Raw genomic sequence first — 139,403 nt, 5'->3', positions numbered from 1 at the left:
AGATGGAAATCCTAAGAATCAAAGAAATGCCAGAAATCAAAAAGACCGTAACGGAGATGAAGAGTGCCTTTGCCAGGCTCATTACAGACTGGACACGGCTGAGCAAAGAATCAGTGAAGTGGAAGATATGTCAGTGAAACGTCCCAAACTGAAAGAAAAGAGAAAAGAGACTGAAAAAATGGAAGAGAACACCAAGAAAGGTGGGATGATTACAAGAGAGGTAAACCAAAGATGACTAATTTACATATGTGTTTTAAAATGCTGAAGGGAATTTATCTAACTGATAAAAGTGATGGAATATTTACCTTGAGAGAGTTTAGGTGATTTCAACTTGACTTAATGAAACAACAACCATAGGTCCCTTTGACAATGATTGTTAAATTTATTATATCTACATTTTGAAAAATATAGATATCAATATCTATAAAATATATTTATTTTCTATATTTATAAGTTGTCCTTATAAGGTTTTAAAAAATAAGTTTTTTTGGGCTGGCCCCATGGCCAAGTGGTTAAGTTCATGAATTCCACTTCAGCAGCCCAGGGTTTCCCCGATTCAGATCCTGGGTGCGGACATGGCACCGCTCATCAGGCCGTGCTGAGGCAGTATCCCACACAGCAGAGCCAGAAGGACCTACAACTAGAATACACAATTATGTACTGGGGGCCTTCAGAGAGAAGAAGGAGGGAAAAAAAAAGGAAGATTGGCAGCAGAGTTAGCTCAGGTGTCAATCTCTAAAAACATAAATAACTAAAAAGTTTTAAAAATTGTAATGCTAAAAAATTCAGTATTAACTTCAAAGCTTCAAGCAATCGAAAACCTTTTGGGAACAAATATGGTCCTCACACGTTGGTTCCCTGATTCATGGAGTGAGGGCTATTGCGATGGGAAAGGCCAAGTGGAATTTACCAGAACTGCCTCTTCCTGTGACAACTGTAACCAAAGCAAGATGGCATTCCCGAGGGACTGCCTAAATGGAGGCCACCGTCCAGGACTCAAAAGACTCAGAGCAGTGAGGCCCCCACATCCTCATTCATTATTGTCCCGAATGATTCACTAGCAAACGTCTGTTTCCAATCCCAGCAACCGTACACCAGCTCTGCTGGTGTAGAGGTCTTCATTCCAGAGGGTAGAATGTCTCTACCAGAGACACAACAACCATTCTCTAAACCAGAGTTGAAAACTGCCACCTGGCCACTTGGGTTCCTCCTGCCTCGGAATCAACAGGCAAAGAAAGGGTTTTTGCCCGGACTGTGGTGATTGATCCTGATTACAAAGGAGACATTGGACAGCTGGTCATCAGGAAAGGTAAGGCGAGGGTGTCTGGAAAACAGCAGACCCCTTAAGGCTCTCCCAGTACTCGCGCCCTGTGATCAAAGCAATGGAAAAGCACAACAATTAAGGCAGAACTGCTAACAGCCCAGCCTCGGCCACCAGGTTTGCAACGCAGAATCGCAGATGCCACCAGCAGCGAGGCCACACAAGCACCTCCTGCCGTGAGATGACAGGAAAGACACTTCCACACCCACCACCCACGGTGGCTTTCCGCTGGGAGCGCTCTGTGTGCACTGAGTCAGCCTGTCACTTGGTCTCTGGGACACTGTCAGGACAGCTCAGGTCCAGGCAGGGTCGGGGGAGCGTCAGCATGATGACCAGTCATGCCCTGAGGGCGTGGTTGCCATAGCCCAATGGAAAATCAAACCTAAGCCACACTAGGTGAGGGAAGTTATGGGGCAGGGAAAAATGCACAACACAACAAAAGGGTTCCTTGTAAAAACTATAACATGTTTTTTCTTAAATTGCTAAAAATACCCAGAATTTTCCTGTTAGCAAGTGACACACACAGGAACCTGTAAGTGACCATGTGCCCAGCATCACACCCGACCCTGGACAGGGATATAAAGGCTCCTGAACCAGGGGAGTCCACACCTGACCCTCCTTTCTCTCCCTGCTCCTCTGACCTGCTCCACCCTCAACCCACCAGAACCATGGGCTGCTGTGGTTGTTCCGGAGGCTGCGGCTCCAGCTGTGGGGGCTGCGGCTCCAGCTGTGGGGGCTGTGGCTCCAGCTGTGGGGGCTGCGGCTCCAGCTGTGGGGTCTGTGGCTCCAGCTGCTGTGTGCCCGTGTGCTGCTGCAAGCCTGTGTGCTGCTGTGTGCCAGCCTGTTCCTGCTCGAGCTGTGGCAAAGGGGGCTGTGGCTCCTGTGGGGGCTGCAAGGGGGGCTGTGGATCCTGTGGGGGCTGTGGCTCCTGTGGCTGCTCCCAGTCCAGCTGCTGTGTCCCTGTTTGCTGCTCCCAGTGCAGCTGTTGCAAACCCTGCTGCTCCCAGTGCAGCTGTTGCAAACCCTGCTGCTCCCAGTCCAGCTGCTGCAAGCCCTGCTGCTCCCAGTCCAGCTGTTGCAAGCCCTGCTGCTCCCAGTCCAGCTGCTGTGGCCCCATCTGCTGCCAGTGCAAGATCTGATGTCACAGCCAGTCCAGGATGCAGCTGACTGCTTCCAACTGTGACAGGTGTGAGACCTCTGGTCTCAGCATTCCCCCAGATGCTTCTTGCTCCTGGAGACCTCCTTCCTGCACTTCCCTGTAGCCAGCATGAGAAACCCCCTTCACCCGAGTGGCCACGGCTCCCCCGCTGTCCCTCAGAGATATTCCTACCCAGAGGAGAGGGATCATCTAAACCTCACCAGGGTTCTCTAAGGCGCAAGTTTCCCTGCTGGTCGTTCCAGCTCTTCGAGGGGCCGTGATCAGCCTCTTCCCAGCACTGACCTCCACGTGTAGAGTCTCTCAGTGACTGGTCCAGAAGTCTAGTCCCTGACTCCTCAGTGAGAAAAAGCACTGCTCAGCATCACATCTAAGCCACCTCCTTCCACCAGCGAGGAGTCCAGAAGCACTCCTTTCTTCCCAGCAGGTTTCTGTATTTGTCTGTTAACACACAATAAAACTTCCTTCCAACAAAACCATCTCTGTCCCGGCAGAACAATTCCATTCCCAGTGTGCTTGTCTCGCGCCAGTTCTTTCCCACACACTGATGAGGGAGGGAACTCATGGGGTTGGGTGCCTGGGAAGCCCAGGCCAGGTTAGCAGGCATGGCCTCCACTTACACCCAGACGTCCCTGCTGCCTCCATCTGGGAATGTCCTCCACGGGTGTCCATCAAGGGGATGTTCTGAGGCATGGCCCACAGGGCACAGAGCCCGGGGCTCTGAGTCAGGACGTGCAGCTTGAGTCCTGTGTCTGTGACTGTCCAGCAGGACTCTCACTTCTGAGGAGGAAACTGGCACTGGGGCCATCACCTGCTCCATCCTTTTCCCTCTCATATCAGAGACTGGAAATCATCGTCCTGACTCCCTTGCAGCTATGGTTCCCAATGCAATAGGCTCACCATTCTGCATTGAAGTTCGTCATAAATATTTGTCCATGGAGTCCTTTTCCTGCACTGTCTTCCTCTGCCAACCTACAACTTGCATATCCAGTAAATATGTCCCTGAAAGCTCAGGGGGCAGTAGATATATTTTCAGACAATCAAAAACTGAAAAGAGGGGCCAGCCCACTGCTGTCATGATTGGCTTAGCACACTCCACTTCAGCGGCCCTGGGTTCATGGGTTCGGATCCCAGACGCAGACGCAGATGCACGCACCGCTTGTTCAGCCATGCCATGACAGCGTTCCCCGTACCACATAGAGGAAGACTGACACAGACGTTAGCTCCAGGACAATCTTCCTCTATTAAAACGAGGAAGATCGGCAACAGATGTTAGCTCAGGGCCAATCTTTTAGAGAGATGCAGACTTTCCTTTCAAAAAATAATAAATGTAAACTTTCCCAGACAAACAAAAGCTAAGGGAGTTCATCGCCACAAGACAGCCCTCCCCCCATTGCAAGAAATCCTCAAGAAGGCCCTAATACCAGAAAAAAAAAAGAAGAAAGGGCTTACAAAGCCCTGAGGAAGGAGATCAATAGGTAGACAAAATCAGAAAATTGTAGCTATCCATCAGAAGAGGTTCGCAAATACTCAGGTAAAACATTCAAGATAAAGTGAAGGAAAACACCAAAAACAAAGATAATCTTGTCATTTTAACCAAAAACTCACAACACAAGATGGAATGAGATGTGACAAAAACAACTCAGGAGGGGAAGAGGAAAGGCACTGAATCGGCTTGGTCTAAGGAAATAAGAGGCCATCAGAAAACGGACTATCTTATCCACAAGATTTTGCATGCAAACCTCATGGTAACCACTAAACAAGAAAGTAGAACAGAGACATAAATAATAAATAAGGAGAAAATAAGAAATACAGCATGAAAAACTACCCCCCTGAATTGTTAAGTCCAAATACACAGGACGAGAAACAAACGAAATGCAAGAGAACTTGAAAATCAGTGACAAAACGGCCGTATTAAGCCCTTATATATCAATAATCACTCTAAACATAAACGGATTCAATTCTCCAATCAAAAGACACAGAGTGGCAAGATTGACTAAAGACCAAGACCCAACAATACGCTGCCTCCAGGAAACATATCACAGCTCCAATGACAAACACAGGCTCAGAGTGAAGGGATGGAAGATGAGACGCCAAGCTAAGGGCAAACAAAAGAAAGCAGGTCTTGCCATACTTATATCAGACAAAGTAAACTTCCAGATAAGACAGGTAAAGAGAGAGAAAGAGGGGCAGTATATAACGATCAAAGGGACATTCCATCAAGAAGACATAACATACATAATTATCTATGTACCCAACACAGGAGCACCAAAGTATATAAAGCCACTATTAACAAACCTAAAAGGAGATATTAACAATAACACAATAATATTAGGGGACCTGAACACCCCACTTACACCAATGGATAGATCATCTACACAGAAAGCCAACAAGGAAACAGTGGAATTAAATGAAAAACCAGACCACATGGACTTAAAAGATATATATGGAACACTCCATCCAAAACCAGCAGAATATGCATTCTTCTCAAGTGCACATGGAACATTCTCAAGGATAGATCATAAACTGGGCAACAAGGCAAGGTTCAACAAATTTAAGAAGATTAGAATAATAACAAGCATCTTTTCTGACCACAAGGCTATGAAACTAGAAGTTAAGTACAAGAAAAAGCTGAGAAAGGGACAAAGATGTGGAGAATAAACAACATGCTACTAAACAACCAACTGATCATTGAAGAAATTAAAGGAGAAATAAAAAAATATCTGGAGACAAACGAAAATGAAAACATACCATACCAACTCATATGAGATACAGCAAAACTGGTCCTAAGTGGGAAATTCATCACAATACAGGCTCACCTTAACAAACAAGAAAAATCCCAAATAAGCAATCTCAAACCAAACCTAACTGAATTAGAGAAAGAAGAACAAACAAAGCCCAAAGTCAGCAGAAGGAGGGAAGTAATAAAAATTAGAGCAAAGATAAAGGCAATTGAAACAAAAAAGACAGTAGAAAGGGTCATTGAAACAAAAGGTGGTTCTTTGAGAAGATAAACAAAATTGAAAAACCCCTAGCCAGACTTACAAAGAAAAAAAGAGAGAAAGTTCAAATAAATAAGATAAGAAATGAAAGAGGAAAAATAACAACGGATATCACAGAAATACAAAGGATTATAAGATAATACTATGAAAAGCTATATGCCAACAGATTAGACAATCTAGAAGAAATGAATAAATTCTTAGACTCAGAATCTCCCAAAGCTGAATCAAGAAGAAATGGATAATCTCAATAAACCAATCACAAGTAAAGTACTGACACAGTAAGCAAAAACATCCCAAAAAATAGAAGTCCAGGACCAGATGGCTTCCCTGGTGAGTCCTATCAAACATTCAAAGAGGACTTAACACCTATCCTTCTCAAACTATCTCAAAAAATTAGGGAAGACAGAATACTTCCTAACACATTCTACGAGGCCAACATCACCTTGATACCAAAGCCTGACAAAGACAACACAAAAAAGGAAAACTACAGGCCAATATCACTGATGAACACAGATGCAAAAATCCTCAACAAAATATTAGCAACCTGAATTCAGCACTACATCAAAAAAGATCACACATCATGATCAAGTGGGAATTATTTCAGGGACACAGGGATGATTCAACATCTACAAATCAATCAATGTGATACACCACATTCACAAAATGCGGACTAAAACCACATGATCATCTCAACAGATGCAGAGAAAGAATTTGATAAGATCCAACAGCCATTTATGACAAAAACTCTTAACAAAATGAGGATAGAAGGAAATTACCTCAACATAATAAAGGCCACATATGACAAACCCATAGCCAACATCACACTCAATGGAGAAAAGCTGAAAGCCATCCCTCTGAGAACAGGAAAAAGACAAGGGTGTCCACTCTCACCACTCTTATTCAACATAGTACCGGAGGTTTTGGCCAGAGCAATTAGACAGGAGAAAGGAATAAAAGGAATCCAAATAGGGAGTGAAGAAGTGAAACTCACTGTTTGCAGATGACATGATCTTATATACGGCAAACCCTAAAGAATCCATCGGAAAACTATTAGAAATAATCAACAACTACAGTAAAGTTTCAGGGTACAAAGTCAACTTACAAAAATCAGTGGCATTTACATATTCTAATAATGAACTAATGGAAAGAGAACTCAAGAATAAAATCCCATTTACAATCTCAACAAAAAGAATAAAATATCTAGGAATAAATTTAACTAAGGAGGTGAAAGACCTATACAATGAAAACTCTAAGACATTACTGAAAGAAATCAATGATGACATAAAGAAATGGAAAGCTATTCCATCCATATAGATCAGAAGAATAAACATAGTTAAAATACCCACACTACCCAAAGCAATCTACAGATTCAGTGCAATCCCAGTTAGAATCCTAATAATATTCTCCACAGAAATAGAACAAAGAATCCTAAAATTCACATGGGACAACAAAGGACCCCAAATAGCTAAAGCAATCTTGAGAAAAAAGAGCAAAACCAGAGGCATCACAATCCTTGACTTTAAAATATACTACAAAGCTATAATAATCAAAACAGCATGGTACTGTACAAAAACAGACACACAGATCAATGGAACAGAAGTGAAAGCCTAGAAGTAAAACCACACATCTACGGTCAGCTTCTTTGACAAAGGTGCCAAGAACATAGAGTGGAGAAAGGAGAGTCTCTTCAATAAATGGTGTTTGGAAAACTGGACAACCACATGCAAAAGAATGAAGGTAGACCATTACTTTTCACCATATACAAAAATTAACTCAGAGTGGATCAAAGACTTGAAGGTAAGATGTGAAACCACAAAACTCCTAGAAGAAAATATAGGCAGTACACTCTTTGACGTTGGTCTTAGAAGGATCTTTTCGAATACCATGTCTTCTCAGACAAGGGAAACAAAAGAAAAAATAAAAAAGTTGGACTTCACCAGACTAAAGAGCTTCTGAAAGGCAAAGGAAACCAGGATCAAAATGAAAAAACAACCCACCAACTGAGAGAAAATATTTGCAAATCATATATCCAACAATAGGTTAATCTCCATAATACATAAAGCACTCACACAACTGAGCAACAAAAAAACAAACAACCCCATCAAAACATGGGCAGAGGATCTGAACAGACATTTTTCCAAAGAAGATATACAGATGGCCCACAGGCACATGAAAAGATGTTCAACATCACTAATCATCAGGGAAATGTGAATCAAAACTACACTGAGCTATCACCTTATATCCATTAGAATGGCTATAATCACCAAGACAAAAAATAACAAAGTTGGAGAGAATGTGGAGAAAAAGGAATCCTCATCCACTGCTGGTGGGAATGCAAACTCGTGCAGCCACTATGAAAAACAGTATGAAGATTTCTCAAAAAATTAAAAAGAAATACCATATGACCCAGCTATCCCACTAGTGGGTATTTATCCAAAGAACTTGAAATCAACTATTCAAAAAGACATATGCACCCCTATGTTCATTGCAGCATTAATCACAATAGCCGAGACATGGAAGCAACCCAAGTGCCCAGTGACCGATGATTGGATAAAGAAGATGTGGTATAAACATACAATGGAGTACTACTCAGTCATAAAAAAAGACAAAATCGTCCCATTCTCAATAACATGGATGGACCTTAAGGGTATTATGTTAAGTGAAATACGCCAGACAGAGAAAGACAAACACCATATGATTAAACTCACATGTGGAAGATAAAGTAACACATGGACAAAGAGAACAGCTTATTGGTTACCCAAGGGGAAGAGGGCATGTGAGTTACCCAAGGGGTGAAGGGGCACATTTATGTGGTGACTGACAAATAATAATACACAACTGAAATTTCGCATTATAAACTATTATTACCTCAATAAAATAAAATTTAAAAATATATATATAGTTTAAACTAACATATAAATGATAAAATGATCCATATCTTCTAAATAATCCCTAAAGGAAAAATCCTATGCATTGGGACTCCTGACTCTATAGGACAGAAACATTTCTGGGCTTCAGAAATGACTGCAACCCTTCATTGACTCCATGAGCACTTATTAAGCTCCTACTGGGTACCAGGCCTGCTCTGGCTCTGAGGAAAGAGCAGCAGACAGCATAAAGGACCTGCTCTTCAGGTCCTTACATTCCAGTAGAAAGAGGCAGGCAGGAAGCACGTGAACAATCTGCCAGGTGATGCAGAGCTCCGAGATGACGCTGGGGAAACGGGATAGGAAGCTGGTAGGATGGCTGTGCCGGAACCGCCCAGGGAGCTACATTATCATGATGCAGAACCCAGCCCTGAGAGTGTCTCCACCCCAGACGTCATGTAGAAAAGACATCTAGGCGTTTGGGGGTGCAAATGTGACAGTCTTCCTGCTGCACCTCAGTCTGGAATAGAGCTGCTTCCCGAGGCCACAGGCAGATGCTTCTGGTCTGTGACAAAATTCTCCCCACCCACAAAAAAGAAGACAAAAGAATGTTTTTCATGAACGTAAATATGTTCAATGTAAAGAGCTACCCTTTACTGAGATCCTATCTTTGCTAATTCTTGATGCTAAAATTTCCTTCAATGATACTGATTTCAATGATACACGCTTTTTCATGTTCTTACTGGTAAAATTAAAAGCTGTCAACAATAAGACAATCCCTAGCACCATTTTTAAAAATAGATCCATGAAATCCAGACCCCTGGGAACCACTCTCTTGGGCACAGTAAGACAGTAAGAACCCCCAAGGCAAGCGCCTCTCAGATAATGTGGTGGCTTTCTAATCTACTGGCGCATCCACTTTGAAATAGGAAAACACCCTGTTGATATTCAGAGAAAACCGTGCAACCACTCAACTCAACACTGCATTTCAACCACCCTCTGCGCACACCCATGTGCACACCAGTGACAATTACACCACCCATATTTCTTTGTAAGCAACTTGGGTTTTTCCGCTAAGACACGTACCCTGGTCATCCCTCCTAGGAAGCAGACGTAGGTGTAACTCCTTATCCGTCTCTTTACGCACACACATACATATCCATAGCTTTGCGTAAGCAGGATCATAGAGCACATCCTAGACTCATTTTTATATTGCCTTCTTCTTTTTCGCCTGCATCTTACTGCCCTCCCCCACTCCAACCAATTGTTATCCTGCTCCACCCTCAGGACACACCCAAATACATGTAAAAGGTATTTCGTATTGTTACCAAAATGAGATCCTATTATGTCATTTCTCTACATCTGCATTTCTCACTAACCAATACCCTGGGGAATTTCTTCAATTCAACTGGTATGGCTAATCTAATCTTTTCAATATGTATTATTATTGGTTTCCAATTTAGTGGTATTTTTTGCCAAAGCAAATAGATGTATGGATGCTGGATAGATGATAGATAGATAAATAGATACATACATACATACATACATACATACATAGATGATAGATATGTGTGTGCTTATATTTGCTTTTATTTTTCAAGGCTAATTGTATTGATATTATCTAATTTTATTAGATGTTGCTTTAAAAAAATACTATAACAACTTACATTCCCAAGAAGAATTTTTCCACAATTTCGCTAGCAATCGGTATTATCATTCTTGTTAATTTTTTCCAGACTGGTGGATATAAAATATCACCTTCTTACTTTAATTTGCTTTTATCTGACTACCAGTGAATTTGATCTACTTTTCATATTTTTATAGGACGTTTCTATTCGCTCTTTGGTGAATTGCCTATTTTTCTACCTAGTTGTTTGTTTTCTCCTTGTCAGTTTGTAAGAGCTATTAATGTTTTAGAGACGTTAAAACTGATAAATGAGTTCGGCGAGGCTTCAGGATATAAGATCAATATAGAAAAACAAATTGTACTTTTATTCACTTGCAATGAACAATCTGAAAATGAAATTAAGAAAGCAATTCCATGTTCAATAGTTCCAAAGAGAATAAAATACTTAGGCATAAATTTAACAAAGGAAGTGCAAAACTAATTCTCTGAAAATGACAAAACACTGTTGAAAGAAATTGGAGAAGATCTAAATAAAATGAAAGACATCAAGAGTTTGTTATGGACTGAAGGTTTGTGTCCCCTCGAAATTCATATGTTGGATTCCTAACCCCCAGTGTGACAGTATTTAGAGATGGGGCCTCTAAGGAAGTAATTCAGGTTAAATGAGGTCATAAGGATGGCGTGCTGATCCAATAGGATTAGTGTCCTTATAGGAAGAGACACCAGAGAGCGTGCTCTCTCTGTCCACATGCACATGCCCAGGAAAGGCCTTGTGGGCACAAAGCGAGAAGGCAGCTGCCTGCAACCCAAGGGGAGAGCTCGGACCAGAGACTGAATCTGCTAACACCATGATCTTGGATTTCTGGCTCCAGAGCTGTGAGAAAACAAATTTCTGTTCCTTCAGCCACTGAGTGTGTGGTATTCTGTTTGGCAGCCCAAGCTGACTGACACAAAGTTCATGGACCAGGAGACTTCATATTGTTGAGATGGCAATACTCCCCATGTTGATCTGCAGATTCATCACAACTGCTTCCCAGCTGGCTTCTTTGTAGAAGTCGACAAGATGATTCTAAAGTTCATATGGAAATTCAAAGGACCTCGAGTAGCCAAAACAATCTTAAAAAAGAACAAAGCTGGAGGACTAACTCTTCCTCATTTCAAAACCTACTATCAAGCTACAGTAACCGAGAAAGGATGGTGCTGGCAGAAGATCAGACATAGACCAATGGAATAGAACCGAGAGCCCAGAAATAAACCCTCATATATATGGCCAGTTGATTTTTGACAAGGGTGCAGGATCAATGGGGAAAGAATAGTCTCTTCAAAAAACGGTGCTGGGAAAACCAGATAGCCACATGCAATGGAATGAAGTGGATTCTTACCTTACACCATACACAATAATTAACTCAAAGGGGCCGGCCCCGTGGCCGAGTGGTTAAGTTTGCACATTCCACTTTGGTGGCCCAGGGTTCACTTGTTCTGATCCTAGATGCAGACCTACACACTGTTCATTAAGCCATGCTGTGGCAGCATCCCACATAGAAGAACTAGAATGACTCACAATTAAGATAGACAACTAGGTACTAGGGCTTTGGGGAGAAAACAAAAAACAAAAAAAGCCCTCAATATTCATCAAAGGCCTAAATTTAAGAGGTCAAAACTATAAAAGTCTCAGAAGAAGACAGGGGGTAAATCTTTGCAACTTTGCATTTGGCAATGGTTTCTTAGATACGACACCAAAACACAAGTAACAAAAGAGAAAACAGGTAAATTGGACTTCATCAAAATTTAAAAATTTTGTGCATCAAAGGACACTATCAAAAAAGCGAAAAAACCTATAGAATGGGAGAAAATATTTATAAATCACAAATCTGATAATGGTCTAGTATCCAGAATATATAGAGAACTCTTACAACTCAAAAATAAAAAGACAATTGATCCAATTAAAAAATGGGCAAAGGATTTGAATATTCATTTCTCTGAAGAAGATATACAAATGGCCATCAAGCACATGAAAACATTCTCAATATCATTAGTCATGATGGAAATGTAAATCAAAACCACAATAAGACACCACTTCATACCCACTACGATGGCTTAGTAAAAAAGATCAGATAATAGCAAGTGTTGGCAAAGATGTGAAAAACTAGAACCTCATACACTGCTGGTGGGAATGTGAATTGGTTCAGTCACTGTGGAAAATAGCCTGACAGGTCCTTAAAAAGTTGAATACAGAGCTCTCATATGACCCAGGAAGTCCACTCCGAGGTGTACACCCAAGAGAAATGAAAACATACATCCACACAAAAACACGTACGCAAATGTTCATGGCAGCATTATTCATAATAGCCAAAAGGTGGAAACAACCAAATGTCCATCCACTGGTGATGGATAAACGAAATATAGTATATCCATACAAGAGAATATTATTCATAAATAATATATCATAAAGGCAGTGAAGCATTGATACATACTATAGCATGGGTGAACCTCCAAACATTATGCTAAGTGAAAGAAGCCAGTCACAAAAGATCACATATTGCATGATTTCTTGTATGTGAAATTTCCAGAATAGGCAAATATATAGAGACAGAAATAAATTGGCGGTTTCCTATGGCTGAGGGGTTGGGTGGGGTGAATTGGGGGTGATAGCTAAAGGGAATGGGGTTTCTTTTTGAGGTGATGAAAATGTTCTATTATTGATTGTGGTTGAACAACTCTGTGAACGTAGTAAAAAATATCAAAGTGTATACCGTAAATGGGTGAATTTTATCTCAATAAAGTGGTTACAAAAGAATAAAAAGCCATCAGAGAGGCTGAGGGTCAGTGAAGAGAGTCTAGTATCAAGGGACTGAGAGTTCTGGGAGGATCACAGCACTAGAGAGAGTGAGCCAGAACGAGGAGGGTGGGTAGAGAGCGGGACGCGTAAAACTGAGAGTAAAGTGGGGTTGCACTTTCTAAGAACAAAGTTAAGGAGATCACCACAGAAGAGCGTAGCTGAAGAGGGTGGAGGGCAAGATCTCTGGAGGAGAGGAGGTCAAGGAACTGAGAAGGCAGGGGTTAGCAAGGATCATCCACCTAGCTCTAGAAATCACCAAGAATCAACCCAGAAATCATGTTGGAGGGAGTGGCCCAGAGCCAGAAGCCAAAATCACTGAGCAACGAGGGGGCCTGGCATCCAGTCAGCCTGCAGCGGTAACAAAGCTGGGGGTCTCTAGAGAAGGGAGAGGGAGAATGGACTGGAAGCAGCAAGGAGCACAGCCCCTTATATCCAGGACCAGTTTCCAAACTTAACTGGGCTTGCCGAGTGTACAATTCAGTCCCTCTCTAGCCTTACTTTTTTGTCTAAAGATATGCCCAATTCTGAAGGTGAGATATTGAAATATCCCTCCATAATTCCATTTTTATCAACTTTTCTTTACATTTCTAATCATTTTCATCAACTTAGCTGCCATGCTGGTTCGCACATACTGGTTCATGATTGTTTTGGCTTTTTCAAGCAACGTCCCTTCTTAGTGTTATGTAACATCCCTCTTTACCTTGTTTGGTGCTTTCAACCCTTAATCCCACCTTGTCTGCTTGCTGCCCTGGGCTTTTTCTTTTCTTTTCACTTGCCTGTTATCCTTTATCTCTCTTTATTTTCAACATTTCTCTATCGCTTTGTTTTAAGCGTGCTTCTTGGAAATGGGATATCATTGAGTTTGCATCCACGAGTGTCTGTCTTTAACGAGAGCGTTCAGTCCCCTCCTGTGGACTATATTCTGATTCACTGCTGTCTTGTTGGAGCATTTCCCCAAGCATTGCTGAGATGGTTACACTGGTGATATAATTGCTGTATCCTGGTGCTTTCTGTCTGGAGGTCTGTACAAGTTTACCAGGACATTCCTAAGTGTTCATTCTTTCCATCAACCCCAGCTGAATCTTGGTTGGCCCTTTCAACAGGCTGACACGGCTTTTGTCTAGCTCTCTTGTCTTTTATTCTATGGTTAATTATTGTCTCTTCTCCATCTGTCTCTTTTCCTCCCTGTGAAACTCCTATTTTATTTGCATGCTATATCGTAGGTCTATTCTCAAATTTTTTCTCATGGTTTCGATTTCCTTTTGTTCTTGTTTTATGGTTTGAGATTTTTCTTCCATTTAATCTTCCAGAGCAATAATTTGAGTGTAAACAATCACCATCCTCTCCTTCAATTCATCTACAAGAGTTTTTTCTAAATTGGACTTATTTATTTATTTTTTTTGAGGAAGACTGGCCCTGAGCTAACATCTGCGCCCATCGTCCTCTACTTTATATGTAGGACGCCTGCCACAGCATGGCTTGCCAAGTGGTACCACGTCCGCACCCGGGATCTGAACCCACAAACCCTGGGCCGTCGAAGTGGAATGTGCGCACTTACTGCTGCGCCACTGGGCCAGCCCCTGGGCTTTATTTTTTTAGAGCAGTTTTAGGTTCACAGCAAAATGGAGAAGAAGGTACAGAGATTTCCCATGCGCCCCCTGCCCCGATGCCCCCATGCATGCACAGCCTCCCCTACTATCAATATCCCACACCAGAGCAATACATTTGTTAAAACTGATGAATCTACATTGATGCATCATTACCACCCAAAGCCCTTAGTTTACATTACAGTTCATTCACGATGTTGTACATTCTATGGGTTTTGATAAATGTATGATAACACGTACCCCCCGTTATAGTACCATACAGAATAGTTTCACGGCCCTAAAATCCTCAGTACTCTGACTATTCATCCCTCCCTCCCCGTGAGCCCCTGGCAACCAGTGATCTTTTTACTGTCTCCACAGTCTTGCTTTGTCCAGAATACCACGCAGTTAGAATCATACAGTATGTGGCCCTTTCAAACTGGCTTCCTTCTATTGGAAACGTGTATTTAAGGTTCCTCCATGTCTTTCCCTGTCTTGGTAGCTAATTCCGTTTTAGCACTGAGTAATATTCCATTGTCTGGATGTACCACAGTTTATCCATCACCTACTAAAGGACGTCTTGGTTGCTTCCAAGTTTTGGCAATTATGAACAAAGCTGCTGTAAATGTCTGTGTGCAGGGTTTTGTTGGACGTAAGTTTTTAACTTCTCTGAGTAAACTGCTGGATCACATGGTAAGTGTATATTTAGTTTTGTAAGAAACTGACAAATTTTCTTCCAAAGTTGCTTACCATTTTGCAACCCCACCAGCAATGAGTAAGACTTCCTGTTGCTCTGCATCCTCGCCAACATTTGGCATTGTTTGTTTAATTTTTTAAATCATGTTTTGTTAGTTTTCAATGACATGACATTATTGCCTATGTAGAAAATCCCAAAGAGTCAACAAAAAAATCTCCTGAATTAATAAGTGACCATGGCAAGGTTGCAGGACACAAGGTTAATATACAAAAGCCCATTGCTTTCTTACATATCAACAATGAACAATGAATTTGAAACTAAAAACACAATATCATTTACATTAGCACCAAGAAATTAAAAACTTAGGTAAAAATCTAACTAAGATCTACAAGATCCACAGGAGGAAACTACAAAACTCCGAAGAAAGAAATCTTTCCAACTTGATCCATAGGTTCGACGCAATTGCAATCAAAATCCCAACAACTATTTTGTGGATGCTGACAAACTGATGCTAAAGTTTCCATGGAAAGGCAAAAACCCAGAACAGCCAACACAGCATCGAAGAAAAACGAAGTCAGGAGACTGACACGACCCCACTTCAAGACTTATTACAAAGCTCCAGTAATCAAGACAGCGTGGCATTGGTGAAAGGACAGACAAACATCTTAGTGGATCCAAATGGACAGCCCAGAAACAGACCCACACAAACACAGTCAAGCGACGTGACAAGGGAGCAAAGGCAATTCAATGGAGAAAGGATGGACTTTTCAACAAATGGTGCTAGACCAACTGGAGCTGGGACAACTCACATAAAAAAAAATGAATCTACACACAGACCTTACACCCTTCACAAAAAATAACTCAAGTGGATGACAGAAACTAAATGTGAAACACTAAACTAGAGAACTCTAACAGATACATAGGCCTAGGTGACCTTTGGTTTGGTGATGATTTCTTAGCTACAATCCCAAAGCCATGATCCATGAAAGACAAAATCGATGTCGCACTTCATTAAAATTAAAACCACCTGCTCTGCAGAAGACAGTTAAAAGAATGAAAAAGACAAAACACATCCTGGGGGGAAAAAAACCTTTCCAAAGCACACATCTAATAAAGGACTGATTTCCAAATAATATGAAGAACTCTTAAAACTCAACAATATGAAAACAACTCAATTGAAAAGTGAGCAAAATATCTGAACATACTCATCATTAAAAAAGACATACAGATGGCACATAAGCATATGACGAGATGCTCAACATCATACGTCATCAGGGAAATGTAAATTAAAGCAACAATGAGACGCCACTGCACACCTCCCGGTGGGAACGCAAACAGCACAGTCACCTTGGAAGACAGTTTGGCAGATTCTTATAAAACTAAACACACTCTTACCAAACGAGTATTAAATGAGTGGAAAACTTGTGTCTACACAAAAATCTGCACATGGATGTTTATAGTAGTTTTATTCACGATTTCCAAAACTAGGAAGCAACCAAGTCGTCCTTCAGTAGGTGGATGGATAAACTGTGGTCCATCCAGATGAGGGAATATTATTCAGTGATAAAAAGAAATGAGCTCTCAAGCTACAAAAAGACATGGGGGAAACTTAAATGCATATTAATAAGTGAAAGAGGCCAATCTGAAAAGTCTACACACTGTGTGATTCCAACTACATGACATTCTGGAAAAGGCAAAACCATAGAGACAGTAAAAAGATCAGCGGTTGCCAGGGGTTTGGAAGGTTGGGGAGACACGACTAGATGAGCACTGAGGATTTTTAGGGCAGTGAAACTATTACTCTGTGTGAGACCATACTGATGGACACGTCACACTTTTTTCAACACCCATAGAATGGACAACACAAAGAGTGAGCCTGATGTAAACTACTGACTTTTGCTAGTAACAATGTATCAATACTGGCTCATCAATTCTAACAAACATACCACATTAATGCAAGATGTTAGAAATATGGGAAATTGGGAGGGGCTTAAAGAGGGATATGGTAATCCTCTGTACTTTTCACTCAGTTTTTTTCTGTAAACCTAAAACTGCTCAAAAAAAGTTTCTTAATTTTTTTAAAAACCTGTGTGTGTGCACTTAACTTGCTTTAGCCACTCTTCCATCGTTGTTGTTGTTTGGTTGTCAATCTCCACCAGAAACGCCATTTTATCTAAAGTGGGTGCCCAGTCTCCTCATTCCTCCAACTCCATCACCGCTTAGGTGGGATGCACGATCTTCTGCTGCCCCGAAGTGCCTGCTCCACTTGCCAGAACATCTGTGATGGCTGCATTCCCACAAGGCTTGGGAGGCCTCTGGGCTCTGGCCTGTGGACCATCATGCAGCAAAAGGCAGGGGTCAGACTCTCATTAGGGTGTCAGGCGGGATCCATTCTGCTCCCCAGTGTTTCCATGTCCCTCCAGAAGCAGAGAGGACTCATTCCACTCTTCTCTCATCTCCTTGGGGACAAAGAGAGCAGGAAGCCTCAGGAGGAGAACAGACAGTGACTCCCACCCTGCTCTGGCTCTGTGTGGTCCATGTCTTTCTCCAGATCAGCCACATGCCAGTCCTCCCCCAGGCCAGGGCCTCTGGGACTCTTTCCCCATGTTCTCACCAAGCCCAGAGTTTCAAGGAAAGCCTCAAGCCTCATTCACATCACCAGCCATGACCTCTCTGCTTGCTGCCCTTGAAAGACACATAGGTTGGAGTCAAAGCTGACTGTAAATGAGAGGTGCTACATAGTCAGGCTGCCATCTCCCAAGAATCTCCTCCAAATTTTCCTTCTGAATATAGATGCAAAAATTTCTAAATATTAATCAACAGAATCCAACAGTGTATCAAGATAAAAATACGCTATGACCAAGCTGGGTTCATCGCACGCATGCAAGGATGGTTCGATATCAGAATCTAGCCAAACTGACAGATGTACAAATAAGCACCTTACCGTTTATTAGGAAGCCCTGAGATGCGAGTGCAAACTAGATGCTGATGCTGCAGACTGATCTGTTAAGTTGACTAGGGAATCAAGTAAAGGGCAACCTCCATGAGGAAGAAGGTGCGTCTCTGCAGAGATGATCATAAAATGAGCTAAGTGGGAGGATCCCTAGTCAGTGCCAGAATCAGAGGTAGAGGCTGAAAGAAAAGTGGAAGAAACGGAGGGAAGTTCTCATGCAAAGGCAGGAGGTCCAGCCAAGGGCAGTTGGGTTGGGGACCTGAGAAAGAAGGCAGCCAGCAGGAGGCTGATGCCCAAGAGCTCAACCAATAGAGTCTGGGAACAGCAGCATGTGGTACACAGACTTAAGTTTTCCTTTTCAGTAAAGTAATCCTCTTATGCTCTCCTCCAGGTTTATGACCATCCCTTCAACCAAGGAGGCTTGCGTTAGCAATGGCTTAGTGATGAGAGAGGAGCCTTCTTTCTCCCAAGGAGCAAAGCTGAGGAGAGAGGCGGACTCAGCAGATGGGAGAAGCAGCCTCAGGCTGAGTGAACAATCTGAGTGGAGAAGGGAGAAAATAGGAACCAGAGAAATTTGTGAGATTTTGAGAAATACTCAAGCAGGGGAAGGGATTCCCTTCTCAATACCGGGATGGGGTAGATTATTCTTATTTATATAGTAAAGGAAAGTGTATCCCCAGAAAGCTGACAAAAGCGTGGGTAAACTGAGGCAAAATTAATACATATACACTCACTCATGCCCACAACGATCAACTGAAATGTCATCTCCAGGTGACAGCATTATACATAATGTATTTTCTTTAGATTTTTATTGTTTCCAGTAAAGACCATAGATGATTTTTTTAATTAAGATTATGATAGTTAACAACCTTGTGAAATTACAGTTGTACATTATTTTTAGTCATGTTGTAGGTACACCACTTCACCCCTAGTGCCCTCCCCCCACCCCCCCTTTCCCCTGGTAACCACTGATCAGTTCTCTTTGTCTGTATGTGAACTACCACCTATGAGTGGAGTCATACAGAGTTCATCTTTTTCTGTCTGGCTTATTTCACTCAACATAATACCCTCAAGGTCTATCCATGTTGTTGTGAATGGGATGACTTTGTCCTTTTTTATGGCTGAGTAGTATTCCATTGTATATATATATACCATACCTTCTTTATCCAATCATCAGTTGCTGGGCACTTTGGTTGGTTCCATGACTTGGCTATTGTGAATAATGCTGCGACGAACATAGGGGTGCATGGGACTTTTGGAATTGCTGATTTCAGGTTCTTAGGATAGATACCCAGTAGTGGGATGGCTGGGTCATAAGGTATTTCTATTTTTAACTTTTTGAGAAATCTCCATACTGTTTTCCATAGTGGCTGCACCAATTTGCATTCCAACAGTGTATGAGGGTTCCTTTTTCTCCACAGCCTCTCCAACATTTGTCACTCTTGGCTTTGGATATTTTTGCCATTCTAACAGGTGTAAGGTGATATCTTAGTGTAGTTTTGATTTGCATTTCCCTGATGATTAGTGATGATGAGCATCTTTTCATGTGCCTATTGGCCATCTGTATATCTTCTTTGGAGAAATGTCTGTTCATGTCCCCTGCCCATTTTTTGATTGGGTTGTTTGATTCTTTGTTGTTGAGCTGTGTGAGTTCTTTATATATTATGGAGATTAACCCTTTGTCGGATAAATAACTTGTGAATATTTTTTCCCAATTAGTGGGCTGTTTTTTTGTTTCAATCCTGTTTTCCCTCGCCTTGAAGAAGCTCTTTAAGACCACGGATGATTTTTAAAATATAAACATGTTCGATGACTACTGTGAAGGAGAAGTCAACTCAGCACAGGTGGAGCACCTGCGGTCAGCAGAGAGGGCAGGTGACCAGCGTCCTGGGGCCCCTGGGGAAACACAGGCAGCCAGGAACTGAGGTTCTAATTATAGGGGCCAAAACAGAAGGGGAAGAGGATAAACAGGAAACAAGGAAAGTAGCTGCACCCTGAGCCAGGAGGACAGCACTGGCAAAGGAACAAAATGGTATAAACAGGAACCAGGAAGTGACCATGTGCCCAGCATCACACCTGACCCTGGACAGGTGTATAAAGGGCTCCAGGCCAAGGGGACTCCACATCTGACCCTCCCTTCTCTACCTGCTCCTCTGACCTGCTCCACCCTCAACTCACCAGAACCATGGGCTGCTGTGGTTGTTCTGGAGGCTGTGGCTCCAGCTGTGGGGGCTGTGGCTCCAGCTGTGGGGGCTGCGGCTCCAGCTGTGGGGGCTGTGGCTCCAGCTGCTGTGTGCCCGTGTGCTGCTGCAAGCCCGTGTGCTGCTGTGTGCCAGCCTGTTCCTGCTCGAGCTGTGGCAAAGGGGGCTGTGGCTCCTGTGGGGGCTGCAAGGGGGGCTGTGGCTCCTGTGGGGGCTGCAAGGGGGGCTGTGGCTCCTGTGGGGGCTGCAAGGGGGGCTGTGGCTCCTGTGGGGGCTGCAAGGGGGGCTGTGGCTCCTGTGGGGGCTCCAAAGGGGGCTGTGGCTCCTGTGGGGGTTCCAAGGGGGGCTGTGGATCCTGTGGGGGCTGTGGTTCCTGTGGGGGCTCCAAAGGCAGCTGTGGCTGCGGTGGGGGTTGTGGCTCCTGTGGAGGTTCCAAGGGGGCCTGTGGCTCCTGTGGCTGCTCCCAGTCCAGCTGCTGTGTCCCCGTTTGCTGCTCCCAGTCCAGCTGCTGCAAACCCTGCTGCTCCCAGTGCAGCTGCTGCAAGCCCTGCTGCTCCCAGTCCAGCTGCTGTGTCCCTGTGTGCTGCTCCCAGTCCAGCTGCTGCAAACCCTGCTGCTCCCAGTCCAGCTGCTGCAAGCCCTGCTGCTCCCAGTCCAGCTGCTGTGTCCCTGTGTGCTGCTCCCAGTCCAGCTGCTGCAAGCCCTGCTGCTCCCAGTCCAGCTGCTGTGTCCCCGTTTGCTGCCAGTGCAAGATCTGAGGCCCTGAACCCAGACCTTCGGTTTCTCAATGTTTGGTGAAACCCATAGTCTTCTCTTTTTCCTAAATCAGCTCTTTTCCCCATCCTCCCACAACCGTCTACTCTTCATTCACACACACATCTCCCTCCACGGCTCAGCTCTCCCTCTGGAACCTGTGTTTATCCTCCTCGCTCAGGAGAAGTAAATTTCCTAGATGCCGGAGATGCCTCCACCTAGAAGCAGGTGCCAGCTGGCTACTGCAATTGGCCTTCACAACTCACGTGTGCATCATTTTCTGCCTCTTCCCGGACTGGCTAAGACGCAAGTTCCGACCCTGCAAGGCAGTGTTTCTGTGTGACTGCTGAGGACTCTTGTAATCTGGCGTCTCGGCCATTGGATCTGGACCCTTCTGGGCCGTGTCCTCCTTCCCAGGACCCACCTCTCCCTGCAAGTTTCCTTCCTCCTGTTACCTCCAACTTCATCTGTTTAAAAAAAGAACAACTGAATTTCCCCTTAAAATAAAACTTCTCCTGCCTCTGTAAGCCAACTGTGTACTTGGTGCAATTCTTTCTTTTCAACCGCTTTCCTGTGTGGTGACAAATGAGCCACTTCCTCGTAAATGTGCTTTTGGAGCCGTCAGCAATGCTGGGAGATCCGTGGCAGAATGCCTGGTGCGTTCCCAGAGAACCATCCACGGGCTTCTATCTTCCCAGCGGACACCAAACACCTTCACCGTCTCTGCTTTCAGGATGCACGGGCTTGGCCCGGGGGGTGGGCACTGGGTGTCCGCCACAGGAGGCAGTGACGGGCAGACAGGTTCTGACTGACAACCAACCGAACAGGGACCTGGTGTGCACACCCAGCTGAGTTAGAGACACGTGGTCTCCCTCCCTTCTCTCCTCCCAGGTCCCAGTCCAGTAACGCTGATCCTTGGAAGGACCCAGAGCAGGCTGAGTCATCGAGGGAGAAGTGAAACACCAGGATGCCACCCATGGAGCCACAGTCCACCTGTGACTCAAATGCAAAATTAGAAGTTTAGAATTTGACCTGGAGAGTCATGAGAAAGCTACAGCACTGCCCATAGTGCCACAAGGGGCCAGTCTCCTGATAGGAAGGGCACGTTCAACGTGGAGAATTTGGGGGGAAATCTGCGGAAAGTAAAACTCCTTCTTGCTGGCATGCCACCGGATTAAGACCATTCTCAGAACAAGTCACATGTGCAAGGTTTGAGAAATGACACCACTTCTGGGAGGAGAGGACAAACGTTACTGGAGGAAGTCCTCCAGCCAAATGGACACTGAACGAAAGATAGAGGGAAATAAATATGCAGAAACATAGGCGAGCAACGAATTCCAATAAAACCTATGGCAAAACCTAAGTAACTCTTGATAACAGGGTGGGGAACTCTAACGTAATTATGAAGAAAGGATTCCTAAGGTGAGAGAGAGACAATGAAAGGAAAAAAAAGGAAACAATCTAGAAACAAAATCATACATGATATCAATTTCATTTCGGAGATGAGGAGAGGGAATGAAAGTGCCAGAGGTTTCATCTTAGTAGGGCATGTGGTCATTGCTTATTTGATGATGTGGAAAGAAAATATTGTTTAAGATGTTTTGGTCAAAAATTCAAATAGGGGAATTCTGGAAAGGTGGCAGAGTGGGGGAAGTGGAGTTTTTGCATACCCGTCTATCCCCACATAAAAGCAGACAAAGCAACTAAAGCAAAACCAAAAATTCATGGTTGAAATTTATAATAAACCAGGTTGACCCCAAACCACAAGTTTCCGAGAACCACAAGTCCTCATGTATTGGCCTCTATGAAGGAGAAAGCAAGGGGACAGGTGACAGACTGAAGACAGGGGAACCTCAAGAGCCAGCAGGTGCTGGCTGGAGAAGCACAGCACACAGCTGGAGCTCAGCACAGGAGACTGGGAGGGTCTTCCTCCCTCCGGTGGGCAGTGGGCGCACGGCCCTCAGTGAATCCTCAGGGACCATGAACGCACAGCAGAGAGGCGTGCAGTAAAACAGGCCAAAACGTAGCCGGTCACGTCAAAACAAGCCAGCAAACAATGAGAAGAAATTACAGGAGACATACACGAATAACATGGGTCCGAAATAGAATATTTGAGAAACAAGGTGACAGCACTCCAGGGAAAATTAGAGGAAAAAATCATTTTGGAAATAAAGACTGAAATGGAAGGAACGTGAGAGCTGATGAGCACAACAAATTTTGAAAGTAAAAAAGAAATGAAGAAAGAGAGAAGAGGATTCCAGAGAAAGTGACAAATACTGAAAACAGGCCAAGAAGACCCAACAGATGTGTAGTCGGAGTCCCCAGAGGAGAAGCCAGAGCTGTGGGTGACGGTCACACCTTCCAGGGAGAAATGGATTCAGGAAAAGCACAAATCGATCCAAAAGAATGCAGGGAAAGAGAGAAAAGAAACAGACCTGATGATGCAATGTTACATCCAAGATAAAGTGTAGACTGAAACCCCACATGTGCCAGAAATTACACTAAAAGGAAGAGGACACCACAGGCTAGTTTAAATAAAAAGATTGCTACACTCGATTTTTAAAAACCCAACTACACGTAAATTCAAAAGCCACATTTAAACATAAGGATATAGAAAAGTTAAAAATAAAAGGATGGAAAAGGACATAACATGCAGAGAAAGCTCTAGTAATCCTGGGCAAAAAAATATAAAACCCAAAGGAATTTCTAGAGATAAAGAGTCTCACTTCCACAAACTAAGAGTTCTAACCATCTGAATTTTGTGTGCACATGAAGAAATGGCCTCAAAGTGTGACCAACTACAGGGCGAAAACCGTATTCATAGTGGAAGCGAAGGATTTTAGCATTCTTAGCCCAGTAGTTTACACACCAGCAGACAAAAAAATATCAAGCAGATTTGGAGTATCTGAACCTCAAAATTAACGAACTCACCCAAAATGACTTAGAGAGCGGTGCACCACCAGCTACAGAGTACGTATGCTGTTTAAGCACATGTAGAACATTGACGAAAGTTAACAAAGCCTGGCCATAAAGTAAGTCTCAACAAATTCAAAGGGCAGAAGCCAGAAAGAGCATGCTTTGTGTCCACAGTGGAAACAAGCTGGAAACCAACCACAGAAAGGCCGCTAGAAAATTCCCCAGTGGTTAGAAATGAAGAAACAAAAGACGTTGACCAATACAGCACCTGTGTGACCGCTGCTTAAAAGAATGAGGTGGAAACAAGCACGTTGAACAGTGAGATGCCCCGCAGCTCCCACGGCAGCACAGGAGGCTAAAGCACACGCGTCTTCCAGCCGTGAACAGCGGTTACCTCTTCCAGATTGGACGAGGTGAGAAGGGAGAAGGCAAGATCTCACTTTGATCTCTATAGGGTTCTTACTCTTCACTGAGTACATATGGACTTAACCTCTGTGGTTGTAAAAGAATCACACATCTTTTTGTAAATTAGTACGTGCATCCACAGACATCCAAATAGAGACATATTTATGCATCACATACGTGCCGAGAATTGTGTGCATCGTAACCGTCAGTTAATGAATCCTCCCTGTCTTGTTATTTACATTTTCTCCTTTGTCATCGTCATCCCGACCCCATCATCCACCCCAGGAGAGGACCCCATCCTTGTGCATATCTTTCCAACCCATCTTCTGTTAGTTTATTTACATATGCGTGCATAGAATCATGACAAATATGTAGTATTTTTCCAGTGTCTACACTTATTTACATTCATGATGATTACAAAGTTAGTTCTGCTTCTTCACTTGTTTTTAGCAAATCTGGTGCTTCTGAGATTGACTTGCATGGCTACATGAAAATGCACTATTTCTGGCCCCAAAGAGTGCTCATTGTATTTGTACCACACTTTGCAGGCGTCCATTGCCCTTTTGGGAGCTCTTTGCTACCACGGAAAACACTGGGAGTAATATCCTTGCTCTGTGGCATCTGTAGAAGTGTTTCTCTGGGGTACCTACCCAGGGGTGGGATCCACATGTCATCGGATACACGGATACTCAACCCTGCTAAATACCACCGGGCTGTGGGAGTGTTTCTCTGGGGTGGTTAAGCCCAGTATTTTCCTATCTCTCACTTATGCTCTGGGATCACATTTAAGAATTGCCTTCCTGCCCTAAGATAACAAACATGACCTCCAACATTATCTTCTACAATCGTATATTTTTTCTTTCACTTGTGTACATACTTTCGGATCAGAAATCCATCTGAATTGTAGGGGGTGTGAGATAGACATCTAATTTTAATTTTCTGTATCAAGTGAGCCTATTCCCTGTTCAATTTATTAAAAATTAAAGTTCCCAGAGTGACATCAGCATCATGGCAGAGTGAGCTTCCCCAGTAACCTCTCCCCTCCACCACACAAGAAAAAGACATTCACACTCCAACAGAGGACATCCAAACACAGCACAAAAGACGTCTGAGACATCCACATAGCCATACGATGGAAGGCAGAAAGACTGGCACCCCCCCCTCAAGAGGAGGTGGAATGGGGTAAGAGAAAACTTTTCTCCCTCCCCGAAAGACTGGGACCTGGGACTGTGGGAGGTTCCGTGAAGGAGGGAAGGGGGAGGTGACATTCCTTTGCGGGAACATCAAAGGTCCCTGAGGGCCCTTGCAGCCTAGAGGGAAGCCCTCTACTGGGGCAAAAGCTCTCACAGGGGGCGACCTTATCAAGCCAGCACCCCAGGAGAGCAGACAGAGCAGAGAGAGAAAACCCCAAGAGCACGCAGGAGAAAGCACCCCTCCCCCCAACCCCCACCAATGCCAGCTCCAGCTCCTGGGATCTCAGCTGAAAGCGGAGGGCTCAGAATACACGGCTCTTGACCCCCACCCAGTGGCGATAGATTGTAACTGCAACCAAATAATGCCAGGATGTGAAAGAACAGAGCCACGCCCTCAAGTAATATAAAACATTATATTAGAGCTCCAGACCAGAGAGCAAATGTCAACCACCCAGAAATCAGTCCTGAGGACACAGAAATATGTAATCTAAGTGACAATGAATTCAAAATAGCTATCATCAAAAACCTCAATGGGGTAAAAGAGAACGTAGAGAAACAATTCAATGCATTTGGGAAGAACTACTTCACAAAAGAGATTAAAACTATGAAGAAGAATCAATCAGAAATAGTAGAGATGAAAGACACAATGGAAGAAATAAAACAAAATACGGATTCCCTGAACACTCCAGCAGACATCACAGAGGAGAGTATCAGCATAAACGAAGATAGACATGTTGAAATGCTCCAAATAGAGGAGGAGAGAGAATTAAGACTAAAAAGAAATGAAGAAAGTCTCTGAGATATATCTGACTCAATTAGGAAATGCAACCTAAGAATTATAGGTGTTCAAGAAGGAAAGAGAAGGAGAAAGGAGCAGAAAGCTTGTTCAAAGAAATAATAGCAGAGAACTTCCCAAACTTAGGGAAGGAGAAGGAAATCCACGTGGATGAGGCTACCAGAGCTCCTAAATATGTCAATGTAAAAAGACCTACTGCAAGGCATATAGTAGCGAAACTGGCAAAAGTGAATGACAAAGAAAAAATACTCAGGGCAGCAAGGCAGAAGAAAATAACCTGCAAAGGAACCCCCATCAGGCTTTCAGCAGATTTCTCTGCAGAAACTTTACAGGCTAGGAGAGACTGGAATGACATATTCAAATCTTTGAAGGACAAAAACTTTCAGCCAAGAATACTCTGTCCAGTGAAAATATCCTTCAGATATGATGGAGAAATAAAAACTTTCCCAGATAAACAAAACCTAAGGGAGTTCATAAGCCACAAGACCCACCCCCTACAAGAAATCCTCAAGAAGGCTCTCATACCTGAAAAAAAAAAAGGGAAAAAGAAGTTACAAAGCACAGAGTAAGGAGATACATAGGTAGACAAAATCAGAAAATTGCAGCTATACATGAGAACAGGTTAGCAAATACTCAAGAATAGCATTAAAGATAAAGGGAAGGAAAACACCAAAAACAAAGATAACCTTGCCATTTTAATCACAAACTCACAACGAAAGATGGAATAAGATGTGAGAAAAATAACTTAGGACAGGAAGAGGAAAGGGACTGAACTGGCTTGGTCTAAGGAAATTAGAGGTCATCAGAAAATGGACTATCTCATCTATGAGACTTTGAATACAAACCTCATGGTAACCACTAAACAGCAAAGCAGAACAGACACACAAATAATAAATAAGGAGAAAACAAAGAAACACAACATAAAAAACTACATAACTCAATTGGTAGACCAAAATACACAGGACGAGAAACAAAGGAAATGCAGCAGAACTGCAAAACGAGTGATAAAATGGCAGCATTAAGCCCTAATATATTGAAAATCACCCTAAACATAAATGGATTGAATTCTCCAATAAAAAGACACAGAGTGGCAGGATGGATTAAAGAATAAGACTCAACAATTTGTTGCCTCCAGGAAACACATCTCAGCTCCAATGACAAACACAGGCTCAGAGTGAAGGGATGGAAGACGATACTCCAAGCTAATGACAAACAAAAGAAATCAGGTGTCACAATACTTATATCAGACAAAACAGACTTCAAGATAAGACAGGTAAAGAGAGACAAAGAGGGGCAATATATAATGATTAAAGGGACACTCCACCAAGAAGGCATTACACTTATAAATATCTGTGCACCCAAGACAGGAGCACCAAAGCACAGAAAGCAACTATTAACAAACCCAAAAGACATTAACAATAACACAATAAAAGTAAGGGACCTCAGCACAGGAACTTCTCAAGGACGTCCTTCAGGAAGAAGGAAAGTGAGCCCAGGAGGGAGGAGGAAGGGGAGGAAGGAGAGAGTAGATTGTTGGTGGACATGTGGTGAGTATGGGTCAACACTCACTGTGTAAATGGACGATGATGAGCAACGAGGGAACAGAAAAACAAGGCGGAGCCAAGACCCCAAGAACACCACGCACAACCTGGAGCACGCAGGGCAGGCTGGTCCTGAGTCCCTCACACGCTTCTGTGGGGCAGGGGGAGATGTCAGTCACATCCAGACAGTGTTTCCTCTAAATTACGTGTGAAAAGTATACGGTTGTCACTGAAACAGGGAAGATAGTGTATTATTTCTAGATCAGTCAGGGCAAAAAAAAAGAAGAATCTTTAAAAACCCCAGGAAGGAGGGGGTGGGAAGAAGGCATTGAAATAGGACAGTTATGTGCGGAGGATGGTAGGAACAAGCCTAAGTCAGAAATCATAGTGGTCTAGTGCATTCAGCCGACAAAAGACAGAAACCCCCAAATGTGGGCGTTTTTAAGCGGCTCACCCAGACACGAGAGACAACCCTAAAACAGAAGGACACAGGAGGCTGTGAGAACCTGGGTGGGCAGGGACACCAGCCACAACCACTGGAAGGAACACGTCAGCCTCAGAAGGCACCTCGAGGTGTGACTAGGGGCAGGAGATAAACAACGTTGGATAGCAATTAGCCGGGAGGACAGGACGCTTCCAAATCGTGTGGGCCTCTTAAAAGAGCCTTGAATTCCACTGGGGAAAAGACCCTGGAAGAATTACAAGAAATTTAAAACTCCCGAATCACAGTCGGAGGTTTTTAGCACGCTTATGTTAGTAACTGATGGTAGAGCAAACAAAAGTTCCTAAGGTTGCAGTGTTTCCAGGACACCGTAGGTGATGGAGAGTGTGTACAGAGCCTGCAGAACACACAGGTCTTAACACAGATGGGCTGTTTACACTTCTTTCGCACGTGCCAGCTCCCGGGGGAGTCTCGACAGAGTTCAGACCTCGAGGCCTCTGCTCGGACGGCAGCACATCCTGCTAGGAGTCAGTCCACAGGATCAATGCAAACCCCCGACCGTTTGGAATGTTTCAAACACGGGTAGCAAACTCACGGCCAAATATAAAATCAGAAGACAAATTAGAAAATAGTTAGACTTGACCAAAAATGAGAATACTATGTATAAAAACAGGGGCTATCGAACAAAAACTCCACCTTAAAATAACGTGCAGCCCTAAACGCCTGTGCCAGAAAAAGGAAGATTGGAGATGAACGAGCAACGTGTCCATATTAAGAACGTGTAAGAGGAACAGAGAAAAATAATAGAGCAGGAGGAAAGAAGTAAAGGCAACAGCAAAAAACAAATAAAACAGGTTTGAAAACAGACAATAAAGAAGATGAACGAGACCCGAGGCTGTCCTCTGAGGAGGGCGGAAGTGGACAGCATCTAGTGACACTGATCAGAAAAGGACAAGGTGTACACGGAGAAGAGGACACTCCCCAGCCACACACATCGCAGCTCTGGAAATAGGGGCTGCTGCGAAAAGGGGTCTGTCAACAAATCCAAAAGCATGGGTGAAATGACATCTCATCTTGAGCAGAAACAGAAAAAGCACCAGGGCTGTATCCGCCACGTAAATTGGCGGAGTCAGACTTCGCCCTCCCACACTCACTGCCTCCACCTGGACCCCCTCACAGACAGGCTCCCCCAAATGGTCAAGGAATGAACAATTCCTGATGTGTACAAACGTTGTAGCGTGGAGAAAAGGGACAGGCCCACCTCGTCAAATATGAGGCTAGAAGGGGCTTGATGCCAAGGAGGGGGAGCCCAGGAGAAACGAAAACCACGGAGCGATCTTATTTAGGAACCTAGACACAAAAAATAAGAAAATGGGTAAACTAGCGCCATATGTATCACCTTGAGAAATCTCTTAATATAACACTGGTTTTTTTGAAAACAATTTTCAGAAGGAGAAATATACTGTATTACCAACTAAAGTTTAAAGCATGCAAATAGTATGTTTTAAAAACATACATATTTAGTAAGAATGTAAAGACTGTGTGGTAGTGATGAATTCCAAGTTCAGGAATCTATCCAGGGTGGGAGGGAAATATCACAGAGAAATGCATGAAGGGGGCTTCATCGATTGTTGGGATTTTTTTCATAGCTTGGGTGTTTTTTACAGGTTTATTTGATATATTATTACCCATATCCTTTGTACAGCTGAAATACATCATTTTCTAATCAATGAGACTCTGTAGTTAAGGTAAATGGGCTGGACCCTCAGGTACCTCCCTCAAGTTTGGATACGGATTCAGCAAGAAAGCGGGGTCCTGAGGAGTGACCCAGAGCAGCTAACGGCAAGAGGACCTTACACCAGGGGCTGATACGAGAGGAAAACAAGGAGGAAGAGGTCCTAAACATGGCACAAACAGGAACCAGGAAGTGACCATGTGCCCAGCATCACACCTGACCCTGGACAGGTGTATAAAGGGCTCCAGGCCAAGGGGACTCCACACCTGACCCTCCCTTCTCTACCTGCTCCTCTGACCTGCTCCACCCTCAACTCACCAGAACCATGGGCTGCTGTGGTTGTTCTGGAGGCTGTGGCTCCAGCTGTGGGGGCTGTGGCTCCAGCTGTGGGGGCTGCGGCTCCAGCTGTGGGGGCTGTGGCTCCAGCTGCTGTGTGCCCGTGTGCTGCTGCAAGCCCGTGTGCTGCTGTGTGCCAGCCTGTTCCTGCTCGAGCTGTGGCAAGGGGGGCTGTGGCTCCTGTGGGGGCTGCAAGGGGGGCTGTGGCTCCTGTGGGGGCTGCAAGGGGGGCTGTGGCTCCTGTGGGGGCTGCAAGGGGGGCTGTGGATCCTGTGGGGGCTCCAAGGGGGGCTGTGGTTCCTGTGGCTGCTCCCAGTCCAGCTGCTGTGTTCCTGTTTGCTGCTCCCAGTCCAGCTGCTGCAAACCCTGCTGCTCCCAGTGTAGCTGTTGCAAGCCCTGCTGCTCCCAGTCCAGCTGCTGCAAGCCCTGCTGCTCCCAGTCCAGCTGCTGTGTCCCTGTGTGCTGCTCCCAGTCCAGCTGCTGCAAACCCTGCTGCTCCCAATCCAGCTGCTGCAAACCCTGCTGCTCCCAGTCCAGCTGCTGTGTCCCCATCTGCTGCCAGCGCAAGATCTGATTTTCAGTTTTTGCAGGGACCCTTCCCAAAGCCGGTGCCATCCCTGGTCAGAAGTCCCGGGTTCCAGTACAGCCATCATCCGCCTTTTCCCTGCACCACCTGAGCCACCCTAGTGCTTTGTTTCCCACCCTCCTCCTTTGCCCAGTTCTCTTTGACCTCCTGCCAAGAAATGCTGTGGGCACTTGTGTCCAAGAACGCCTTCCAGAGCCCACCTCCAGCAGCTGGAGATCTTTTCCAGCCACCAGCAGCGGAGGCCGCCCCCAGCCCTGCTCGCCTGGCACTTCCCCATTGAGAACCTCTGAGCAGGGCAGCAGTGGCTCTCAGCCCTGCCTGCTCTGCGGTCACTGCTTGCTCAGACCCCTCTCTGTCCTTTAAGTATCTAATAAAGCCCCTGGCCTCGGACCCCATTGCCGTGTTGGTGTGTTTATCTGTTTCCATCTCTCTGGTGGGTGGGGGGAGTGTGCACTGGAATAACACCTGTGGCCGTGCTCAGTTCCTGCAAACAACCCACCTGTCCGACTTCCCACAGCATCCTCGACTGAGGCTGATCTGCCCCGTGTCTCCTAAATGCCCTGTGTGCGTTTGCTACGCGGACTAGCTGAGCAGCCCAGAGCAAATCACTTTTCCTCCCAGAACCTCAAAGTCCACACCTGGACAACAGGCTGCTGCTACCACCGTCCTCGTGGGAAATGTTCTGTGGACGGCAAGGCAGCCGTGAGAAGACACTCTGGTGATGGCCGAGGGGTACGTTCCGGCACCCACCTGCTCCCGCAGCGATGGCCCTCTGGTCTTTCCTGAAGCAGCCAGACGGAAATGAAGTTGTCTCTGAGGGTTTCCTACACGGATCTGGCAACAGCCCTGAGGGACTGACGTAAAATGAAGCCCAGAGAGGAAGGTGGAATCGAGCCCAACCCTGTTTCTGGCGTTGGACTGCTGACAGCTTTCCGGCCGGCCCCACCCTCCACCTTCTTTTTACCCCACAACTGTGTGAGCCAATGAGGAAGCCCACCACGGTAGGGTAAGCTCAAACCACTCAAACCCCAGTCTGGGTGAGAACCCTAAGCCCAGACCCCTCCCCTAACCAGGACAGAATCCAAAGCAGGTGTCCTCCCTTCATTCAGCCATTCCAGACCAGCCAGGCGCCTGCCCTGCTCACCAGAGCCTCACGGTGAGAGTGACGAACCCTGTCCCACCCTCTGGGTGTATGTGCGATGTCTCAGTCCTGACATCTGAGCCAGTTTGGGGCAGAGGGTTGATCTCGCCCCCCACAGGGCAACCACAAGACAGTGACACCTTGTCTATCGTCCTGCTGCAGAGAGGTAGGGAGCCAGCGTCGAAACCCACTCGGTCTGGGCGGAGCCACCCTCTTAACCTGGGAAACAGGAAGGCTGTGATACATAAAAACCAGGGGAGGAAAGCGTCTGCTTCCAGAGGAATGTAATATTTACGGAAGGTCCCACTGCAGCAACTGGACAAGGCCCCAGCGGCACCGGGGTTGTTGCTGGCTCTCCTATGGGACAGAGCACAAGGGGAGCCCCTGGTCCCCGCAGAAGAAACACAAGGGCACCCTGCCCTGATGGCCACAGCCGGGACCACCCGAGGGTGCCAACCCCCCACAAAGTGCTGGGCCCAGATCTGTGGAGAGGGAGGGAGGGGCTCAGCAGACCCGGCAGTGGCAGTGGTCAGAGAGCCGAGGGGCCCACAAAGGTCGTGCTCCCCACAAACCACTCTGCAGGCTTGCTATCTGGATTTCCATTTCAGTGGCCACGTACAGCCAACTCAAGGAGATGTCCCTGAGGCTGATAAAATCTGTGGGCATCACGGAGAGAGCTGTCCGAAGCCCAAGGGCTGTGGCTGCTCTGGACGGGCCAAGCGAGGGACAGACTGACAGCCCGAGGACGAGGCCCTCACCGGAGAACGACTGATGAGTTGTCGAGAGCTGCCCCTACAAGGAGCATTCTGCCACCTTCCTCGCCAGCACCAGGAGGTCCTGTGCTGCTGGGGGGCTGTGATGCTTTGGGGCCTAAAGTGCCCTGGATAAACACAGATGCCCCCCCAAACCAGACAGTCTCCATGATACCACACGAAACCAAGGACGAGAGTAACAAACGCTCCCCAAAGGGACCCGGCCACACTACATGGTGGAGCTGACTGTTAAAACGGGGGGGGGGGTCCCAAAGATGAGATGGATGGGGAGAGCACCCCAGAAATTCCAGCCAGTTGAGGAGCTGTGGGAGGCCCAGAGGGGCACTCAGGCGCCTTTGAAACCAAAAGGGCCACCACGAAGCAAGGTCCTCATGGAGGTCAGACGCCCTCTGCCAGACAGAGAGCCAGTGACCTGAGAACAGACCCCTCCGTGGGCACCCCCACTTCCCAGCCTACACCCCTCTCCTGATTTGACAGCCTTCAGGAGAGTTAGTATGGGGCTGGGGTCTCTCCATCCCTGAGGGACCCAGGTCCTACAGCTGGGCAAGTGCACATGGCACCAGGGGCTGAAAATCCTTATGGCTGTTTGGGACATGATGCCCCAATGAGTCGCCTAATGGTGTGCAGGAAGAGTCCAGAAGGACACTTTTGTGGCTAGGCATGGAGAGCAGCTAGTTCAGACTGGAAAACCATGGAATATTCCCTTTCTAGTCAGTTAACAGAGTGGACGTCCACTGTAGAGGAGCCAGCTTGTTGCCTTCCCACATCTACCACCCCGCCTCCCAGCCTCAGTCCCTTGCCTTGCTTCCCAGAGAGGGCCAGTCTTCAGTTCCACCTTCATCATGCCTGTAGCAACAGGAACCCCAGGAGCTGCTGGACCCTGGTCCAACTTTACGCCATGATACCTACATGTAAGTGAACACTCAGAAGCTCTGGCCCCTCCAGTGGCTGCCCAGGGGGCCGATTTAACACACAACCCAAAATAGCAGGGAAGTAAATTCCCCATGAGGCGCACTTTGATCTATGAGAGAGGAAGACAGGAAGGATAAAGCGTTCTCCCTTCTCCCTCCTTGCAGACCGTCCTGAGATGCAATGTCCCCATGAGATGTTGGAGGTGGCTTGCGTGGACAAGCAACCAGCCACCACTTCTTTCCCCTCATCTGGCCTCCGAGGACCGACTGTTCACTGACACATTTGCACTAAGCTTTGCCTCGAGACGTCTCTTAGAGAACTCAGGCTGAGACTCCCAGCTTCACAGTGTGTATTCAACATTACAATAGGGGATCCTCGCCAACGCAATATGACAAGGAAAAGAAACAAGCGATGCCAAGTTGGGAAAGAAACAAAAACTGTGGGGGTTCACAGATGACTTGACTGTCTACCTACAAAATCCTAGTGAATCGACAGGCAGTCTGTTAGAGCTGATGAGGAAATTCAGAGACGCCCATCGAGAGCATTGCCATAGACAAGTCACAACATCAGAAATTGTGACTTTTACAAAGAGCCTTTCACAATAGCAACAGAAATTATAAGGTAAGTAGGAATACATCTAACAGGATGGATAGACCTCTCTGGAGGAAATTATAAAGTCACATAGAAGGATGTTAAAAAGCTAAATACATCCACAGGGGCGAGAAGATCTATGGTGTCCTCCTCCAAATTAGTCTATCAATTCAACGCAGCTGCAGTCAAAATGTCTAAAATCACACGTGCTGACAAGGAAGTTGAAAAGTGGAGCTCTCGTCCTCTGCTGGTGCATGATTAATTACTCTGAGAGCAATTTAACAACACCCAGAAAGCTGAGGCAACCTGGCAACCCCACTTCTGGTACACGCCTCAGAGAATCTGCCCAAGGTCCCCGGGCAGTGTCTCTCAAAGCTTAATTACCTTTGAGCAAGTTATGCTGCGGCCACTCTGGAGGACGGCCCGGTAGTGGGGGTAGGTTTAACTACACCCACCCCGTGACCTCACAGGCACACTCTTGGTGTTTATCCTAGAGAAGGGATAAACTGGATTTACACAAAAATCTGCATGGGAATGTTTATAGTGGCTTTACTCATAATCTCCAAAACCGAAAACGACCCAATGTCCTTCCACAAGCGACAGTGCAAACTGTGGTTTAAACATGGCGTCAAATGCTGCTCGGCAGTAAAAAGGGATCAACTGTGGATACACACAGCAACCTGGCGACCTCAGAGGCGAGAGGAGTCTCGACAGCTTACATTCGGCAATGACTGCGTTCCTACGATGTTCTCAAAAGGAAAACCATAGTGACGGAGAGGAGACCAGTGCGTGCCAAGGGGTAGGAGCAGAAGGAGGGCGTCGCTCTAAAGGAACAGCATGAGGGAGAGTCCCGGGATGGCACAGCTGTTCTCTATCCTGATTATAATGATGGTACACGAATCTACACACGTGTTAAAATTCAGAGTCCATTTTGTTGAGGATTTCGAGAAATCAGAACCCTGATGCATTGTTTGTGGGACTACAAAATGGTGCAGCTGCTGTGGAAAACTGTCGGTTCATCAAAAGTTAAACACAGAATTACCATGTGATCCAGCAATCCCACTTCTGGGTCTATCCCCCAAAGAAGCAAACACAGGGTCTCAGATAGATACTCGTACACCAATGTTCAGAGCAACATTATTAAAAATAGCCAGGAGGTGGAAACAACCCAAATATCCATCAACAGATGAATGGATGAATGGGTACACAAAATGTGGTATGTACACACAATGGAATATTATTCAGTCATAAAGAAGAATGAAATTCTGGTACATGTTACAACATGGATGAACCTTGAAAACATTGTGCTAACTGAAATAAGCCAGGCACAAAAGGACAAATACTGTATGATTCCACTTATATGAGGTCCCTGGAATAATCAGATTCATAGAGACAGAAAGTAGAGTGGTGGTTGCCAGGGGTTGGGGGTGGGGGAGGATGGGGAGTTAGTGTTTAATGGGGACAGAGTGTCAGTTTGGGAAGATGGAAAGTTCTGGAGATGGATGGTGGTGATGGTTGCACAACAATGTGAATGTGCTTAATGCCACTGAGCTGTACATTTAAAAATGGTTAAAATTATAACCGTTATGTTATGTATATCTTACCATGATAAAAAATGTCAACTAAAAACTTGATTTTACTATATGATAATTGTAAAAATTAAAGTGATGCAAAAAAGGAAAACAAAAAATTGAACATGCATACAAATCTCCTGGGCTCCTTAAAACACACGTTCTGGCTCAGGAGGCTTGGGGTGGGGGCTGAGAGTCCGCACGTGCAACGTGGTCCCAGGCGATGCTGACGCAGCGGCGGAACCTGCGCTAGGAGATGTCTGCTAGGATGCTGCCCCACTGCATCAAGAGAAAAACTTGAAAACAAGCTAAATGTCTGTCAATAGAGGAACGGCCAAGTAATCAGTCTATTCATTCAATGGAAACCTATACAGCAGCAAAAATGGAGGAACTAGGCTTGCCACCATCAACAAGGAGGATAAACAGATGTGAGAAAAGGGAAATTGAAGGAGAACAGTTGCGGCATGATACCTACATGTAAGTATTTAAAAGCACACAAGACAATACCATCTGTTGTTCACAGGATTTATACATGCAGTAAAATGATAAAGACACAACTAGGGAGACCCCACCAGCTTGCATGGCCGCTGCCCCCGGACAGAGAGGCCACAGAGGTACAAGGAGAGCACCAGCATCTGCACGGCTGTTGCTCTAATCCGAGGCAAAAATGGCAAGATACTGACATAGTTGGGTCTATGAGCGAGGTGTTTGTTATATCATTGTCTGTGTTTATTCGTAAGCCTTTTTTAATATCATAATTTTAAAAAAAGGGAAAAAAATCATCTGAAATGTGTTATGAAAAGCACATAGAAAGAAGCCACTCACCGAACTGTTTTTAATAGCCAAACACGGAAATAATCAAAGATATAAAAACAGAGAATTGGTTCAAATCTCACCACACATCCATGTAACACAGCACCACACACATAGTTATAATCGGGTGGTGGGAAAGCAGGAACATGGATGAATCTCAACATTTTCTTGATGGAAAAAGGCCAGACACTTTTTGAACACACGGCTAAGTTTCCATTTTTATGAACTTCAAGAACAGGAAACATTAACCGGCGGTGACAGGTCAGAGGGGAGGAGAGAACCCGCTGGAAGGCGCGGCCGGGAACTTTTGGGGGCGATGGAAACGGTCGAGGTCTCGTTATGGACAGCGAAAGAGATAATACACACATGCCCACACAGTTGTCACAACCCATCTTCTTGAACACCTGATACGTGCCCTTTATTAACTAGCCTTGACTTTAAAAAGTCAGGCTGTGGAAAATGCAACGCCAAGGACACGTGTTCACTCCATGTCGTTAGTTGGAACATGAGCGGCCAACCAGAGAAAAAGTGAACGCACTTCTCTGCTTGCACGCGTTAGGAGGCGTCCGCCGCGGCGTCGGGCGGAGGCGGGCGGCAGAGGGCGCGCACGGACCGCCCGGACGGCTGCGCTCCGACTTGCCCGCCCGGATGCGCGGGTCCCGCCGACGGATGCCCGACCCGACCCCGACGCGGCCCTGGCGCCCCCGAGCCATACGAGGGTCCTGCTCCACCCCGAGGACCCCAAGGCGGCATCCGGGCAGGCGCGACCGCGATCACCTGCCAGGAGCCGGGGCCCAGGAGGCAGCCCGCCCTCGGACCTTGCCCCACCTGGCACGACGGCCACTGCCTGAAGCCCGGCCCCGCTGGGGAGCTGGAAATCCGCGAGGGGTTCCCTTCCACGCGCGGCCCGCCCCCAGGCCACCCCTGCCTTTCCACCCCTCCGCGCCCCGGAGATGCTGGCCGCCGGAGGAGCTGACCCGGCGAGGGCAGGGCGGGGCGGAGGGGGTGGGGGCGGCGAGCCTGAGGGCCCACTGCCCCAGGCAGGCGCTGAGACCGGCCTCTGCTGGGGCGCAAGGGAGATGGGCGAAGGAGGGAGGGCATAGAATCCAGCACTCCTCCCCACCCCACCCCAACTTCGGGCTGGAAAGAACCTAGGCAGCAGAGCTGGTGGCCTTGGAAAGTCACTGTTCCCTCCAGAAATGGTACCACCCAACCCCTCAGCCCCACTGTTGCAGAACCACAGGTTTTAAGTGCTCATTTGCACGAAAAAATGACCATCAGGGTTATAAAACAGTCATGCCCAAACATTGTCCCCTGGCCAGGCGCCCCACACACCCACTCACCTGCAGCTTCTAGAAGGGGGCGAGGACACTGACACCTGCCCCTCATTTACTGCCGCCTGCTCAGGCCTGCCTGGGAGCTGCCTAGGGCACAGCCAGAGTTCTTAGGGGCCAAGGGCATCCCCAGGCCACATGCAGACACTGACCACATCAGGGCTGGGCAGAGGAGGAGAAGGCCACACCCCCTCCTGCAGGACACCCTCCACCTTTCTCCTCTCCCCTGGGCTCATCCTGGGCCTGGCAGGGGGACAAGCCTCGTGGGGCATCCTTGCCCCCCCTTCCCAAGTGACAGCTCCTCTATCTAACGAGGGACAACCCGCCAGTCCTGCAGGTCACAGGCCCTTCAGGTCTGTCTGTGTTTGCCCAAGGGCGTCACGTACCTCCTCTGGCCACCTGGCAAGCTTCTGGGGGCTCAGTCGGAATCCTCCTGCCCCCCTTCAGGGCCTGGCCTCCCCCACTTTTCAGACACGGAGTGAGGTCAAACCCAGCAAGCCCCCACCACACCCCGCAATGCACCACTGACCTGGCCATGCATCCAGGCTCGGCACCCCCCAGAGCTCAGATCCACCATCCACCTCCGGCCAGCACCTGTCTTCTCAGCAGGACGCGCCTCCTTGGGGCCCAGCTTGTGAGGGGAGGGAGGAAGGACCAGCCCCAAATAGCCCCTGGGTTACCAGCGCTTCCTTCCGGGAGAGCCTCACTCCCCAAAAGATGTTTGTGCTGGCTCTGAGCCAGGGACACTCTCCCCCCACACAGACCCCATATGCTCACCACTGCCCAGACACTCCTCAGGCCAGCGAGGGAGGCGCCCCAAACACTTCCTATGCACCTACTATGTGCACAACTCTGAGCCTCAAGGCAGCACCGACTGGTCTGGAGAACTGAGTATGAGAAAGGGGAGGAGGGCCCCTGGGAGCCTTACCCAGCACCCACCTGCTGCCCGCTGTCCTCCCCCACTCCCACTCAGAGCTCTGGGGTCCTGAGTGCCCACCCTGGCCCAGGAGGCCAATCATGCCTGCTGCGTTTTTGGTGACTTTTCATTCAACCAGGGGAGGCTGACAGCCGCCTCCCACACCCCTCCCTTCACGGGAAGGGGCTGCACTTCCGGGGGGCCGAAGCCCCTCTCAGAGCCTCAGAGTGGCCCTGAGAGGCCTGGATGGCTGGGGGCTCCAAGATGGAGGAGGGGCCGCCCTCACTGTCCATGGGACAGCCCTGGGGGAGGGGTTTTAGAAATGTCTGGGCTATCCGGTCACACCTCTCCCAAAAATAACTACCTTCAAAGTCTCCCACAGCTCGTGGGCTCCGGGGCAGGGGTCCTTGTCCCATTTCGTGGAGCTAAGTCCCCAGTGCCAGGGACAGGCGCTCAATAAATACCGAGCAATCGATAGATGTCTGAGTGCGTGCCCTCCCACACCCTGCGCGCCCCGCCTCCTCCACTCCAGGACCGGCGGCCGCCTCCTGGTCCGGGACAGCCAAGGTTTTGCCTGCCTCGGGGGTCCCCTCCTGCACCACCGGCGCCTTCCCAGCCTCCAGTCACTGCTTGCATGTCGCCACCTCCGGGACGCCCACCCGCTCCAGGGCGTCTCTGGCTTCTGTTTGTTTCAGCCCAACACCTGCCCGAGGTGTAATTACCTATGAGCCCGCGCTGGACTCCAGCGTCCAAGCGGCGACCGGTTGTGTTCCCACCGCACTCAGCTGGGGGTGGACCCTCAGCAGGTCTTATGGGGGCGCACTTTGTCAGGGGGGACCCCAGTGAGAGCTGTTTTGGGGTACCTTTTCACTTGTCGGGTCAAGGGGTGGAGGTCATCGGTGGGGCTGGGGGGACAGCACTGCGCTGGGGGCTCCCCCCACCAGAGTTCAAGAGATGTATGACCTGAGGCAAGCCATCTCGCCTCTGAGCTTCCAATCTCGCCCCCAGTAGAGGGGAGACCCCGGCTCCCCACCAGGGGTCGTGGAGAGGGTAGAACGCTCGGCAGGGGGAGCGAGGGACCTCCCGGTGTGGGTCCCGCACCAACAAAGGCCGGGGCGGCGTGGAGAGGACCCTCGCGCAGGACCCTTCGCCGGTGTGCTTGCGGCGCGGCTAGGGGTCCCCGGGGAGGCCGCGCGGTGGGGCTGGGAAGGCTTCCTGGAGGTGGGGTCCCAGGCAAGGCCTCGGGACGCGCGGCCCCTTTAAGCGCCAGGGCCAGGGTGAGGGGTGAGGGCAGAGGGCGGAGGGCGGCGAGCCCGCCCCTCGCCCCCCGCGGCCGCCGCCTCTAATCTGCGCCGTGAGCCGGGCCGGCTGACGTCACCTGCCCCCGAGCCGCGCGCGCTGATTGGCTGCAGGTGACGTCAGGGGCTTTTTTCGCCCGGCATGACCTCATCCCCCGGCGGCCCCGCCCTCCGCCCGGGCCTGTCACTCGCGGCCGAGCGGCGGCCGAGCCGGCCCGCGCCCCCCGCCCCCGCCCCCGCCCAGAGCTGGAGCCCCCGCCCGGCCGCGCCCGCCGAGCCGCGGGTGGGATGCGGCCGCGAGCGCGCGTGTCCGCTCGCAGCGCGCGCGCCCCGGCCCGTGCGCGCGCGTCCCCCGGCCCCCGCCCGGCTGCGCGGGCCCCCGCCGGGCCCATGGGCGGCGCGGCCGAGCGGGCGCGCTGAGCGCGGCGCGGTCCCCGGTGCGCCCCCGCGGCGAGCGCGAGCGAGGGGAGCGAGGTGAGCGGGGCGCGGCGGGAGGGGTGCCCGGCGCGGAGCCCGTGCGCACGGCCGGCCCGGGGGGCGCCTCGTCGAGAGCGGTCGGGGGACTGCGCCCGGCGGGCGCCCGGGAGGAGGAGGCGGCCCGGGGGTGAGCGGCCCCAGCCCCCAGCCCCCAGCCCGGCTCGCAGGGTCGCCCCGCACCGAGCCGGGCAGCCTTCCCCCGCCTCCCGCAGCGCCCCGCGGACCCCAGCCCTGCCCACACCTGGCCGCCGCTTGGCCGCCTTTCTCCTGCAATTCCTTCTCATTTTGGTGGGGGAGGGGCATGAATTAAGGACCCAGGAGGGCCGTTTGAGATCCAGCGGGGACCTGTCCGAGCCTTCTGCGCGAGCCCCAGACGCCCCGGACGGTTCCCCGTTGGGGCCCAGAATTGGAGAAGGTCGTCCCAGCCCCGGGCCGGGCGGGGAGATGCGGAGGCCTTGGCCAAGGGAGCGGAGGGCCTTTGGCCTGTGGGAGGCTCAGGAAAGGGCTCATTCCGTGTCTGGTAGGGAGGGACTGCAGATCCATCTCCCCTGTCTGGCTGGGCCGCCGCGGGCACCCCCACCTCTGGGTGCTCAGCTGGCCTCTGCGGAATAAAGACCGTCCGCCAGCCAGCCTGCCGCAGAGGCAGCCGCGGGTGCTGGGGGAGGGGCTGGCACTGCCAGGCTGAGTGCAACCAGCCTCCCTCGGCCTCTCTGCCCACCTGGGGGTGGAGGGGTACCTAATGATCTGCCCTGGAGGGGAGGGGGCAACAATGGGCCCAGCGCCCACCAGGTCATCCCTTCTGGGAGAATTTGCCTTCTGACTTCCTGCTGCGCACATGTAGTGGCTTCTGCTGGGGGAGCTGGGGGTCTGGTGCTGCAGTGATGGGGTGGGGGGCACTCCGTGGGGTGGAGGAGAGGTGGCAGGATCTAGTGTGGTGTCTACAGCGTTCTTGTGCAGGTGTGTGTGTGGGGAGGGAGCAGCTGCAGGCCAGGAGAGCAATGTTCTCTTTCTGCTCTCTGCCCCCTGCCCCTGGGGATCTGGGAGGTCTGAGGGTCTGCACAGTCCCGGTGGCCTCCCCTCAGACCTTCTTGCTCCCAGGGCAGCCCAGGAAATGAATGTAGCATCCAGCCCCCCCATCCACCCCAGCTCAGGGAGGATAGATGTCCCGCGCGTTCGCGCCTCAGATGGTTAATAAGCACCCGCCAAGGATGGGCAGATCATGTGACTGGAGCTGGGAGTTCATCTTGAAGTCTGACTGAAATAACTCCTGCTGCAGTCAGCCTAGGGACCTGGGAGAGTTGCTGGGCAGGTTCTGGTCCCTACTGCCCTCAGCCCTCAGGAAGGCTCCTGGGCCCCAGAGGCTGCCTCTGGGAGCAGAGCTCCACGCACAGAGATGCAGAAGGATGCTTGAAGTCGTCCTTTGCTCCAGGACCCTTCCCCCGATCATCCTCTTGGGCTGAGCTTGACCTCGGGACCCAGAAGCCTCAACTGGACAGAGGGCCGAGGAGCCATGGGCTGGGGTCGGGGAAAGCCCGAGGGTGTCCTGGCTGCATCCCTGGAAGTGCAGCTCATAGAGAAAGGGGAGGAAGGGGCCAGACCACAGCAAGAGAGGTGTGGATCAGGCTGACCACCAGGACTGCATGGGCCGAGGCACCTTCTGCCTGGACTGCTTGGGGCAGTGACCAGTAGATGCCCTGGGCTGGTCCGAGTGTGTAGCTTCGGGGACAGTGACCCATAGAAGTCCTGCAGATCAGTGGGGCTGGGACACACCACGGCAGGAATGAAGGAAACCTAGATTTGTAGCATTCTGAGCTGCCCTTTCAAGGACCCCTAGGCCAATCCTTCCCACCCTAGGCTCAGCCCAGACCCCTGGGAACTGAGGGGTCAGGGCCCATGGCCTCCCCAGCCAGGTGGCTCTGCCTGGCTTTACCATTGGTCCAGCCAGGGGTCAGTGTAGGCCAGCTTGGGTTCTATCCCACTCACTCCAGGGAGCTGAGCAGGGAGCAGGGGCCAGAGCATTTGGGGGTCTCTGATGAGAGTAAAGTGGGCTGACCTGGGATGAGCACTCAGGCCCCTGGACTCCTGGAGGTCACCCCTACCCGTCTCTCTCCTGGCCTCATAGTGTGGCAGTGTCTGCCTCCAGCTGTGCCCTGGGTCACAGTGAGCTGGACGTTCCAGCCTTTTGGGTCCCTAACTGCCAGCTCTTCCTTAGAGTCTGCTAGGCACTGCTCCAGCTGGGGACACACTCAGTGAGAGCCACAGTCCCCCATCCTCCCGTGGCTGATGGTCCTGACCGCTGTCTCTGGAGGTAGTGAGTTCCCCATCCCCAGATGCTAAGCAGAAGGTACTGTGGTGAGGGTGCCGGCAATTGGGAGTTTTCTGGCCATGCATGTGCTCAGGGACACACACATGCCTCGTGGAGGCCCTGGGAGGCAACGGCGTGAGGAGGTCCTGGAGCTGGCACCTAGGGTTCGGGAATCCTGGGATTTGGGGGGATTTGGCATGCAGAGGGTGAGGATGGGTGCATCCAGTGACCACATCTATGTGCATACACGTTTGTGTGTGAATAACTGCACATGGGGAAGGGAGGAGTGGATGTGGGAAAGGAGTGAGCACCAGGCCTCTGTGTGGTCAGCATGCAAAGGGGCCTGTCCCAGCATGCACAGCAGCATGCACTCAGCACAGGGGCCATGCTGTGTTGTGGACCTGGCCTCCTGGGGAAGGGTGGCTGCCTGTGGCCACCTGGGCTGCACCTAACCAGGGTGAGGGGGAGCCTCCTTCTGCCTTCGGACCAGGAACTGCTGTCTCCTTGGCTCAAAGCCCTTTGATGGATAGAGGTGTATGGGGCTTGCCTCCTCCCACTTGCACCCAGGCTCCTGAATGTAGGTAGTAGGTGCTGTCCCTAGGAGTGGGATCTAGGCTGAGATGGGGTAGGTCCCTGAAAGCAGGGAAGCCCAAGACCCAACAATGTCTGTTTCCTTTGTGTCCACCCTGCCTGTTCTAGCCCGACTGATCTGTTCTGAGCTTCTCCACCACTACACAGCTCTGGGTCCCGATCCCTAGCATGTTCAGGAGGCAAGGGGTCTGCCCCCAGGAGCTTTTGGTCCAAGGAGGCCCTGTGGGTGAGGATGTGCTCTCAGGAGGTCAGCTCAGTGCAAGAGGTCTCCCACAGGAGGGGCTCTGGCCAGAACTTGACCATTTGGAGAAGGCCTCCAAGGGGTGGGAGCCTGTACACGTGGTGCCCGACATTGAGGAGGTTAGGACCAGGTGGAGCAGAGAGGGGAGGGGCCTGGAGGCATCCATCTACCCCGCTGGCTGGGGCCTTGTGGGGGCCTAGGTCATCCCAGGCCCCAGCTTCTGGGCACCTGCAGGGGTGGGAAGGGGGTGGGAGCAGTGAGGAGGAGCCTGTGGCTCTGCAGAGCCAGCCTGCACCGTGGCTGCTGCCACAGGAGCAGCGTTGCCTGGCACCTCTGCTGTTGCCATGGCGACAACGGAGGTGCTAACTTGCTAATGAGTCCCCCTCGGCTGCAAATAACAATACTGTAGCGCTTAATAGCGCTGAGCACAGGCTCCACTGGCAGGCGGGGACTGGGACCAGGTACCGGTCCTGGGTGCCCCACCCCGCACCCCTCCCCAGCTCCCACCCTCCCTCCCCTGCCTTCAGGTCTGCTGCCGGCTTGTTCTGCCCCCTCCCTCCCCTCTGGGTCTCCCCTCGCCTCCTCACTGGCCCTCTCAGCCCGAGCTGCCTCCCTGCCTCCCTGCCTCCCTGCTCTTCCTCCAGCCTCGACTCACGTCTGTGGAGTGGGCGTCCCTCCACGCCCGGGCTCCTCCCCGGGCAGTTTAAGGACCAAAGGGCAGTGTGTGCACTGGGCGGCTGCTGGCTGGGGGAAGACCTCTCTCCAGCCCCTGCCCTCATCCCTGCGCTCAAGTGCTGTTTGGCTTCTGTTGTTTTGGGTGGGAGATAATCTGCCCCACATAACTGATGAAGACACTGAAACGAGGGGCAGGACCCTCTGGGCCGCAGTGCCCCCACCCCACTGTGTCCCTCCCTCCCAGGGTCCTGGCCCTCTGAGCTGGGCTCTTGGTCCCATGTCTAAGGGCCAACTGCACCCCCAGGCCTTGCCTCCACATTGAAGGAGCCCCAAGCACCAGCCTGGGAGCAGGTGTCTGTGAATGGGATCCCCAGGCCCCACACCCTGACTTCCCTTGGTGCCAGCTTGGCCCAAGGCTGCCCGCCTCAGGTGGACACCATCCGCACCTTCCTCTCGCTTCTCTGTGAACTGCACCATCACCCCTAGCCCAGGAGCTCACTCAGGGGGTGGTCCAAAAAGGGTGGTAGCTGCTGCCATTGTCCCCAGTGTCCTCATGGCTGTTTAAAACGTGACGAGTGTTCCCAGGCTGCCTCACCCCCATGCCCTCTGCTGCTGCAGGTTGGGGGCTTGCTGAGGAGGTCCCCTCTCTGTGGACCCTGGGGGTACACTTGTCTCCCAGCCTCCCCACCCCAAGCTGGGTGGGGATGTGGTGGAGGGAAGACCCTGACTGAGTGGCAGCTGTTAGAGGCCTTGGGTTCTGTTCAGTCTCCTTGGTGTGACCTTGGGTTGGTCCCGCCCCTTCCTTGAGCCTCAGTTTCCCCATCTCTAAAGCAAACTCGTCACCCTGATGCGGCATGCCTCCTGGGGGGCTGTAAAGCTTGGGTTGGCCTCGAGAAAGCCCAGTCCTGGCAGGTGACAGGGGAGACGGCATCTGGCAGGTGGGGTGCGGGGTGGCAGAGGCTTGGCACTGAACCTGCAGGAGGGGGCTTCTACCCAGGGCTCTGGAGACCCCATGTCCCTACCCACATGCTACTCTCTCCATGCACTCCTCAGCCCGAGGACCCCTGGAGGCATGCCGAGGGTCCCAGCCCCCCTGAGGTCCTAGATACGGGTCACCCGCATTGACTTTCATCCTCAGGTGCCCCCCACCACGCCCCATCCTGGGCTCTGCCAGCCCCTAGAAGCTACCCTCAGGCCCTAAGCCTCTGCGGTGCCTGTACGGCCACCCCATTCTGTGGGTGTGTGACACACCACACAGGAAACAGACATCAGCGCTGATCCTTTGTGCAGCAGGCCTGCGCACCCGATGGTGGCAGAGGAGCCCCCTCCACTCCTGAGCCCCCTCCAGTGCCTGGCCACCCTGCTCCGGGAGCCCGTCAACTTGTGCAGGCAGCCCGACCCCCTCCCCATCTGCCCGGTCCAGATTATCGGCTTATGGAGTGATTGAGCTGTGTGGGGTCAGAGAGGAAGGATGTGCCAGGGCGAGGAGGGCAAAGGGCATGTTCTGGATCCCTGCCTTGCCAGGGGTCCTGGGGATCCAGAAGATGTGGAAGCCAGAGAATGGAGAGGTCTGCACCCAAGAGATGGGATGACAGAAGCCATGGGGCGGAATGGTGTGTTCTGGAATGAGTGAGGGTCCCTGGACCGGGCCCAGAGGAGGGACCTTCAGACCTTGTCCTGCCTCTCCAGCCCGGTGCAAGCCCTGAGACCCTTCCCTTTGCCTTGCCGCATCCTTGCTGGCACCGTGATTTGGACAGTGCAGGGCAGGACGGGACCTTCCAGCTGCATGTGTCAGATTCCAGCTGGCTCACCTCAGATGTTAGGGGCCTCATTTCATAGAAGAGCCAGAGGGGATGTCCATCCACCCGCGGGAGGCAGGGCCCCATAGGCGCATGTCAGGCTCAAACGTTCTGGTGCCCTCGGTTCCCACCTCCTGTTCCTCTGAGGTCGGCCCACCTGGGGAGCTGGCCAGGTGCCCACCCTGGGGGCCTGCGGCGCTGCTGACCGTCTGCCTCTCCCTGCAGGTCTGGCACTATGCCCAGTCACTCTGAACGCTAGTCCACAGCCCGGGCCATCGGAGCAGCCGCTGCTCGCTTTGGGGATCGCCCCCTCCCCACCGCCCACTGCCCCACCATGGCCGGGGACCGGCTCCCTCGGAAGGTGATGGATGCCAAGAAGCTGGCCAGCCTGCTGCGGGGTGGGCCCGGGGGGCCGCTGGTCATCGACAGCCGCTCCTTCGTGGAGTACAACAGCTGGCACGTGCTCAGCTCTGTCAACATCTGCTGCTCCAAGCTGGTGAAGCGGCGGCTGCAGCAGGGCAAAGTGACCATTGCTGAGCTCATCCAGCCGGCTGTGCGCAGCCAGGTACCCGGCCGCTGCCCCTGCACCCGTCCCTGTCCAGTCCCTGGGGCTCCCGTCACCTCCAGAGTCAGGAGCTGAGCCCCTCAGCCAGGTGACCCAGGGCCCTGGCTGTGGTCAGCCTCCCCTCTCTCTGCCCTCAAACCCAAACCCAAACTGGGCTCCTGGATCAGAAAGTTCTGTGCCAGTCTACACCTCGGCCCCTCCCCAGCCCTCTCTCCTGAGCTTCCCTCTCAGGGCTGCGTGGATGCTCCCCAGGGAGGCCCTGCACTGACACCCGTCTCCCCAGACACGGGTCACCTCCCAGAGCCTGCTGACCCTGTCAGGTCCTCACTCAGCCCCCACAGGGAGGTCTCCCCACACAGGAGACGGGGCTAAGAGAGGGGTGCTGAAGGGATGAGCAAGGTATGACCATGCACTGGGGCCCGGGGTGGGGATGCAGACAGCAGAGGGCAGTGGCGGGGAGGCAGCCAGGCCCAGCGCACACTCTGATCGCCAAGGACTCAGAAGAGGACAGGAGGGGTGACCACAGGGCTCACGTGGAGAAGCCACAGTTCTTTCCCCCCTGGAGTCTCAAGTGACCCAGGATTCTCGCTGTGGCCCCCCAAGAACGTCTTGGGTCACCACAGTGGACAATCCTGTCTCTATTTCCAGGAGCATCAAGTCCAGCACTGGGGAGGGGCCGCGGAGCCAATGACCTGGGAAGGCGGTGGCACCTCCAATGTGGAGTGTGGGGGGACATGAGGGGCAGCCCCAAGGCTGTGAGAGGGGCTTGGTCACAGGCCCTTCCCCGTGTACAGTTAGGATGTGAGAGGACCCAGGTGGGACGGCTGCTTGTCAGGAGTCCCCCACCCCAAGGGCAGAACTGGCTCCCCGCAGCCTCCAAAGAGGGGAATCCGGTGATTAATCGCCCCCATCGAGGACTCCTGGTCAAAGCGCGATCCCATTGGCTGCTGATGACATCATCGGCCGGGGCTGGCGGCTCAGCTGGCTTAAAGGCTGAGTGCGCTAGGGGCGGGGGCATCAGCTGCTCAGGAGCTAAAGCTGCTCCACATCTGGCCCCAAGGCGGCACTGGGGGGTAGGGCAGGTGGAACCCCAGTTCTGCCGGAACTAGGGGGGCTCTTGCTGCAGCCCTCAGCCACCCCATCGCTGGCTGGGAAGGGAAGGAGAGCTAGCACCCTGCCTTCAAAATCCTCCAAATGTGCCTCCCAGGGACCCTGAGGACGGGTGTGTTTCCCTTTGTCTCGGCCACCGTGGGAGCCAGCACAGGCCGTGTCGGTGCACGCCTGTCACTGTGGGCACCTGCGCATGCGTCCTGAGGAATGCCTTTATGTTCACCCGCATCTCCTCTGCATGGGCCCATGGTGGATGCCCATGAGTGTCCGTCTCCTTCCCTCGTGTGAATGTGTGGCTGCATAGGGGACAAGTGTCCACTGTCCCTGCCTGCTCCAACGGCCTGCCTCACTGGCTGTGGGCGATTGCACCTGTCCAGGTGTGAGCAGTGAGGCATGTGGCTGGTCCCTGCCCTCCCCTGGAGGCAGCTAAGTGGCAGTAGCCTCTCCCTCCCCTCACCTGACCAGCAGCGGTAGGCGACAGCAGGGGATGGGGGCATCCAGCAGGTGCCCAGCAGTGCCCTAACCTCTGCCCTCACGGCCCCCAGGTGGAGGCCGCGGAACCACAGGACGTGGTGGTCTATGACCAGAGCACACGGGACGCCAGTGTGCTGGCTGCAGACAGCTTCCTCTCCATCCTGCTCAGCAAGCTGGACGGCTGCTTCGACAGCGTGGCCATCCTCACAGGTGAGCTCCGAGGCCGGGGGCTGCAGGGCACTCTCTCCCCCCGCTGTCAGCTTCGGGGGGTGCCTGAGGAGTCAAGGTTCTGGATCCACCCCTGCTCTCCTCCCTGAGCCTGGAGACCAGTGTCTGCTGGGGCACTGGGGGTCTCAGAGCTCTGGAGTTCTCAGGGCTCCACCATCCCCTCCCCTGGGCCTCCACACTTGAGGACCCCCTCCAACACGGGCCTGCCCCCACCACTAGCAGGTGAAGAGGTGGACAGAGGGACCCCCAGCATTCGCCTGTTGCAGGGGGATCTAGGCAAAGATGCGGCTCTGCCTTGGAAGCTGCCCCCACCCCGCTGCCCCAGCTCGCTATCCATCCCACCATCACGAAACCCCAGTCTAAACCAGAACTGGCCCAACAAGGGGAGGTCCCTGAATGCTGCACCTGAGCACAGCTGGCCTAGTGACAGCCTTCTTAATGGTGACTGCTGCCTGGGGGCCAGCAGAGGTCCCCGCAGGGCTTCCTGTTCCCCAAAAGCAGCCTGGCCGGCACCCCATACCTGCGCTCGCGCACGCACACACACGCACACAGGCTGCACTGTGGTTCCCGCTGACTCCTTCCTCCCGGAGGCAGTGGCTGACGCACTTCTGTAGAGTCCAACTCGCAGAGGTGGCCCAGGTTCCAGGGCCGTGTGGCGCTGGCCTATCCCAGGGATGTGCACGCTCCTCGCCCAGGTCTGGGGCCTGTGTGGGCCCTCCTGCCTCTGTGTGCCAGGGGCTGTGGCTGGTGAGTGGAGGGTGTGGAGGGCTGGAGATGGTACCACCTCCACCATCACACAGCCGATGGGACACTCCTGTTCATTCTGTGTAGCTGCCCTGAGCAGCTCCTGTGCACATGCATGGTGGGTGGTCGATGGCCCCAGGCTGGGCCCTGCACTGGCACAGCAGGACCACGGACAGTCAGCACAGCCTGTGGGAGAGGCTGCTGGCAGGGCCTGATGCAGCTTTAGTGGGGAAGCTTAGCCCACCTCTGGGAGGAGGTGCCAAGGGGCACAGCCCTGGAGCGCCTGGTGGTGGGTCAGCGTCGTGTGCAGTGTGCCTGCTGCCTCGACTCATGTGTCTGGGTGCTGGTAAAGCGCTCTGCCCATCTGGATCTGTGCGTGTCTCTAGGAGTCTAGTGGTCAGCATCTGCCCGTGTGTGTGTGCGTGTGTGAGTCTCCTGCTTATGGTGGTCCCACACTTGTCTAGGTCGGATGTGGGATTTGTGTGCATATGTGTGAACTCTGGGAACCAGAAGCTGCAGAATTGCAGACTTTGATTTAACCACCGCCCCCTGGGTTCAGTTTAGGGGCTGAGAGGGTGGGGAGAAGACAGAAGCTCTGGGCTTCTAACAGGACAGAACAGAAATCCTCCAGGGCCCATCTGGGAACCCCAGCGTGTGTGCATGTGCCCTGGCCAAGAGTGGGAACCACCAGGCCATCCTCGGAGTCTGAGGGTCCCAGAGCAGCACCGTCCCTGCCCCCAGGCTGCCTTGGAAAGGCCTGTCTCTGGGAGGCTGAGGCCTGTACCCAGCACTCAGAGGGCAGGCCTGTCTCAGATGCCCCCAGAGGACGCACCTGGGACCTGGCTGTGCCCCACCCGGCTGGCTGAGCCCTCTGAGCTGCCCCACTCTGCAAGGTTAGAGTATTTGCCCCGCTTCTCCAAGGACCAAACCAGGAAGAAGTCCTGACCCCTTGTATTGTGAGGAGGGCTCATAGTGACATCAAATCAGGACCCAGACTTGGGGACAGCCTCCTGGCGTTGCCCACAGCCCCACTCCTGGGGCAGGCAAAGCCCCTGAGCTGGTGAGGGGGGAAGGCAAGGCTGGGGATGGGGCTACCCACCCAGAAAGGGGAAGTGACTTTTGGGGATCACCAGCACAGAGGAGGGGGCTCAGCAGCAGCCAGAAGGCACTGGGCGACACCTCTGTGGATGGGGCTGAGGAGCCAGCACGAGGTGGGGTGGGATATGAGGACGGCAGGGCGGAGAGAAGGGAGATCCCTCTCCATGAGGGGGGGTTTGCGGGAAGCAGGAGAGGGTGGTGGGCACAGGGCTCTGGGGTCCTAAAACTGGCTGCTGTGCCCACTCCACCCCACCCTCCACCTACTGGCTGGTGATGTTCAGTGGGGGCGGGGATGGGAAAGGGAGCCTGGCCCTTTAAGCGGCGGGCCGACCTCACTGGGGAGCCACTGCCTCCCTGTGCATCTGCGGAATGCAGGCTGGTGGTGTCTCCGCAGCATCGGGAAGGGTGGGCCCCCAGGGACCCTGGGGACCCTGCAGCCCCGCCCCTTGCATGCGCTGCCCTCGGACCCTGGCCCGAGACTGTGGTGGCAGGAGCGGCTCCAGCTTGCAGGGTGGGTGGGGGCCCCGCCGGGACACAGGGAGCCGGACGGGCAGTAGGGGCTGTGGGGCTACGTGACTGTGGCTGCCAGGGGGTGGGGGCAGTAGCTGGGCTGGGAGTGCCCATGGTCAGCATGCGTCAGGGGCATGTGCTTTTGTGCGAGTCGTGGATTCCATTGTGAAGGGCAGGGAGCTGCTTGTGCCCTCCCTGGCCCTCCATGACTCGTGAAACGGAGGAGCGGGGTTAGTGGGGGGCAGGCTGTCCCTCCTGATGGAAGGTGCCCTCGGGGATGCCTAGAGGGTCCAGGCCTACTGCCACTGATTTGGTCCCTGGTGTCCCTCCCTTGTCACTGCTCCCCAGAGCCTGGGGCAGCCCTGTGGAATCCCCCCCACTCCCCACCCCATGGCCAGGCCCCAAGAGAGCGGGCGGAGAGTAAGGGAAACCTGCACACAGGAGGGTCTGTGGAGGGACGGCGTGGCTCTGCCCCTCCCGGGGGGGTCTCTCCTCCAGCAGGGACATCTGGAGTCCCCTGGTCCTGGACTGAGCGGGGCCGACCCCCAGTGCCCAGCTCCGCCTCCTCTCACAGGAACCTGCAAGCTGTGGCATCATTGCTGCCGATGTCACTTGCTTCTCCCTGTCCAACAAGCAGGTTCCTGAGAAAGGCACCCCTTCTCCTCCGCTACCCCAGCCAGGAGGTCCCCACTGCCACGGCCCCCCAACATCAAGCCTTCACTGGGGGGTACAGGGAGCTCACACACAGGCATCTTGGTTGGGGGTTCGTACAAACCAGCCACTGAGCTGGGCCAGGGGTGAGGCTGAGGCCACCAGGCATCCCTGCCCTTAGGAATCAGCTAGGTCTCTGGCACCATCTGCTTCTGCAGACCAGTGGGCCGAGGGACCACTGGGGGTTCCAGGGCCTGAGACCCCGCCTCCTCCAGTGGGCTAGGGCAGGCCTTGGCCTAGCTGTGTCAAGTGATGAATGGGTCCACTGAGCTGGAAACGGCAGCCTGCTGGGCTCGGGACCGGGAATGTGCCCTGGGGCTGTGTCCCCAGAAGTGGTCAGTCCCAGGGCGCCGCCGGGCAGCCTCACCTCACCCCACCGAGAGCAGGTGGCTACCAGGCACTGCCCAGTGCAGGTCCGAGTCAGCGGTCCCCAGCGGTCCCCTAGCCAGGCCGCATGTGGGCAGGGCCACCCTCAGTGCATCCTCTCGGTCATTTTTTGCAAGCCTCACAGCAATGCCATGTGGCAGGCGGGACAAGGAAACTGAGGCCAGAGGCATGATGCTCCCTCACTGAATCACTGGTACTGGGGGTCCCACTCTGGTCCTTCCAGCCAGTGGAGGGGCTCCTCCCACCAACTGAGGCCCAGGGCTCACATGTGCGGGAAGGAGGCGGAACACATGCCAGCCACGTGCCTGCTGCATGCCCTGTGTGCTCCTGTCCCCAGGGTTCCCAGTTCCCAGCCCAGCCTTTGCTCTGTCGGTCTACTGGGTGGAGTGGAGCTGTAACAGGAGTGCAGAGGCCTCAGCAGGCTGTGCCAATTCCAGTGGTGATGTCATGCCCGGCGGCGGGGGGGGGGAGGGTGCCTCTGAAGCCCTTGCCTCCTGGGCCTGGCACCCAAGCCTGGCCTGGGGCTCCTAGCCAACTGCAGGCAGGGAGAGATTGCATCAGCCCAGCGGGAGAGGCAGGAAGGCCCGGCCGGGCCCCAGGCCACTCCAAGGGTATGGAGGGGCTGGCAATCCAGACCCTAAACAGGAAGACCCCTGTGGCCTCTGAGCCCACCCCTGCCCAGGCCCTGTGTGTGCCGCGTTGTCCAGCCACCCTGACCCCATATTTACGGGCATCACAGCGGCGTCCTCAGTGGGCCAGCCCCTAATTAGCCTGAGGAGGAATGTGGGCGTAGGGGCCGGCTGTAAATGTGCACAGCACGCGCCCCACCGTGGTGACAGCAGCACTCCAGCACGCAGCGCTGAGAGAAGGGGCTCAGGGCAGAGGCTGGCGTGGGATCGAGCAGGGTCGGGCAGCCGAGACGTGGTGGTGGTTGTCAGGCGCCCTGGGCTTGCTCTCCTGCCCCAGCCGGCCCGGCCCCCTGACGTGCGTCTCCCCAACTCCTCCTTTTGCAGGGGGCTTCGCCACTTTCTCGTCCTGCTTCCCCGGCCTCTGTGAGGGCAAGCCTGCCGCCCTGCTGCCCATGAGCCTCTCCCAGCCCTGCTTGCCTGTGCCCAGTGTGGGCCTGACCCGCATCCTGCCTCACCTCTACCTGGGTTCTCAGAAGGATGTCCTGAACAAGGTGTGTGCGCAGCTGGGCTCTGCTGGAGGGGGAGGAGGCAGGAGCTCAGAGCAGCTCCTGGTCTGCTCTCAGGGGAGGCGGCAGCTGAAGGCCCACCGGCCGGAGGAGCACACGTGTGGGAGAAGCTTGGGTTGGGGGCACAGGAGGACCCAAGGGGGCCCTGCCAGGACAGAGCAGGGCTTGGGAAGGGCCTGGCAGGGCTGGGTGGAGAAGCAGCTCCCTGCCTCTCCGGTGGTGGAGCCCACATGCCAGACTGCTGATGTCACTGGGCCCCTGGCCAGCGCTAAAAGAATCCCGTGTTTTAAAAATGGTGATGAGGGAAGAGGGTATAGGCCCCGCCCAGGCAGCCTTCGGTGGAATTCCTGGGAGCCTCCCGCACGCTGTGGGCGGGCCTCGCCGAGGTGCCAGCATCCCGCATCCCCAGTACTGGAGGCCCTCCGGCTCGCACAAATGCTGAGGCTGCAGGACGCAGGCCCCCACCTGGAGAGCATCCCTGGATTTAAAATCCTCCGCAGCTGCACCCCCTTCCAGCCCGTCCTCCCATCCCTCCAGGACCTGATGACCCAAAACGGGATAAGCTATGTCCTCAACGCCAGCAACTCCTGCCCCAAGCCGGACTTCATCTGCGAGAGCCGCTTCCTGCGCATCCCCGTCAGCGACAGCTACTGTGAGAGGCTGCTGCCCTGGCTGGACAAGTCCATCGAGTTCATCGGTGAGGCGCCCTCTTGCCCTGTTCCGGGAGGGGCAGGGTCCTCACGAGAGGATGGCTTGGAGGAGGCAGGGGGAAGCTGTCCTTGCAGGTGCTCAGCCCTGACAAGTAGCTGGGATTGTTGGCAGTGGGGAAGGCAGGGTCCCGACCTGGTGTGGGAACGGCTGTGCTGTCCCAGCCCTCACCTGGTCCCCACTGGCCCCCTGCCCCCAGATAAAGCCAAGCTGTCCAGCTGCCAAGTCATTGTCCACTGTCTGGCCGGCATCTCCCGCTCTGCCACCATCGCCATCGCTTACATCATGAAGACCATGGGCATGTCCTCGGACGACGCCTACAGGTAGCCCCCCCTTCCCTCCCCAGCCCAGCAGCCAGTGGCTGGAAACAGCGCCCCCTCCCCTCCCCACCTACTAGCAACAGAGTGGCCAGCAATTTGGTCAGGGCCCCTTGACTTGGGCTGCCCTGCAGGGGAGGGGGAAGCCTGAGCCCAGTCCCAGCCCACTCTGGTCTTCCTGTCAGCAAGCGTCCCCGAGAATGGGCAGAGGGGGCAGGGGGGAGTCTCCAGCCGCCTGGCCAGAGGAAGCCCCGTCAGATGGAGCTGCCCCTCCCCCAGGTTCGTGAAGGACCGGCGCCCGTCCATTTCGCCAAACTTCAACTTCCTGGGCCAGCTGCTGGAGTACGAGCGCAGCCTGAAGCTGCTGGCGGCCCTGCAGGGCGACGGGGCGCCACACCCCGGGATTCCCGCGCCCCTGCCCGGCCCCGCGGCCCTTCTGCCGCCGCCGCCACCACCTACCTCAGAGAGCGCTGCCACCGGGAGCGCAGCGGCCAGCGCAGCCAAGGAGGGCGCGCCCAGCGCCGGGGAGCCCCCCGCGCCCCCCGCGGCCCCCGCCACCAGCGCGCTACAGCAGGGCCTGCGCGGCCTGCACCTCTCCTCCGACCGCCTCCAGGACACCAACCGCCTCAAGCGCTCCTTCTCGCTGGACATCAAGTCGGCTTACGCCCCGAGCCGGCGGCCCGACGACCCCGGGCCCCCCGACCCCGGCGAGGCCCCCAAGCTCTGTAAGCTGGACAGCCCGTCGGGGGGCACGCTGGGCCTGCCCTCGCCGGGCCCCGACAGCCCGGACATGGCGCCCGAGGCGCGCCCGCGGCTCCGCCGGCGGCCCCGGCCTCCAGCCGGCTCCCCAGCGCGCTCCCCTGCGCACGGCCTCGGCCTGAACTTCGGCGACGCCGCCCGGCAGACTCCGCGGCACGGCCTGTCGGCCCTGTCGGCGCCCGGGCTGCCCGGCCCCGGCCAGCCGGCCAGCCCCGGGGGCTGGGCGCCGCCGCTCGACTCCCCGGGCACGCCGTCGCCCGACGGGCCCTGGTGCTTCAGCCCCGAGGGCGCGCAGGGCGCGGGCGGCGCGCGGTTTGCGCCCTTCGGCCGGGCGGGCGCGCAGGCCGTGGGCGGCGGCGACCTGCGGCGGCGAGAGGCGGCGAGGGCCGAGTCCCGGGACGCGCGGACCGGCTGGCCCGACGAGCCGGCCCCGGAGACGCAGTTCAAGCGCCGAAGCTGCCAGATGGAGTTCGAGGAGGGCATGGTGGAGGGGCGCGCGCGCGGCGAGGAGCTGGCCGCCCTGGGCAAGCAGGCCAGCTTCTCGGGCAGCGTGGAGGTCATCGAGGTGTCCTGACGGCGGCCGGGACGCAGCGCCCCGCGTCGCTCGGTCCCCGCTCGGCTACCAGCAGCCGGGCCCACTATAAATATATATTATATATAATGCAGAGAAAGGTAAATGGTTTTACTGCGATTTTTATCGAGAAGTAAATATTTCGATTTTTTATTTATTTAAGCTGTTCATTCTGGCAATGATTTGGCAACAGTGCGGGCGGCCCTCGGAGCTCTATTTTTACTGTCTGGTATTTAAACTGAAACACACGTTTCTAAGCAATATGAGGCCACCTTCAGCCCCAAGCTGAGGTGCCAGGCCTGGGGTCCCCTCCCCGCCCCCCCTCCCCCCAGGAAACACTGCTGACCCTTGCAAAGAGGTTGCCGAGCTTTCGAGCACTTTTTACATAAGAAAAAGGGGAAAAAAGGAAAAAAAAAACTTTGCCACAAACTGAGCCGCCGAACCTCCCTCTCCCCACCCTCAGCTCCTCTCCTCACTCTCCCTTCTGCTCAGCTCCTTTCTGGGCTCTGCACCAAAGCCATAGGTGGGGGGAGGTGTCCCCAGGAGCTGGGGTGGGGCCTGGGAGGCACTGTCAGCCCCCTGCCAGCTGGAGGTTCCAAGTCTTGGTGCCGAGGAGGGCACCCCCACTGCCCGTCCCCAAAGGCTGTTGCCTGGCAGGTGTTGACGAGCATTGGGCTGACACAGGCTGTTCAGAGGGGCTCGGTGAGGGGGAGTTTTGGAGTGTCAGATGATAATGCGTCCCCACCACAGGGAAGGAGGTGGGATGTCCCCCACTCCTGCCTGAGCCAGGGGCTGGTTTCATGGGCTCAGTAAGGCTGCTCAGAGGGCCTGCTGCCCTCTCCTCCACATTGCCGGTGCCCCCTAGTGCCACCTGCCAGGCGGGGGAAGCAATAGGAGGAGAGAGCTTGGTCCCTGGGCGGTGACCTGTGGGAGAAGCAGGGCCTGCCAGTGGGTCGGTGGGCAGACGCATTTCTGGTCTTTGTTCTGGGCTCTTCCCCCAACCCAGCCCCAGGCCCCAGGCCCCAGGCCAGATCTGGAGTTCTGGTTTGTTCCTGCAGGTTGAGAGGCCTCTATGAAGGGTGGCTGCCTTGCAGAGGGAGGGGGCAGTTAAGCCCTGGTCAGATCCTTATGCTTCGAGAGAGTGAGGGTCTTTAGCTTTGGGAGGGGGATCTCTAGGCAGATAAGACCCCTGACACGAGCAGATGCAGGAGGTGTCCCCCACGTCTGCCCCACACTGCCACTGGGGCCTCGGAGGAGAGGAACCCCCTGTGCTCCCCTTCCCTGGGAGCTCTCCCCTCTGAAGTCTCCCCAATGTCTTCAAGGTGACATGCCAGGCCCCACCCCCAGGTGGCTTTTTAGCCCAGGTGGGCCAGCCTGGGAGTGAGGGCAGCAGAAAAGCCCCAGCCGCCCCCACCTCACACCCTATTGGGTCATTGGGACCCAAGGCTCGTGGGGGCAGGAGTAGATGTCCCCGACCTTCCAGATGTCCTAGAGTCTGGGAGTGGGGGCCGGTCACCTGGGGAAGAGGCCAGGGGCTTGGCAGGAGGGGTGCCCGGACAGGACTGAGTCCTGAGGCAGGGGTGGGGGAGGTGCCTGGCCCCCCAGCTGCCCCTCCCCACCCCCGGCTGGCCCTCTGGCTGTTTTTCTATTTGTTCTTCTTTTGACCCCCAGCGCTCTGTCCCTGTCATCCCTCCTTTAAGCAAAAGTCCTGTTCCTGTGCCCTCTGTCCCCACCCCGTTCCCCGAGAAAATAAGCTATCATTGTTGTATTTGCAATCTATGGATTAGAGGTTTAAGTATTTATTATTATTGGTTAATTATTATTATTATTATTGATTATGTAAATTTGCCTCCTGTCTGTCTATCGCGTTGGGTTTCTGAGGTGACCCTGGGTGTGGAGGATGCACTGGTCCCCGCCTCCGCACCCCAACCCCGTGCTGTCCAGGAGACAGTGGTCTGGGGCCACTGGTTGGGCCCCAAAACTCTGGAGGCAGGTCCTATGGCCCCCTGTCCTTCCCTCCCTTCCCCCTTTCTCCAGGGCTGCAGCGTCTCTTGTGGCTTCTGTCCTGGGGCGTGTGGGGGCTCTTGCTCTTGAGGCACTGGTCACCCCAAAGTGAGCAGCTGTGACGGGAAGAGGGTCCTGTCTCGGCTGCGCCCCCTCCTGTGCTGGGGACCAGGCATGGGGCACAAGCCCCTCCCTGGTCACTTCCACCCACTGTCCGAGGCAGGGAGGGGCTGGGCCCCAGCCCTCTCCAGTCTCTCCCGTTCCTCCCACCCCTCCCGCCCGGCCCAGTGCCCTGGCATGGGGGTCACCCCAGAATGGACCCAGCCTCCTCCTATTATTTGCTGGAAAGTCCAGCGGAGGAGAGATGGCAGGTCCCCTATGGGACTCCCAGTCTCTCTGGACTGGGCCGCCCACCACCGGGCCTCAGAACCTCCCCCAGCGCCGCCACACCTTCTGCTCCCTGTCCTGACCCCTCTTTTGTATTTGGAAACAATGTGTTGTAATAAATCCTAAGATGGATGTTTTCTCTGAGCCTCTGGCTGCCTCTTTCTTTGGGCTGGTGGTGGTTGGGGTGGAGGGTGGGGGGCGGTTCTGGAGGCTCCCTGAGGCCAGGAGGCTGGGGTATTGGGCCTGGGTATTAAGTCATACTGCCCCAAGCCCAGAGGGCAGGTGCCGCAGGGTCAGGAGCAGCGCTGGAGGAGGGCCCAGGAAGGACAGAGGCAGAGCACAGGCCCTCAGCTGCACCCAGAACGTAGAGCACACTTCTTGTTACGTGCTGGTGAAAACTTAACTTAGAGCTATGTAAAATAAAAACTCTGTTTTGCCCCTCAACTCCCCTGCACCCCACTGCCCAGGAGTGACCGCTGGGAATGGTTCACTGCCCGCCGCAGACCTCCATGTGTGCGCGTGTGCACATGTGGACAAGCGTTGCACATACCACACAGTAGCTTTTCCTTTTTAACAGAAAGGGGGATCCAGCTATGTAGAGGGTCTGCAACTAGCTCGTTAAATATTAAGTTATTTCCTGAAGTGATGTGTGCACGTGGTGCGAGGACCGAAGGCACACAGGGCGTCTGGTGGGAAGTATTGTATCCGCCACCCTGTCCCCAGACACTGGGCTCCGCTCCCTGGAGGCAGCCTCCCTCCCCACTGAGGGGACTCCACAGTGTGGTGCAGCCTTTGTGCCCACCCCCACCGCCCCCCTGTGGAGCCGAGCTTCATTCCCCCCCCACCACCGTGTGCAATCAGAGTCACAGCTCTGAGCACCGTGTGATGCTCTCGTGGGACACATTCTTAGACGTGCCTCCTCTGGGTCACTCCAGGGTTTACCTGGCTGTTAGTGTAACCACGGCTCCTACATGCTGAGTGCTCACCATGCGCCAGGCCCCACAGTAGGTGTTTTCCGGGCATTTCTCATCTCCCAGTGTCCAGGCGGCCCCCCATTGGAGCTGTGCCCTCGGCCTGGTGGTCCTCTGCACGAAGCAGTGCGAGGCTTTGCGGAGTCTGAACTTCCTGGAGGATTGGCGGCTTTATCCTATGGACCCTTCTCACTTTCCAAACAGGCAGGTGGCCCAAACCAGGGACATGGGACAGGTCTCTGTGTGTGTGTTATGTGAGTGCACATGCATGTGTGAGCATATGTGGATGGGTGTGAGCGCATGTGCGTGTGTGAGCACATGTGCATGTATGTGAATACATGTATGAGTGCACATGTGTGTATGTAAGCATATGTGGGCATGTGTGAGTACACATGCATGTGTATGTGATCACATGTGTGTGAGCATGCATGGGTGTGTGAGTGCTTGCAGGTGAGTGTGAGCACACAAGGGTGTGTGAGTGCATGTGCGTGTGTGAGCACATGGTGTGTGAGCACATGTGCATGTATATGAGCACACCTGCATGTGTGAGCAAATATGTGTGAACATATGTGGGTATGCGAGCACACTGCATGTGTGAGCATATGTGGATGTGTGTGAGCACACGTGCATGTGTGAGAGCACATGTGGGTGTGTGTGTGTGAATGTGGGTGTGTGTGAGTGCTTGTATGAACACACAAGTGCGTGCAGTGTGTGTGTGTTCCAGGAGGCTCGGCAGGAGGAGGAAGGAAGCGGGGGAAAGGGTAGGAGGCAGGTCAGCCCTTCTGCCGGCTGCGGGAGGAGGGCGGTCCTTGAGTCCTGCATCCTTGAGTCCTCAAAGAGGCTGAGAGCTAGAAGCAAGGGCTGTCGCTCCAGCAAGGCTATTTTTAGCTCAAGAACATCTATTTATAACTCTGGCAGCCCCTTGGAGTCAATAAAACCAAGGACTGGAAAAAAGCTGATGGCTGTCTCAGGCAGCACGTGGTGCTCCCCCCGCCCTTAATGCCCGGGAGCACCTGCGGCTGCAAGAGGGGGTGGCCACCTCAGGACCCTGGGGGCCAGTGTAAGCCTCAGAATGGGGGTGGCAATGCCATTTACCAAGTCGACCAGGCCCCTGGGGTCAACTCGCCCACAGGCTGTGCAAGACAGGCAGTGAGGCAGGACTCGACCCTGGTGGGCTGGCCTCCGCTCGCTCTCTGCCAGCACACTGTGCCCGTCACACCTCGTCTCCTGAACACTGGGTGCCCCTGCATCCACCTCTGTGTCTCCCCAGCCCCTAGCCAAGAGCATTGGCATGGATGGGCCTCAGAAGGGTGGATAGTTGGGTGGGCAAGGGTGGTTTGGGGTGGGTCTCTCAGCCTATCGATAACGATGCCGTTGTTAGGGATTTCTGGAGCCTTACCTGGGCCTGCACTCCTGTGGCTTCCCTGTGGCTGGACCCGACCTTGTGGTTCTTATGATTGCAGGACACACCTCAGCAATAACCATCAGGGAACTTTGAAAAGATGAGGTTTATGACTCACAGGTCCTGGAGGATTCGCGGCCCTGGTGGGGCCACGCAGCAAAGTTGCTGGTAGAGAGACAGAGTGTAGACCTGGACTCTGCCTTTATTGGGGTCTGGTGGGGGCAGCTAGGGTTTTGTAGGTTCACTCTTTATTGGTGAATTTAAAACATAAGAACACGAATTGAGGAGCAGGAATGAAAACATGGGGTCACAGAGGGGTCAGTTATCTAGGTCACCCAGGGCTTCCTGAAAGGGGAACTTGAGGGGTGTAGCTGGAAATATGTTTATTTGAGATGATATCTTTTTTTTAATAGGTTAATATCTTAAATAGGTTATCTTGTCATATAGATTGGTCTTTATTTATTTATTTTTTTTGCTGAGGAAGATGTGCTATGAGCTAACATCTATGCTCATCTTCCTCTATTTTGTATGTGGGTTGCCACCATAGCATAGCTGACGAGTAGCGTAGTTCCACACCTGGGATCCGAACCTGCAAACCTGGGCCACAGAAGCTAAGCATGCAGAACTTAACCACTACACCACCAGGCAGGCCCAAGATGATGTCTTTGAAATTGCCTCAGCAATCAAAGCTTAATGTCAGGCACTTACATTATAATCAAAAAAGCTAATCATTAGGCACTTACACAACGGGGGTGGATGGATGGATGGATGTGAGGGTGGGTGGGTAGATGGATGGACAGATGAGTAAATGAGAGGATGGGTGGGTGGGTGGATGAATAGATAGGGGGTGGATAGTTGGGTGGGCAGATGGATGGGTGGATGAGTGGGTAGACGGACAGACTGGTAGGTGGTTGGGTGGATAGGAGGTGGATGGATGTATAGATGGGAGGAAGGAAAGAAGGCAGATGAGTAGTAACACTGTATTACACAGTGCACTTCTGTCTGCCCTATGATGTGTGCTCACCTCCATCCTCCCACGGGACTGTAGGCAGGCACCCGGTTCTTGCTTACAGAAGGCGCCCAGTGAATGTTCAATGAGTAAACTACAGACTAACAGTCTCAGAGCTGGACACCCCCTGAGACTGAGTTCAACCCTCTCCACAGCCCAAGGAGGGGAATCCACCAGAGAGTCAGGGCAGAGCTGGAGTTAGATTCAGTTCCCTGATCTCAGGCTGAGCCATCCCTGGAAGTATCCCGGGCGGGGCCGGCCTCAGTGGGGCTTCAGGCCCCTTCCAGCTCAGACCCTGCTTCTGTGGAAGGATTCATCGAAGTGCTTCTGAGGCGCAGACCCGAAGGAGCTCAGAGCAGGGCAAGAGGGAAGAGGGCTCGTCCTCAGGAAGACTTGGGGAGGGGGAGGTTGGCCCCTGCAGCAGGCTGTCTTTGGAGAAGGTGGGGCACGTGTACAGAGAGGGGGCATTGCAGCCAGGGCCACAGAGAGAGAAAGGGCCCTGCAGGAGGTGACCACCTCTGGCCAAGGGGAGGCCCAAGGGGCTGCGGCTCTGTGCAGCTGTGAATGGCAGGCCGGTGGAGGAGTTTAATCTGTTCTACAGAAAAGCATGGGGTCCTGAGCAGGGAGGGGCCCTCTGCCATGGAGGAGACATCCTGGAGCCTCTGAGAGTCTGCGGAATGGAAATTCTCCCAGGAAGCGGCACAGAGGGCTAGGCACCCATCAGACAGGCGGGTGAGGGGCTGACTCCTCGGGGTGCCTGTGGAGCTAGGACGGACACCTGGGGAGGTGCAGTCATCCCTCCCAGGTGGCACGGCTGGAGGAGCCAACCCCCCAGAGGAATCGCATCCTTTTTGACAGGGACAGGGTCCAGACTGGAAAGGAAGGCTCAGCACCTGCTTCTGCCCTGGGGATGGGGGTCTCCAGATGTGGGGTCATTCATGAAGGAGTGGCCAGGCACTGATGATGTGATGATGGCTTTATGAAGGAGGAGGGGTCAGGGAAAGAAGGGAGCTGTTCCTGCTGAGGACAGGACCAGAGCTGGCCTTGGTCAGGCAGGAGGCAGCGAGGCTGAGATGGGGGGCCAGTTCCCAGAGCGAGTCCTGGTGGGCGTGGGGAAAGATAGACCTGCTCCCTCCCCTGCCTCCCCCAAACACGCGGGCCCAGGGCAGGGTGACACGGGGTGGGGGAGGGCGGGGGGGGGGCAGGCCTTTGTGCCTGGGGGGCTCCCCCGCCTCCAGCCTTTCAGAACAGAGCAAGCCTTCAGATGTCCCCGTCCTGGGAACTCCGAAGGAGGAGCTGGAAGGTGGATGGTCTCAGGGAGTGAAGGGTGGGACTCCCTGAAGTGGGATGGGGCCAGAGAAGGTTCACAATTGGGGGCTGGGGGCCTTCATTCCGGAATGTGGAGGAGGTCTGGGGTGCAGCAGTTGAGCAGCCCCCAAGGCTCTCCATCTCTTTGCAAAGACCAAATGTGAGACCAGAGCAGCGAAGGCCTTTCCTTAGGGCAGCCCAGCAGGGGAATTCTGGGAACAGAATTACCCCCTCCCTGGCTTGAATGAAGCCTCATTCGAGGTCCTGGGTCCCCCGGTCCCCCCAGCACAGATGCTCCTTCGGCTTCTCTAGGGGAACCCAGCCCCAGCCTCTGCTCGCTCCCTCATGCACACACACCTGGGGCAGCTGCCCGGGACCCTGCAGGGCTGGCGAATGGGCAGGATGGGGGTGGCACCATTGGCATCGGGGCCACGAAAGTCAGACTGTCCTGATGCAACTGCCGGACATGGCTATAAATAGCCAAGGAGAGCTTGAAATAGAAGTGGGGGAAAGGGAGAGGGTAGGAGGGGGCTAGAAGGGGAAAAGGGCCTGAGCATCAAGCATCGGACACCAGAGGAGGGAAACAATGCTCCATTCCAGAGGCCTCGCCCCACCCACCTGTCCAGTGAGGTGTTTGCACCTGGAAACGCTTGGGGAAGCGAGGTGAAGTTAGGAACTCTGCCGGCCTGCTGCCAGAGGGGTGACTGGGGTGGGGGGCTGTGAGGGACAGGATGAGGACCTGTGCCCACCACAGCTGCCCACCTCAGCTCCCACGCCCTCCTGATGCCTCCCAGGACCAGCTGAAAGGAGACTCTGTGCCTCTGTTTCCTCTCCCGCTCCCTGGTGGAACCCCTGGCTCTGGAGACCCCTCCCACACCCTCACACTCTCCTCAGGGAGGGGTGTCAGTGGAAACTAGGCCTGACCCACCCTGGCAGGAAGGAGCTCCGCTCTGTGGCTTCACCTGCATCATCTTCTGGAACCTCCCAGCTTGGAGGCACTGCCCTCCTGCCCAAGGACAGCCTATGGGAGGTCCTGGGGGCCGGGAGCCTGAGAACCTGCGGACTTTCTGCTCAAGTTCTTCTCTCTCCTCCTGCTCACTTACCTGGGGCTCTGGGAACCTAGGCCAACACTGGGCAGCCACAGGTCTGCAGGACTGAGCCCCCACCGTGGGGCTGGGCCATCCCACTGGCTGTGGGCTTAGAGATCAAAAAGAGAACCCCAGGGCCTCCTCCCTGAGCCCCCCCCCACCCCCAGTGATTTCAGACAGGGTTCCCACCCGAGGACCTCACTCTCTCTGAGGTTCCCCCTCCCAGGTGCCCGCCGCTGGGGGTCAGCCGTGGGGAGGGGAGCCTGAGGGCTGGCGGCTGAGCGGCAGGTGTGAGGGCTGATAAAGAACTAGGGGATGGCGGGCTCGGCTGATAAGGCCCTTCCCGGTGAGTCAGCCCTAACAGGAAACTCCAGGAGGGGCAGGATTCAGGGCAGTAGGGCGGGCGGGGGAGGGGACGCTCGGGGCCCTCATCTCTCCCCCCAGGTGGTTGGCAGCCGCGCCCCGCCCCGCCCCACCCGCAGGCCGAGGACCAGCGGGGGAAGGCGGCGCGGTCGCACCGGCTGGGCAGGGCTACCCGGCTGGGCGGTGATGTCAGTCCAGGTGTAGGGGCGCCCCCAGTATCGCGGCTGGGCGGGAGCAGCTGGCCTCTGGACCCATCACACTCTGCCCACCGCCCCCCAAGAGCCCACAAGCCGCGCCCCCCGCGCGCGCAGCCGGGTTCCCCCACACTCCGAGGGAGGCTGGGCGCGGTGGGCGCGCCGCGCGGCCGCGATGAGCTCACGCCGGGAAGGGAAGGCCGCGCCCTGCCGGACGCCCTTCGTCCTCAAAGCGCCGCTGGTCTGGGCGCCCGTCCCTCCGCGCGCCCTCGCAGGCCCGGCCCGGAGCCGGGGGCATCGCGCGCCCCCCACCCCCGGCCTGGCCCCAGGTGGGCAAACACCTGCCGCGCCGGGCCGGGCGGGCGCCCCTCCAGAGTCGGCCTGCCGGGCCCGGGGCCGCCGTCTGCCTTCCTCGCCGGCCTCGGGCTCCGACCTGGGCTCGCGGGCTACCGACCGCGCGGTCCCGGAGCCCGGAGGCCGGGAGCAGCCCGGGAGCGCCATCTGCTGTCCGCGCCTGGAGCGGGCAGCCAGTTGCGGGCCGGAGCCGCCAGGCGCGCACGTTCCGTCTATCTGGGCCCTGAAGGCTGGGAGGCGGCGTGCCCGGGGGTTCGGGTCTTCAGTGGTCTCCAGCCCCGCGGCCCCCACCCGCCCTCCCTCAGCCCGTCTGTAGCTTCAACTGCCTGCAGCCTCCACCTGCTCTGGGCCTCCTGGCCTCACAGGAAGGTCAGCCACATCCACGGCTTTAGGGACACTCAAAGGGAGTCAACTGCCCCAGGTGTGTCTCCAGCCAGCTTCATCCTTGATCTTCAGACTCAGAAATGCCAAGGTGCTGGTGCCACCTGTGTCTAGCCCAGCTGGCATCTCATCTCAACACCTCCAAATCCTCCCCCTTCCCCCACACACCCGTACCCCCACCTCACCTGCCCGGCTGCCCCTCCAGTAAGGGCTGCCTGTTCTTGACTCTCCCACCCACCTCTGCACCTCCTACTTGGACGGTTACCCCAACCTCCAGGCCTCCAGCCTCCAGCCTCTCTCCATTCACCTGTCCTCCACTGCCCTCCTCCTGCGGGGTCCCTTTCTCCTCCTGGAAGCTGCCCTCCCCTGGTCTGCCCATGTACACCATGCTCCTCACTGGGCTCCCCCAGTCCTAGGGACAGGGCCTCAATCAAACCCCTCACTGCTGAGTGGACATATGCACTTGTCCCCCTTGTCAGGGGTCTGCCTCTGCCCCCCACTGCCCAGCAGGGCCTGGCACTGGGAGGCCCCATCTCTGCCTGCATGTCACATGGCATTCTCCCTGTGTGCGTGTCTGTGTCAAGATCTCCTCTTTTTATAAGGACACCAGTGATACTGGATTAGGGCCCACCCTAGTGACCTCATCTTAACTGATTACATCTGCACAGGCCCTATTTCCAAGTAAGGTCACCTTCTGAGGTCCTGGTGGTCAGGACACAATCCAGGCCATAACTGGTATCAGCAGAGGGAGAGGGCACCCACGCACACTTCAGGATGACCGGGGGAAGCCCCTCCAGACCTCTCGCAGCTCTTGATGCTCAGCAGCTCTCCCTGGGAACTGGGCTTTATGGCTGGGGCTCTGCAGGGCAGAGCCGGCCTCCTGGGCTGACTGGGGTCTTAGCAGACCAGAGCAGGTGTGGAGTTGCTCAGGAAGAGCCATTAGGGCCATCTGGTCCAGGGCTTCTCACCCGACTGCCCTTTAGGGTCAACTGGGAGCATCTTCAAATGCAGATCCCTGGGCCCCACTCAGACCTATGGAGTCAGACTCTCAGAGGAACTGGGCCCTGTAAGAGGGACAGACACTAAGAGGGACAGGGCCCAGGAATCTGTATTCCCAAAGTTCCACCTGGGACTCTGCTGTGCCTATTGATGAGGAGATCTGTCATTTGGGGACCCTTGATTGAGTGGCCCCTGCCTGTTGGATGGAGGGGACGAGGGGTGAGCCCAAGCTGGCTGGTGGCAGTGTCAGGAGGAAGGCCGGCTCCTGGCTCCCTCCCAGGCCTGCTCCTCCCATTGTCACCTGCCAGGGGCCATGGACTAGGGACCCTCAGCCTGCCCTGCCTCAGCCAACCCAGGGACTCGAGCTGGTGGGTGGGTGAGGGGGGAGATGTATGGAATAGTGGTGGCAGAGAGGGAGCCTTGGGATTACAATGGCCCCTGACCCCTGACCTCAGGCACCTCCATGCTCTGTTGGCTGGCTGGAGCTCAAAGCCACGACATTCGGTTGGCAGGCCACCTGGTACAGGAGGGGTTGGGGAGGGGGGTACCGTAAGAGCCCCTGGAAGGGGTAGGTGAAAGGGAGTGAGGCTTCTGTGGTCCCCATTGCCTCTTCCTACCCCTCAGACATTTATGGGGACCCCACCCAACTGGAGAGGGGCTGAGGGTGCCCTGTAAGGCCCAGGTGAGGTCTCTGAGAGGGAGGCCCAGCCTTCCTAGCGAGGCCAGGCTGCAGCTGGAACTTGGGGGGCAGCCAGCGCCCTGCTGCTCCAACTCTCCCCCCAACACATGCCCCACCACCACCCAGGCACCCTGTGCTCATTTCCACAGCACCCCTCCCAGGGCACAAGGCTCCCCTAGGACAGCATCTTCCACGTGCCATCCAGATCCCAGCTCCTGGCTGGTGGGGTGGAGCTGACGGCAGCTCTGTCTCTCCAGGAGAGCAGAGCCGGCCTGGCAGCGCCCAGCCTGTCCGTGGGCCTCAGGGTCCCCATCAGGGACAGGCAGTGGGAACAGACCCAGTGGCCTCCCCTGACCAGGAGTCGGGAGCCTGTGTCCATCCTGGCTCTGCCAGACCCTCACTGCCCCACCCAGGGCAAGAACCTCCCTCCCAGGGCCTCACCTTCTCGGCCTTAAGATGGGAGTCGGGGGCAGGGAGGGAACATGACTGACTGACTGTCCTGCTCCCACCTGTTGTGGGTTTTTTCACTTAATATATATTGGAGCCCCCTAGTGCTGGGGATCTGAATAAGAGAGACCGCCCCCCCCTCCCCCGACCTCCCTAGGAGCCCCAGTGCAGTGGCAGATGCGTAGCAGGGGCCATGCAGCATGCCACCACAGTGACTTTAGTGGTGTCTGTGACAAGGCATGTGCAAGAGATGCCACTCCTCAGAGGAAGGGGGCCTGGAGGAAGGGGTGTTTGAGAGAGGCCTTGAGGGATGAGCAGGAGTTCTCTAGGACAAAGGGCATTCCTGACAGAAGGAGCAGTGCATGCGAAGTCCTGTCATGTGAGCGAGCCTGCTGGTTCAGGCCGCCAGTCATTCACTGACTGGGCGTCTACTCTGGGCCCACTCGGCGGGGTGTACAGAGTGAGGCAGTGCACAGAACTGGGGATGGGGCCGGGTCTGAGTCAGCTCCTAAGGAGCCTGGACTCTGTCCCAAGGGTGAAGGGAGCAGACTGGTCAGGTGGGCACTTCAGCAAGGGTCGCCAGAGGACTGGCACCTGAAACCCACCGGTCAACCCGCAATTCCTAACCTGGCTGGTCAGTGACCTCCTTGCTCTGAGGCGTGGCCTGCAGGTGACCCTGTGGGGTGGGGTCCTCAAGGGTCAACCTGAGGGGTCTCCACCACTGTCTGCCAGGTGCTCTCCCCAACCAAGGTGGGGGGGGGGTGGGGACTCGGCCCTTACTGCACTCAGCCACTGGCCGGGGGGTGGGGGGGTGGGGGGGGCGACCCCTGAGCCCTGGGCTTCACGGATGACCTGCCCCTTGTAAGGCTGTCTGAGGACTGTTGGGGAGATGAGAGGGAATAGGCACGGGAGGGTAGGGGCGCTCGCACTTCCTACGGAGAGGTGGGGCCTAGGGTCTTGGGTTTTGGGGTGGGGAAGCCCATCTCTCTCGCCTCTGCATTCTGCAGGGGCTCCCCTGGGCCCTGACCCCACACCCACCCTGTCCCAAGCCTGACCCTGCTGGGGTCGGGGCACCGCCTCCTGCTGGATACTCCCTCCCCTCTCCCGGGAATGGAGGAAGATGGGACCCTTTCCCGGAACTCTCCCACCTCTCCTCCTTTCTGCAGGGAGCAGGACCCCCAGGAGGCGGGAGGTGGGGGGACTGCCTAAAAAGGTAGGGGGTGGCAGCACAGGCAGGGAACAGGTCAGCAGGGCTAAGGCAGTACGGGCTGTGCTGGGGCGCCCTCTGAGGCCAGCAGCTGCCACCTTCCTGCACTCTCCCTTTCTGGACTTGGGTCTAGAATGAGGGTCCCGGGGCCAAGGCAGGGGCTAGGGAGAGGCAAGAGGCACTAGGCTGCCAGTGCACCCCTGCGACTGTGCGCCTCCCTGTGGCCCCGCTCAGGTTCCAGCCCTGTGCTGGGCTCCAGGGTGTCCTTTTTACTGACACGCTCTGGGCAGCTCCTGCTGAGGCTGGCTCGTGCCGGGGACGTCGAGCACAGTGTGGGAGCAAGTCGAGAGTGTTGGGCAAATGCACGTGCATCGTCTGGAAGACAGGCAGACCTGGCAGGCTGGGCCTGGGGTCAAGGCAGCGATCACCGGTGGGGGATCAGGTGGATCTTGGCCGCCCTTTTCTGATGGGACATGTGGGCCAGGACACACGCACCTTGGTGAAGTCATTCCTCACCGTCCTGGCTGGACAGCAGAAGGAACAGTAAGCTGGAAACCATCCCCTTCTGCACAGAGAAAGCTGAGCATACTTTTATGCAGAGAGGGCGGGTCCAGGCCACCTGCTCTTCCTCTTCTGCAGCAGGAGGGTCCAGGAAGATGGCTCACCTCCTAGAGTCAAGGCCGAGGGAGCACCCAGATGAGGTGAGCCGTGCTTTTGAGAACCCCAGCGTGAGATTCCAGGGAGTGGAAACCAAAACTTCCAGGGCTGGTGAGGACAGCACCGAGCTGTGCCTTAGGGGTTAATTCTTAAAACAGAAGCTTGAACTGTCATCTTGGAAACCAGCTTGCAGTTAATGACGAGTTGCACTTGGATCAATGACACTTGGCAAATCTGTAGCTGAGACTCACAGGGGACTTATGGAGTCCCACCGAAATCTCAGAGAAGCACATCACATGTGCTTTGGGTCAGGTGACTGAGGAACCGCCCCTGTTAGGGGTGGAATTGGGTGCCCCAAAAAGGTATGTGGAAGCCCTAACCCCTGGTGCCTGTGAGTGTGGCCTTATTTGGAAATAAAGTATTCGCAGATGTAATCAAGGTAAGATGAGGTCATTAGGGTGGACCCTAATCCGATGACTAGTGTCCTTATAGAAAGAGGGACGTTTGGACACAGAGACAGAACACACGCAGGGAGAATGCCACGTGAAGACGGAGGCAGAGGTTGGAGGGATGCGTCTACAAGCCAAGGAGCGCCATCGCCACCAGGAGCTGGAAGACGCAAGGATCCACCCCTAAGACCCGCTGAAACCTTGATTTCAGACTCCTCGCTCCAGAACTGCAAGAGAACACATTTCTGTTGATTTCAGCCTCCCCCAGTTTGTGGTCATTTGTTACAGCAGCCCTAAGAAACTAATACAACCTCCCACCAAAATCTCAATTCGTTTTTTTCTAATGGTTAAGTTTATACACATAAGTCTTAAAGTGACAGCCAATGTGTTGGGGGTGGGGGGAAGGGAGGATGGGGGGAGGCGGTGCTGGCACAGCATCTGAACTTAGCACAGTGATGACCCTCTGGACAGCAAGGAAAATACAAGAAGTTGTTAACTTAAAAGGTTCCAGTCTCCTCCAGGTGCCAGCAGCCCTCAGTTAAATACACAAGCTGGCATTCTGGGAGCAGAGGCACTGGTTGTCCCTGGTTCTCAGTGGACCTTGGCTGGTCAAAGTGTTCATCGGGGGTTGTTGCAATCACCTGCATGTTCCAGGGAGGGGGCTTCGAGGAGGAGGAGGAGGGGTGCCAGGTGTGAAGTGGGAGGGTGACAGTGCGCAGTGATGAGGAAACTGGAAGCACGAGCACTTGGCCCCAAGGCCTCCCAGGGTGTTACCTGGGCCAGGTTTCTTCGCCACACCTGCAAGACGGGCCCCTGAGGGCGCTCACCGGAGGGTGCAGTGAGGGGCCATGGGTGGTGCACAGGAAGCTTTAGCCTGGCTCCTGGCTGGTGGGAAGCACCCAGAGGTGACTCAGTGGTATTGATTACTAGCGCCCCTACTGATAGGTGGCCCTGAGCCCTGATTGATCCCTGGCAGAAGTCCACCCCTCAGAGCAAAATGCACCACACGGGGCTCTCCTGCCTCTGCGGGTGGTGGTGAGGGGTGGCTGAAGCCCGGAGGTCTCTGGGGGCAGCTCGGCCTTTCTGCCACTGCTGGACAGGAGTGACCACTCTGCAGGCTGCTCTGGCCAGTGACCACCTCCAGTGTCTCCTCAAGACCCAGGGAGGAGAGCTCCTCTGGGAGGCAGGGAAGACAGCAGGCTTGGAACAGAGGGTTCCTCGGCTCCCCACCTGCTCGCTGAGGGACCTTGGACAAGCCCCCGTCCCTCTGGGGGCCTTGGTCTCCCACCTGATAATCGCTGCCTGGAACCATGTGGGGACTGAGTTAAGGAGCATGTGTCGGGCAGCTGGTCCAGCACAGGGCTGCAGAAAGGCATCTGTGGTATCTGCTGAAGGCTTGGAAGGGCCGATGCCCTGGGAGGGAGGAAGGCGGGGGGCAGGGGGGCAGGGGGCCACTGATCACGGCAACTCCCAGGGGTTTGGCTTCCCGCAGCACCTTCCCCAAAGCAAACCCCTAGGCTTCTCTGAGACGAGGCAAACACTGACCCCCTGGGGCGAGGGGATGGTGGGGCTGCTGCGACTGGGCTGGCCCTCTGTTGGCCAGCACTGCTGTCCCTCACCCTCAGCCTTACTTGGGACTGTCCCAAGCACAGGAACCAGCTCAGGAGGTGAGAGGGACCCACGGTTCTCTGCCCTCCGGAGTGCAGGAGAATGTGTGTCATGAGGCCCGCCCCACGCCAAGGCTTCCTGGGGGGCAGCTGGACATGGTGAGGGAATGCTCTGGACCCACTGACTGACCACATCTCCACTGGCTGTCAGGGGAAGGGAGAGCGGCCGGAACATCTGCCCCCATACTGTGGGCAGGGGCCCGCCTGGCGGCAGTGAGCAGGCCCGTGGGACAGACAGGGTCAGGCCAGAGGCGGCAAAAAAGAAGGGGCTTGTGTCCTGGGTCAGCCATTGATCAGTCAGTTTTGCCTCCTAGGATTTGGCCATGCAGCCACCCTTGTCCTGGGAACCTTGTCCTCCGCCCCAAACTCTTTGCTGTTGGCAGGGCTGGTTCCTTGTGAGGGATCTGACCCGGGCGGCTCCATGGCTGTAGATGGCTGTCTTCTCCCTGTGTGTTGTCACACCGTCTTCCCTCTGTGCTCACATTTCTGCCGTTTTATAGGGACACCCGTCATATCAGATTAGGTGCTCACCCTCCTGCATTATGTCCTCATCTTAACTAACTGCGTCAGCAATGACCCTATTTCCAAATAAAGTCACATTCTGAGTTCCTGGGGGTTACGACGTCAACATACCTCTTTTGGGGGGACGGGCACATCTGGCACTCCTCGTCCCTATCGTTGGTGTTTTCTGCAGAGTGCTTAGCACTTTCTAATGTGTTAGTGTCTCTCTTTCTTTTTCATTGTCTGCACGCACTGGTCTGTAAGCTCCACGGAGGCAGGTTTTCGTCTGTTTATCTACCACTGTATTCTGAGTGCCTAGCACATAGCTGGTGCTCAGCACTGACTTGCCAAATGAATGGATGGACGGAAAGAAGGAAGGGCTAAGTGAAACCCTACAGCTCGACCGCCCTGCCAAAATAGTAGACACAAGCAGAACTTCATCTCCAGAGAAGTCACAGAAGTTAGTGCCTCCATCAAAGACCTGAAAGATGCAAGGACAGGGGTCCTGTCACATTCCGATTTCACTCACATACCTTGTCTGTACAGGAGACGGAGGCATGTCGGTGATTGACAGTGGGTCCCTGCAAGTTTAAAGACACGATGATTCCAACTGCAGCTGTCCTTCCAAATGTGGTGTCCTTCCTAGAGCAAGTCAGCACTTATTCAGTGATGGATCCGGCAGATACTCCCCTCCCCATCCCATAAACCGAGCACGCCAGGAGCAGTGTGCCGGGACCAGTGTTCATTGAATGTGCTGTTCTTATCTAATTAACAAGAGACCTAGGAATCTACCAGCTCTGCATGTGCCCCAGATGGAGAAACGGGTTCAGCTGAGGCTGCAGTACAAGCACTTCTACCCCTTAGCACTTCTGACTCAACAGATCCAGTGGTGCTCGATGAGGTGCTCATGGAGATTGTGGCAGACTCTAACAGAAGGGCGAGATAGGAGGCCCCCAGGGTTTTGGAGCAAAGCCACATCCTCTCAGGAAATAAATCATGATTCTTTGAGACACAAGCTTTGGCTTGCCACTGGGCTCCACTTCAGACTATACATAAGACCATGGGACATCACATGACCATGTGATCCGAACTGCCCATTACAGACTGGGCGATGTGAAGCCATAAAGTGGAGCTTTCCCAGTAGTACTCCATCATCAAGGGGGAAGGGGTTCACCTTGAGCACAGGTAAGTTGCACGAGCAGGTGGGTCACACTCCCGATAGGCGTAGTCGTACCTCCCTGCTCCCCCACCTTCAGCCTACACCTGTGACCTCATGAAACTCCTTATGACATGTTTGGCAACATTGTTATTCCCATTACACTAATAAAGAAACTGAGTCACAGGGACATCAAACAACCTGTCCAAGTCACCCAGCAAGTGGAAGAGCAGGGACCTGAACCCCAGATTATGAAGGGGACATAGGATTGCTGGTACAGGAAGGAAGATGGTTGGAATCTGGGGGATTGCCCGAAACACCTCCTAGGACTACCACGCCCAAGGGTAACAGCTCATAGAAGATTATAGCAGCCAGATGCAGGCAGGATCACCCAGCGCTCATATTCCTCAGGAATGATGGTTTGGGTCACTGTTCTAGGTGCAGATGCAACCTACGGAGGGGCTGGCTACAGGCAAAGTCATAAATACCAACCCCTGCCGCTTGTCCAGCTGTAGAGATGAAGACCCTAGCATGGATCTGCATGTTCTTCCTTTCTGAGATATCATATGTTAAATGAATTCTCCTCTTCTTTGTCTTTCCCATTTTATCTCACGTGGTTCTTGGTGGTAAAGTTTGCAAGTTTCCCCCATGAGCTTCACAGTCACAAAGGCAATAGAGGGAGAAGGGATAAAGTGTGCATCCTGGCACTCCCGACAAGACCCGGGTGGGCCTGTCAGGGAGGGGTGAGCAGACTTTCTCAAGTATAGAAGGGCAGTTGCATCACGATGGGCAGCACCTTTTTTTTTTTTTTGTTTCATCTTTTCATTAGTATCGGTGTTGACCTTAAAAATAAAAGTCAGTTATTTTACCAGCTGAATGGGTTTATTGGGGAACAGCAAAGAATTGCAATTCAGGACGTACAATCTATGAACCACAGGCAGGTCCAGGGAAACAAAGCAGAGGATCTTCTCCTACAGAGAAGGGGAGTGGGAGGCGCTGTCGTACAGGAAGAGTCGCTGGAGGAAGATGGGCGTCGGAAGTGTAGTGGCCTTTCATTGGCTGAGTTGTGACAGTCTCTCATTGGCTGAGCTGCGGGGCTTCTCATTGGCTGAGCTGTAGCACTTCTCATTGGCTGAGCTGCAGTGTTTCTCATTGGCTGAGCTGCAGCATTTCTCATTGGCTGAGCTATATTATTTCTCATTGGCTGAGCTGCGGGGCTTCTCATTGGCTGAGCTGTTGCCGGGTGAGAAGGTAATCTTCCCTCCTCCTCCTGGAGTTAGCAAAGTAGTGTCACTTGCTCTAGAAATGCGAGTACTCTCCTCCTGTTGCGATTGACGGACTGGTGCCTACCCTGGGTCTCCCCTGCCGGCCTCACCGCTCCACTCTGAGCGGGTTTCTGTTTGCTGATTTCCGCATGGGCGTGGGAAGGATGATGGCTGTTTGTGTAAAGCAGCGAAACGGGGCGCCCGTGTCGGGTGGCTTTCATCTTCGCCTTCGAGACGACCTGGGAGGACAGGCGCCGGCTGTGGCCTCGGCAGGGCCCCGCGGGAGGAGGCCTTGTGGAGGAGGCCCCGTGGAGGAGGCCACGGCTGCAGCCCGGGCGTGAGGGGACGGTCCGGGGGTGAGGGGACGGCTCAGGGGTGAGGGGAGGGTCTGGGCGTGAGGGGACGGCTCGGGGGTGAGGGGACGGTCCGGGGGTGAGGCGACGGTCCGGGGGTGAGGGGACTGCTCGGGGGTGAGGGGACGGTCTGGGGGTGAGGGGACGGTCCGGGCGTGAGGGGACGGTCCGGGGGTGAGCGGACTGCTCAGGGGTGAGGGGACGGCTCGGGGGTGAGGGTGAGGGTCCGGGCGTGAGGGGACGGCTCGAGGGTGAGGGGACGGCTCGGGGGTGAGGGGACGGTCCGGGGGTGAGGGGACTGCTCAGGGGTGAGGTGACGGTCCGGGCGTGAGGGGACGGTCTGGGCGTGAGGGGACGGCTCGGGGGTGAGGGGACTGCTCGGGGGTGAGGGGACCGTCCGGGGGTGAGGGGACCGTCCGGGGGTGAGGGGACGGTCCGGGCGTGAGGGGACGGTCCGGGGGTGAGGGGACTGCTCGGGCGTGAGGGGACGGCCGGGGGTGAGGGGACGGTCCGGGCGTGAGGGGACGGTCCGGGGGTGAGGGGACGGCTCGGGGGTGAGGGGACGGTCCGGGGGTGAGGGGACGGTCCGGGCGTGAGGGGACAGAGAAGGTCAGGTTCCAGGCGGGGCAGGCGGGGCCTACGCGCGGTGGGCGGGGCCGCCGAGCATCGGGGACTACGTTACCCAGCAGGCGGCGCGCGGATGCGTCACTTCCTGCGGCGCTCGCGGCGCGCGTGTGGGAGTGCGCGAGCGAGTGTTTACTTCCGGCGCCGCCGCCGCGGGCTGAGGGCCGAGCGTGTCGGGCGGCGGGCGCGGCGGGACCCGCGCAGCCATGGACTGGCTCATGGGGTGAGTCGGGCGGCCGGCGGGCGGGCCGCAGACGCGGGGGGTCCCCGGGGCGCGCCGCGGGCAGCACCGGTCAAGGGCACGGGGCCGGGCGGAGCGGGCTGGGCCGGCGAGGGGCGTCTTCACGGGGACGGAGACGGGAGCGGGGCGCCGGTCGGAGCTCTTCGGAGCGGGGCCGGGGTCGGGGAGCGGGGCGCCGGTCGGAGCGCGGGGACGGAGCTCCTCGGAGCGGGGCCGGGGCCGAGGGACCGGGCAGGAGCAGCCTGGAGCGGGGCGAGGGCGTGGGAGCCGCATGGGAGTGGGGACCCGGGCCGGGGCGGGGAGCGGGGCGCCGGTCGGAGCTCCTCGGCGCGGGGCCGGGGCCGGGGAGCCGGGCGGGAGCGGCTCGGAAAGGGGCGAGGGCGCGGGAGCCGCATGGGCACGGGGCACCGGGCGCCGGGCGCGGGGCGGCGCCCGCCTGGGCAGGACCGGCGCTCGCGCTGAGCTCCGCGCCCCGGTTCCGGCGGCCGCACCTCGCGGCTGGGTGTCGGGTGGCTGGGCGGTCTGACGGGGTGCGGCTCGCGCCGGCCGCTGCCGGGAGCTTGCTCCTGGAGGAAATAACTTTAACGCCGGCGCCGGACAGCTCCCCCCAAACGAGGGAGGAGAAGCCAAGCAAGTCGACTTTCCTAAAGCGCCCGCCGGGCTGGGGCGAGGAGGCGAGCGGGCAGGTTGGCGGGGTGGGGCGGCGGCCGTGGGCGAGGCCAGACGTCGCCGCGACCGCGCTGCCGCGGGCCGGCAGGCCGGAGGGTGGAGTCGGAAGGAAGCTCGGAACGGGGGCAGCGGGCTGGGCTTGCTCTCCCGTTTGCTTTTGTGTTTAGCTTGCTGGAAGTTAGAGGAACGAGCAGAAAGTCACGCTGTCTTCAAAAAGTTTTTCAAGCTAAAGTGATCTTTTCTTTAACGTTTTTCTTTTTGAGAAACAAGAAGGGCAGGACCTTTTCACGGGGTAGCGTGGTCCTTCTACATTCGTGCCTGGCCCAGATCTTAGCAGTACCCCTCCCGGGTCAGGGTGGCTCTTCCAGGGCTCGGGTGGGAGAGGGGAGCGGGTGCTCTTGGCTTCTGGCTGGCAGGAGGGCTTATGTAGACGCTGCAGTCCTGGAGGGAGGTGAGAGGTCTGAGCGGTGGCTTCTTTCATTGTCTGTCCGGCTGTCTTGGGTGTAGGGCAGAGTGGAGGGTGCTGTCCGGGTACCCAAGGAGGTGAGTTAGAGCCGTCCTTGACTGCAGGTTGGGTGGAGTCTGGTGAAGGGGAGGACCAGGGAGACAGCAGCGCGAGGGATGAACCAAGAGCCCAAGAGAGGTGCCAGGTGTGGCTGGGGAAGGCCCAGAGCCAGAGTGCGGGGGTCGGGGCGTCTGTGGGTCATGCAGGGGATCAGCCGCGGAGCGGGACAGCTGGTCTGGCTCCTTGGAGAGACGGCACTGCCCTCCCAGCCTTGCTGCTTGTTGGCTGTGTGACTTCAGGTGGTCTGCTCTTTCAGAGCCGTCTGTGGAAGGGGAATTGGAGTGCCTGCAGCGCGGAGAGATGCAGGAGGATAAGCTGGGGGGTAGAGGTGGCACTGGGAATGCTGGCTACTCTTGGCCTGGAGAGATGTTTGTGGGAGGCCTTTGTAACCCACGGGCCGGGAGTTTAGGGCCAACAGCTGTGTTTGCTTTGTGTCGAGTTGTAGACACTTGCTTTCTGCCTTTATGGGGAGGGACCACGTTGGAGGCAACCTAGCCCCCAGTGAGTCTGTTTCAGAGCAGTAGACTGTTGACTGGGTGAGTTGAGTTCGCAGGCTTTGTGTCAGGAGGACCAGCCTGTCGGCTGAGCTGCTGAGGAAGCAGCTGATTGTGTTGTGTCTGTGTGTGATTATTACATGGGGGCCCATGAGAAGCAGGCACTGCCTGGAAACTGACCAGCAGTCTGACTTTTAAACTGATGGAGGTCTGTGTTTTCTGGACTTCCCTGTCATCATTGGAATACCCAGAAATTAACCATAGTTAGGGTTAAGGGGGCTGGTTCTCAAGGCCCTTGTCAGGACTTTGGTAACCAGGCAGTCATCTGGGTAAGGTCAGTGAAGCACTGTCTCGTGGGCCCCTGCTGGGGAAGCTGGTCCAGGTGCTGCAGGAGGACAGCTCTGCAAGGGACAAGGCTCGGAGCTGCTGCTTCCCTGGGCCCTAGCAGGAAGGGGCATTCGCTGCTGCCTGGCTGTCAAGTAGGCAATTGCAAAAGGGCACTGAGATCTCAGAAGAGGGATTGGGATGGAGTTTGGCCATCTTTGTACCTGTGTTTTTAGATTTAGTGGATTGCGTATTAGACGTTGTCAATCATGAATTCCTTAACAATTCTTTAGCTGTGAACCACCTCCCCTGTTAAAAAAAAAAGTGATATAATTTCAGTAGTCAAGTACTGGTTTTCTTCAAGAGATTGTTTTCAAGGTGGTGTCTTAGGATGCCAGCGCCGGGAGGGCCCAGGTGCCCTCTGTCCCTCACATGTTTACTGAGCATCTGCTGTAAGATTTCAAGACGCTGAGGCCTAGACTTACGACTGCTGAGTGAGCGAGCAGCAGAGACCTGGGACGCGTCCTGGCCCCTGATGTGGAGAGCCAGCCATCGGGGTGTGAAGGAGCTCGCTCCTGCGGACATCTTTTGCGTGCTCAGTGCTGGGGTTTTAGTTGGCCGGTAATCTTTTAACCGTTTCAGGCTGGAAGAATTGAGGAAATGTGTTATTTTTACTATTTCTTGATATTTTTGTTAGTTCATACAGTTCAGTGTCAACCAGGTAGTTTGGAATACGGTTCTCTTCTAATGTTTTAAGTGTTTTTTGTTCTTTTTTAAAGAAAGAGTTTCCTTGCATTAATTCACCTCAGGTGACAGGGCGTGGACTCAGCTGTAGGAGCAAAGAGTGCTCCCTCCTTCCTTTGGAGCCTGCCACAACGAGAAGAATGGTGTACCGTGTGCGGACAGAGCCCCGTCTTCCCTGTCTCTGAAAGGCCTTGCTGAGCAAGCGGCAGCCTTACCTTCAGCTCCCCCAGCCGCGTCTGAGGAAAGGGAGGTCCGGCAGGAAGCCTGCTTGGGGAAGCCAGAAGGAACGCAGCGTGTCCCGACTTGCTGCTGGGGTTTGCTGGGACTTACTTGGAGGAGAATTTTGAGAGGTGTCACTGGCACCCATCTGTCTTACTGTGCACTTCCTCTGCTTGGCCTTGAGCTGCCGTTAAAGTAGGTGTGTAGTAATTTTTTCTTTCTTTTTGCAAAGAGTCATTTCTAATGTGAAAAGGGCCCCCACTTCTTGTGTAGTCCACTCCTGTTGTCCTTGGCGCTTTCCATTGTGGCCAGTGGATGACAGGGTCCCACCCTTGCCACTGTGAAGGAAGTGAGCCCAGAAGAGCGGCCGCGTGAGCGACATCAGATTCCACGTGGTCTGGGACCGTGAGGAGCCACACTGCACAGGGCTCGGTTGTTTAGGGAGGACTTTTGTCCTGTCCGTAACTGGCAGTGTTAGGTGTTTGTGAGAGAACGATAAAAGTGCAGCTTAAATTTTCCCCGCGGCAAGGCACAATCCAGGAGCTTTGGAGAATCTGGGAATGCACTTCTGCCTGGTGGGAGCAAACTGGCCCTCCTGCTGGGCCTGGGTGGGGCCCCCCCAGGTGGAATTTGCAGGGACATGCCCACCCTCCAGCCTGGGCCCGCAGCCGGGATGGGGGCAGACACACACCAGCAGGCCCCCTTTCTGGGGCTGCGTGCTGCCTGGATGTGGGCGTCCTCCTGTTCCCCACGCAGCAAATGAGGTCGGTGAGGGGTAGTTTAGAGCTTTCTGGCTCTGGCGCAGGGCAATAAACGTCCAGTGTTGGCGACTTACTGCGGAGTGCGTGGCCATTGGTGCTCGTGGTCGGCTGACAGGTGTCTGCTCAGCGGCTGCAGCGCCTTCTGGCCTGTCTGGCTCTGCCTGCAGGAGTCTTGTGCTCAGGCGAAGGAGATAAAATCCTGTGGCCATGTGTCTGCAGGGGTCTGAATGGGTGTGATGACTGTTTTTCTTCCTCTTTGTGCTCGCGGGAGGATGTTGCTGGTGGCCGACAATCGAATCTGGTTGTGGGGGACCCAGACTGAACTTGCTTGAGTCTCTAGAGTTTTTTTAAACAGCCTTACTGAGGTATAATTTACATACCATAAAGTTTACTTGTTTTAAGTGTACAGTTAAGTAGTTTTAGTAAATTGCAGAGTTGTATGATCATCACTACAGTTTAACTTGAGAAGGTCGCCATCACCCGCAAAAGAAACGTTGTGTCCATCAGCAGTCACTCCCTGTTTCCACCCCCGCCCCGGGCAACCGCTGGTTTACCTTGTCTCTAGATTTGCCTATTCTGGGCCTTTCGTAGAAATGGGATCACGACATGGGGTCTGTTGTGACTAGTTAGCTTGGTGTTGTAAAAGTTCATCCTGGTGTTGCGTGTGTCAGCCCTCCGTCCTTTTCATCGCCAAGTGATCCTCCCTTGTGTGGAGATGTGTGTGGTCTGCTTCTCTGTTGATGTCTGCGTAGTTCCTGCTTTTTGCCAACTGTGAGTGGTGCTGCCGTGACCCAGCCTATTCTGACAGCGAGCTGGACCACTTCTTTAGCCGAGGACGCCTACAGGTCCTGACTGCGTTTGCCGTCGGTCATGGGCCAGGCCCTGAGCTGGGGATCAGAGCTTCCAAGATGGAGAAGACACAGCTTCTGCTCGCTCACGCTGGTGAAGGAGGGCGGTGGACACGGCGGTGGGAGCATGGAGGAGTCACCGAGGTAGAGCTGGGTCGGGGAGGCCAGGCCGGAAGGGTGTCTTGGAGCAGGGGGGTGCTCAGTTGGGTCGTATAGGAGGGTGTGTAGGAATTCTCCAAGTGTAAAGGAGGAAAGATTGTGGTCCAGGAAGAAGGAATGGCATGTGCAAAGGCACAGAGGCCTGAGTGGAAAAACTGTCCTCCACCAGGGACCCCTGGCAGCTGTGGTTGCAAGAACACAGGAGGACCCTCCCGTGGCAATCGTTTGGGCCTGGTGTGCTGCCATGTTTGACCTGGCTGGTGTTGCATTCCCAGCCACCTCACGGAGCCCTCACATGGAGCCCTTTGTGGAACGAACACCTCCGCTGGGCCACTCCTGGCAACACATCGTTTCTCACTTGTCCTCCCGCACTCAGTGTCTCCTGGGAACCCTTGGCAAAGTGTCCTCGAAGCTGTGCTGCTGACGGGAGACTGGTAGGACGGGGACTCCCTTGCGGTGCCACATAACAGCTCTGCTAGGGAGTGGGCAGGGGGCTGGCGGTAGGCAGGGCTGCCTTTCCTGCTGCAGGTGCTCTGAGACGAGCTGCAGCCTGGAGTGCTCGCCCTCTGCTGCGGGCCTCAGTGCTGGTGTTCTCACCACTGAGCGTCGCTGCCTGATGCTTGCCCACCGAGGCCTCTTCCCCAGGATGCTGGGGGGCTTGCTGCCAGGTCTTGTTGGCACAAGCTAGTCTTGGCTTGGGAGGGGTTCCCTTGGTACAACAAGGCTGTTGTCAGCTCCAGAACCTCCTCTGGGAGGGAGCCATGGTCTTTCCCATGGCCTCTGCCGTGGTTTGGGAAGGTGGATATAGGAGGCCACCTTGGTGGGGACTCCATGTCGATGTCCTGTTTCTCCAGCATTTCCTATGTTGTCCTTGCAGTGGTCCTGGAAACTTAGGCAGGCCAAACCCCATGTCCCTGGTTTTGTCGTGAATGTGCTTGTGTGGCACGTGAGGGAGGCTGAGCCCAGGTGTGGATATGCTGGACCAGGCACCCTCTGGACTTTTGTTGGGTCGTGCATCAGCCCTGGGAGCTAGTCTGGGAGGTGGCCTCGGTCCCCGATGGGGACTTCTGTGTGCCGTTCCTCCTGCCCACGTCAGCCCTGTCCGGAAGAGGAGGTGGCGTGTGCTGTTCCTGCCTGACTTGGCAGGAGTGCCTCCCATTCTTTGTCTTCGCAGTGTTTGTTTTTCTTTCTGCACAGGATTTCTCCTGGATGGAGCACACCCATTGGAGTTCAGTGCTGCTCCCTAGGACAGTGCCTGGGAACGTGGAAGCAGGAACAGTTGAAACTGGAGGATAAAATGTGGAAGCTTAGAGAGAAAAGGAGGAGTTGGTGGCCGGGAAGTCTAGGCCACGTGTGATCCGTGCTACTGTTTTCACTGGAACCGTGTGGCTTTGGGCTGTGGCCATGTGCATGTTGTCACCTCCTGGTTTCCTTCTCTTTGAGGAAGGTTTCCTTTGCTCGCACGAGGGAGCCGATAGGCACAGTTGTCTGGGGTGGAGTGTTTGTTCTGTCCTTGCCTGCAGTCGTGTGTACATCCCAGGAATAACATAGGATGTAGTTACTGCCTGTTACACCTTTTCATTTGCTTGTTTGGACCGTTGCTGCTGTCTTGGGTAGTGGTGGCGATTTGTGGTCAGTGTTGGTTAAGTGTTTTCGTGTGGATGAAGGCAGGGAGCTCCCACAGAGGTATGCAGTTTCTGCCCCGAAAAGGCAGGCTGAAGTTGGAAAGCAGAGAGGCGCACCATCTTCCCCTCAGGGTCGATAGAATCCCCTCCCACTGTCGTGCCAGGCTGGCCCTGGGCCAGCAGCCTGTGCTCCCCGAGGAGCAGCACCTCTGGAGCCTCTTTGTTTCGGTGTTTGGCCTTCATCGCCCGTACCCACTGAGCCCCTACTCTGCTGGGACTGGGCTCCAGAGTGTGGAAAATGCCGGGTGGCCCTGTGGGAGCCAGATGGGCGTGCCTGGGAGTGACCTCTGGGGTGTAAGATGAACTTGGGTGCAGCTTGTCTGTGTCAGCCCTGGGCCTGGGTCCTCTGCTGTGGGGGAGCTGCTCTGGGGTCTCCCTCCCAGCATGCCTTGAATTCCCATGCTGTCACGTGTTCTTCTGGTGTCACGTGCAATAAGGCACTTTGTCATAAATGGTGCTGTGAAGTGTAGAGTGTGAGCCAGAGGCTCTCTGACCTCTGATGTGTGCTGCATACTGTCTGCAGACACTATTCTGAGCACTCAGGAGGCAGCTGTGAACAAAGATGGGGGCCCTTTGCCTGGGGCAGCTGCCGTGCTAAAGGTGGACGGGAAGTAAGGAGTAGGGGTGTGGCAGGTGGAAGCGATGCCGGTGGAAGCGATGCAGGTGGGAGCGGGAGAGCCATTTTAGTAGGGGTCTCTGGAAGGCTCTTTGAGAAGATGCCATTGAGCTAAAACCTAGAGAAGTGAGAGAACTTGCCACGTGGATGTAAGGGGGGTTGACTAGTTGCATCCTAGAAGGAAGTGTGTCCTCTGCCCCCCATATCACCAATGACTTGTGAATTTTTTATTCTTCCAATATTTTACAATCTGTTATGGTCTTGATTATTTTGGGTGTGTGGGTTGTGGGAGCTCGTTTAAGTTGGCTCTTGTGTCAACTGAGTAGAGAAAGAGAGGGAGCAAAACCTAAAAGAGAGCAGGAACAAACGAACCTCACAAGTGTACTGATAACCACAGAGAGAAAAGCACTGTTCTGACCAGCACCTCAAACAGCTGTGACTGCGTGCTGTGTGTGCAAGCGCACATGCGTGTGCAGGCATAGGGAGACTCTAAGGACAGGTTGACTTCTCGGGAGGGTTGTGGTGAAAGTAGTATTGGTGTCGTGACTTGAGAACTAATTTATGAGTATTGTACATTAAAACAAACAAGTATGTCAGTGTCAGCAACAGCCAAGGTTTCGATGTTAAAGAGATACAATGTAAAATAAAACCCTGAGGTTAAATTGGAAATACTACTGTGAACTAATAGTTTTATGTGTATAACTCCTAGCTCTGTCTCTGGACACTTGTATATGCACAGCCCTGCTGGGAGGGGACTCTGTGGCTTCTGCTGCGTGTGGTATGCTTGAATGGTCTGCGCAGCTTGCCCAACCTCCCCGAGACGCGCCCTTTTGAGTGCAAGCCCCAGTGGTGGCCTGATGGGGCCGCGCCATCGCCCGAATGGTCGCCCTGTCAGTCCTGGCAGTAGCGCGGTTGGCTGGGCCAGTTTGCAGGTGTGTGTTCCGCATTGTCCTGGGGGCTTGCGGGCTTGGCCCCACTGGGTCAGATAGACACAGCTCTCTTCGCGGGCTGTCTTAGCAGTTCCTGACCTGGGCTTGGGGAGGCGTCTGTGGCTGTGAAATCATCCACAGATCTCAGTGGCTCCATTGGAGGACCAGGTTGATGGGTGGGGCCTCACGCGGATGGCTGAATTGGCCCCTCGTTTTCCCCATGTGGTCTCTCTCCACATGACTCTTCACAGTCTAGAGCAGGGTTCTCAAGGTTTTTGGTCTCAAGACTCTTTTACATTCTTAAAAATTAATGAGTTTGTATATGGCGTACCCATCAATATTTACCATTTTAGAAATTAAAATCGAGCTCCTGGACTACACTGGGGGGACCGTGGCTCTGGGGCTCTCCCTGTGGCCTCCCTAGCAGGAGAACCTTCACACCAGGCAGGCCACAGTGGAAGTTGCCAGAAGACGAGAGTGTCATTTCTGCCACTGTTGGTCAGACAGGTCACAGAGCCGCCCAGATTCGGGGGTGGGACTGGGGTGATAGGGGACAGACTCTGCCTCTCTCTGGAGGGTCTCATGTGTGGGGAAAGGGAGGGTTGCTGGTAGCCCCATTTGCAGATAGACAGACAAGTGTGGGAACACTGGGTCAGTTGTTACCGAGAGTCCAAGTGTCCATGACAACTCGGGGCCTTTTGTCTGAGTGGCAGGTCAGGTAGTCAAGGTCAAGAGCACAGGTAAACCTATTGTTCTGCACAGACGGTGTTTAAGAGGGTGGGGCATATGGGCCAGATGGTTTGGGGTTGCATCCTGACTCTACAGCTTCGTGAGGCAACCTGCTTCACTTCCCTGAGCCTCAGCATCCTTGTCTGAGAAGCGCACTGAGTTCTTGTGGGATTTTGTGAGATGTCTGCAGGCGGGAGGCTGTTGTGGAGAGGGCCCTCCGTCCCCTCAGGCTGGTCGAGAACTCCTTTCTCTGCCTATAATTCCCTCTTGAAAATGCCTGGGGGAAGTCGTCCTTCTCCTGCCTTCTCCCCCACGCCCCACGTCATGTGTTGGCTGAGCGGCTGCGTGCATGCAGAGTGCCTGCAATAGCAGGAGGGGCAGGTGGTCAGGCAAGGCCTGGAGTACAAGGTGCTCTGCACAGCCCTGGCCCCCTTCCCTCTCACTGAGAACCTCAGCTGTGCTGCAGCCCTGAGCTCATCCAGGCTGTCGTCCTGCCTGTCACCTCACTTTGTCACTGTCACCTCTGCCAGGCTCTTGGAGTGCTGCTGTCGAGAGGGGTTAGCCATTGTGACCTGATCCCTCATGAGAGCCTGGTCTGACGACTCGTCACCACGTAGGAGTGGCTGCTCTCGGCCCTGTGGCGTTGGTGCTTCTCCACAACGTGGTTGGAGGGTGTTTGGTGCTTGGACCACAGCCTGGGGGTTCTATGGCTGGTCTGGCTTTTCAGGGTGACTGCTGGGCAGAGGGCAAGAGGTCAGGGGCTTGGCACTCTCTGGAGGCTGCCTGATCCCATTCCCATGTACACAGTGTCTTCCATCTGTGACCTGCCCGTTCCTGGTCTCGTGGGGCCTAAGCTGGTAGGACATCATGGGGCATGGTTGCCCTCCCCTGCCAGAAGCCCCCCCAAAGCTGAGACTGACCCCAGGGTAGTACTGGCACACCCCATTTGCTCTCCTGCGTGCACCTTTGTGCCGTGGGAGCTGCCAGGCCACCCCTCGTGTCGTCTCCCACATCTGTCCACCCATAGCACCAGGTATCGAAGGCATGACTGCCTTTGTAATCGAAGATGTGGAGTGCTGTGGCCCTACTCTCTGTGGTCTGTTGCCTTCTTTCTTGAGAGTCCGTTCCTGGTACCCGCAGGGGAGTCCCAGAGCAGCTGTGTGGAGGCCGGGCCGGTGCTGGCCTGGCCTCTACCTGAGAGTGGCTTTTTGTTAGCATTGTCATTTTCTCCTAGTGTTTTAAAGGAATGTCCTCCTCCCTCTGGGCGCCTGCCTTGTTCATCTCTCCCTCTCATGAGTTAGGGCAGCCCTCTTTTCCTGGCCCTCCTTCCTCTAACCTTTTTGGTGGAGTATTTTTCCCACAGCAGGGCTCTGATGTGCCTTCTCCTGCTTGAAACGGTGATTGGCTGTTACCTCCCTGCGATGTGGCAGCCCGGAGGTCCAGGCCCTCTGCACACAGATGCACCTTCTCTCTCGGTTCTCATCATGCTTCTCCTTGGGGGACTCCGAGGTGGCTGTCCCATGCCAGGCTCCTGCTCCCAAGTCCCCCTCCCCCAGGAGGCCCTCCTTGGTCACCCCAGGGCCAAGGTCCTGCCTGGCTTCGCCTCCCTTCCCTCAGGGTTTGCCCCTGCATGCTGCTTGTTTCTCCCTGCTGCCTTTCTGTTCCCCTCTGTCTGTTCTTCCCCTCCCTGTCCTGGCTTGCTGCGGGAATCCGGCATGTGATGAGCAGTGCCAGGGTGAGGTGGAAAGGTCTCTGAGCAGAGGCCATGCCTAGTGCCCTTGCCTGCCTGCGGGCGGCCTCTGAAAGGGGACACTTGGCTTTAGAATGAGGCCATGAGCCTGCATGGAGGTGTCTGATCCCAAGTAAGGGGTGCCTGAGGGCACGGTCTCCACAGCTTGGCCCTCCTGCTGGCCGAGCAGTCCACCCAAGCCTGGCTTCGGGATGCACACATGTGCTCTTCACCCTGGGCTTACTCATTTTGGCAGCTTCTCAAGGGAGCAGCGAGGGGTGTTACCATCTGATGTTGGGCTTGTCTTTGATCCTGGCTGACCACTTCTACTGGCCACTTTGCTGTCAGTGCCATAAGCATGGGGCCTGAAGGCTGAGTGGTTTGGGGGCACCTCCTTGCTCGTTCTCCAGCCCCACCCCCCACCAACCATGAGGGCAGTGTGGAAGGACCCAGCGTACTGTAGGCGATTGGTGAAAAGGCAGCAATTTCACAGTGGTGGTTCCAGAAAGGGCTGCCACCTTCTCCCCAGGCAGGCCTTTGCGGAGGCCGTGGAGACGCTGGCCTGTGGCTGCAGTGGGTTGGCCGGTGCCTCAGCCTGATGCTTTGGTTGTTACCAAGCAGGTGGTTTGGCGAGAACCAGGGACACTCTGTGGTGGAGGCTTAGCTCCCTCATGGCTCGTCCACAGGACTTAGAACCAGTGGCCAGCTCAGTCCTCTTGCGGGTCCCCCTCTGATCCACACTTGGGGCCCATCTGTGCGGTCCAGCTCACCAAGTGGGCTCTGGCTTCTGGATGTGACTGTGGCCCCTCCGGCTTGTCCCCTGGGTTCCTCGGGAGCTGGAGGTAGTGGAGAGGAGTGCAGAGGATGACCCCTCCAGAAGGCTGAGGAAGGTGGGGATTTTCACCAGTTCCAGCTACTCATTAACTTGGAGCTTGTAAAACAAACACGCCTCCAGGGGCGGCTGTATTTATTCCAAGGCTGCTCTCTACTGGGGGGCTGTCTGCTCCTTAACTGTCAGCCTGAGGTCCTGGGACAGCTTGGGGCGGGGGGGCCTCTTCCTGCAGGGACGGCCAGGGGCCTGATTTACTCCTCAGCAAATGTGATGCGAGTGCCAGGTCTCCCCGAGGGCATGCAGCCTAGTGCCCATCCGCCTTGGGGGCGAAAACAAGAGCAAGCCTGCCATGGTGGGGAGAGCACCTTCCCTGCCACTCTGGCTCTGGCTCTGCTGTGGGGCTGGAGGCAGAGCTCCATGTTGGGTGTAAGCATGCTCGGTTCTTGATTCTCAAACATGTGTGGCATGTGCCTAGCTGAGTGTGGCCCGTCATGTTCCCAGTTCTTCTTTGTGGGACACCGCCTCACCATGGCTTCACAGCAGTGCTGGTCCTGAAGCCAGGATCTGAACTGGCGATCCGTGGGCTGCTGAAGCAGAGCGCGCAAACCTAACCGCTCTGCCCCCCAGCCGGCCCCTGTGTTACTCTTTTATGAGAACATCTCTGCCTTGTTGACAGTGGTGAATCATCTGCCTGGTCTTTTCTACTGAGTGATTCAGCTTTCTTATGACTGGCTCGAGTCTGTATATTTTGAGGGTATTAATCCAAATATTAAGGTTTCAGAGCTTATTCTTAAATAGACAGGTAAGAACAAAGACAGAAACTGTGGGAGATGCTAGAACCCAAGGAGGTGGCTATCTCCACGGCCTCCCTCCTGGGCTTACTGTGTTTCCTGTGGGCACTCATTCCACAGCGAAGCAGAGAGCAGGTATGGCTGGACCAGGCAACCCAGAGGAGTCAAGGGCCATCTGTATTCCAGGAGACCAGAGTGGTAGCAGTGGGCAGCAAGTGCAGTGGGGTGTGCCCATGTGTGTGGACGTGTGCCTGTGTCCAGGCCGAGAGAGCTCCGGGACCTATTGGGCGGCTCAGGCGCAGTGTGGGGAGGGCCAGAAGAACCGCCCAGAGCTTGATGCTTTTCCTTCCTGGGTGCTATGTGAGGGCTGATCCTCTCTTTGTTCCTTGTTTTCTTCACAGTCTTCACCATCACCACCTAACCTCCACATACACACGTGTGCACATACACACACGAATTGTTGGAACTGTGAGTGCCATTGAGTTCGTTCTCTTGTGAGAAATTTAGCTCCCCTTGGCATTGTGAACTGTTTGGGAGCCCCCACGTGCCTGGTGCCCTGTTGGGTCTGTGTCTGGTCACTGGGGCTGTGGAGACTGTTGAGATGGCAGTGGACACGGGGCCACGTGAAGAGCCTGGAGCAGTTTCTCAAAGTGTCAAGGAACACTTACTTGTCTTCTGAGATGCCCGGATGAATTTAGGCAGCCAGATGAGGGTCCTCATGGGAGCTCAGGGCCCTGAGCAGTCCCGAATCAGAGAACTGTGGTTAACTGCTGCCCAGCGGCTCACACTCTCTGTCCTCTGCCCCCCTGGCGTCCCCGTGGAGCATTGACCCTCACCACCCTCTTCCCAGTCTAGCTGCCCCTGTGTTCTCTCTCGCTGTTGGAGGTGACAAATGAACAAAAAAGGCCCAAAAGCTGTCCAAGGCCGTGGGTCGTCCATAGGCTGTTCTGCCGTGTGATCACTCCTTCCCCATTGCTGAGGGGTGCAGAGGTGACCCCTTCCCAAAGCCTGGCATCCTCTCGGTGGTCCTCTGGAAGTGCCCTTACTTCCTGCGATGGACTGTGGGGTGTTGCCACGCTCACTGTCTTTCCTTCCTTGTCCTGGACAGACAATGTGCTGGCCAAGGGCTAGAGGGACTTGAGAGGGTGCACAGGGCCCAAGGCTGCTGAGTTTTCCTGAGGATCACTCATGGGGGGGTGTGTGTGTGTGCGCGCGCACACACACAGTTGAGGACCTCCGCTTCAACAGGAGAGCAGGGCAAGTGCCTCTGTCTCCTGGGGCAGCTCTCTCTCCCTCTGTGAGAGGAGCGTGTTCTGCTGGACTGACTTTCCTGTGCCCTGCTCCCCATGATAAATTGTGTTACGCATGCTTCCCTTTTGCAGTGGGCTTCATCTTCTCTCCCCAGATGCGCAGGTAGCTGCTGCTGTACGTGGTGTGGTCAGGGGCAGGGAGCGGGCCCTTAGACTGGAAGAAGGTGGGTGCCAGGGCCCCCTGAGCCTGCTATGCGCAGCTGGCCCCAGTGAAGGCTGGGAGGCATCTGCCCAGCAGGCACTGGTCCTGAGAGGGGGCGCTGGCAAAGAGGCCTGGGCGCCCAGTCAGCATGCATTCTGCAGGTCAGGCAATTTGGAGTCTTGACTGCTCCCTGAGTCTCAGCACAGATTGGGGGAGGGCACTCACAACCCCTGCCCTGCAGAGTGGTTCTGGCTGGGACGTGGTTTCTAGAAGGTGCCTGGTGTTACTGCAGTCAGGTTTGCGGGTTCCAGGGGGACTGATGTGCGTTAGCCCCAGAGAGTATGAGAGGTGCCAAGTGCATGGGGAGTGTGTCCTGTGGTTCGTGCTTGGAGTCATGCAGGCTGTCCTTGCTGCCTCCCTGCCTGGCCTGCTGCCTGCCTCCTGGAAGCAGGGCATCTGGATGAGCTCCATGGCGCCACTTACAGAGGGAACTTGTTTCCAACTTGTGCTTTGGTTCTTGGGATGCTGTTTGCAAAGTGCTTCTCAACCTGACGTCTGCTCCTGCACTGTTGGAGTGGAGACCTGGAGGCTTCTATGGAGATGATTGCTGTCGGTAGGGGCTTAGAAACTCTTCATAAGGAAAATCTTTGTTCTCAAGTACATTCTATTGTTCCTGCTGAGAAGGCCTCCCACCTTTTTGGCTGAATAAGTGCTGGGCTCAGCGGAGCTCTGGTGAGAGTTCTGGCATTTATAATTCATGTAAAAGTAAATATGTCGTCTTGTTGTGACCTTGTTGGCTTTAGTGTCCTTCCTCCAAGGCCAAGTGGAGCAGCTGTTTCTTTATGAGAGTGGTCATCAGTGCCACAGTGCTTCACTCTGGCTTTCTTCACAGGAATGATCCGTAGGAGAGGCAGCCACGGTGTTTGGGGGAAGCTGTGCTTCCTCTTGGGGTGCTTTGCACTCTGTACTGTTTTTCCCATTTATTGTCTCCTTCTCAAGGGACTCTTGGTTTTAAGGAGGAGCATTTGTGGTTTGCTGTCCCCTGAGGTCTGAACTGTCACCAGGAACGCGGCAGGGCCCTTGGTCTACCGACGGATGTTCACTCTCCTGAGATGGCTCTGTGCAAGGGTGCAGACTGCTGCCGTGATGGTGGAGCTGGTGCCCTTGAGGGCCTTGGTGGAGCTCCTGCCCCGCTCACGCAAGGGGCCAGGGCCCTGAGCTGGATTCCCGCCCTGGGCCACGTCATGACCAAGGAGCCAACGGTATACCATGGGAAAGGAAAGGACAGTCTCTTCAGTGAATGGTGTTGGGAAAACTGGACCACTATCTTACACCATACACAAAAATCAACTCAAAGTGGATTAAAGACTTGAATATAAGACCTGAAATCCTATTACTCCTAGAAGAAAATATAGGCAGTAAGTGCCTTGACATCGGTCTTGCAGTTTTTTGGATATAACACCAAAAATACAGGCAACAAGAGCAAAAATAAGTGAGACTGCCTCAAACAAAAAAGCTTCTCTACAGTTAGGGAAACCATCAGCAAAATGAAAAGGCAATCTATGGAATGGGACAAAATATTTGCACCCCATATATTTGATAAAGGATTAATATCCAAAATACAGGAGGAACTAAAATGAGCAAAGACCTGAATAGACATTTTTCCAAAGAAGACATACAGATGGCCAACAGGTATGTGAAAATCTGCTAAACATCACTAATCATCAGGGAAATGCAAATGAAAACCACAATGAGATATCACCTCACACCTATCAGAATGACTGTCATCAAAAAGACAAGAGATAACAAGTGTTGGCGAGGACGTGGAGAAAAGGAAACCCTGTGCACTGTTGGTAGGAGTGTAAACTGGTGCGGCCACTGTGGAAAACAATGTGGAAGCTCTTCAAGAAATTAAAAATAGAACTACCATATGATGCAGCAAACCCACTTCTGCATATGTATACAAATGAAATCATTATCTTGAAGAGATATCTGTACCCTGTGTTCCTTACAACATCATTCACAGCAGCCAGCATATGGAAACAACCTGAGTGTCCATCAACAGATGAGTGGATAAAGAAGATGTGGTCTATATATGCAATGAAATATTATTCAGCCTTTAAAAAGAAAGAAATCCTGTCATTAGTGACGACGTGGATGGACCTTGAGAGCATTATGCCAGGTGAAATAAGCCAGACACAGAAAGACAACTACTGCATGGTATCACTTATATGTGGAATCTAAAAAAAGAATTGACCCCATAGGAACAGAGTAGAAAAGTGGTTGCCAGGGGCTCTGGGGTAGGAGAAATAGGAAGAGGCTGGTAAAAGGGTACAAACTTTCAGGCAAAAAAAAAAAAAAAGTTCATCCTGACTTTGCCTCTCCTCCTGTGCCTGCTTTCTTGAGGTCCCTGGATAGCCCCTGGGGAGGATATGGAGCTGCCCTGCTGGCCTGGGACCCCAGGAAAGTGTTGGGAGGCTGAGCCCATCCACTTGCCCTGCACATCCTTGTGACAGCTCCTCGGCTTAGCTGTACCCTAACCATAAAGATTTGAAAACCACTGTTCACATGTTTGACCCAATTTAGAGAATAGTCAACCAAGCAATGGCAGTCTGCACACCCTTTTTAAGCATTCATGGAACATTTACAAAAACTGATGGAAACGTCAGCAATTTCAGCGAACTGAAACCATCCAGAGTATGTTCTTGGCCAAAGTGGAATCAAACCAGAAGTCAACAACAAAGAGATAGGCTAACTCCCTATATTTAGAAATTAGGAGAGACACTTCTAAGTAACAGTGGGACCAAGAAGGATTTGTAATGGAAATTAGAAAATATTTTTAGCTGAAAGATAACAAAAACACCTCCTATCAGGACTTTCGCGATGCAAATAGACCAGAGTAATTTAGAGCCTTCGATGCACGTATCAGAAAAGAAGCAAGCCTCTGAGTCACTAATGGGACAGCAACATAAACCCAGAGAAAGGAGGAGGGAAATAAAGATGTGGGTAGAAGCTACCGAAACAGAAAGTGAGTCTTCAGTAGAGAGACTCAGTAAGGCCAGAGTTTGATTCTTTGAAAATAGGAATAAAGTGAGAGGGGAAAAGAGAAGGTACACATAGCCAGTCTTTGTAATAAATTGTGCCGGGTCAACTGGATATCCATATATTTAAAAAAAATCTTAGCCCATACCTCACACCATGCAAAGAATAGTAGAGCCAGGAAGAATGCAGTTGTCAGTGTGAAAGCTTCTAAAGTGGTGCTGTCCAACACCATGTGTGGTCATGAGCTTGGGGGATGTGCTAAAGTATACAATACACTGGATTTTGAAAAGATGATATGAAATGTTATTAATGTTTTTATATTCAGTACATGTTGACATGACAATATTCTGGGTTAAACAAAATATATTATTAAAATTAATTTCACCTGTTTCCTTTTCTTCTTTTTGTTCTGGTGAAGGAGATTCGCCCTGAGTTAACATCTGTTGCCAATCTTTCCCTCTCTTTTTTTTGTTATGTGCGCCACTTTCACAGCATGGCCACTGACAGAGGAGTGGTATAGGTACACTCCTGGGAACCGAACCCAGGCTGCTGAGTGGAGCACATCAAACCTTACCATTAGGCTACTGGGCTGGCCTTCTTTTACTTTTTTAATGTGGCTACTAGAAAAATCTAAAATTGCGTACGTGGCTTGCATATATGGCTTGTGCTATTTTCTTCTGGGCAACACTGTTCTATAAGATAACATAGAAGATGCTGTTCTTGACCCTTGAGTTAAGAAAAAATTTCTTAAATAGGACCAGGAAGTACTAATTTTAGAAGAAAAGACAGATGTTTTGGTGTACATGAAAATTAAGAAGCTCTGTTCATCAGGAGAGACCCCTCAGAGAGTGACAGGGCCAGCTGCCCACCGGGCAGTGCACTGCCCATGGCTGATGAAGGTCGCAGCAGGAGGGAGTCCCACAGAGGACCACACAGGAGAGTTGTACAGATGCCTCACAAAAGGGGCCACAGACGGCTCCTAACCAGAGGAGGGGCGCCCTCTGGCACTGCTTATCGCAGTTGGGCCGGGCCGCCCCAGCCTCAGGACCGCACACTGTGTGTCTGTCATGTTTCGGGCTCCAGGCACTGGATTGCACGTCAGCAGCCTTTCTGTTAACCCCCTGCATTTCCTGTGTGGTGCACTTCTTGAGGTGTCAGCCTGGTCCTTGCGTCCGGCTTGTGCCTCTCGGGCCCTGTGGCAGTTTTGCCTTCTCTGTCTTCCTTCCCTTTGAATTTGTGTATTGTCGTTCCTGTCTTCAGTCACCTTCCTCCGTACTCCCTGCCTTCTATTAGAGGGTATTTACGGCATGCGCCCCAAACTGAGGCAGTCTCATGCTCCTTAGTGGCTCTGTCCTCCTCCCTCCTGTCCCCGAGATACTAGGGTACGCAGATGTGTTTACCCTTCCCCTTGAGTTACAGGCAGTGTTGATGTGCTTCTTAATTCTCTGCATTTTGATCCCCCCCCGCCATGTTACCATTGTTTTGTAGACTTGGTATTGATTTAAATTTGCACATTTTCTTCATATAAAATTTCTGTGAATTTACCATTTCTTTGCTTCATAGTTCTCCTGGAATTTTGACTCCCCTCTGTGGCCAGTTTTTCTCTGCCTGAAGGATGTCCTTTCATTTTCTTTCTTTTTTTTTAAAGATTGGCTTTGAGCTAACATGTTGCCAATCTTCCTTTTTTTTCCTTCTTTTACCCAAAGCCCCACAGTACCTGGTTGTATATTCTAGTTGTAGGTCATTCTAGTTCTTCTATGTGGGATGCCACCTCAGCATAGCCTGACGAGTGGTGTTAGGTCCTGACGAGGGTCCAGGATCCAAACCGGTGAAACCCTAGGCTGCCAAAGTGGAGTATGTGAACTTAACCGCTTGGCCACGGGGTGGCCCTGGGAAATGGTTTTTAGAGACCACATTCCAGGTGCCAGGACTGCCCATTGCTTTGAATGGGCTGTTGTTTCTCGACCACATGGAAAGACTAAAGGCGCCATGGAATCACACAAAGTCTGATTAAGCCAGTGGAGCTTAGGTGCTGTGGGGGGAGGGAGCAGAGCTGGAGATAGATCTCCTGAAGGACAGATGGAGGCCATAGGGCAGGTGAGCAAGAAGCGGGTGACATGAGTGGATGCCCCCCTGCAAGGCTGGAGGGGCGGGTTTCACGTGGCCTCATAGAGTTGAGGTGTTCTCCAAGCATATCGGAAAGCTGTCAGAGGCTCAGCGTGACCAGGCTATTTTCCCAAGGTTACTGCAGGTACTGCATGGAGAGGACCTGATGAAGGAGGCCAGTTAGGACACCTTCTGGGGTCCCAGCATGTGGCAGTGCCAGCTTGCGGTGACTGAGGTGGAGATGGAGAGGACCAGGTATTGGGCATCCTGAGCTCTGACTGTGACCTGCACTCCTGCTCCCTCCTCACCCCACACCTTGAGGGGTGTTCATTGTGACCCTATTTTATAGCGACAGAAACAGGCACAGAGCAGGTAGGAGGCTGCCTCATGACTGAGAGGCATGGGCTCTGGAGTTGAGCTGGCCCAGTGTGCTCAAGTCTGCTCCGGGGTGCTCTGGTCAGATTTGAGAAATAACCCAGGGGACTGATGGTGGGTTTCACTTTGGGGCGGGAAGTGGTGCAGATGGTGGCCAGGCACAGCATGGACACGAGTGAGCTGGGGGTAATTTTGCTCCTGAGATGCAGGCATGGACGTCCTGATTGCACTTCCAGCACAGGAGCTTGAGGGGCCACGATAGCCCTGGTGGAATGGAGCTGCGAGGTGGGCTGTGGGCATGCTGCCCCAGGAGTTCAGAGAGGCCTGGCGAAGCCAAGGGATGGGGATGGAGGGCAGAGCTGAAGAGCAGGTGCAAGACTGAGCCCCTTGGAGCTCCAAGAAGAGGAGCTGGACCTGGAGCCCAGAGTGGGTGTGGTCCCTCTGGAGGCCCACGGTCAGCCGCATCACAGGTTGGCTTTAAGAACATGGGGCTGAGGGTGACCTTAGCTGGAGCTGTTTTCTTGTGTGGAGGGGCAGGCCTGTGTTTGAACCTCAGGGAAGGTAGAGGTGGAGCCAGAGATTGAAGCCGGAGCTTTCCAGAAGCTTGGCTCTGAGGGAGAGAGGAGAGTGTGGCCTGTTGGATTTGCGCCCCTGCCTGGCCCCCTCAGGCTTCTCCCTTGTTCTTCGGGTGTCGTTTGCGTTTTCTCACATTGGGCTCAGGGACCATGCCGGAGAAGCCACCAGAGGGGGATTTCTTCCTGCTCGATCCTTCACCTGTGCTCACTGTGCAGAACTGCTCCCCTGGGGTGACAGAAGGGTAGTCAGTCGGATGTAGCAGCACCTTGGAGGCAGCCAGTGCTTGGCACCTTCTGTTTACACAGCTCTTGACACTGCATGGCAGAAGGAGTCGACTTTTCTACTCACAGCCACGCTTGCCAGAAGGCTCTCGTTTTCCTCATCACTTCAGTTCTGTTAATTTTGAAAATGAGCCCTCACATCGTTCAGAGGCTCACGGGGCACGTGGCTGCTCACATGGCTGCTCCTGGTGGCCCAGGCTCTCTCCTCTTGGGCAGTACGCCCTCCTGTGCCCATGGGCATCCAGGAGGTGGGCTGGGGTCCTGCGAGAGTGCCAGGGTCTTCTGCTCACTCAGGACACAGCAGACTGGAGGTCAGTGTTCCCATTTTACAGATGGGAAAACAAGGCAAAGGGAGGTCATCGGGTGGCTTCCTGGGGTCCTGAGGCTGGGATGGTGGTGCCAGGATTGCTGTGCCCACTCTCTGCTCTGGAGACCACGGAGCCCGCTCATGAAGGCCTCTCGGGTGTGTATCGGTGCCCCCAAGAAGTGGGCTGACCCCGCCTCCCTGCCCCCTTTAGGACCTCCCACCTCAGGCTCTCGAGCTGGCATGCCGGCCCTGGTACCTAGAGGGCCGAGGGGAAGTGTGTTGTGGGGACAGCAGGTCCAGAGCCATGGCAGGCTTCCCAGAACTCGAGGAGGAGAGAGGGAGGGAGCCTGTCAGGGCTTCAGGATGTGAAGAGCCACCTCCTCTTTCCCCTGTCGCGCTGCAAGTAGGACATGCTGTGTCCACCAGACGGCGCTGCGGACCACACAGGAAGGGCCAAGGGACAGCTCAGTGATCACATTTCAGAAGAACTTTAAGCAGTGCAGGAGAGGCTACTGCATCACAGCGGTGACAAGCCGTTCTGGAGCCTAACCTCGTGGGTGTGGAAGTACAGTCCCTGTGGCTGTGCTGCCCTCACACCACCATGGGCTGCGAGCACTGTGGGTCCGCTGGGTGGATGTGGGCGCCGCACCCGCTGAGTGAGCTCTGGCAGAGGATAGGCCTGACTGGGAGGAACCGATTGCCTGGCGAAGACCAGAGTGGCCGTTCCATCCTAGATGTGCGTGCGCACGTGAGACCTCAGAGCAAGGCCTCTGAGAGCGCGTGACCCCCTAAGGCCATGTATGGTTTATGCGTCCACACCCACTTGCAGGTGCCCCACAAGGTGACCTGCTGCTCTGTGGGCTCCCCGCCGCGGCCACAGGAGCGTGTACTCTCGTCTCTGCAGCGCCAGCGGCATCGGCGTGTCAGCCTCACTGTCTGGTGGGTGAGAAAGGTCTTTTATTGTCTCGAGTGGTCCACTCCTGGCCTCACTTATTTTACCTTCTACCTCATGCTGGAATTTCGTTTGAGGGAACCTAGGCAGTCTGTGACCACACTGCCTTGTGGTACTTGTCAGGGGATGGCCCTTGGGAATGTGTCCATTTTGTGCCCATGTTTGGTTCCTGCCAAGCTCTGAGCTCTGGAGAACAGGCGCGGGTCCCCTGGCCCCAGGCCCAGGACAGGCTGTGTGCGGCTCACATTAGGTATTGGTGTTTGAGCACCTTCCCAAAGGGGCACCAGAGGAAGGCTCTGCATTTTGCTGCACAGTTGACCTTAACTATTTACTTCTCAGAGTTTGTTTGGCGTGTGAGGGTGGGGATAGGGAATGAAGGGAGGGGTTCTTCTGAGCTGCTCCTGAGAATTGGGGCAGGGGCTAAGCTGCTCAGGACAGGCTGTCAGGATGCACTTCCTGTGAGGCCAGCGGATCCCACAGTGGAGCGCAGTTCTGTCCAGGCAGGGCAAGGCTCACTTCCATGTGTCTGCCTGAGCTGGGTGGGAATTCCTGCCAACAGATGAGCAGAGCCCCTGATGATGCCAGTGGGCCCTCATGTCCCGGAGACCTCGGGTCCTGCACAAACCAATTGAAAGGCATGGGGCCAGCAGCCGGGCTGCCTTGTGGTACAGCTCAGATGTCCCGCAGTCACCTCTCAGGCAGATAGAGAGGGGATGTGGGCGTCGGTAGGTAGCTGCATGTGAGGGCCTTTAGGAGGGAGAAAGCACAGTGGGCCCTCAATAGAGGGGGAGCCGGGGCCACCTGGCCACACCTGTGGCACACTCAGCCCTGATGCCTGAATAGAGTGGACTGGACTTCTGCATGCAACCTACTCCCTGCCCAGCCCCATGGAATGGCAGCTAAGGGAATTCTGGAGAGGCAAAGACCCACTGGAACAAAGAATGGGAGAGGAGACCGCAGACAGATCTTGGAAGTTGGAAAGCTGATGATCCAGTGGAACACAGACTCAGGGAAGCTGAAACCAGAGCCAGATTTACCTGAGGGACGTCAGAATGGCTCCCAAATTGGTGGCACCTAGGAGCCTCGAAGGGGCCAGCGAGGTCTGGAGGTGTGTTTAAGAGGCCTCTGTATACCCCACCTCCTCCTCAGCCCTGACTCTGAGGATTATTGTTTGAGAGTATGAGTCCCAGGGCTGTGCACTGGGGACACCATCGTGCAGACAGAGAACAGAGGACATCCCGCCTCCATGATGTCGAGCTTCCCTACCCTCCCTTGGTCCCCAGCTCAGCTGCAGCCACTGTCTTGCCTAAGAGAAAAGACCGCTAGACACTGACAGTGCAGGGGGGACAGTGCAGATGGAGCTGTCAGTGAGCTCTTTAGTGACCACTGTAAATACGAGGGGACGGCTGGGGATCACCAGGTGTTCTGAGGGACGCCTGAACACGAGAGACAGACCAAAACCAGTAGAAAAAGAGGAGCCACCTCCAATCAGCTTAATAAGACAGCTGTCACTAGTCTCAGAGATCTGCAGACTCTGGTGCCCCCGAACTCTAAGAGCAGACCGCTGCAAAGAAGGAACATCCAAAGACTGAGCAAGGAAGCTCGGAAATTAGACATGTGATAGCAGATTAAAAACCCAATGAAAAGGATAGGAGATAAAATTGGGTCCATTTCCCAGCAAGTAGAACAAGAAGTCAGAGACAGACACCGGGAGTGCGAGGGTGAGGACGTCAGACCGTCAGCAGAGGGGCCTCTGCAGCGCAGAGGAGTTCCAGAAAGAGTAGGAAAAAGGAGGCAGTTATTAAAGGAGCTCAACTTTTTTCCGGAATCACAGGAAGTGAGTTCAGATTGAACAGGGTCACCCAGCACCATACAATGAATGTTCCCTGTTCCCTCAACAGGGAACACAGAGTGACATTTCAGAACACCAGTGATAGAGAAAGGATTCTAAAGACTTCCAGAGAAAGGAATGAAACAAACCAGAAATCTGAACACAAATCCCAACCCTGGAAACTAGATAGCCGCCTGCAGGGTACTGTCGGAAAGGGGTTTCCAGCAGGGCCTTCCTGTCAGCCAAACCGTCCATCCCTTGAGGGTAGAACAGAAATATTTTCTCGAAGTTCTGAAATCACATTACCTCCCCTGAGCCTGCTTTCAGGAAGCTTCCAAGGAGACCCAGTGCCGAAGGGAGAGGAAGGAGGTCTGAGGATGGGAGGAGAGCAGCCCCGCAGACAGCTGGGTGCAGGTCTGGTCAGAGCTGGTTGCCCTGTGTGTGGGACACCCTCTGCAGCTGCAGAGCCGGGCCTGAGACTTGATTCTGGGGTTAGCGTCAGGGTTAGTTCAGGTTGTTTCAGAGGAGTTTGACCCAGTCATATGTCTTGTTTGTGGCCTGTCCTTACGTTCCTAGTTTCCGAGTTAATAATTCCTGGCTTCAGTTTTTAGGAAGGCCACAGTAAACCTAGTTGCAGGTGATTAGCACGGACGTGCCTGTTGTTGATCGTCAGTGCGGGAGACACGCGTGCCCATATTGCTCCTGCAGCAGCCTTTTTATTCTTCCGCATTGTATACCTAGTGCTTACTTTCTTTTTTTTTTTTCTCAAAGATTGGCACCTGAGCTAACAACTGTTGCCAATCTTTTTTTTTTTTTTTCCTGCTTTTATCTTCCCAAATCCCGCGTACATATATCTTAGTTGCAGGTCCTTTAGTTGTGGGATGTGGGACGCCGCCTCAATGTGGCCTGAGGAGCTGTGCCGTGTCCGCTCCCAGGATCTGAACCCTGGGCCGCCTCAGTGGAGCGTGCGAACTTAACCGCTTGGCCACGGAGCCAGCCCCAGTGCTTACTTTCTAAAATAACTTTTTGGGAAGAGACGTGAACAGTGGAGGGAGGCTCACCTGTGACCCTGTATCTCATTGTGCAGGAAGTTCTGACAACGTAAGTCATCTCAGCCGGGGCACTCGAACCACCTGTGGTTCACCTGGCGGGAGCAGGATCTGTGCTTGGCACCCCCTCGGCCTCATCTCATCAGCCATCAACCCCTCTCTTGTCTGTGTATGTGTGATCAGTAGTATTGGGGTCTAATTTATATAAACTCCTCCAGTGTGAAGTGTACGGTTCGATGAGTTTTGGCAAAGGTGTAGGTTCGTGTAAACAGCACCTGTAGTATCTTCATCCCTTGGAAGAGCTCCCTCCTCATGCCCTCCCGCAGCTGCCTCTCTGCTCTGACTGTGGTTTTCCTGTCCTAGAATGTTGAGCAAATGGGGCCTGTGGTTCTGCGCGTTGTCTGTCGGGTCGTTCTCTCGGCCTTGCAGTCACTCCCTGCGCTTAGCAGCAGTTCTTTCCTCCTGATTGTGGAGTGTGGTCTGTGGTGTGGCTACTACGATGGTGGACGTGTGGGTGGTCACTCGTCCCTATTATGGCCACAGCTCCTTCGAGCACTAGCAGGTCCTTGTGCGGCCATCTGCTTCTGCACACCTCAGGGAGGTAGTTGGAGGGTGTTGTTAGGAGGGGTGGTGCAAGTGTGTAACTGCCAAATGTTTTGCTGCATCTGATTTTTAGAAGTCTTTATTAGAATATGGGTAGTAACTTCTTTTTTTAATTATAAAAGCAAAATAACTGAAAATTTGGAAACTTGGCGACAAATCACCTATTTTTAGCATTTTCTATCTAGGCCTTTTTATGTGTATCTTTCTCCAAAATTATAATAGCTTTTTTTTCTTCTAATTACAGTACTGATGTATTTTCATATGTAAAATTCCAATAATTAGTAAAATTATAAAGAAAGTAAAATCCACATCAGATCATGGCCCCCACGGAGCTGTTCAAGGTGTACACCTTCCAGGTGTCCTGTGCTGTGGCCTGCCTGTGTCACCGTGTGCCCAACATGGACAGACTTCATCTCTGATGAGCATGTGCGTAACTTATGCACTAGCCCCTGTTGGTGCACCTTGAGGCAGTTTCCAACATTTTATTTTTAAGCAATGCTTCTCTCAGCTTTCTTATTCATAAGTCATTCCGAGTTTGCGTATTCGTGATAAATTCCTAAAAGCAGACTTTCTGGTCAAAGGGCCTTCACATTGTGTGTTCTGGAAGGTTTCGTGAGGCAGCCTTTGGGCAGGGAGTGTGCGCGAGCCTCTCCAGCACTGGCGTCCTCTGCTTTTCTGCCTTCCTTGATCAGAAGAAGAAAAACATCTTGGCTTCAGTGGGGTTGCTTGTAAGTCAGCGAAATCGATCTGCTCTTTTTAGGTTTATTGACCTTTTGTCATTTTTTTCCTTGTGGATGGTTCATTCCTTGCCCTTTATTGCTTATTTTTTGGGGGAGAGTGGTAACTTTTCTTATTGATTTGCAAATATTCTAATTTGCGTATTAGGAATTCATTCAGAAACATGCCTTATACCACTGCTGATGCTGGACCCTGTTCTCAACCCTGAGGCGGTAATGGAAGCTGATGCGCATGTTTCCTCTCCCAGAGCTAAAGTAGCCGCAGCAGAGCAGGGAGAGGGGATGGTGGCCGGGGTGCTCTGTGAGGTGGAGGGTAGGGGTCTCAGGTGACATTTGGGCTGAGACGTGGAGGAACAAGGGAGGGGTTGGCCTTGAGGCTTTTTGGGGCTGAGGACATAGCAAGGCAGGGGTTCTGAGGTGGCCGTATGCTTGTGTTCCCGAGGCCAGGCTGGTATGGTGGGAGATGGGCAGGGGAGATCACGTGGGGGCCGTGGAGACCTTGAGAGCCCCCGAGGCTTCAGAGCAGGATGGGAGTCCTGGGCGACTTTAAGCCAAGAAATGACAGCAACATGCCTGGGTTTTAGGAAGAGCCCTCTGAGGACTGGGGCCTGGGCCCAGCAGGGTGGCCAGCGGTGGGCCTGGAGGAACTTTCATGTCCAGGAGGCCCCAGGGTGGGAGGCCAGGCTCCTGTCTGGACCCTCCGGCCCAGGCAAGCGCTCTGCTGAGTGTCTCCCCACCGCAGCGGCTCCTCTGGGCCTAAGCTTTGTCCACTCACCAGCTGGGCCTCCCTTGAGGAATCTGACGTATGGGCCAGGGCATTCACTCTGGCTTTCCTAAACTCCCACATCTGATGCCTTCCCTCTGATGTCAAAGGAGATAGCAGAATTTCCAGTGGGTGGGGACTGTGCCATGGGGGCTGCTTGCCTGCTTCTGCCCTTGGCGAGCAGGGTGTCCAGGAGAGGAGGACCGGGGTCCCTTCTCCCAGCACGGCTGGCGGCCTCAGTCTTCCTGTCTGTGACCTACTGTGTTCCCGTTACCCCTTGCGAAACAACCAGGGACAGGCCCACCCAGGCCCGATGGCCACGACAGGAAGTGGATGACGCCAGGCCCTGGCCCATCAGGGGGGCTGCTGCCAAAGCTCTTATGTGGACAGAGCTCTTTGGTGATTTTGACTCTCACACCCATGTGAATGCTGTGGCCCAGGTGTGGCTGGATTTTGGTGTGTGTTCGTGCCTGCACAACAGGGAGTGTCGGCCAGCTTGGCACTCGGACGTGCACACGGACACCTTCAAGTCTGTAGTTCTGACAGAGTCACCCCGAACTCTCCCAGACCTGTGAAGGGACGTCCTGGAGCCCTGGGCGCAGCTGACTCCCTGGGGGTGACCCAGGGGCACTCCCAGGGGCCTGTGGGTAGGGGCTGTGGGGCAGGAAGTCCGCTCCTTGGCTTGGGCCTCTCTCAGGCTCCCTCCCTCTCTGGAAGCTTCCCTACCACTGCTCTCCGCAGCGCAGTGACCCTCCTCTATCCCTCTCTGGCATTTTCTAATAAAAGGTTGTTTCTTGCTTGGATTGCAGTGTTTTTTTCTGCCAGAGTACCTGGAGGTGGCCAGACCCATACGAGGGGGAGGGGCAGCCCTGGGAGAAGTCTTAGGGCTCCGCTGGACAGGAGCGGCGTGGACTCCGAACCTCCTCCTGTGGACCGAGCCTGGACACTGGTTACCTGGGCCTGGTACCTGCTGCCTTGAGGGTCACCTGTCCCCTACCATGAGCCCACATGACCTCACAGGAGTGAGTGCACACCGCTGCCCCCACGCCCTTGTTTGTGAGCAGCATGTGTGTCGCTCACCCGGGCCTCGCGTTCAGCAGGCGAGAGCTGGGGCTCTGCCTCTGCAGCACACAGACTTTTTGCCACGTTAAACAAAGGAGTTCTGTTAAGTCAGTGGGTCTCAGCCAGCTTTCCGCCACTGGGCCACCTTGCCTGTGCCCAAGGCCAGCGGGCACTTGTCTGGCAGACGCCAGTGTGGGGGTCAGGAGGGAAGACTTGCCAGAGGTGGCTGCCACGCAGCCTGTACACTCTTGCCCCCCAAGGTCAGTGGTGGCCGGGGGCCAGGCGGGGTGACTAGGGAGGCTCCGACAGCCACTTTAGTTGTTTGAAGTTTGGCTTGACTTAAACTTGAAACAGAACGATTTTGGTGATGTGGTGGTACCTTTCCCTGCCTTCTACATTGGTGCTAAGATGTGGCCCCAGCCCTGTGTAGGGTGCAGCCTGCCTCCCTCCTTCTGTTCCAGGGGGCTCCAGTTCTGCTTGACCTCAGTGCTGCGCCCTGGCGTCCTGGTTATTCCATGGTCACCCTGGTGGCGAGGCTCCAGGAGGGCACTTGACCTCCAGCCTGACCCCTGTGTGTCTTCTCCACCTGCCTCCCAGAGGGTCTTCCCCAACTTCCTCAGCCTGGTTGTTCAGCGGTGTTGGGCCAGCATGCGAGGAATGCAGGGTGAGCCCTGCTGGGCAGTGGGCCCAAGCCCAGCCATGGTTCTCCTCCAGCCTCTGTGTCTGCATTCCTGCCTTGCCACAGCGGACCCTGCTCCCTGGATGGGTGTGCCCAGTGAGCCCTGGGAGGGGTGAGGCTGCCACCACTCCCGTTTCCGTGGGGCCAGCGTGTGAAGAGGATGGTGTTGCACGTTGGGTGTTTCTCCTGGTGTGAGGCTTGTCGGCAGCTTGCTGGGAGCAGTGTGAATTCAGGGCCTGCTCCTTCCACAGGTCTTCCCTCTGCTGACCACGGTGTGGGAGGGAGCAGAGTGATGCTGGCCTTTGGAAGTGGGAGCTGTCTTACCTCCCGAGCCAGCTGCAGGGCTGCTGGTGACAAGGCCACCAAGGGCCTGCTCTGCTCAGGACAGCTGAACTATGGCCGAGCTAGAAATAAACTTCCTTCCCCTCCTTCCAGATGTGCCCGTCCCCTTGTCCCCTCCTGGGGTGGTGGGGGTGGTTAAGGGCAAAGGCTGCCTGTGTTGGATCTTTTGCTCCATCTATGCCTCAGTTTCTTCTTCTGTAAAATGGGAATGTCAAGGTTTAAGTGAGCAAACACAGGAAAGTAGTTGGAGTGTGTTGTGGGGGGACTACCCAGTGCTGTGGACTTGCACGCAGGTGTTACCTCCAGACTCCTGGATGTGGCGTCACCCCCGGACTCCCGTTACTCCCAGACCTGCGCATGTGGTGTCATCCCTGGCATGGTGTTAGTCCCAGACCCCCGGACATGGTATCACCCTCTGATCCCCGGACCCTCAGACATGGTGTCACTCCCAGAACCCTGGACATGGCATTACTCCTGGAATTCTGGACGTGGTGTTACCCCGGGCTGGGCATTACCCATGACATGGCATCACCTGTGGGCTTGGCATCACCTCTGGGCAGCAGAGGTGACAGGAACATGTGGGAGCGCTGAGGCCCAGGAGTTGGGGGTTCTAGGCAGTCAGTCTTCTCTCTCATTCCCGTTTGCATGTGCTCAGGGCTCCTGGCCCAGCGAACTCTCAGGGAGGGATGTGAAGGCTCTTTCCACCCTGCTCAGGATGCTTCAGGTTTGGCGTGATGGCCCGGCCCTTGCTGAGCCTGGGTCCTACCCCTTGCCTGCAGGGGCACCTGCCTAAGTGCACCCAGCCCAAGGGGGTGGTGCAGAAATGGCCTTGGGCTGCCACAGGAGGGATTGCTCCTTTCTCCTCTGACTTGTTGGATGGCACGGAATGAGGGCTTCCGACCTCGGGAGGCTGTTTGGGTCGCTGCACCAGCGGCTCTCACTGCAGAAAAGGGCCGAGTCAGCCATCAGCTCACAGGGCAGGCCCCGCCTTTCTCTGCAGTCTGTCTCCTTGACTCACGTCCTGATGGGCATTTCCTAAGTGCTGTCTCCTTGGGACCAACCTGGTTTATTTGCATGGCAACTCCAGTTTTGCCCTCTCTCTGAGCCAGTGCAGTGACCCCACATGGGCAGTGACCACTAGGACATTGGGGAGGCATCACAGTAACAGAAGTGGCATTCTGCAGGTCGCTCCCAGGACATTTCCAGTAATGGGAATAGTGACTTTACTGCAGTGGGAGATTTTTTTTCCACATTTTAGGGGACAACCGTGTGTTCTCAAGGCCTGAGTTTGGGTTGTGGGGTGTCTGGATGTGCCCCCTGTGGGGGTGGTTTAATTGGGGGATGAGGCTGAGGAGCCCAGCTCTTGGGAGGGGAGCCCAGGGCAGAGGCATGTGGCTGAAGTGGGGGCATGGAGCAGATGTGATCTGCCAGCAGGTTCTCTCTGGGCCCTGAGGATGGTTTGTCAGTACCAGTCGCACTGGGACCCCAGATGAGAGCTTCCAGCCCCTAAAACCTTCCCTTCCCTCCTTTCATCTTTGAAAACACAAAGCTCTCTGTTACTGTGAAGTAGTTCAGTCATACAAAACGGAATTGACAGATCTGTAACAAATACTCTAACCACCATCCAGTGTAAAAATAAGAGAGGTGAGACACCACGAGCACAGTCTTCATCTTTCTTGTAGGCGTTTTTTGAGTGAATAGCTCGTTACAACACAGCATGTGTAGAGAAAGCACAATTCCAAGTGCTGTTGTGTGGGCTTCAGATTAACACACCACGCCACCACCCCACATCACGGGCTGGGAAGGTGGCGGCACGCAGAAGCCCTGTGATGTCCCCTCCCTCCCTCTTCTGGCCCTGTGTGTTGCTTGCCTGCTAGGCTTTATGCAGCTGGAGTCATGTGGTTCCAGCCTTTAGGAATATGGCTCCCCACTCTGTCATGTCTGCCAGGTTCACAAGGGTGTGCCAGACAGGACCCCTGCTCTCTTGTTGGAATGTGGTGTTCTGTGTGTGTGTGTGTGTGTACACGCATGCCTCTGGTCAGCTTGAGGGAGGTATAATTGACATTCAACAAAGTCCACTAACCTCAAGTGTACACTGATGGCATTTGACAGAGTAGGTAGCTGATGGCCACCCTGCAGTGATGATACAGAACATTTGACGGCCCCTCACCACACCCTTGGCCCCTGGCACCCACGGAGCTGCTTTCTCTCATAACCATTTTGTTCTTGCTGGAGTTCGTGTAGATGGGATTATGGAGTGTCAAGCATTTGGGGTCTGTTCTCTCACTGGGCTGGGTGCTTTGAGATTCACCCAGGTGGTTGTGTGTGTCTGCACCTTGTTCCTTTTCTGGATAAGAAGTCATCTCTTATGATAAGACACAGCTTGCTTAGCCATCCACCATGGGTTTAGGTTGTCTCCAGCGTCTGAGGCCCTCAAGTGTCGCTGCTGTTACGCTCACAGTCGGTCTTCATGTGCCCTCTGTCTTCCTCTCTCTAAGACATGGTGGGATTGCTGGATCGAATGGGAAGCAGATGTATGGCTCTGGGAGGCGTTTGCCAGTTCCTCGTGAAGAGCTGTGTCCTCTTCCCTTCCCACCAGCTGCTCTTGCTTCTCCACGTCCTCATCAGCTTGTCGTCACGGCGTCTGATTGTGGCCGTCCTGCTGGGTATGGGGTGCTGTCTCGCTGTGGTTTCAGCATGCGTTTCCCTGCTGACTGATGTGTAGGTCTGTCTCTGTACTTCCCAGCATTCCTTTGTCTTCCTTAGGGAGATGTCTATTAAAGTCTCTTGCCTGTTTTTATTTTGTTTTTTGGGTTTTTTTGCTGAGGAAGATTAGCCCTGAGCTGATATCTGTACCAGTCTTCCTCCACTTTATGTGTGGGATGCCTGCCACAGCATGGCTGATGAGTGGTGTAGGTCCGTGCCCAGGATCCAAACCCGTGAACCCTGGCCACCAAAGCAGAGCATGCCAAACTTAACCACTAGGCCATGGGGCCAGCCCTCTTGCCCATTTTTTAATTGGATTGTTTGTCTTTTTGTTGTTGGGTTTAGGGAGGCCTTCTCTGTTGTGGACATGAGTTCTGTGTCTCTGTGATTTGCAGGTGCTCGTCTCCAGTAAGTGGCTTACTTATCTCTTCATTTTCTCACTAGTGTCTTTTGAGGCACAATTGTCCTGCCTTTGGATGGCATCCAGCATATCAGTCTTTCTCTTCTGTGGACTGTGCTCGTGGTGGCTCGCCATTTCGTGTGCAAGGACTGAGGTTTTGGTCCTGCGGTTTCCCAGCAGAACTTGCAGTTTGGCGCATGCGCCTTTCTGTGCGTCTGCGGCTGGGTCCCTGAGGGTCAGGGTCAGGCAGGGAGGGGCCATAGTTGTGCGTGAGCCCTGCGTCTCTTTTTGTGTCCTCCACTGGAGCTGGCAGTTATCAAAGAGGCAAAGTGGGAAGGCCAGGAGGGTGAGCTCTGGCACCTGCTGTGTCCCTGTGGTCCTAAGACTCGAGGTCCAGCCCTTTCACTAATGTGCTTTGGGCTCTGTGCAGGTATTCTCCAGAACTGCCTCTTTGGGCCTGGATAGTCAGTGGTGGAAACCTCACACCTGTCCAGTGGCCACACTGCCTCCCAGTCAGGAGCCCATGATTGGAGGTCTCCCATCTCTCCCCAGACATCAGAGCTCGTCCAGTGTTTGAAAAGTGTCTTGCTTCTTGTGCCACTTTGACACAAATGCAAGGACAGCAGGCAGACAAGGGCAGGGTGGTCTCAGCACAGTAGTGATGAGGCGTACGGTGCTGACCTTGCCCCTCAGCTGGGAGGCTGTCAGAGCAGGGACGGCTATGCAGATAAGGGTGGTCCAGGGTGCGGGAGGCACAGCATCAAACTCCGTCCAAGAGTTAAGTTAGGAGCTCCAGGGAAGGTGACACTATGAAGCCACAGCTGATGAAGCCAGTTCACTCAAGAAGTCAGAAAGGTCTCGGGTCCCCACTACCTTCCAAGGATCATTGTAAGTATTGGGATGTGGCAACGCCCCATTTTCCTGACCTTAACCCTGGTGGTAGTGATGGGAAGTAACAAGCCACATACGTGCCAGCCAGCATGCTGGGAGGAGAGTGGAGCAGCAGTGGTGAGGGGAGGCATCCTTGGGAGCTGACGCATGCACAGAACCCAAAAGGACATGAGAAAGAGTCTGGAGGAAGAACAGGAGCAGGAGGGCCCGGCCTGAGGTGGGTGTGTGCCCGTGCGCTCTAGTGTGGTTAGGGGCCAGTGTGGCCGAGTGGAGTGTGGTCTGGCCCGGGGAGGCGAGGGAAGAGGAGGGTTAGCAAGATTGCCCAGCAGTTGCACACACACACCCACAGATACACATACTCACAAATTCACACACACACAACTCACGCATCCTCAGACAGAAGCACTTAGATACACACTCACTCTCTCACACACACAGACACACACACACACTACTTTGCAGTGTGCAGCCCCCAGAGGAGTCCATGTGGGCCTGGACAGTCCAGATGCTTGTCTTACGTAGAGGAAAATTACAAATGGGGGTGGATTGAGTGCCCTCAGTTGGAGGTTGTTGATGTATTCTACATGTGTGCGTGGCACCTGCCCTGTGTACTGCAGTTCAGGGTTCGTGTGGATCTTTTCCATCATCCTTTTCCCATGGGGGACATGGTGTGAGTGTTGCTTGGGTTATCCTGCAGGGTTGGGAGGCCCGTTGAGATGGTACACACAGGGCACGATGTGTGTAATTCTGATGTGGAGATGTTTTGTTACTTGGGCTGGGCTCCTTCTGGGAGCTCTCTGCCAGCTGTTTTAGATTTAAAGAAAGGACTCTGTCTTGCCTTCCAGGCCCCCATTGAGGTTTGGAACTCTCCAGCTTAACTTTTCGGTGTTATAAAGGTTCTTTCTTTTCTTCTGAAAACCCACCCCAAGTGCCAGGGCACTGAGCTGACTATTGCGTCACACCTGCTTGTTTACCAATAAGGCAGGCAGGAAGGTAGGTCTCAAGGGGCCAGGAGAGGATGTCCAAGGCCCTGAGGCCCAGGTGGTCCGAGCGAGTCTGAGGGGCCGCTCTCGGGGGCCAGCTCTTCTTAGGATGCAGCCTGCTCCCTCCTTTGGGCAGGTTGGTAATCTGCCCCCCCGGTGACACTGGCAATAAGCCTTCCCACTGTGCCTGCTCATGAGTCGCTTTCCGGGCAGCAGTGTCTGTGCCCAGCCTCCAGCCACTGGTGGTGGGGTCGGCCTGCTTCAAAGGCCCTGGGAGCCATAGAACGAAGGTCCCAGGCTGTGTGTTTGCTTTCTGAAGTGCCCACTCCTCCTGGTGGGGGCGGCCTCCTTTCCTACAGGCTCTTTGGTGCTGGAAAGGAGGGAGAGAGCCGCCACTCAGAAAAGTGTGGCAGGCAGGCACGCGCCTCCTTCTTGTAGGGCAAGACGACAGCAGTTTATTCTGGATTTCTTCCCGAGAGTGCTCCCCGTGGGCATGAGGCTGATCAGGAACAGCTCCTACACCCTGACCCTGACTAGGTGCTGCCCTGACCAGTCCTTCCTGGCACCTCTGCTATTCCAGGTACAGTGTTAATTTGGGAGCACAGGGCACAAGCTGGACTCCTGGTGACTCTGTGTTGGTAACAAGAGGGCATCAAGGAGGTGGCTTTGTCCCACTCGGCACTCCTGGCCTGGGTGGGCCAGGCCCCCTGGCTTGGTCCAGTTGTGCATTTGCTGCCGTTGCAGGCGTTTGTAGATGTCTGAGTGTGAGGAAGTATGTGGGGGCGCCCGTGCTCCGGGGGCGGCTTCTTCTTTGGTGTTGGGCCGCCATGGAGAGTCTCACTCGCTGTCGGAACTGCTTGCTGCTGCCAATGTGGGTGCTGCTGCTCTGCACTCGTGGGCATTGTTGGCTAAGCATCCTGTCACAGCTGGGAGGAGCACTAGGGGACATCGCTCAGCTGGTTGGTGCCTGGGGGCTGCCGTGTTTCCATCTCCAGGGTGGAGCAGGGCTCTTGTTTGCGGGTCACTGGACCATGGCAAGGGTTTAATACTCTGCACGGCGACCAGCACATGTCACGTGAGGTGACAGTGCTAGCACAAGTGGTCATGCAGGACATCTAGGCAGGGGTGAGGCAGGCGGCCCAGCGGCTCTTTGGCAGCCTGGCTGCAGTGCTGTCAGCTGAGCCCTGCGCTTGCATCCAGCTCCTGTCCAGGCCTCTCTCGATCTCTCTGCCTCTCCGTCCCCTTGCTGTGACCCAGCCGCCTACTCACCCAGCCCCAGCTCCAGGGCATTTCCGATCACGGCTCACCTACATAAGCCCTTCAGGACTCTTCCGCCTGCCTCCAGACGGACCCAAACCCGGCCTAGCTGCCCCATCCTCAGCCCTTGCACAGCTCTCTTGGTGGGGAGGTTTTAGAGAGCCCCCTGGTCTCTGTACACTCCCCTTTCCAGGGGTCTGCACATGCTGTTCCCCTAAAAGACTGTCCTCTTCCTTGCCCACCTAAGCCCCGCATCCCTTGGGCCTCACTCATCCCAGACCCTTCCCCACAGCCTGTTGGGGTCAGACACTCATGGGTGCCAAGACCTTGCACTTCACAGCCATGGTTTGGGGCTGTGTTGGGCTCGCTCACGCCCTACCCTGAGTACCTTAGTACACCTTTGTACACCCCTTGTTGAGTGAGTGAAGGGCGCACACAGGCAGGGCCTATGAGATGGGCAGGGAGCTCGCGCTCTCTGTCTCTCACACGTGCACACACACACATAAATGATGCGTGCTCCTCTTGTACAGGGAGCCCCTGTGAGGGTCCCTGAGGAGGTGGCCCCGTTTTCCAGTGAGTAAGCTGACACACAGAGCAGCACTCTGGCCTGAGGCCACACAGCAGGTGTCAGGGAGCCAGGTGGACCCTGGGAAGCCCAGCACTGCCACATGGTCACGTTCTGTTTAGTGCTCAGGGCGCCAGGGGCTGCCTTGGTCCCTCTGCTGGGGCACCCTTGACCTGGCCACACATGAAATGCCTCTAAAAGGTGTTTGCTCATGGAACAATCTCCAAGGGATCAGAACTAACCAGCATTTGCTTTTCAAAGTCAGATGTCCCAGAGCCAGCAGGTCATGCAGCGGGGCGAGGGCCTCCCCTACATTGGTGAGGAGCACACATGCTTTCCTGTCCAACAAGTCGCTCTGCAGCTGGAGGGGTCTGCAGACCCTCATGAGGCTGTTGTTTATCCCAGAGCTGAGCTGTGAGGCCTTCCTCCCTCTGGCAGTCACTGAGGCCCCTGGCCATGGTGGTCCGGAGGACAGGCATTGGTGATGGGCCTGTGGGGCCTCAGCCCAGTGGTGTACAGAATGCACGTGCATTGGGATGGGGACTGGGGTTTTAGTTGCCTGGCAGCAGAGCCCTGATGGGCAGGCGGGTTGGGCTCTTCTCCTGAGTGGCCACATCAAAAAGGCATTCTCCTGTTCTTTCTTCCTTGTTTAATTCCAGTGGGTCTGCCCCGCTCCCTCAGTACATGTTTCTTTAGTGCCCACTGGGTGCGGGTGCACTTCAAAGTGAGGAATGTGGGATGAAGAAGCAGCACAACCCTGGCCCTGCGTTCTGGCATTTCTTGAGGGGCAGGGATCCACCAGTGCAGCTCTCAGCAGCTAAGACTGCCTGGCACAGACTGGCATGTCCTCCACACTTGTCGAGGAAAGGAAGGGATGGAGCCGTGAGCCAGACACTGGACAGCACCCTCACGTCGCTCTCTGTCACTTACCACATTTGCAGTTAGCAGTTAATGTTCCTTCTGTTATGGCTGTGCCTGGATCTCCCATCCTGGGGAAGGCAGTGAGTATAGACAGATAACTGCACGAGGGGCTGACTGCAGCAACAGAGATGCGTCTGGTGATGCTGGCTTGGTGTGGAAAGAGCAGTTGGGGGCACCCGGTGGGGTCCTGCCCAGGCCCTGTCACTTCAGTCCCTGTGAGGGGCACTGTGGGGTCGAGGCCTCTACTGGAAGCAGGGGAGGGGACAGACGTCTAGAGGAGCGTGGAAAGGGCACTGGGGAGCTGTGGGAGCGAGCGAGGCCACAGGGCAGCTCAGGGGGTAGCAGTGTGCAGGTGTGCTGGCAGGACACGCAGGGTGGGGCTCGCAGGCGAGGCTGCAGGCTCTCAGAGCAGTGGTCGTGAAAGTACGCCCTGCCTGGTCCCTGTGCCTGCTGGCTCTCTCAGCTGGGTGCAGGTCGCACTTTAGATGGACAGTGCACCTTTCTCTGGGGACCCCTTACCTGCTGTGGCCACGGGGGCCATGGCCAGAGCTCCATGGGATGCGCCTGAGAAGCAGGAGTGCAGCCTGGCCCCGGGCAGGTGCTGTGGACCACCAGCGCCCCCTGCTGCAGCTGCTGCCCCCGGCGTTGGTGTGGCCGTTTCAGGGGTGTGCTTCTCTTCTAGCCAGGCCTGTGGGTTTACCATTGTCATCACTGTTTGTGTGCGTGATTGAGCACCTGGGGAGCATCATGGGGACAGAACGTACTCTAGAGGTTGCTATGGAATGATGGGTTACAGCTGGGGAGTGTCCACCTTGACTGATGTTCCTGGCCCCAGAGAGTCCGTGATTAGAGCCTGTGGCCCTGAGCTTGACGGAGCCTCAGCCCCGGAGGAGCCCACAGCCCCACAGCTGAGAGCTGTCATCCACCCTGGATGCTGTTCTCGAACCACAGGGCATGGGGCATGGAGAAGGAATAACTTTGGAGAAGGAAGACAGGTTTTTGGTTGGTTGGTGGTTGTGGTTCGCCTTCTTTCTCCACCTGCCTGTGAGTTCTCTCTGCTTTAAGAGCTGCTTTCTGGACCTCGTGCTAATTTAGAGTTTCATTCATTCCTGCGTGCGTTCAGTGAATGTTGACTGCCCTCCCATCCCATTCTTGGTGCTGGAAATATAGTCAGCAAAACAAGACCCCTGCCCTTAGAGACCCTCCACCTAACGGAAGAGATTGCCCTGCCTGAGGCTTGCTGACGGCTGGGTAGAGGAGGGACTCAGGGCAGGGCGATGGGTGAGCGCTGCGTTCACGATAGGACAGTCGGGAAGGCCTCCTTGATAAGCTGCAGTCTGATCCAGAGACCTGCAGGATGCAAGTGACTGGGCTGTGTGGGTGTCTGAGGAAGACTGTTCAGCCAGAGCCAAGAGCTAGTGCAGGAGCCCGAGGCAGGAACAGCAGGAGATGGGCAGGGCTGTAGCGAGGTCAGCTTGAGGGAGGGGGCCTAAAGGGCAGTCAAGGCTCCTGATAGGACTTGGGCTTATTCTCTGGGCGATGTGGAAGCACAGGGACTTCTGAGTGGAGGAGGGATGGATCTGAGCTATGTTTGAAGGATCACGCCCACAGTTCTGTGGAGAATTGACTGGAGGGGGCAAGGGAGGAGGGAGGGAGACTTGTCGAGGCCACTTCAGTCCTCAGTGAGAGTGACTGGGGCTGTGGCCAGGGTGGACAGGTGGGAAGACACCCATCTGGATGTGCTCTGTCGATAGGGCCGTGAGGATCACTGATGGGTGGATGTGGGTATGGGAGGGGTGTTAGGAGGACTCGAGGCTTCCCGGGGAACTGGGAGGACAGAGCAAGTGCCTCCTGAGTTGGGGAGGACAGCAGGAGGGCCGCTCTGGAGGGGCTGGCTGAGTTTGAGGTGCCCGTCAGAGTCCTGATGGCGGGCAGGTGGGCAGCTGGATAGGAGTTGAGCAAGGGGGCGTCATAGAAGTTGTCTTTAAGCCTCTACTGCGGTGTGCTTGACACACAATGACTGCACATGTATAAAGGTTCGGTTTAGTACACATTGACGTGAGTCTACACCATGAGCCATCACCGCAGTCAAGGACATGGACATATCATCGCCCCAGAAGTTTCCTCGTGCCTTTTTGTGGCTCTTCTTTCTTGCCCCTCCTCACCCTCTGCCCTGCCCACTGGCGTGCTTCTGTCGTTACAGGTTAGTGCCATTTTCTGGAAGTTTGAATGAGTAACATCATGCAGTGTGAGCTCGTTTTCCACTCAGCTTGGTGACGTTGTTGCAAGTGTCTGGAGGCCTTTCCTGTCTCTTGCCAAGTAGGATTCCATGGTGACAGGCCTCGGTCTGTCCGTTGGCTGGTGGCCACCTGTGTTGTTTCCGGATTTTGACCGTTATTGATGAAGCTGGTCTGAACGCTGTGTGCAGGGTTTGTATAGACACGTGCTTTCTCTTCTCTTCAGAGTGGATTGCCTGGTCCCACGATATGTGTATGTTTAATATTTTAAGAAATGGCTGATTTGTGTTCTACTATGATTGTGCCCTTTTGCATTTGCACTAACGCGTCAGGGTGCCACGTTGTCCTCTTTGTCAGTGCTGGGCATGCACGGGCCATGGGCCTGTAGTAGTTCTCGTGGGCATGAGCACTCCTTGCAGTTTCAGCCTGCGTTTCTTTGTCATTTGATCTCGAGGGGCTCTTTTCTGCTGACTTTGCTCTTCTGCAGTGAAGGGTCTCTTCAGACCTTCCACTGTCTGCAGTTGTTGTTGAGTTGTAAAAGGTCAGTAAGTATTTGAGATGCAAGTCCTCTATCACATATATGTTTTAAAAAGATGTCCCCAGCCTGGGACTTGTTCTCCAAGCACCCTTTTCAAGGTCACTTTTCCCCTGTTTCATTTTGGATGGCTTCTATTGCCATATCTTCAAGTTTGCTATCTTTGATTTCAAGGTGTTCAATCTGCTGTTAATCCTCTCCAGAGTATTTTTCTTTTTTTTTCTTTTCTTTTTTTTTTTTGGAGGAAGATTAGCCCTCAGCTAACTACTGCCAGTCCTCCTCTTTTTGCTGAGGAAGCCTGGCTCTGAGCTAACATCCGTGCCCATCTTCCTCTAGTTTATACGTGGGACGCCTACCACAGCATGGCTGCCAAGCAGTGCCATGTCCGCACCCGGGATCCGAACCAGCGGACCCCGGGCCGCCGAGAAGCGGAACGTGCGAACTTAACCGCTGCGCCACCGGGCCGGCCCCCAGAGTATTTTTCAAACTCAGATATTTTAGTTTCTATGTCTAGAAGTTCAATTTGGATCTTTAAAAAAATCTTCCATATCTCTGTTTAACATGTCCAGTGTTTCCTCTAGCTTCTGGAACAGATGGGATACAGTTATAATGACTTTTTAATGCCATTGTCTTGTAATTCTGTCATCTGGCCGTTTTTGATTTTTTTCCAATCTATTAATTTGACTCCTCATAATAGATTGCATTTTCTTCCTTCCTTGAAGCCTTGGTAATTTCTGATTAAATGTAAGATATTGTGAACTTTGCCTTGTTTTGTGCTGGATATTTTTGTATGTCTGTGAGGGTTCTTGAGCTTTGTATCTTGGACTCGGTTTGGAAATGATTGATCCCTTTCAGCTCTTGTATTTGTTCTGTTTGGTGGGATTATGGCGATGCTTCATTATGGGCTCATTCTTCTCAGTACTGATGGAAACCTCTCAAGTACTCCTCCTGTGCCTGTAGATTGAGTTTTTCCACTCTGGCTGGTGGAGAAGGAGCTCTTCTAGCCCTGTGTGAGCCTCGAGGACTGTCTCTCTGATCTTCCCTGGTGTTTCCTCCATCCCTTCAGGGATTTCCTTGCACGCACACCTGACCAGTGCTCAGCAGGGACCTGATGAGTCCCCTCAGCACATCTGTGGAGCTCTCTTTCCTCTTGGTGCACTGACCCCTGACCCCTGATGCACTGCCACTGTCCCTGACCTCTGGCTGCTTTGGGCTCCCCAGCCCTTCCTGCTGTGCAGAACACCCCAGGCAAGAGCTGGGCTGTCCATCTCCCCTTGTTTGTTTCTCACGGGACCTCTGTGCTTTGTTTACTGTTGCTCAGTGTCTTGAAAACTGTCACCCATTTTGTCCAATGTCCTGTTGCTTCAAGCAGGAGGTAGAATCTGGTCCCTGTTGCTCCATCTTGCCTGGGAATAGATGTCCCAACTGGAAGTTTTGTTGGGAGAACTTTCTTGTTTAAAAGGTTTCCTTGCTAAAGGTCCCAGTTGTTGCTCCCTGACTATACCATTCTTGTCACGTCCCTCTCCCGTTGTTTGACTGTGAAGTTTAAAGTCTGCACACACTTAGTAAAACTGAGGTTGTGTAATCGCTTCTGTTTCCCCGAGCTGTGTCGTATTTTGCTTTCTCCAGCTTGTGAAAGTGGTGGCTCCTTGGTGGTAGAGAAAGGCCACCCTTAGTGCTGGGAGAGCCCTGGTTCCTTTGCTCCTTCCGTGGCAAGCCCAGTGCCATGTGCTGAGGGGCAGGATGTGTGCTGGCTGCTCCTAACTGTGATCCCGCTGAGCTGCTGCTGTGCCCCAGCTGGCCATCCAGTGGTCAAACTGCCGAGACCTGGCAGGGCTGCTAGGCTCCCACCCTGCGGTGGCTCAGGGTGCCACCACTGGAGCACCCGCACATGTCGGGACCATGGGGGTCTGGGCCCTCCTTGGCAGCACAGGCAGGAAGCAGGACTGGCTCTGGTATGGCCAACTCCACAGGGCACTCACCTCTCTCCTCCTACCTTTGGAGGAATCGAACTGCCTGGCAGGAGCAGAGGTGGGTGTGAGGAACCTGAGGATGTGCATCTTGTGGCCACTGAAAGATGAGTGTCTCAGAGACAGGTGCTCCACAGCCAGGCATGCCCTCCCTGCCCAGAAATTCCATGTAATTCCACTGACGTTGGTGCAGTGGTCACCTGTTGTTATAATTTAGACTTTCGTTTAAAAATAGACATGTGCTTTGAAAGGTTCTCATTTCCTGTTTTGTTGGGAAAGCTGACCATGTTAGCTGTCCAAGCAGGCACACTATGCTTGGAGGATGGCTGAGCTAGCATGCCTGTCCCCAGCCGCGAGCCCCCCGTGTGCCCGTGGACACCCTGCACAAGCTCCCGCACTCACAGCCAGACACTCGCACAAGAGGAACAGCAGCAGCGTCTGGGTGAAATAGGAGGAGGAGGAATGCTTTCTGTCCCTCTTGATGGGATCTGAGGACACGAGGCTCTTCTCACCAGACCTGGCGGAAGCTCTGACAGGAGGGGGTTGTGCACGGGTGAATCACGCTGCCACGTTAGCTTTTCCAGGGACGTCCCCATGGGACTGACCGAGGCGGTGCACTGCAGGCACCTGCCCTCTCTGAGCTCCCGTTCATACCTGTGCACACACGCAGACACATGCACACACGCACTTCGTAAGTCCCAAGTGCTTGTACCTCTGTCGGTCACTTAGAAGAGAGCAGCCGTCGTCTGACGTTGTACTGTTCTCATTGCCCTCTCAGGATCATCCCCACCCTGCTCCCTAGTCTGGGTCTTGGGGCTTGGCCATAAATCCCCACACTCAGGTCGCTCTGGCAGTTTAATGGGAGGGAACCCCAGAGCACTGGAGGAAAGGGGCTGGAGGAGGAGGTCGGGGGAACTCTTCCCGGGAAGCCTGTCTCCAGAGCAACCCTGTGCTGAGCCTGTTTCTCTGATGGGGCCTGATTCACGCCCTGCCTTTAAGGGAAGAGGGTGGTGAGGGAGAGACTGTAGTGGATGTGCTGTTCAAAGCTGTGTTTCCAGTTGACACCAATACAACCCTCATTTTCCTGTTTTCTTTCCTTAACTCTCCAGCAGCCAAATTATTTTGAAGCAAGTTCTGGACATCGTATCATTTCGTCTGTAAATATTTCTGTGTGTACATAAAGGATAGGGATTATTTTCCTTAAATGTAAGACATCTCATTATCATACCAAAAGCAGTAAATTCTTAACAACATCGAGTTTTCAATCAATGTTCATGTTTCTCTAGTTTCTTTGCCTTTTTTCAGTGTTTGGATTCAAGTGAAGTCCTTGTGTTGCAATTAGTTGACAGATTTTTTAATTCTCTCTTTTAACTTTATATTTTGAAATAATTATAAACTTCACAAGAAATTGCAAAAACAGCACAGAGAATTCCATGTCCCCGTCAGCCAGCCCCTGAGTGGTGACATCTCACGCAATTGGAGGGTGAAGTCAGCCAGAGAGAGCTGTTAGCACAGTGCCGTTGACTAGGCTGCAGGCTTTATCCCATGAGTCTCTTAGTCCAAAGCCCCTTCTCTTTTATTTTCTTCCTTGGTCATTTCTTGATGAAACAGGGCAGCTTTTCCTGTGCCTGCATTTTGCTCATTGTGCCCTTATGATTAGTTTCTCATGTTCCTCTGTGTGTCCTGTAAGTTGGTAGCTGTACCTGGACACTGGCTAGATTGCATTCTTTTTATTTGGGGGCAATACTCCTTGGCGGTGGGGGTGTACTTCCAGGAGGAAGTGTGTCTTTTTTGGTTGTTTGCAGCCACTGTTGGCCGCCGCCTAGAATTGTTAATTCATTAGGAATTGCACCAAGGCATCCCTTCTTCATGTATTAGGTGGAATACTTCCATCAAGAAAATCTTCCCCCTTAGACTAATCAGGTGCCTCAAAAGGCAGGATAAATTTTAAGTCCTTCCTTTCATTGACTAGCCTTCAAAATACACATCTGGTCTTTGCCATCCTCCAAAGGTAAACAACGAGGTGTTTTGTAAAAAGTAGGATTGGATGAAGGTTTAAACACCTTTGTGTTTGAAGCCGTTGCTGATGTCCTTATTTGTACTTAAATTACCCCATCCTTGGCCAGGGACTTTCTTCAGTCTGGTCCGGAGTCCTGGTGACAAGGACCCTGTTGGCCTCGGGCAGCAAGGAGCAGACTTGGAATCCGCCTTCAGGAGCCACCTGGCTGCTTGCAGAGGAGGTCGTGTGGAAGTCACATTGGCCCTCAAGCATGCTCTCGGCCTCTGAGCTGGGCATTGTTTCTTGCCTTTTCAGTGGACAGAGGTAGGGAAAGTGTGAGATAGAGTCCACTGTGAGCTCTTACGGTTACTTCAAAGCCAGGGTCAGGGCCTCACTCACCTTCATCTGCGTCTCCACACCGTGAGACCCTTCTCAGCTGTGCTGAACCCCTGCGCTCACCGCACCAGCCGCACCCGCGGAGGAGCACAGAAAACCGCCTGAGAGGTGCTTATGCAGTTTGGGGCCTTTGTGTGTATCCCATTGGGACGTCGTGTCGCCTTGCAGGCTGAGAGAGATACACAGGTTCGTTTGTTTCCTTTTACTTTGAATTTTTAGGAAGAGCCTTTTAAGTTTAATTTTGTTTTGTAATTATGTAAAGTGTTTATTCGCATGGCTCCAAAGTCAGGTTTTAAAGCGAGATGTATTCAAAGAAGTCTCACTGCTGTTCCTTCCATCTATTTCCTCTCTTTTCCATAAGAAACTTATGGAGAAAGTATACTTTTCCTTCTGTTTTTAAAAATAAACAAAAACATTTAGACAGCAACAAAAAAACAAAGAGCCTGATGCAGAAACAGGCGAAGGACTTGAACAGGTGTTTCTCCAAAGAAGACGTAGGTGCTCGGCGTCACTGGTCATGAGGGAAATGCAAGCTGACACCACAGTGAGATGCCGCCTCACACCCGTCAGGACGGCTGCTCTCAAAACACAGAAAACGACAAGTGTTTCTTGTTGGAGGATGAGGAGAAATTGGGGTGTTGTGTGCTGTTGGTGGGGATGTAAATTTGTATAGCTACTGTGGAAAACAGGGTGGAGGTTCCTCCAAAAATTAAACTCACAATTACTGTGTGATCCAGCAATCCTACTTCTGGGTCTCTCCCCAGAAGAAGTGAAAGCAGGGTCTTCAAGACATACTGCACACCCGTGTTCACAGCAGCATTATTCAAGTAGCCAAGAGGTGGGAGCGAGCCAAGTGTCCACTGACGGATGATGGAGTGTATTTCATCAGCTTTTTCTTTGATAGTAGCGCTTCGTGTGTCCTAAGAAGTCCTCACCTTCTTTGAGCTTGGCAGAGACATCCTCCTCTGCTCGTTTGAGAAGCGCTGTGGTTTTTCTTTTATGCTTCAGTCTCTAATCTGTCTTGAATTGCCTTTGGTTATGGTGTGTGCTGGGGGCTGAGTTATTTTTCATATGGATTTTCAGTTTTCCCAGCACTGTTTATGGAAAACATAAACATCCTTTCCCCATAGAATTGATTTAACGCCTTGTTGAAGTTCACTTGACCATATAACTGTGGATCTGTTTCTGGACTTTATTGCGTTTTATTTATACATCTGTTTATATTGTCAGTAATATAATGTCTTGAATACTATGGCTTTAAAGTAAGTCTTGAAATCAGTGAGTCCAACAACTTGGTTCTTCTTTTGCAGGATTGATTTAATTGTTCTAAGTCCTTTTGCATTTCCATATATGTGTCAGAATCATCCTGTCAATTTCTACAAAAAATTCTGCTGGAATTTTGATAGGATTGGGTTAAATCTTGTTAAATTGGGAAAATTGACGTTGTAACAATACTGAGTCTTCTGATCTCTGACTGTGGTGAATTTCTTCATTTATTTATGTCTTTAATTTCTCTCAGCAGTGCTTTGTACTTTTCAGTCAGATTTTTTACGGTTTTACTTAAATTTATTTTTAAAATTAAAAAATTCTATTGTAAATAACAGTTTTATAAATTATACTTTCTATTTTTTTGTTGCTAGTATATAGGAATAAAATTAGTTTTTGTGTATTGAGCTTGTGGTGTTGCTAAATTTACTTTTTAGCTCTAGGAGACTTTTTGCAGGTTCCCAGGATTTTGTGTGTATACAACCATGTTATTTCCCAAACAAGACGACCTTTTCCTTTGCAGTTTTCGTGTCTTTTGTTTCTGTCTCTGCCTCCTTGCCCCAGCTGAGGCTGGCGTCCAGCGCCGAGTGGAAACCCTGGGAGTGAGTGTCCCGCCTGTTCCTGATCCTCGGGAAAGGTTTTGGGTCTCAGCTGGATGCCTGCAATTGGCTGTAGACTCCTGTCTCGGTCCCTTTCTTGGCTGAGAACATTCTCTTCTACTCCTGGTTTGCCGAGAGTCTTTGTGAGTATTTTGCATGTACTGTTTATGCATCTGATTGAGATGATCATTCCCCTTTATTCTGTCAATGCGGTGGATCATACTGACTGGTTTTCAGATGTTGGCTAAGCTTGGATTCCTGGGGTGAGCCTCCCTTGGTTATGGTCTGTTATTCTTTTTATATGTTACTGGATTCAGTTTGCCGGTGTTTTCTTAGGGAATTTTATGTCTGTGTTCGTGAAGGATATTGTTCTGTAATTTTCCCTGTCTTGTCATGCTCTTATTTTGCCCTCATTGAATTAGTTAGGTAGTGCTTCCTCCCCGTCTCTTTCCTGAAAGCATGTGTGTAATTACGGTCTTTAACCTTCTCAAGTGAAAGGAATCAGCCTCCTTGGAGAAGTGCTGGTTCTAGGACCAGGGCAGGGAATAGAACAAGACAAGCCTAGAAGCTCCTTCGAGTGCTCAGTCATTCCAGCTGCCTGGCCGGCCACGTCCTCCCATCTCAGGGCTTCATGTCTCACCTGTCAGGGCTGCATGGCATCCCGTTGGGGTCTGTGCCCTGGACAGGTGGTGGGAGAGTGTGGTTCCTGAGTTCCTGTTGACACCCAGCTGGCCGTGGGGATGCTGTGCTTTGAGGGCAGAGGGCCTTTGTGCCTGGTCTTCCCGGGTGGGGGAGCTCTGCTGGTGGTGCTCAGCTGTGCCCGGCAGAGGTAGCCTCTCCCTATTGTGTGTTGAGGTGTCCTCTCTGTGGTCTAGAGTTGCTCCTGCAGAGTTGGGTTGAGCCTGGGCAGAGGAAAAGGTAAGCGGGGCCCTTAGTGGGATGTGGCCTCAGGGGCGGAGGGCAGGGCTAAGGCTGGGGCCTGCGGGAAGCAGGGCAGGATATGGGCATGGGGACCTGGCAGACCTGTGGCCGTGCTCCTGACCAGGGGGGCCTCTCAGCGTGGGGACATGCCACCCTGTACTGACAGTGAGCTATCACTGTCACTGTGGTCAGAACTGAGACACCAGGGCTGAGCAGAATGTCATACCAGAAGTTTCATTTTTCAGTACTTTGTGGTCTCCTGTGTGTGGACCAGCTGTGAAGAAGGCCTTGGCCATGCAACTTCTTGCACCCCCACAGGAAGGTGCTCCGGGCGTTTCCGTCAGGGTCTGCTGTCCTCAGCAGCTGTGGGAGCAGCCTCTGCCCAGTGGCAGCTCAGTACCTGCTCTAGACGCCCTGGAAGCTGGCTGTCCTCGTCCTTCCAAGTCTGTCCGAACGGAGGTGTGTCTGCTGCCCGGCCAGGGGCACCCTGCCTGCTGGTTTCTTGTCTTGGAGAGGCTGGGGTCAGGCAAGGGGTGTGTACCAGCCCCAGGACACTGGGCAGAGCTGCTGCCTGCTCAGAAGAGCTTTCCCGGCCATGTCAGAGGGCTTTACAGTGTCACCCTGGGTCCTTCCCGTGGGCTGTCCTGTGCCCACAGCAGTGGCCTTGCCCCACACCAGCGCCCGTGCGGCGCCACTTTGAAAAGGCAGTTCAGACACTCCTCTCTCACTTCACCAGACTTGGCCGGCCTTCGCCTGTCAAAGGAGCAGCTGTTTGTTCCTGCCTGGCCGGGCTGGTTGGCCAGAGAGCCCTTCCTTCCCCCCCCCGCGTGTCCTTATTGGCTGCCGTCGGCAGGCCCCAGTCAGGGCTGCCCAGCGAGGGAAGGAAGGAGGGCCGTCCCAAGCCGTGGCTCCCAGTTTCCCTCCCCACCCCTGCGCTGCCCCATCATGCTTGGAGACCACAGTGGTCTCCCCGCAGACCGAGCTCTGCTCAGCCAGCCCCCCAAAACTGGACTCCGCTGCAAAATGGTGCTTCAGGCAGTCGGCAAAGTACTCAGGTGACCACGGTTGGGGGGCAGCGGTGGAGGTTGTCTGACTGTCCCTAGACCACCCATGGGTCAGGCTGGGGGGCGTGGCTGTAGGTGTTGTCTGCGTCGATCACATTCCCGGGTCAAGTCGCTATCGTGGGGCATGCAGCTTCCTCTGTGGGCCCCGGAGCGTGATGGGCTCAGGGAGCCTGATTTGGTCAGGAACTTTGTTTGGAGGGAGTTTTCCCTAAATGCCTGCACTTCCTGCGCTGGTGCTCGTGTCAGGGAGCTCTCCCTGTGGGAGATGTGGCCCAAGAGGGTCTGGTGAGAACACGGCCCACTTGTGACCATCTCCGTCTTTCTGGCTAACATGTCTTATGACCACAGCCATCCTGCCTTGTCGCCTCCCAAGCCCACTGGACAGGCCCTTCACCACTGGCAGGGTGTATAGCCTGTTGTCTGTGGCAGGGTGACCAGAGCCTGTCCACGAGTTGCCCCATCTGGAGAATTGATGTGGGCCCCTGCGGTCTGCTGTGGGGCGTGTTGCGGAAAAGCTGATTCTGATGTCCGGCTCTTCCTCCTGACCTGCTGCAGCAGGGCCTCCATGTACCACACACAGGCTGAGAGACCTTCTGCAGCACTGTTTCTGTCTCAGGAGAAGTGTCTTTCAGGAGTGCAGGAGAGTGTGTGTGCACACACGTGTGTGTGGAGGGCGGGGGGCAGGGCATGCTCCGCAGCTGCAGAGGCAGGCTCCTTGGGCCCACAGAGGGGGGCTCCCTGTGGGCCACAGCTCAGCCCCAGCAGTCATCGCTCAGAGGTGTCACAGCTTAGACTCAAATCCAGTTTCCTTCAACGTAATAGTCTTGTATTTGCCTGTCATTTCAGTGGGTCATGCTTTTTAAAATGAAAGTGAGTATCTCTTGCTTTTCCACTTCTGTCTTTAATCATAACCACATCAGCAAGCCTCTTGGTGCGGGTCTGAGATGAGGGCCAAGCCCGACTAGTGGTAGTCCTCGTGGAGTGATTGCTGGGTTCTACAACCTCCAGCCGTCTCTGGGCACCTCTGCTTTCCACCTTCCTCTTCCACAGGGTCCTTCCCCACCGCAGGCTGCCTGCGAGCCCCACAGGAAGGACTCAGAGGAGTTGAAGTGGTAAGCAGGGCTCTGCCCTGTGGCCTGCCGGGTCTGTGATGTGATGTGACAGGGAGGCTTGTTGGCGGAACTCTTCTCCAGGTGTCGGTTCAAATCAGGCATGGTGACCATCGTCGACAGTGTGTGGAGGACCATGTAGTGTGTGTGTGAGTGCTCGTGTGTACACTCCTCTGAGCGTGCCTGCCTGTGTGCATGGAGAGAGAGGGCTGAACGCTGAAACAGGCTCCGCGAAGACGGGAGGCAGGACTGCCCCTGTGAGCTGGCATGTGACTGCAGAAGTCCAGCCGGCCTGTGGGAGAGGAACGGCCGAGGCCGTCCTCCCTGGCAAAGGTGATGTTTCAGCCAGGTGTCAGAGGAAGGGCAGCGCATTTCACAGGCAGAGCGTGGGGGTGAAGCGTGCTCTGAGCAGAGTGCCCCATCGAGGCTGAGATTCTGGGTCAGCAGCACCTGGTGTGCCAGGGCATTGGGTCCAGGGTGTCTGCCTGCCTTTCTCAGTTGGCATTGGCTCTTTCCCTCTCAATGGGTCTCTTATTTTGCAGGGGACACAAAGGCTTGTGAAAGCATGCTTTGTTTGGGGGTGCTGACCGCCAGGCAGTTAAACCCACAAGAGAAATGACCTGCATGTCCCTCTCTGCACTGCCTGGCTGGCCGCAGCCTGTGGGGATCTGACTGGATCCAGCAGGGGTCCTGTTGGGGGGGTCTTCCAACCCTCAGCTTCCCAGGCTCTGTGACAGGAAGGGGGTGTGGCAGCGCCAGGACCAGTTACGATGGGGGAGGACGTGGTCCAGGTGGGCATCTCCCGGTGTCACAAGTGCAGTTTCAGGCCCACATGGGCCCGCTGCATCAGGAACTTGGTTGGGTGCCCTGTGTTTTCACCAGCCCTGGGGGCGGGATGTTCACAGAAGATGAGAGCCCTAGGTCAGGGTCCCATTCATGTCTGGCCTGCTGTGCTGTGGGGGTGACAGGGCTGACCCTGTAGCAGCCCAGGGTGTGGCCTGCACAGCCCTGTCAGTGATTCCCCTGCCCAGCCTGTGCCCTTGTCACCTTCCCCAGGAAGGTCGGTAAAGGCTGGACCTTGGGCTGTGTGTGTGTGGGCCTGGGCACAGGAGCTGAGCTGCTGAGCGCCTCCTGCCCGGGGAGCCTGGAGTGAGGAGGGTCCTCCAGGCATCCTCTCCATGGGCCCCTCCTTTCTCAGACCCCAACAGTGCCCGCCAAGTGTTCCGGGGAGCATGTTGGTGGGGCCTCCCTGTGCCTGGGCGCTTTGGGTGCACTGTTCACTCATCGTAGGTTCCCAAAAACCCTGCTTCCCCATCTCCAGCCCTTTGACCTCCTCTGTCCATGAGGCTGTCTCCAGACAGAGCTACCTCCAGTGCCTGCCCACCCTCCTGCAGGGTCTCTGTGCTTCCCACAGCTTCCCATGGGGGCCGCCTCCCAAGTCTGCCGTGCGTCCCTCTCCCGGTGAGAACCTTAGTGGGCCTGACAGCCGGGCAGGCATCTGGGGGGCACGCAGCTGGGCTCAGCATTGGGCGAGTGCAGAACCACCAGTCCCCCGCCCAGCAGGACTGGTGCCTCGAGGAGTCATCGTTTTCGAAACCTGAAGTTACTTGTTGCTCCTTGGAGGGGTACCATGCCAGCCGGGGCCTCATTGTAGTGGCCCAGGGGCTCTCCGTGCCTGGTAACCACCTGCTCCTTGGGCCATAATGGGGGCCAGCCGTGTAACTTGTGATGGTGACGGGGAGCTGATGAGGGGGAACCGACTGCTAGTCACATCAGCGTTTGGCACTCAGAGTGTTCCCTCAGCTCCGGCCCACTGCCGAGTGCTCTTGGCCATGTGCAGGCAGGTGGGGGATCCCCGGTGGTGTGTCCATGTTCCTGGGGTGGGACTCCTCTTATAGCACCCAGTTCCTCTGGGGCCTGTCCCAGGGGTCTCCCTCCTGCATGCTCAGATCCCCTCACTTGGCCCAGATTGGGCCACATGTCTGTAGGCCACACCAAGCAACCACAGGGGCCTTCCTGGTGGGACTGGGTGGTGTGACATTGGACAGGGTCTTGTAGACAGGAAAAGTGCTAGGCCAAGAATATTGGCAGAGGGACCTAGCTGGGTCCATGCGTGGGCTGTGGGGCCCCCACGGCAGTAAAGGTGTCAGGAGCCAGGGAGGTGATGGGTGAGGCTGGGTGGTCCGGCACCCAGTGTGGAGACAGTAGGAAGGGGTTTCCACTGGAGCCTGGGCCCTCCCAAACGGATGGAAGCTGCTAGGCAGGCCCAGTCTTGGAGCCTGTTAGATGGGGGCAGCACTGGGGGCTCTGTTTGGGTTCTCTGCATGTGCCCTCGGCTGGGCTCTTCCTCCCGGGAAGTCACAGCAGGCTCTGGTGGGCTGAGGCCTGGCATCCACCCTCTGGTTCCTTCAGGACATCTCCTTCAGGGCAATTCCATCTGGCCTGTGGCCAAGGCCTTGCCAGTCGTCCCTCCACACCAGGGACTCCGCCTCTCGCTGGATCGAGCAGTGTGGAAAGAGCCAGAGAGGAGCTCCGCCACAGCCCCTGGGTGGACCTCTGGGCCTGGGCTGGACGGAGCCTGTTTCAGAGCCAGAGCCTATGGGGTGGGGGGCAGAATTCTGTTCTCTCCTCTAGGGTGTCTGTGGGGACAGAGGGCAGGCACCACTGAGGTGTCTTGCAGCAGCCTGTTCCACTTTGAAGGCCATTGTGTGTTTTCTGAAATCTTGAGTCAGCTGCTGCTGGTGGCAAAGGAATGGGGCTGGGCCAGGGCCGCTTCTGCCACTCAAAGGGACCTTCTCTGCCATGTAGGGGACAGAACTTGGGGTCAGAGAGACTCAGGTGTGGCTGGGCTTCTGGGGCCCCTCTTGCACGGGCCCTTCCTGGCGCAGAGGCCCTGTATATCCCCAGACAAGCCCCAGACAGGCTTGTCCCTTGGTCCTGCCACCTTCTGGTCAGTGTCCATTATCTGCTGTCTGCCCTGTGAGACTGAGTGAATGAAGACTCAGTGACCAGGATCCAGAGAGGTCTGGGCTGGCTGACAGGTCATCTCAAATTGTGCCGAGGTCCAGGGGCCCCAGGCCAGCTCTGGGTGATGGGAGTGAAACTCAGGGGAACCAGCTTGTGGAAGCTAAGCTCGGGGGTCCTGGCGTGCGCCTGCCTGTTTGTTGCTGGAGGTGAGGAGGCTGAGACCTTCTGACCACACGGACTGCAGCCCAGGTCCTGGCGCCCACCCGGAGCTTCTGAGGCCCATCTCATGGAGTGTAAACCCACAGGTCCTCCTGGGACTGCCTCACCTGGCCCCTCTGAGAACCGAGGCCTGCAGGGGCTCACGGTCTCCCCTGGAAACAAATGTGCTGGCGTGAGGACATCACACTCTTAATAAGACAGCGTCCTGGAGCAGGCCTGCACACGAGGCCCCGGGATGCCCTGAAGTGATGGCGGTTCCTGCTGGCGCTCTGCCCATGTAGCCACTACTTGCAGGCTGATGCTGACAGGGGTTCCCTGAGTCATTAGGTAACATGGTTCCTAAATGGCAGAGCTGAGGGGAGGGGTGGGTCAGGCAGCCCACTTCACAGCCTGGGCCCCCACCACTCCCCATCCCTACACATGTGATCATAGGCCCCTCCAGACCTGGAGGTTGAGGCTCAGCATATGTGGCCGGCCAGGAGTGGCCACAGCACAGGCCAGGTGTGCATCAAGGTGAGTTGCGGGCAGGTGTGCACTTAGAGCACAGGTGAGGGAGTCAGGGTCTGCCTGGACCAGGCTCATGGTTGAGAATCTCTCCGGTAGTTGGATACTCAGGAGTGACCGAAGCCGAGGCTGGTATGGGGTTCAAGGCGCACTCTGCAGGCTGGTTCCTCGTGCCTGGGGCTGTGTGCACGGGGAACCTTCCAACCTTCCACTGCATGTGACTCCATAGCAGAGACCCAAGGTCAGGAAAAGGGCTGGGGCAGGCAGCAAAGTGGCCCGCCCATGTCCCAGGGGAGCGTCTGAGGGCGTCAGCAGAGCCCTGGGTGCTCTCACCCCTCTGGGGAAGGCTGAGAGCCTCACTGTCCTGGGCTGAGGGCTGCAGGGCCCCGAGAACCTAATGTCCACACTTCTCCCCAGTGGACACCCCCACCCCCCACCTCTGGGACCCCTGAAGTACCTACTGCATGTGTGCGTGCCTGTGTGGTGTCCACATCTACACTCCAGCCTCAGCCCACTTAAGCAGGGCAGGGAGCCCTGGGTCAGGAGCCCTAGGTCAGGTTCCGTCCCACCCTGTCCCCAGGACACTGCGGTCCTGCCTGGCACTGGCCACTCCCGGCGCTGCACCCAGAGGCCGAGCATACGTCGCCTTTTAAGGCGAAGATCTGCTGTGAGAAGCCAGAAGGAAAACATTTCCCTGGCATTCGGGGAGCATTTTTCCTTCCTGTTTTTTTAAAATAAACCACTAGCAACTTTTCAAAACAGGAGAAAGAAAAGGACAGGGTCAAGGAGCTGCAGAGACCTTTCACCCCCATGCAACAACCTCCCCTCCCCCCAAACGTGGGCCTCACCAGGCCGGCAGGGGATAGGGATGCACAGAGAACCAGACTGCAACAGGTTCTCAGCACAGCCCCGAGGGCCCGTGCCCCACGCAAGGCCTGTAGTGCGTTTTCATCGGGCAGCGTGGCAGCGACAGGCCAGGAGTGGGCAGTTTGCTTCTCCTCCTGTAGGTGCTGAAGACCACAAGGGTGTGAGCTGGTGGGGCCCGGTCACATGCACTGGCTCCTAAGCCCAGGCCCTCAGCCTGCCTGTCCCCTGCTCACCCCCCAACCACAGCCCTCCCTGGTTTGCAGGAGGCTGGGCCAAGGAGAACAGCCCTCAGTGCAGTGGGCCCAAGGCTATCCCGACATTAGTGCCCACTGCTCTGCCCAGCGGGAGTGTGCCCACTGCTGACCCCTCACTACTGCAGGCAGGGAGGCTCTGTAAGAGGGGCTCCTTCCAGGACACACGCAGACCCTGCACTGGGCACGTTGGTCCGATTCTCCCTTGGGGCAGTGCAAGGCCGTGTCCCTCAGGCCTGTGGCTGCTCCTCAGGGCAAGGGGCCTCGCTAGGTGTTCTGTGCCTGCCCTCGGTTGCCCTCCGCCCGGTGAAAGGGGCCGCCTCCTACGTTATGCCCCCTTGAGAGTTTATAACCAAAGGTGGCCTTTTCTGGTCAATGACAGTATTGATTCGAGGTTAGTTTTCTAAAACTCATGATGTGTGTCATTAAAGAATTCAGTTGTTCAGTTAAGAACCAAGAGACTAATCCATGCTGTTAGGGATTTTTTTCCTTCGGTTTCCTCAAACTTTCCCCCAGGAACCCAATTCTAAACTTCAGAATGCTGGAGAACCCCTGTAGGTTGGCGGAGACCACAGCCTGCCCACTGCTGACCGTGGACAGTGAGGGGCCAGCAGAGGCCCCCGCACCATGATATTGGGTGGTCGCTGCTGGGACGGGTGTGTCCGAGATGCGCAGCCCTCTGCAAGACCCACTCACTAAGGGCATGTTTTGTCCGTTGTGGGCTCCCATGTACAACAGACACAGTGACTTGTGTCAAACCCGGCCTAGGCTGGCATTCCCAGCCGCGGGCTCTGGGTTGCTCTGTCGGGCAGTGTACTTCTTGGGGGATGCACTACCTCGTTGGCCTGCCCCGGCTACATGCACCACAGCCCCGGTTCCAGCCTCACGGGCAGCCAGAGGGGGGCTGGTTTTGTGGCTACGGCCTCCCCCACTGTGGAAAGGATGGGCCCCTTCAGCACCCAAGAGCTTTGGTTCATGGGGTTTAGCTACTGATGTTGACTGTATTCTAATGAAAGCAGACATCTCAAAAATATGTATTCATTTGTGTAAAAACATGTATCCGTTTTGTGTTTATAGCAGCATATTTTTATGGAAAAGAACTATTTCCTAAACAAAAAATTTTAGTGAGAAATGCTCCTTTCCGCCACTCTCTGTGACATCCGGCTTCCACCTCCCTCTGCCCCTACCTGGCAGCCACACTGGTTGCTGGGGGAGCGTGACAGGTGTCCCCCAAGGAAGGGGGGCAAGTGGGACAGGTGTCCAGAGTGAGCCCGGGACCATGATGGTAGGAGGCCTGCAGTGGGGTGAGCCTCGGGGTGTCGGGCACACAGCAAGTGCTGAGTAGGCACGGGCCGCTGGGCCATCTGCACAGAAGGACGCACACCTGCATGGTGGGACTGTGCTCAGAGGCTCAGAGCCCAGGTGAATCATGCCATCCTTGTGTCCTGTGTGGTTGTCCTGCGTTGGGACCCCAGGCTCAAGGCATGGGCTAAGATGGCTGCAGGGCTGTAGTGTCACATGTGGAGCATGGGCTGACTAGTGTGGCTCCCACCCTACCCCTTCAGTGGGCCCAGAGCTGCCTGCCTGCCCTGGGTTCCAGGCTTGGCCCCTTGACTTCAGGCCTCCAGCTGGTGTCCTTACATCTCCTTCTCCCCTCTCAGAGGCAGGATGGCTGGCTCGTTTTGCATAGGTCCTTGGTGACGGTGGGGGAAGGCATGGGCGTAGGGCAGCTTCCTTCCACTTCTGGCACCTGGTGGGAACAGACTTTCCCAGGGTGTTGTCCCTGGAGACCCCCTTGGTGTGCCACTGGCAGGGACAGCCTCGCTTGTCTCCTGGGGCCCGGCCTGTGGCTTCCATGTTTCACTTGCCATGTGGTGATTCCATGCCCCCTTCTCACTGGCAGGAAGTCTAAAGCAAAGCCTAACGGGAAGAAGCCTGCAGCAGAGGAGAAGAAGATGTACCTGGAGCCTGAGTACACCAAGTCCAGGATCACAGACTTCGAATTCAAGGAGCTGGTGGTGCTGCCCCGGGAGATCGACCTCAACGAATGGCTGGCCAGCAACAGTGCGTGTGGGAGGGTCAGCCCATGCATGGCAGATGGCAGTGGGGCGCGGGGCGGGGTGGGGGTACCACAGCTTCTGCAGCTGGCAGGGAAGCAGTGAAGGTGGTCTGCTTCCTCAAGGACTCCCCAAAGCTGGTGATCAGCTCCCCACCCACTGCAGAGATTGTGCGGCCTGAGTGGCCCACTGCTAGGCAATAGCTCCCCAGGCAGGAAGCTGAGGCACAGGATGGCCAGCTGTGCAGTGCACTCGGGGTCCCACAGACAAAGGGGCATCGGTGTGGGTCCTGGATGCACAGAGGATGGGACACCAGTGCCAGGGAGGGACTGTGGGGCAGGAGGGCAGCTGCGAGGCTACCAGTGCTGGGTTGTGGGAAGGCCGCAGCCCATGGGAGAAGACAGCAGATCTCATCCCACCCACTGGGCAGGCCCGGGGCTCAGGGCTCATAGAATGCCACACGGAAGGTCGTGGAACCCACAGGGAGCCATTCTCTGAAGTGGGGTGGGCTTCATGGATGGTGAGCTAGAGTTGCCATCTGCATTAGTCAATGCCAAGGCAGATGTCCCTGATCCAGTTGTTGTTTGTAAGAGCAGGGGTGTGGGTCCCAGGGCCCTGACCTCTTGCAGGGTAGGGGGCATGTTGGTCTGCCCCCACCCCTCACAGAAAGGACTCGGATCTAGATGCCCACCAGCTCTTTGCGCAGCTTGGTGCTGTCCAGGCCCGTGCCCCCCACCCCTTGCATGGTGGCAGCTGGCAGCCAGCACCCAAGGCGAGTGCTCCACGCTGGGGACTTGTCTTGTCTCTGATAAGCGCTGGCTGCCCCAGGGTCCCAGGAAAGCTCTGTTGCTCCCGGGCCTGTGGGCAGTGGAGACAGGAACGATTCCGCGGCAATGGTTTTCATGCCTGGTCCTTCTCTTCTCTACCAGCCACGACATTTTTCCACCATGTCAACCTGCAGTATAGCACCATCTCGGAATTCTGCACAGGAGAGGCGTGCCAGACGATGGCCGTGTGCAACACGTGAGTTGCTGCCTGGTTGTGGCCTGGCCTGTGGGAACTAGGGTGGGCTGTGGGGCCGCAGCCTCTACTGCAGCACCCGTCTTCTTAGACCCCACTCTCACTGTGTCCCATGCGAGGCCTCCCAATGGTGCAAAGCCTTCCTCAACCCTGTCTTCCTGCTCCAACAGGGCCCAGGGCCTGACAGGAAAATAGGACACAGCCCATCAGGGAAGAGACACCCGTGATGGTGTCCCACTGGGACCCGGGACACCAGCAGCCGGCCAGAGACTGACAGGCTGTGTTTCTAGAGGCAGGGATGTTTCCACAGGACATGCCCAGGCTGGTTTCCTAAGACAACAGCACCATGAAGCTGGAAGTGCTTCCCTGCTTCAGTTAATTGTCCAGTCAAGTAACGGCTCTTCCTCAGAGCTCCTGCTTTGTGAGGGAGGGAGGAAGGAAGTGGGTGGTGAGGGCTGGGTGGAGGAGGCCTTCTCCCTTGGCTGGTTTCCTGGAGCTGGGATGCCTTCTTGGTGACTTCCCAACAGACCAGGTGCTGGTCATTCTCTTCTGGAAGCTCGGGCAGATGCATTTCCTCAGGAAGCAGGCATCCCTGAGGGGCTCCAAGGCACCCTGCCAGCTTTGTGGCAGCTCTTTATTTTCTTTTTTAAAGATTTCATTTTTCCTTTTTCTCCCAAATCCTCTGGTACATAGTTGTGTATTTTTAGTTGTGGGTACTTCTAGTTGTGGTATGTGGGATGCCGCCTCAGCATGGCTTGATGAGCAGTGCCATGTCCGTACCCAGGATTTGAACCAGCAAAACCCTGGGCTGCCAAAGCAGAGCACACGAACTTAACCACTTGGCCACGGGGCCGGCCCCTCGCAGCAGCTCTTGAGCACGCTGTGGTAGGAAAGCTGCCACATGGCATGGACTTGCCACCAACTCCGAGTAGCATAAGTGATGGAAGATGGCCTCAGGCCAGAGGCTGGGTCTATAGGGGCTCAGCCTGGGGGTGTGTGGCAGAGGAGGAGGCACAGAAGCTCCTTTCTGATGTCTTCTTTTCATTGTGAGGGCCTGCAGGTCAGACACTGATAAAAGTGTATGTGAACTCCCAGCCTCTGCTGGTAAACACACATTTGTGTGTGCCATCCTGGGTTCATCCTGTCCACAGACACTGCTGGCCAGGCTCCAGGCACAGTCCTGGCACAGACCCAGCTTAGACCCTGACAAGCTGAGCTCTGCTCTTGCTGAGAACCCATCAAAAGCCTCAGCACAGGCAGATGGCAGAGGGTGCCCCCTGTTGGCGTTCAGCCCTTCTGGGCACCACTTTCATGGTCCCGATGTGTCACAGGCTGGGGCTGGGTCATGTGGGAGCAAGTGCAGACAACAGTCAGCTCTCCACTCCTTATTCACCCAGAGACAGCTGCTGATGGGATGCTCAGGTGTCACAAGTGTCCCCAGCTAGACACAGCCAGGCATGGCCCAAGGGAGGGTGGGCAGTGCTGGGTGGGCAGTGCTGGCAAGCTCAGGCCAGGAGGATGTTGTGGTGGGACAGAGTGGTCCCTGTGGAGTAGACCTGGAGGCAGATGTAAGGTGGGCGAGAGCGCCTGAGAGCGTTTATGGCATGCTCAGGAGGACTCCTACAGGCTACGCGCCTGGCCAGGCAGTGACAGTGGTGGCCCACAGAGCGGGCAGGTGGGGAAGCTGGGGCTCCCCTGCTGCTCTCTTCCCACGTGCCTTTCAGGATCAGTGTGTTTGAGAAGAGCTTCCTTGACAGAGCATAGGGTTTGGTGTCAGGCAGACCTGTGTCTAGACATTGGCTCTGCCATGTTAAACTTGGAGATGCAGGGAACTTAAATCCTTTCCTACTCCTCCTCCTCTTCGTCTGTAACATACTTCATAGGATTGTTGTAGATTTGTATGAGTGGGTGTATATGGCCTTCCTAGGAGTCATTTGAAATCAAGACGGAAACTCATACAAATTGAGTTAAAGAGAAAAAGGGAGGTTTGTCAGAGGTCCACAGAGCCACTTGCTGTCCCACGACCAGCAAGTCCACCAGGGCCCGGAGTGTGGCTGAGGCCTGTCTCCACCTGGCTGGTGCGTGTAGGACAGAAACCAGAGGGTAATGTTGGAGTTCCAAAAGGAGAGGAGAAAGGGCCATGCCAAAAACATACTTGAAGAAATAATGGCTGGAAACTTCCCAAGTTTCTAAAGACACAAACATACAAATTCAAGAAGCTGAATGAACTCCAAATAGGATAAACCTGATGAATCCACATATGGACATGTCGTGATCAAACTGCTGAAAACAAGAGACCTGAGCAGCAGCAGAGCTGGTGGCACAGCACCTGTGGGGGCAGCAGTGGGAGTGACTGTGCTCTCACCAGAAGCCCTGGGGCCAGGAGGACGCACCATGGTGTTTCCAAAGTGCTGAAAGGAAAGAACCGTCACCCCAGAGTGCTCCATCCAGTGAAAATGCCCTTTGGGAATGAAGTGAAATTAAGCTACTTCTCAGGTGAAGGAGATCTGAGAGAATTCATAGCCAGCAGGCCTGTTCCAAAAGAATTGCTACAGGAAGCTCTTGAGACTAAGGGCAATGACAGCAGAGGGCACGTGGAGCGTGAGAATGGAGGAGGAGCAAGAGAAATGAGGCAGATGCTAGACTGCTTCTCTCCTCTCAAGTTCTCTAAACGCGTTTGGTGGGTGAGCGGAGTCAGAACTCTGCCTCCCGGGCTCAGCGTCTGCAGGGGGAGCACAGAGACAATGCAGCACAGGGTGGGCAGAGGGGCCAGACCGGGGCAGTTTCTGCGTTCCAAAGTGCAACATGTTGGTTCAAGTGCAGCGTGAACAATGAAGTGACTGTTTTATAATCCTTTGAGCAGCCACTAAAAAAGCCACTAAAAATGATATACTGAAAATCATAGATAAAAGGAAATACTAAAAAATAATCCAAAAGAAGGCAGGAAAGAGGAAATCTGAGGAATGAAAAAGGGACAAATAGCAGCATATAATGAATTTAAATTGAAACAGACCAGTGATCACAGGCCACATCCGTGGTGAGAATGTGCCAGTTACAAGACAGAGATTATAGGAACCAATTTGTAACGAGCCAGCCATGCAGCATCTACAGGAAACTCACTTGAGATGCCGTGACATGGGCAGGTTAAAAGGGAAAGGATGAAAAAGGGACACCAACAAAACACTAACTAGAAGAAGCTGAAGGGGCTCTATTAATACCAGACAGAGTAGACTTCAGAGCAAAGAAAATAGCTGGGATACAGAAGAAGATTGCTTATCTACGAAAGGGCCAATTCATCAGCAAGTATTGATCTTGAATGTGTGTGCACTCAACAGCAGAGCTTGTACACAAAGCAGACAGAACTGAAAGGAAAATCAGACAAAGGTCACGTTATAGTTGGAGATTTCAACACCTCTCTCTTAGTAACAGACCTAGCAGACAGAAAATCAGCAAGAGTATAAAGCTAATGCCGTCAGCCAGCTGGGTTGAATTGGCATTTATAGAATACTCCACCCTCATCAGCAAAATACACCTTCTTTTCGAGTGTACAGGGAATATTCACCAAAGTAGATCAGATCCTGGCTCATAAAACAGCCCTGGACAAACTTGAGAGAGTCAGAGTCCTACAAAGTAAGTCATCTACCATAATGGAATTAAACTAGGAATCAGTAACAGAAAGATAAAAGGAAAATCTCCAAACATTTGGAAATTAACTCACTTCTAAATATCCCTGGGTCAGAGAAGATGTCTCAAGGGAAATTAGAGAATGTTTTAAACTGAACACAAATGCAAATACAGCATACCTGAGTTTGTGGATGCAGCTAAAGTGATGGTGAGAGGGAAATTTATAGGATGAAATGCTTATTTAGAAGAAGAAGAAAGGTCGTAAATCAACAATCTAAACTTCCATATTAAGAAACTAGAAAGAGAAGAGCAAAATAAACCCAAATTGAGCAGAAGAAAAGAAAGAATAAGATAAGAGCAGAAATCACTGAAACTGATTTCTGAAAATAATAGGGGAAATCAATGGAACCAAAAGCTGATTCCTTGAAAAGATCAATAAAATTGATAAATCTTGAGCAGGATTATCAGTATAAGGAGTGAAGGGAGGGGGTCAGTATAAACCCAGCAGATAGTAAAAGGATAATAAGGAAAATCACAAAAAGCTCTACGTACATAAATTTGATAGCTTAGATTACCCGGATCAACTGCTTAGAAAGCACAAAATACCAAAATTCACCCAAGATAGGTAATGCAATAAGGCAAGAGAAAGGAATGAAAGGCATCCAAGTTGGAAAAGAGGAAATGAAACTGTCCCTGTTTGCAGACAACATGATTGTTTATGTAGAAAACCCCGAAGATTCTAGCAAAAAGTGGAATAAATGAATAAATTTAGCAAGGCCAACACACAGAAATTAATCATAGTTCTGTATACCAGCAGTGTACGTTGGAACCCAGAACTAATAAAACTGTACCATTTACAAAACAATGACATACTCAGGTATAAACTGTAGGAAATGTGCACAGGATCTGTGTGCTGGAAACTACAAAACGCTGATGGACAAAATCAAAGACAACCTGAGTAGATAGATATTCTGTGTTCGTGGATTAGTAGACTCAACATGCTAAAATGTCAATTCCCCCCAAATTGATCTGTTCATTTAATGCAATCCCAATTGAAATCCTGGTGGAGTTGTGTAGATATCAACAAGCTGGTTGCACAGTTTACATGGAAGGGCAGTCACTGGAATGGCCACAGCAATTCTGAAAAAAGGAACAATGAAGATGGGAGAATCCCACTGCCCAGTTGTAGGACTTCCTGTGGGGCAGTCCTGCCGGGGAGGGAGGGAAGATTCCCTTGTCTTCTCATGAGGAGACACTGAGATGGACTTTGTCTCCTGTCCTCAGATGGTCTGACACGGGGCTGCCCCGTATCATGCCCACGTCAGGCAGGAGGATAGAGCAGAGACCCCTGGAGGGGGGAGGGCGCAGGGGCAGGAGCTCTGGCTGGGGAGCCTTGCTGGATATTTACTTCTGGGGCAGGCAGGAAGTTTTGCAGGCTTCTTAGGGCTTTGCTAGACTCCTTTGCTCATTCCTGAGCCTTGTGGGGCACATGGGACGTGTTGGTGCCTCGTGGTGCCCCGGGGCGGCCCTAGAGCAGATGTGACATGCTGTGGTGGCCGTGCAGGTGCAGTCTGCCATTTGCTGCGTCTGGGTTGCTCCCCAGACCTTCCACATTTAAGTGGGCAGGGCCTGGTGCCTGAGTGGCAGTCAGGGCTATATGGGCGGGCCTGCCCATTAGTGTCGGAGCTGTGCTTTCCCAGTCTTGCAGCCAACCCCCAGCCCTGCCCCTGGCACAAATGAGCTATAGATGCTCAGGGCTGAGAAGAATACCTGGTTCGCACTAGATGGAGGTTGGGATTCTGGGTAGAGGCAGCAGCAGCAGAATTGTCTCCAGGCCGCTCAGCCAGGCCATGCCTTTTCTCTTGGCTGGGGTCAGGCTGGCTGTGGGAGATGGGGCCTCCTGCTGTCCTGGCGACAGGCCTGGCAGGGTAGCAGGAGTGGTGAGCCCTCATGACTGTCACCCAGGGGCACTTCGTGAGCTCAGGAAATCAGGGCCAGATTACTCAGAGCCTCGGGTCCCAGCTCCAGGAGGTGGGGGGACATAGTCTAAGCCAGTTCCAAGGCCGAGTAAAGTCAGATAAATGAGTGGGGTTGGCCGGCAGAGGGAGGGGTCTGTGTGAAGCTCGGGAGGCTGTGCAGCTGGAGGGGGGCCCGGGTCTCTGTGTGGTGCTGTGACCTGCCCTTTCTGCCCCACAGACAGTACTACTGGCACGACGAGCGGGGCAAGAAGGTCAAGTGCACCGCCCCGCAGTACGTCGACTTTGTCATGAGCTCTGTGCAGAAGCTGGTGACTGATGAGGACGTGTTCCCCACGAAATATGGTAGGTCTCTCCTGGCAGAGCGCCCCTGGGCACAGGGTGGGTGTGGCTGCAGCTAAGGAGGTGGGAGGGTGTAACCCGGGGAACTGGGCTGTAGTATGAGGCTGGCACCCTCCCGGCCAGGGTCAAGACCCCGCCCACCCCAGGCTCTGGGACCTGTGGCCTCCACTGCCCCCTGCAAGATATGGCTGTCCCAGCCACCTTGCTGGGGCTTGCGGGCTGGCGATCAGCAGCTGTGGCTGTGTCCAGACCTGGCCAGGGTGTGCTCTTGAGCTGCAGAGGGTGGCACCTGGCTGGCAGGAGATTGCCGGGTGCCTCACTTCCTTTCCTCCTCTGCAGCCCAGTCCACATAGGGAGCCACAGAGCATCTGTCAGGGAAACACATGTGACTTTGGGGCCGAGTCCAGGCTTTGGGTGGTGTGTGGCAGGGTTGCAGGCCCCTCTCTCAGAGGCGGCCAGTACAGCTCAGCGAGGACCCACCCTCCAGGCAGCCCACGAGATGCAGCTCTCAGAGGCCAGGCCTGGGGTGACAAGTCACTCAAGTGCCTGCTGATGGCCTTTCAGTAGAGGCTACAGGGTTGGGGGGCAGGCAGCGAGTGGGCCCTCCAGGCTGGTCCTGCAGAAAGTGCCGGGTTCTGGGAGGCTGGAGAAGCCTGTCTGGTCTCCTCGTTCCTGCCTGGTGGGAGCTGGGCAGGCACGTCCTTCCTCGGGCACCCGCCTAGGAGGGGCCTCAGGGACAGAACAGAGTACAGGCTGACACTGCGGCACCTCTCCCTAGGCAGAGAATTCCCCAGCTCCTTCGAGTCTCTGGTGAAGAAGATCTGCAAGTACCTGTTCCACGTGCTGGCACACATCTACTCGTCCCACTTCAAGGAGACCCTGGCCCTCGAGCTGCACGGACACTTGAATACACTCTATGTCCACTTCATCCTCTTTGCCAGGGAGTTCAACCTGCTTGACCCCAAAGAGACCGCCGTCATGGACGACCTCACAGAGGTGCTGTGCAGCAGCGGGGGCCGCGGCGGGGGCAGCGGGGATGGGGCTGGCAGTGGGGGCATGGGGGCACAGAACCACGTGAAGGAGAGGTGAGCCCCCGGCCAGCAGGCGTGCACGTGTGCAGAGAGACGGTGATACGGGTGCTGCGCGTGTCTGCGTGTGCGCACACGTGCTGGCACGCTCGGCTGGAGGTCGGAGGTGATGCTGGCCGCGGGCCAGCTGCACAGAGGGGGGCCCCCCAGAAGCCGGCGGGCACAGCACGTCTGACTCCCCGCCGTGGTTTCCTGTTGGATGGATAAGTGCCGCTTATCACGAAGAACCCTTGGACTTCCTTCACTCGCTCAACAAATGTTCATGGGACTGACGATCTGCGTTTCCTCCTGTGGGGTTCCTTCCTTTGGTCTTCCATGCGGCCCGGCCCCACCTCCCCCCGGGGCTCTGCTGTTTGAGAGAAATCCACCAGGAGGACGGGCTTCCCCAGGAGGCTTGACGTCTGGTTCCACTTGGTTTGGTTTTGTTTTCAGGGGTGGGGTTATTTTTAGAGATTCCTCCCCGGGTCCCCCCACCTCTCTCCTAGCGTAGCCTGGATCTTGGCTTTCAGGAGCTCAGAGAGGGTGGAGAAGGGGAGGCTGGGGGTGCCTGGAGGGGCCCCGAGCCTGTGGCCGTGTCCCCCTCCTCATGCCCCCGCAGCCCAGGAGGGAGCCTCTGGAAGCTGGGCTCAGGACCGAGGTGCCTGGGGCGGGAGGCCTGTGCAGAGACGCAGCTGTCAGCAGAAGGCAGCATCGCTCTCTCGGCCCACCTGTTCAGCGGTAATAAAAAGAATTCTCTCAGGTCAGTGCCTGTGTGTGTCCTCAGCGTCTTGGTGACCCATGCTGAGGGCGCTGGGGCCAGTGTGGGACTGAGGGTGGCCTGGCCCTGCACCCCGAGGCCACTGCCTGCTTCTCTGCCCACCCCACAGGTGGTCCCTGCACACCCCCTGGGGCCAGGCCCTTGCCTGCTGCCTGGGAGGTGTGGAGTTCTCACTGGCATCCAGGGCCC

General features: G+C 54.3%; 3 protein-coding genes and 1 long non-coding RNA gene across 13 annotated transcripts; 2 read left to right on the top strand and 2 right to left on the bottom strand.

The window, feature by feature from the left end:
• Nucleotides 1–20,217: 20,217 nt before the first annotated feature.
• On the bottom strand, nucleotides 20,218–37,466 carry LOC103561333 (transcription factor SPT20 homolog). Its single transcript, XM_070564657.1, has 3 exons — nucleotides 37,292–37,466; nucleotides 30,349–30,983; nucleotides 20,218–20,988 (listed from the first exon to the last, which is right to left on the bottom strand). The coding sequence occupies exons 1-3, from the start codon at nucleotides 37,464–37,466 to the stop codon at nucleotides 20,218–20,220; spliced, it is 1,581 nt and encodes a 526-aa protein (XP_070420758.1).
• A 1,139-nt stretch (nucleotides 37,467–38,605) lies between these two features.
• Nucleotides 38,606–39,488, bottom strand: LOC139073327 (uncharacterized). Its single transcript, XR_011524264.1, has 3 exons — nucleotides 39,368–39,488; nucleotides 38,865–38,974; nucleotides 38,606–38,718 (listed from the first exon to the last, which is right to left on the bottom strand). It is a non-coding gene; the product is annotated as an uncharacterized lncRNA (long non-coding RNA).
• Nucleotides 39,489–40,563: 1,075 nt separating this feature from the next.
• On the top strand, nucleotides 40,564–58,301 carry DUSP8 (dual specificity phosphatase 8). Of its 3 annotated transcripts, none has more exons than XM_070564544.1 (7): nucleotides 40,564–40,775; nucleotides 46,615–46,954; nucleotides 48,610–48,748; nucleotides 53,230–53,396; nucleotides 53,949–54,108; nucleotides 54,319–54,442; nucleotides 54,716–58,301. In XM_070564544.1, exons 2-7 carry the CDS (start codon nucleotides 46,724–46,726, stop codon nucleotides 55,767–55,769), a joined length of 1,875 nt encoding a protein of 624 aa, XP_070420645.1. In that variant the 5' UTR covers nucleotides 40,564–40,775; nucleotides 46,615–46,723; the 3' UTR covers nucleotides 55,770–58,301. The 3 variants fall into 3 exon arrangements, with proteins under 3 accessions (XP_070420645.1, XP_070420647.1, XP_070420646.1); XM_070564546.1 differs by lacking the exon at nucleotides 40,564–40,775 and adding an exon at nucleotides 40,802–40,905; XM_070564545.1 differs by lacking the exon at nucleotides 40,564–40,775 and adding an exon at nucleotides 41,683–43,122.
• Nucleotides 58,302–75,307: 17,006 nt separating this feature from the next.
• MOB2 (MOB kinase activator 2) lies at nucleotides 75,308–139,200 on the top strand. 8 transcript variants are annotated; one of them, XM_070565950.1, is made up of 7 exons: nucleotides 75,398–75,454; nucleotides 78,334–80,240; nucleotides 80,425–80,689; nucleotides 130,254–130,414; nucleotides 131,337–131,430; nucleotides 137,248–137,372; nucleotides 138,148–139,200. In XM_070565950.1, exons 4-7 carry the CDS (start codon nucleotides 130,306–130,308, stop codon nucleotides 138,456–138,458), a joined length of 639 nt encoding a protein of 212 aa, XP_070422051.1. In that variant the 5' UTR covers nucleotides 75,398–75,454; nucleotides 78,334–80,240; nucleotides 80,425–80,689; nucleotides 130,254–130,305; the 3' UTR covers nucleotides 138,459–139,200. The 8 variants fall into 8 exon arrangements, with proteins under 8 accessions (XP_070422047.1, XP_070422048.1, XP_070422051.1 ...); XM_070565947.1 differs by lacking the exon at nucleotides 80,425–80,689 and having other exon boundaries at nucleotides 75,327–75,454; nucleotides 78,334–78,686; XM_070565949.1 differs by lacking the exons at nucleotides 75,398–75,454; nucleotides 80,425–80,689 and adding an exon at nucleotides 75,988–76,158 and having other exon boundaries at nucleotides 78,334–78,686.
• Nucleotides 139,201–139,403: the final 203 nt, after the last annotated feature.

Source organism: Equus przewalskii, chromosome 11, assembly GCF_037783145.1.
Source record: "Equus przewalskii isolate Varuska chromosome 11, EquPr2, whole genome shotgun sequence".
Lineage (NCBI taxonomy): Eukaryota > Metazoa > Chordata > Mammalia > Perissodactyla > Equidae > Equus > Equus przewalskii.
Note: the sequence above shows the minus strand (reverse complement) of the source record. Positions and strands in the feature narration are given on the sequence as shown.

What these genes read in the sequence shown, in the direction of transcription:
- LOC103561333 (XM_070564657.1), bottom strand. Translation starts at nt 37,466, where the DNA reads ATGGCTCGGGGGCGCCAGGGCCGCGTCGGGGTCGGGTCGGGCATCCGT. An exon ending in TAACGCGTGCAAGCAGAGAA is followed by an intron (nt 30,984 to 37,291) that starts GTGCGTTCACTT and finishes ACTTCTGACCAG; the next exon opens with GGATGGCACCGGCTTTGGGA. An exon ending in CACAGCAGCCCATGGTTCTG is followed by an intron (nt 20,989 to 30,348) that starts GTGAGTTGAGGG and finishes TTGCACTGGCAG; the next exon opens with CAAACGGGGACACAGCAGCT.
- DUSP8 (XM_070564544.1), top strand. Translation starts at nt 46,724, where the DNA reads ATGGCCGGGGACCGGCTCCCTCGGAAGGTGATGGATGCCAAGAAGCTG. An exon ending in CAGCGTGGCCATCCTCACAG is followed by an intron (nt 48,749 to 53,229) that starts GTGAGCTCCGAG and finishes CTCCTTTTGCAG; the next exon opens with GGGGCTTCGCCACTTTCTCG. An exon ending in AGAAGGATGTCCTGAACAAG is followed by an intron (nt 53,397 to 53,948) that starts GTGTGTGCGCAG and finishes CCATCCCTCCAG; the next exon opens with GACCTGATGACCCAAAACGG.
- MOB2 (XM_070565944.1), top strand. Translation starts at nt 122,315, where the DNA reads ATGCTTGGAGACCACAGTGGTCTCCCCGCAGACCGAGCTCTGCTCAGC. An exon ending in GCAGTCGGCAAAGTACTCAG is followed by an intron (nt 122,425 to 130,253) that starts GTGACCACGGTT and finishes TCTCACTGGCAG; the next exon opens with GAAGTCTAAAGCAAAGCCTA. An exon ending in CGTGTTCCCCACGAAATATG is followed by an intron (nt 137,373 to 138,147) that starts GTAGGTCTCTCC and finishes ACCTCTCCCTAG; the next exon opens with GCAGAGAATTCCCCAGCTCC.